Source organism: Tenrec ecaudatus, chromosome 15 (genome assembly GCF_050624435.1).
Source record: "Tenrec ecaudatus isolate mTenEca1 chromosome 15, mTenEca1.hap1, whole genome shotgun sequence".
NCBI classification, from domain to species: Eukaryota; Metazoa; Chordata; class Mammalia; order Afrosoricida; family Tenrecidae; genus Tenrec; species Tenrec ecaudatus.
Genome location: NC_134544.1, coordinates 2,211,260 through 2,352,193, shown reverse-complemented (window position 1 = coordinate 2,352,193; position 140,934 = coordinate 2,211,260). Strand labels below are relative to the sequence as shown.

At 54.1% G+C, this 140,934-nt stretch overlaps 2 protein-coding genes and 1 pseudogene across 5 annotated transcripts; 2 read left to right on the top strand and 1 right to left on the bottom strand.

The window, feature by feature from the left end:
• The first annotated feature begins 49,705 nt into the window (after window positions 1-49,705).
• LOC142428284 (5S ribosomal RNA) lies at window positions 49,706-49,821 on the top strand (annotated as a pseudogene).
• Window positions 49,822-59,422: 9,601 nt separating this feature from the next.
• On the top strand, window positions 59,423-106,503 carry ZNF236 (zinc finger protein 236). The gene is made up of 32 exons (XM_075532583.1): window positions 59,423-59,524; window positions 70,570-70,712; window positions 71,770-71,934; window positions 73,409-73,587; window positions 74,762-74,886; window positions 76,102-76,274; window positions 78,077-78,214; window positions 79,022-79,225; window positions 80,026-80,254; window positions 82,663-82,935; window positions 83,396-83,599; window positions 84,890-85,031; window positions 85,354-85,614; window positions 86,750-87,003; window positions 87,978-88,079; window positions 88,357-88,508; window positions 89,564-89,709; window positions 90,624-90,775; window positions 91,351-91,563; window positions 92,252-92,534; window positions 94,142-94,245; window positions 95,441-95,806; window positions 97,642-97,787; window positions 97,884-98,109; window positions 98,695-98,874; window positions 99,854-100,009; window positions 101,129-101,316; window positions 101,979-102,110; window positions 102,332-102,529; window positions 104,108-104,237; window positions 104,342-104,518; window positions 105,198-106,503. Exons 1-32 carry the CDS (start codon window positions 59,467-59,469, stop codon window positions 105,314-105,316), a joined length of 5,718 nt encoding a protein of 1,905 aa, XP_075388698.1. The 5' UTR covers window positions 59,423-59,466; the 3' UTR covers window positions 105,317-106,503.
• A 4,889-nt stretch (window positions 106,504-111,392) lies between these two features.
• MBP (myelin basic protein) lies at window positions 111,393-136,434 on the bottom strand. 4 transcript variants are annotated; one of them, XM_075532686.1, is made up of 7 exons: window positions 136,150-136,434; window positions 128,437-128,514; window positions 118,201-118,299; window positions 117,552-117,587; window positions 117,186-117,218; window positions 114,799-114,915; window positions 111,393-112,581 (listed from the first exon to the last, which is right to left on the bottom strand). In XM_075532686.1, exons 1-7 carry the CDS (start codon window positions 136,324-136,326, stop codon window positions 112,537-112,539), a joined length of 585 nt encoding a protein of 194 aa, XP_075388801.1. In that variant the 5' UTR covers window positions 136,327-136,434; the 3' UTR covers window positions 111,393-112,536. The 4 variants fall into 4 exon arrangements, with proteins under 4 accessions (XP_075388801.1, XP_075388802.1, XP_075388803.1 ...); XM_075532687.1 differs by lacking the exon at window positions 117,186-117,218; XM_075532688.1 differs by lacking the exon at window positions 128,437-128,514.
• Between the last annotated feature and the right edge of the window lie 4,500 nt (window positions 136,435-140,934).

Below are 140,934 nucleotides of genomic sequence, written 5' to 3'. Positions count from 1 at the left end.
AGCCCTGGTAACAGGACAGTGGCTCCTTGTTGGAGGGTGGGGAGGGCGGAGAGGGGGTTGGAGGAAGGGAAAGGAGGAAGGAACGGGGAGGGAAGAGGGGAGAGGTGGGAGGGAGGAAGGAGCAAAGGGAGGGAGGGGAGGAACACCCCGAATTCTAGGAAACCAGACCACAGTCACTGCCATCACCTGCATGCTGACCCTATAGTACTGGGCAGAGCTGCCCCTGTGGGTTTCTGACCCGTCACTCTCTATGGGAGCAGAAAGCCCCCTCTGGTGGTTCAGAACTGCTGGCCCTGCGGTTAGCAGCAAGGCACAACCACTCTGGCACCAGGACGCCCTCGTTCTAGGAGAAGATTCCTTAAAGCCAACAAGCAAGCGCCTTTTGATTCAAGCCACCTCCCCCAAGCACAGCATTGTCAAAGGCCTACAGATGGGCATGGCTGCAGAAGATCCCAGCCTCTCCTCCCTGTCTCCCTCTTGCTGCCAGACTCTGAGCCTGGCGGTGTGACTTCAGGAGGCCTGTCCCTCCCCTCTGGACAGACCCTGAAGCTGAATCACAGTCCTCGAAACTCCAAACACCTCTCCCAGACCGTGAGGCCTTCCTGTGTCATTCCCAATGGCAGAGAGGGGACCAAGGGGGGAGACACCAGGAACCTTCCCCATCTCCTCGAGCACAAGGGGCAACTCGGGGTCGCTGGCAGTGCTCCAGCGAGTGCTCAGCTCTAACTGAAGGTGGTGCCTCAGAGAAGGAGCCAGCAACAGCCTGAGAACCCTGGGTTCATGGCACGTGCGGCGCTGGCACCTGGTGTCTCTGCGAGTCAGGACCCTGGGCTCACGGTGCAGCACTGACTCCCAGGTCTCTGGGAATAGAACCCGCTTTATCTGGATGAATGACAGCTTTGAGGAGGAGGCCCGAGAGAGAGTGCACACCTCAGTGGCCCCCGCCCACTTGAGCTGGCCACCTTCAGGAGGGAAAGTGTGTCCTACTAGCCGTCCTCTCCACAGGACTCCCCAGCGGCCTCGGCAGCCCCAGAGGCTTTCCAGTCGGTTGCTGCAGGCCCCTGGTTCCACATGGGTCCCAGGGGCTGGGAGGTGGGGGCGGGGGGGGGGTTAGTGCTAGTGCGGTGGCTGTTCCAGTTGCTCACCTGCGTGTGCACAACTGGGACACAGTACGCAACCTGTCCAGTCCTCCGTGGGCAACCCCCAGCACAATGACTGCATGGTCCTCAGCCACTTGTGCAATACACCGTCACCATCCACAATCTCTGGCCAGCAACCATACACACACACACACACACACACACACCTGTGCACTGGCGTGCCACAGATGCCCGGGAAGAGGAGCGTGCTCAGGACTCCATGGCTAAGTTCGTGCAGTCCAACTGGCACCCAGGTCTCCCGGTCCTCGCCACAGGACTGTGAGTCCAGCCTTTCTCTGGGGAAGGCCAGTCATGACAGGAAGCAAAGGTGTGTGCCTGGGCTGTGAGCAACGCTGTGTAACAAACAGCCCCAAACTAGGTGGGTTAACACAACAGTTGACAAAGAGGCTCTTTGTGGGTCTCTGTGGCATTTGTTTATCTGGAGAGAGTGTTTGGGGCCGGCGATTCAGGCTGCACTTGGCTGAGTCAGAGCATGCGCGTGAGGCAGCTCTGTCCACGAAGCCCTCTCCCTGCAGCATGCTGCCTGAGCTGGAGCTCAGCCAGGGGCCGAGTGTCAGACACCCGAGGTCTTCCACATACTGCAGCATCTAAGGGAGCCCCAAGGTCAGCCCAGATGTGCAGAGGGACAACATAGCCTCCGTGCTATATCAGAGGGCTGAGAATCATGTTAGCATAAGGTGCGTGCCCCCCGCCTCCCTCCTCCACAAAGGCATCATGAGGCGCAGTCCCCACACCTGGGGGCTCGAACTTTTGTGGAAATCAGAGTTTGGAGATGCTCATCTCGGTTCGGCTCAAATGAGGTCCATTTGAGGGTCCCCATCCCGCCAGAGCAGAGCTTTGTGAGAGAGGAAAGAGCCCGAGACAAGGCCCCATGAAAATGCTTCTTTCTACCCACCCTAAGGCTGGGGCCACCAGAACAGAAGCTGGGGGACATGAAGGACACCCCCACCCCACCCCACACCCTCCAGGAATGCAGCCCTGCAGACAGTCCCTTCCTGCTCTGCCAGGGCTCTCGACAGAGTTGACGCTTTGCAAGATGCATCTGGCAGGACATGCACTGAGTCTGGGGAGAGGTGCAGCGGTGTCCCAGCAAGTGCCTTGGCGTCATGACGGCGAGCTCTCTGGACCGCGGCGGCCAGTGCAGAGCGGAGAGTAAGCAGTGCCGGCATTGGATTCTCCAGAAGTTCTCCCTGAACACATGATCTGACCAGGTCCACCAAGAGCGAGCTGGCAGCTTAGAGTCATTCATCATAGGGGCTGGGGCATCTTGTTGTTTCCATATCAGATTTAAGAATTATACACCCAGTCCTACCTTATCAGTATGGCTAGTGCCACAGACTAGGTGGACCTATGCTAGTCGCAGCAGCACCAGCCACAAAAGCAGAAAGATGGAGAGAGCCCAGTGCCTGCCTGTGGAGGCACGAGGCATGCACACCGTGGAAGACTATGGGTCCCTACTCTGGGGCTGCATGGTGGCTGCCAGAGGAGGGGAGGAATAAGCAGGATAGCAGAGAGAAAATAAACAAACAAAAATGAGGATCACAAATACAAAAATCAATGTGGCAAAAAGGAGGATGATATCAGATCACAAAATGGAAGATGACACATCATTCCCAAACTGCCAAATCCCACCATTGCCAGAACTGCCAAATCCCATCATTTCCAAAACTGCCAAATCCCATCATTCCAAAACTTTCCCATCCCATCGTTCCATGACTGCCAAATTCCCGTTATTCCAGGACTGCCAACTACCCATCATTCCATAACTTCCAAGTCCCTATCATTCCAGAACTGCCAAATCCCATCATTACAGGATTGCTGATTCTCATCAGCACACACTGACAAATGACACTGCCAATGTTTTAACAAAATTGAAAACTGCCCTGGTGGAAAAGCAGACCCAGAAGTTGCCCTGACAGAGTTTCCCCCATCCCACGGAGCTCCTATTGGTTCTTCTAGGGCTGGAAGGGCTCCCCGGTGAGAATGTCTGTCGTGGGAAAGCTTCCCGCCTCCACTCCATGCCCCAAGCTTGCCCCTTGGCTAAGGTGACCAGATGTCCGCTTTGGGCAGGACAGTCCCAATTTTTAACAATTTGTCCCGCGGCATTTTTAAAAAGTTCCAATTTTTGGAAAGAATGTACGACAAACTAGAGAACGGTGGGCGAACAGGAAGGGAATATACGGTTTTCGGCTGCCATGTGGCTATTTCACCAGGATATTAGTTTTTATTATTTTTAAAATTTTTATAATGTTAAACTTTAATAATAACAAATAGTTGTTGAGAACTGATTATCAAGAACTGCTTATCAAAGTTCGCATTGTTGATACGTTGTTAGAATTCAACCACCATTGTTTGGACTTAATGAACAATGGCATTTTTTGGCATTGGCAATGACGAAAACATTTTGTAACTGTTTCTCAGACAATACACATCATGCTGCATGCTAGTGCTAAACAAGTGATGTCAGCAAATCAGCTATTCAGATAATTTAGGCAAGTAATTTATTTATTTATTTCATAAATACATAAATTTTCTTGAATTTAGCAGACAGTACTCATATTATTTACATTTTATAGTGGTGGCAAAAGTCTAGCGCTGGCCTTGAAAGTGACACTTACGACTTACGTTACAGCAAATTCAGAGAAAAATAATACAAGTTAGTATTGTTATTATTTAGAAAGAAATATAGGATTAAAATTAAAATAATTTAAAAATATATACTTACTTTATAACAATCAAATTAATTTAATTTATAAACTAACAATAAAATGTATTCATGTAACTATGTACCTACTTGCTGTGTTTTTAAGCAATAAGTATATAATAATTTAGAATATAATTTTAAAATTTTTTAGATTTTTAACATAATGAGTAAGAAAAGAGGATGCAAATTCATTGATGATCTAAGAAGTGAATTTCCTTTTATTAAAATAACCAAAAGTGATTACATGGTTAAATGTGAGAAATGTAATGGTGAATTTTCTATTTCACATGGCAGAAAGAATGATATTTCAAAGCACTTGGAGACACAGAAACATAAAAGATATTTAAATATTGCTGCATCTTCCTCCAAAATACAGGAATTTTTTGGAAAACAACTTATGGAGATGAAGATAAGAAATTAGCATTAGCAGAAGGACTTATGTCTTTTCATGCTATTAATCACAATCATTTCTTCAGATCTATGGACTATACATCACAAGTTGTCAAAAAGTTAATAAAAAAATTTGCCTGTGCTAGAACAAAATCCAAGGCAATTGTGTGTAATGTGCTTTCCCCATATGCATTTTCAGAAATAAACAAAAATCTAGAAAAAATTAATTTTATATCCATATATTCTGATGCATCTAATCATATGGATATAAAGTTATTTCCAACCATTATTAAATTTTTTGATTCAGAAACTGGAATAAAAATTAGAATTTTAGATTTCATTTCTGTGGCCGGCAAAACTTCTGAAATAATTTTCAGTTCCATTATTAATATTTTGGGAAAAAATTTAAAATATAAAACGATTGCATGTTGTGCAGACAACACGAACGCAAATTTTGGAGGAAAAGCGAGAAGAGGTACAAATAATATTTTTTATAAATTAAACAAAAACCTTAATCAAAACATTATTGGTGTTGGTTGTGCAGCGCACATAATACATAATGCCATTCAAATAATGCCGATTTGTTGCTGATTTTAAAATGACCAAGTTAAAACCACCCAGGCTGTGAGCTTGTGTGCACGCGGGCTCTGCCTGTAGGGATCGTGGTGTGCGTGTTGGTGATTTTTCATTGTGATCCATACAGTTGTCTTTTTTCCCCACTGCACCCAAAGGCAAGCTCGGCCACGTACACATCCCACCCGGGAAGTCCGCTTCACAACATTGGTGCTGTCCACACGCCTGTGTGATGGCCTGCAGTGGGCCCTGAGCACTGGGCGTGAACTGGGCTGGGCTGTGGCCTGAGGAGTCCAGTCAACTTGGTCATGCCAGCACTCAGGTGAACCACTGCAAACACACCTTCCGTGCCATCAGCTCAGCCCCGGGTGACAGACATGCTGATCTGAGTGTGCTTCTGGTCTAGATCACCTCTAGGACTCATCTCTAGAAACACAGTGTGTGTGTGTGTGTGTGTGTGTGTGTGTGTGTGTGTGTGTGAATCCCATTTCACCACACCTTCTAAACCCTTAGTCAATGGATGATTTTACTGAACTGGGTTGTCTATGCTATAGGACTGGGTATACGAATGTGTACACGGGTGGGTGAGTGAGTGTGTGGGACTAAGTGAGTGTGTGCATGTGGAAGTGTGTGTGCAAAGGTACAATGAGTGTGAATGTGAACGAGTGTGTATGAATGTGTGTGGATAGGTGTGAGTGTGCGCACGAGTGCATGTATGTGTGTGAGTGAGGGTGTCTGTGTAGGAGTGCGGTGTGGGTGTGAATGCACACGAGTGTGTGCATGTGCATGGGTGTGTGTGTGAGTGTGTATAACCGTGGAGTGCTATGTGTATGAGTGCATGGGCATGTGAGTGAGGATGTCTGTGTGTGAGTGTGTGTGTGAGCATGTGCCCGTTGACAGCACAGAGGGAGATTGGGTGTGAAGCCATCTTTACTGTGAAGGGAAGTTGTGTTTAAGTGTGTGGCTGTGTGAGGCTGTGGGCAGGCGAATGTGGATAAGTGTGCATGTGGGTATGTGAGTGTGAGAGAACATAAGCCCATTGGCTTCACACAGAGGGAGGTTGTAAGGAAAGCTGTCACTCATGCACACACTTGGGGCAAGGAGGGTGTGTATGAGGGTGTGGGGGTGTACAGAGTGTGTTACTATGTCTGGATGTGTCTGTATGCCTGTGGGAGTGTGTGTGGATGTGTACAGTGTGTGGATTTGAGTGTGTGCGTGTACGGGTGTGTGGGTATATGTGTGGGGGTGTAAGTGTAGATATGTGTGTTTGTGTGTGTGTGTATGAGAGAGAGAGAGAGAGAGAGAGAGAGAGAGAGAGAGAGAGAGAGAGAGAGAGAGTATGTGCCCACTGACTTGGAGGGGGTTGTTCGGGAAGCCATCTTTACTGTGAGGCTCAGATGCACAGGTGTGGGCTAAGGGCAGTTGTGGCTAAAACTGGTTCATGACGAACACCCCCAGCGCGCTGAGGTGTCAAATCCTAGGCAGCAGTGCCCGCGGGACTCTGACTCACACCCCCTGACAGGTTTCCAAGGCTGTGAATCTTCATAGGGTAGACAGCCTCCTCGGAGGGTCTGTTAACCACAAAACCATTTACAAACAAGCAGCCTGAGCGTTCTGCAGTGGCCGCCCTGGGCTCGGAATCAGACGTGACCGGCACTGACCCTGCGTGTGGCAGACAGAGGAGGACCACTCCACAGGGTGACCTGCCCTGCGGGATGCCTCTGAGCACTGTGACCCTGTGGCAGCAAGGACTGGCTCCTTGGCCTTTCCCGGCTGCCCTCGCTGTGGCCCTGGACTGCCACGGGCTGGACTCAACCACTGGCCTTCAGGTAGCAGCTGAGTGCTTAACCACTGTGCCACCAGGGCTCCTTGAAGCAAACTGACCCTTAGCCATCTCTGTCCTGATGTCCCCAGCGGGCCCAGGTTCCTTCCCTTGTCACTGTCTGTGCAGTCTGATGGCCTTTGTTTACCCATGCCTTGCTGGGAGCCACGACTGGGAGCAGGAAGAGAGCTTTTGGTCTGGAACTGGGTGGGATCTCCCCAGGGGGCCTGCAGCCTCAGGCCCTGACTTCGCAGGCCACAGTGGACGCTTCTGGCTCCTCCTGCACCAACATTGGCCTGACAAAGACTTGCCCTGCCTGTCAGGAGGCCCTGACTACACACACACACACACACACACACACACACACACACACGAGACAGCCCCAGCCCGAGTCCAGAGGGCAGCACTCTCACTTTGGAAGGAGTAACCTTGACCTAATTCCAGGCGGTGGTGGAGCGAGGGAGGGCTGTACTTGGGCCCCTGCCGGGTCCTGCCCACCCACTTTAGTTCCAGCCCCAGCTTGGGTCTCCTGGGAATGGCGCCAAGCTTTGGGGTCACGCTGCGGGAAGAGGGAGGGAGCTAGGCTGTGAGAAAGACCCATCCAGGGGCCTTCTCAAAGGGCGGTCTGCACATGCAGCCTGTGGAACCCAGTACAGCAGAGTAAGGGTGTTGCTTTGGCTCACGGGGCTCCTGGGAGCCACCCCTAAGTGAAGTGCTCCCAGAAATGAGACAGAAACGACCAGTGACACCGAGCCCCAGACACTCGGTGACCAGTAAACCACAGCAGCTGGGTGGTTTCCCTGTCCTGTCTGAGTTCCTTCATCAGCCCACCCCCACATTCGGAAAGGGAAATGAGCCCTGTTATAGAAGAGAAACGCAGGGAGGGAGGGAGGAGAGAGAGAGAGAGAGAGAAATCTAATCTTGGGAACTCGCATGTGTAAGCCACCAAAGATGGACTATTTCTATTTACAAAGGGATGCTTGCTCACAAAGGCCGAGATGGCAGAATTCCTGGCCCAGGATGTGGAATGTCTCTTCGAGATGCATCATGAGTTTTGGACAACGTGCCCGCCAGCCCCTCCAACGTTATGGACACAGAGCACAACAGGGCTTGCAGCCGCCGCCCAGCATGGAAACAGACCCCTCACTTCCCTCTGTGTCTGCCAACCGCTCCCCTCAACAAAGGGCCCCTGCTGGCTAGAGGGGAGGCGGCCAAAGCCACACAGCAGCTGGGGGCAGGGTGGGGGATGACACTTCAGGAGACCTGCTCCCGCAGAGATGGCAGCCTGGGACACCCTGGCTCTGCCCTGTGCCATAGGCCAGTGTGCGTCCGAATCAGCTTGACCACACAGCCAGCACCAGCTCCAGCAAAGGCGGACCTGTCAGGAATGTAGGATTCTCCATCCCACATGCTGCTTTGTAATCTTAGAGGAAAGAGTAAATGACTTGTGCAAGATTAAAAATGTACACACACACATGATGCTTGTGGAAAAATAAAATAAAAGAGAGGGAAGTTTTTCTATGGATTTTCCAAAGCCCCTACGTATATAATTGCTCTCTGCACCATGTGATGAGAGGTAATCATTTATGCACCCATTCACCATCAGACCTCGCCTTGCCCTGAGCAGTTTTTCCCAGTTCCGGGGGATGTGCACGGTTCTCCCAGCACCCTCCCCCGCCCATCCCACACCGCAGGGTGCCACAGCTAAGCTCCAGTGTCAGACCAAACTGGCACTCTTCAAAATGAGTAACTTCTGGTTCTCGTTCTTTCCCTCTGCTGTCTTCTTAAAGGCTGCTGGTTGGAGGACAGAAAGTGACTGGAATAATTCATGCTGAAGGGTGTCGCTGTGAATGGGCCAGCGCTGACCCAGGTCATGTGGCCTCTTCTAGGGAACATTGTGTTTTAAAAGACTGGCCTGCTTATGCAGATAAAATCTCAAGGTTAGAGCTCCATGCATTTAAAGGAGCGTGCTGTTGAACTCCTGGAGGTCACCAGGGGGTCAACAAAGATGCCTGCATCCGCTCAACAGACAACGTCCATTGGATTTCGAGGCACCGGCAATTAGAAACCTGAAAGGGAGGTCAGGAAGAGCACCCCGTTTCCAACGACATCTGAGAGAAGTGTGTGAAGGGGTGTGAGGGACTTCCACAAGAAACACGATAAAGCACTGCCGGGAGAAACTGAAGAAGAAGAACCAAGAGGCAGGTCCTATTTTTATGGATCAGAAGACTGACTATTGATAAGATGGCAGTGCTACTCTGCACAATCTATAGATTCAATCAGTAGATAAAAATTCCAACAACCTTGCTTAGAAAATAGGGGGACCTTGATTTTCTTTTTTTATACATTAATTTGTATTAATACATATATCAAACCATCCATAGTTCAATCATATCCAGGAGAATTGTCCATTTGCTACCACAACCCGTTAAACCTTCTTTTCCTATATAGACCCTGAGTTAGTTTTTTGTGTCAACCTGGCCGATAAACATATGTGGGATTATTTGAAGGGCAGGGGGATAAATGGCTCAGTGAGCCTCACCTTTCTAGTTCTCAGGTCTCTTGCTTTCTGATGGTCAGACCAGGATGCAGCTGCCTTAGCCAGTTCCCTGATTCAACTGACAAGGCTCACTTCCTGCAAGACATTCCTGAGGAGAAGTCACAAGGACCTACCCCAATGCAGCCCTGGGTGCTGGAACAGCAGTGTGGAGACCCCTGCCAGCACTGAGATGTTTACACATTCACTGACTGAGCTTTCCTCCTGTAGTGGACATCATTGTGTCTGTTTTGTGAGATGGAGGAGGACTTTGTGGATTGGTGTTGGGCATATGGGTTAATGGGTTTATGTTGGACTTGTGGGCTTGGGCAGCACTGGGTTGGGATCTTTTCTTGATGCACACTTAACCTTTATATAAAACTCTCTCTTATACATGAGTTTCTGTGGATTTGTTTCTCTAAAGTACCCAGACTAACATAGACCCCTTGGCGTCATCACCCCTTCACCCTGACCCCACCTTTGTGCCCCCCTCCCCCCAAAACCGTTATTCCACTTGCTTACCCTACAGGTTCAACAGTCTTGATGATACACCAAAAAATGAAAATACTTATACCGCAACCTCAAGAGGGTGACCCTCCAACAACATTACACTCTGGGGATACCACCTAATATGTACAATCAAAAACCAAACTAAACAGTAAAACCCCCAAAGACAAGATTTTGGAAACCAGATAAGGTCCAGTACACATGATAGGGGGAAATCTGTTGACAAGTTTTAGCAGTTCCATTCAAGCTTCTGCCTTTGCCCTTCTGTATTGCACTTAGGTGAGTGTAGAAGTAACAAGTGGTCACTCCATGTAGTGACCAGTTTCCTCCTACCCTTCAGCTGTGGCTAGATGGAGTTCACTGTAAGCTTGTTACCTGTGTAGTTCCACCAGTGAGTCCTAGGCTCCCACTGTCAGCTTTCTGTACAATGACAGGTGGCCCACAATAGCCAAAGCAATATTTGACAAGATTTCATTTTAAAGTAGAAGGACTCACTTCCTGACCTTAAACAAGCAAACACCCTGATATGGGTATAACCATAACAACACAAGGATTTAGGATTGAGAGCCAGAAATAAACCCATACATTAATGATGAACTAATTTTTGACAGGCGTGCTAGGTTTATCCAATGGAGAAGCAAGTCTCTTCAATAACTGGTATTGGGAAATTAGGATTGCCATACACCAAAAAAAATGAAGTAGGATCTATGCCTCACACCATACACAGAAACAGATTCAAAATGGATTAAGGACCTAAGAGCAGAAATGAAACCCCAAAAATTCTTAGAAGAAAATACATGGACAGTGCTGTGGAGGACTAGCTTTTAGCAATGGCTTATTGAAAAGAATAATGAAAGGACAAAGGGCAAATAATAAAATTAATTAAAAGCTCATAAATATTGAAAACTTATGTTCATTAAAAACTTTACCAAAAAAGTGAAAAGCAAGCTACCTCGTGGGGGAATACCTTCAGAAACCACGTATCCAGTACAAAGTGAATAACCAAGATATAGATAAAACTTTGGAAGCATACAAGAAGACAAGTAAACTAATCATAAAATGGGTAAGGGATTGAGAGTAGACATTTAAAATGGCTATAAAACACAGACACCACTGGTCTGTCACTGTGTCTTACTCTTGTGTCTTCTGGTGCAGTTCTGGAAGCTATGTCACTGGTATTTCAAATACCATAAGGGTCCCCAAGATGAAGAAGTTTTGGCAGAACTTCCAGGCTATGAGGAGGTTAGCCACTGGGCCTGACAAATAGCAGTCGACCATTGTCAGATATGCCGAAACCTTTATGAAGGGCAGGTGAACATTGTCAGATACAGTGCCACAAGGTGAGCCCCCGGATGGGGAGGAATTCAAAGAACAACCAAGGGAGATCTGTATGCTCAAAGCAGACAGATACATTCAGCCACAACGACAGGGTCGAGCAAAGCATTGGGCCCTTTACTTGCTGATGGGGCACCACTCAAAATGAGAAGCAGCACTATGAACGTCTACCGGTAGAACATAAAGCATATGAAATGGAGTGCATAAGGTTGATATCCTAGGCATCGGTGAGCTGAAATGGGCTCAGACCATTCTGAATCAGGCCATTATTGGACTTACTACAATGCCCGAATGACAGGTTCAAGAGGAATACTGTTGCATTCATTGTTGGAAAGAACATCTTAAGATCTATCTTGAAGTACAATCCTATGTGTGATAAGATAATATCTATACCTATGCAAGGAAACCCAGAAAATACAGCTATTAATCAAATGCACCAACATTTAAAGGTGGTAGTGAAGAAATGGAAGAATCCTACAAAATTCTTCCATTTGAAATTGATCAAGCTTGCGATCAAGAAGCATTGATAATTTTTGACAATTGAGATGAGAAAGTTGGAAGTAAGAGGAAGGAATAGTAGTTGAAAGATATGGCTGGCTATCACATGATAGAATTCTGAAAGATCAACAACTTCTTCAAAAAGCCCTACTAGTACAAGCAGCAGACCACAATATAGTTCAACTCTATCCAGAAATCAGCGTGCTGAAAACAATTACCAAGATAGCATTGCCTCAACCACTAAAGGGGTGCGCCAGAACAGTAAGGGGATGGAGCGGCGAGATCCCCAGGAAACGATGAAGGTGGACTTTGGGGCCAGGGCGTGGTGCCCCAACAGACTGGACTGGAAAACACTCCTAAAGGCCAACAAATAATCCTCGAAATTACTACAAGCTTTTCTTTCTTGTTGTGTTTTTTTGTGTGTGTCACTGGTTTGATGTTGTTGTTTCATTGTATATTGTTGCTTGGTTTTTCTCTGTCTTGTTTTTGTGCATGTTATTATCTCCACAGGTCTGCCTAAATAAGATAGGCTGGATGAACAATCTGGAGGAGAAAACAACGGGACCAACAGTTCCTGGGGAACATGGGATGGGGGAGTTGAGGGGAAAGGAGGTGGTGTTAACAAACCCAGGGACAAGGGAAAAACAAGTGATCCAAATCGGTGGTGAGGAGGGTATAGGAGGCCTGGTAGGGCATGATCAAGGGTAATGTAACCAAGAGGAATTGTTGAAACCCTGATGGGGACTGAGCATGATAGTGGGACAGGAGGAAAGTCAAGGGAAATAGAGGAAAGAGCTGGGAAGCAAAGGGCATTTATAGAGGTCTAGATAATGCCATTTATATATGCAAATACATTTATATATGAGGATGGGGAAATAGACCTATGTGCATATATTTATAGGTTTAGTTTTAAGGTAGCAGAAGGACATTGGGCCTCTACTCAAGTACTCCCTCAATGCAAGAATACATTTTGCTATTAAATTGGCATTCTATGATGCTCACCTTCCTGACACACCCGCTGAAGACAAAGCAGATGAATAAGCAAATGTGGTGAAGAAAGCTGATGGTGCCCAGCTATCAAAAGATATTGCGTCTGGGGTCTTAAGGGCTTGAAGGTAAACAAGCTCAGAAGCAACAAAGCCTACATGGAAAAAGCACACCCGCCTGTGTGATAACGAGGTGCTGAAGGGACCAGGTATCAGGCATCATCAGAACAAAAAATCGTACCATAGTGAATGAGGGGGGCAGTGCGGAGTGCAAACACAAAGCCCATTTGTAAGCCAGTGGATATCCCCTTACAGAAGGGTTTCTGGGAGGAGACGAGCCAGTCAGGGTGTGATGTAGCAATGATGAAACATACAACTTTCCTCTAGTTCCTAAATGCTTCCTTCCCCACCACTATTATGATCCCAATTCTACCTTGCAAATCTGGCTAGACCAGAGGATGTACACTGGTACAGATAGGAACTGGAAACACAGGGAATCCAGGGCGGATTATCCCTTCAGGACCAGTGGTGAGAGTGGCCATACTAGGAGGGGAGAGGGAGGGTGGGTTGGAAAGGGGGACCTGATTAATAGGATCCACATGTGACCTCCTCCATGGAGGACGGACAACAAAAAAGTGGGTGAAGGGAGGCGTCAGACAGGGCAAGATATGATAAAATAATAATTTATAAATTATCAAGGGTTCATGAGGGAGGGGAGATGGGGAGGGAGGGGGAAATGAGGAGCTGATGCCAGGGGCTTAAGTGGAGAGCAACTGTTTTGAGACTGACAAAGGCAATGAATGTACAGATGTGCTTTACCCAATTGATGCATGTATGGATTGTGATGAGTTGTATGAGCCCCTAATAAAATGATTTTTAAAATTTTAAGTAAGAGAAAAAATAAACAGAAAGATAGCATTGCCTCGGGGGTTAAAGAAGGCAAGAATGAAACCCTCCACATAAACACTGCACAACCGATAGGAAGAGAGATGGGAAAACCCCTAAGATACAAAATGACAGCAATGAATCCACAGATGGTGTTAACAATGGTGAATGTCAATGACCTGAACTTGCCCATTAAAGACAAAGGTTAGGAGACTGGCTTAGAAAACATAACCCATCAATCTGTGCCTGTAAGAGACTCATTTTAAGCTTGCAGACAAAAATAGACTAAGAATAAAAGGCTGGCAGAAAATATACCAGCCAAATGGCAACTTTAAAAAGCTAGGGTTACCATTCTAATCTCCAACAAATGTGACCTCAAGGTGCAAACCGTAACAGGAGCAAGGATCAGTAGACCAGGAATCAGTAAATATAGTAAATATATACGCACCTAACAAGAGACTCGCAAAATTTGCCAAAGAAACTATTCAAATGATGAAAAAGAAGTCACAGACTCAACAATCATTGTAGGCGACTTTCTTACAGCACTATCAGAGAAAGACGGAGCAATGGGAAAGAAGCTCAGCACGGAGGTTACAGAGCTAAACAAGACAATTAGGTGACTAGAACTAATAGACATTTATAGCAAAAATTCACATTCTTTTCAAGTGTGCATGGCTCATTTTAAAAAATAGACCATGTGCTGGGACACAAGTAGAGCCCGAGTAAATTCAAGCGCATAGAGATCACTCAGATATTCCTCTCAGACCACCATGCAATACATCTGGAGTTCAACTGGACCACCAGAAAACGAAGGGGAAACAGCTGGAGAAAGAATAATGATCATATGGGACACGAATGGATACTGGTCCAGATTAGAGAGTAAATTAGAAAGTTTCTAGAAACTAATAAGAATGAGAACACAATGTACTAAAACCTATGGGATACAGCAAAAGCAGTTATCACAGGAAGCTTAATAGTGGTTAATGTATATATGAAAAAGGAAGAGAGACTTATGACTGATACACTGTCACAAAACCTCCAGCAACTAGAAGAGTCAGCAGAACAACCTCTCAAATAGCAAAATAAAAGAAATAATTAAAATCAGGGCAGAGTTAAATAAGTGGGAAGACAAGAGAATAATGCAAAAAAGAAATCAATGCAGCAAAAAACTGGTTCTTTGAAAGGACCAATAGAATCGACAGTCCACTGGAAAACCTAACCAAGAAAAGGAAGGAGCAAACATGAACACCTAGGAAGAGGGGTGAACTAGGGGGAATCATAACGGACACAAATAAGATTAAAAGGATAATCACAAAGTACCATGAAAGTCTGTATTCTAATGAATTCAACAATGGAAAATACCTGGAAAAACAATACCTCCTAGAATATCCCAGAAAGAAGCCAAGAACCTCTACAGATCCATAGCAAAAGGAGAAATAGATGTGATTACTCAAGAAACTACCAACAAAAAAAAGCTCCCTGACCAGACAGCTTCATAGGAGAATTCTATTAAGCATTCAAGGAAGAGCTGACACTGATCCTCTGCAAATTATTCTAGAGCATAAAAAAAGATGGCAAACTCCCAAACTCATTCTACGAAGCCACTATAACTTTGATACCAAAGCAGGGTAAGATACATGGGAACATAGAACATAGACCAGAGAACTACAGACCGATATCTCTAATGAACATAGATGCAAAAATACTTAAAATGTTGTCCAATGGAATACAAAAGTAATATAAAACATATCCATCATGATTTGGTGGGATTCATTGTAGGGATGTGGGGATAGTTTAACATTCAAAAATGCATCAATATTATCCATCACATTGATAAGAACAAAGATAAGAATCACATACTAATGTTAATAGATGCAGAAAAAGCAATTGACAACATCCAACACCAATTCCTAATTAAGACACTCAAGAAGATAGGAATGGAAGGGGAATTTCTCAATTTAAAGCAGGCTATTTGCTAAAAGCCAATAGTCAACATCATAGTCACCAGAGAAAAGATTCAAACAATTCCACTGAAAAAAGGGACCAGACAAGAATGCCCTTTGTCCCCACTTTTCAACACTGCACTGGAGGTCCTAGCTAACAACATAAGGCAGGGGAAGGACATTAAAGGTATCAGTCTGGGAGAGCAAGAGGTGCAACTATCGCTATTTTCAAGCGATATGATTCTGTACATTAAAAACCCCCAAATGCCAAAAGAGTAGTACTGGCAGCGATAGCGGAATCCAGAAGAATTGGGGCACACAAGATCAACAAACAGAAGTCTATTGGTTTTCTATATACACCAGATAAGACCACAGAAGAGGGGACCAAGAAGGCAATACCCTTCACAATAGCCAAGAACAAGCTAAAATATCTAGGGATATACCTAACAAACAAACAAACTAAAGATTTATACAAGGAAAACTATAGAACCTTACTACAGGAAACCAAAAGAGACCTCCACAAATGGAAGAGTATCCTGTGCTTGTGGATCAGAAGAGTCAATATAGTAAAGATATCAATCTTACCCAAGGCACTACAGCAGGTTGATACTATCCCTGTTCAAATACCAAACCTTCTTCAAAGAGTTGGAAAAACTGACCACCAATTTCATATGGAGAGAAGAATTAGCAGAGAACTCCTCAATGAGAAGGACAAAGCCAGAGGGTCGCCTTAGCTGACTCTAACACCTACATACAGCCACAGTGGTCAAAACAGCGTGGGATTGAAAGAGTGACAGATACTAAGACCAATGGAAAAGAATAGAAAACCCAGAAATAAAACCAGCAGCATATAGACACCTGATCTTCAACAATGTCCCCAAAAGCATCAAGTGAGTAGTGGATGACCTTTGTAACAAGTGGTGCTGGAAACAATGGATATCCACCTGTAGAAAATTAAAACAAGACCCTGACCCCACCCCATGCACAAGAACAAACTTAAGGTGGATCACAGACCTGGAAGTAAAACCCCAAATTAGCAGGAGCATCACCGGAAATATGGGGACAAACCTAAGAACCTTAGTGCTGGGAGTACCTAGGCCAGGGGGCTCAATATGTCGATCGTGATCTACTAGTCAATCGCAAATGTAGTGTGGGTAGATCACATGGCATTAAAAATAGACATAAGCCTATCATCAATCCTGGCACTTAAATGATATACAGCGCAGCCAATCAGATGCAATCTTAGGTGTCAAACACATCCTCAAACAATTGCACTAAGTGCAGCAAAACTGACAAGCTAAACGTAAGAAAGGGTATTAAATGAGTGGGGGAGCTGGACCAAGTAAGAAGACAAAAATGTATCACTTTCATACGGAATGGGGGATTTTGACACTACAAGCTGACATTCAGCTGAAGTCCAGAGCACATGAACAGTTCTGGAACTTACTCGCAGAGGGAAAGCACCCAAACATGAGAAAATGTGCTACCGCCTTGACTGCATTATTCAGCTCTACTTATTTATGTGAGCCAGCCTTTTCCCACGTACAGATCACTAAGTCCAAGCACCGTTCCACCACGACTGATGATCATTGGAAGTGTTCTGGAGGCTGGCTGGCTGGCTGCAGCTACTGTCCGGACTACGCGTCCCTGGCTCATTCCATTCCGTGCAAGTCATCAGAGTAAACTCAGGTAATGACAAAAATGCACATAGTTTTTTGTGTTGTGTTGTGCAATATGGACCCATGCAGTTATGTACATTGTACATAAAAAGAATTCTGAATGCACTTATGAATAAATGTAATAAATAAATAAAATATATGTTTTGCATCTTTGTAGTTGGTAGCTCATTTTGACTTGATCGTTTTATAAGTACCTTGCATGCTGAAAAGTGTGAGCCCCCCTGACCTAGGCTAACTGAAACAGGGAAGGGCACACACACAGATGAAGCTGAAATCGACAAGTGGGAGATACTAAGGATAAAACACCTGTGTGCATCGTTGAAAGATTTGAACAAGAGAGCAACAAGAGTATCCACAGACTGGAAGAGGATTTTTAGCAATTCAACAACAGACAAAAGGGCTTATTACTAAAATCTATAATACCCTCCTAGTATACAAAAAGAGGAAAACAGTTAACCCCTTGAGGAAGTGGGCAAAAGACCTGAACAGAAGTTTCACTAGGGAGGAGACCTGAATGGTCAGTAAACATTTGAGAAAATGCTCTCAATCATTAGCCATCAGAGAAACGCAAATTAAAACAACTATGAAATACCACCTAATACCCTGGAGGGTAGCCCAAATCAGAAAATCAGAGAGCAACAAATGTTGGAGGGGATGTGATGAGATAGGAACTCTCCCCCGCTGCTGGTGTTTGTGTAGATAAGTACAGCCACTGTGGAAAGCCACCTGGAGATACTTAAAGCAAGTGGAAATTGAGTTACCTTGACGTTGCAATCCTTCAACTGGGCATATACTCAAAAGAGGTAAGAAATAGACCAAGAGGTAAGAAATAGACCAGGTCTGTGTTCCAATGTTTATTGCAGCGAAATTCACAATCACGAATAATTGGAAACAACCTAAATTTCCATCGATAGACGAATGGATTAGAAAACTCTGACACACACAATGGAATACTACGCATCCCTAAGAAGCAATGAGGATCACATGAAACACATCGTCTCATGGGAAGAGTTGGAGGAAATGGTGCAAAGCGAAGTTAGCCGAGCACAAAAGGGCAGGTACAGTGTGAATCCACTGAGGTAAGCACAATCAGCACAGCAGGTATAGAAGAAAAGCCACTTATCTCACACTTTGCAGGCTGAGGTCTGGGCAACTGGGTGGGGGGCAGACCAAACCCAAGGCTGCACATGTCATTCCAACACAGAGAAGGGGGAAGGGGGACTGGCGAGAAAAGGGAGGGGAGCAAAGAGGGAGACGATGACACTGGGGAGGAGGACACTAATCCACGCAGGGGAGGGCATCGTTTATGTCCCCACAGAAATGGGAGTGTGAGTGCAGGCCCCACTGAGGAGCGCCAAACCGTGAGGACAACGGAACCACCTAGAGCCACTCATGAACGGAGAGGTCTACACGGCCGGCCCAAATCAAAGCCAACAACCGCTCTCCCCACTAGACATATATGCTACAGAGGGCAACCCTAAGCCTGCAGGTTGGGGAGAGGGGCTGGCCAGCCATGCCCACCCAGAAGCACCCCAAGAAGGAAAAGGAGGAGCAAGGGACTCGACCCCACACTGGCGCACCGAGCCCTGAGGACGACGTCGCTGCACGCAGCTGCTGAGGCACAGAGAGGACTGCAGGGCCGACAACAGCTCGAGACAGGATGTCCCCTCACTGGAGCACACCGCATCACAGGACAATGGGGAGTGTGTCCGGTCTGACCGCCCCCACAACAGGGAGAACCAAGAAGGGACCATAACAGACCAGCAAGGGGAGCAAATCCAAGCCATGAAAACCCCCAGAAGCCCACAAATTGACGTCAGGCTAGGAGGGACAGTCCCTGAAATCCTCAGGATGGGTGGGGAGACAGTCATAAAGGTCAGCGGATAGACCTGGGGTTATATATGCTTTGGGGGAGGGGGGTTGCTAGTTTTTTCCGTTTTCTCCCTTTTTATTCAATCTTTTGTTTTATTTTTGTTTTATCTCTGCTATTATTGTTTTGCCCACCAATATACGATAGGCATGGGCATCAAGCCTGAGGAGAAAGCACTGGGACAGAAGGGTCCTGAGGGACTTGGGGGAGGAGGATGCGGGGTGGGGGTGGGGGGAAAAGGAGCAGTGAGCAAACAATGGCGTAGACAGGGGAACAACTAGGGAATTAAGAGCAACAGCAAGGAGGATGTAGAGATCCCAGTGGTGTTGGAGCAACAGCAATCTAGCTGAGAGGAATTACTAAGAGGCAGAAGAAGGGCGAGCATGATGGTGGGGCAGGAGGATGGTGAAAGGAAACAGCAGAAAGATCTCAGAAGTAAAGCTATGGATAGAGTTATAAACATAGGTGTGCACTAATGTAAATAAATTAATCCATGAAAATAGAGGTATTGGCCTAGGTACATATATTTATATGAAAATACATTGAAGAAGTGAGTGGACTTTGAGCCTCTGCTCAAGCCCTCCCTCAATGTAAGAACACTTTGTTCTAACCACTTGGCATTCTGTGATGCTCACCCTCCCTACATGATCACTGAAGACAAAATGGGTGCATAAGCAGATGTGTTGAAGAAAGTGGATGGTGCTCGGCTATCAAAAGATAGTTTCTGAAGTCTTAAGGCCTTGAAGTTAAACAAGCAGCCATCTAACAGAGAATCAACAAAGCCCACACGGAAGAAGCACACCAGCCTGTGTGATCGTGAGGTGTCCACGGAATCAGGTAACAGACACCAGAAGACCCAAAACAAGCAAACAAACAAACAAAAAGCATATTGTTGAGAATGAGGGGGCTGGGAGAGGGGGCAGAGCCATCTGTAGACATTTGGACATCCCCTCACAGAAAGGTCAAAGGAAGGGACGAGTCAACCAAGGCGCAGTATAGCACCGATGAAACACACAATATTTCTCTGGTTCTTTGAGGCTTCCTCACCCTCAACGATCATGAACCCAGTCCTGCCTTTCAGTTCTGGCTTGACCAGAACATGTACACTGGTACAGATAAGAGCTCAGGACACACGGAATCCAGGACAGATGGACCCCTCAGAAACAGAAATGGGAGTAACAATCCCAGCAGGGTAAGGAGAAGGTGGGGGAGGGGAGGAAGGAGAACCAATAGCAACGATCAATGAATAATCCCTTACCCCTGGGGAGATGAACAACAAAAATGTGGGTGAATCAGGCGGTGTAAAACATGGAAACAATAGTAATTTGTAAGTTATCAAGGGGTCATGAGGGTGGGAGGGGGAGGGTGGAGAGAAAGGTGGAGCTGATACCAAGGGCTCAAACAGAAAGCAAATATTTAGAAAATGATGATGGTAACATATGCGCAAATATGCTTGAAACAACTGATGCATGGAATGTAAAAGAGCTGTAAAAACCTCCAGTAAAATTATTTTTTTAAAGAGCCCCAGTGGTTATCAATTGAGCTGGTAACCATAAGATCAGCAGTTCGCAACCACCAGCGTCTCCATGGGCGACAGCTGGGACTTTCTGCTCCTGTAAAGAGCTGCAGTTCCAGTGGCAATGGCGGCACTGCTCTTGTCCAGACAACTGAACCATTGCGCTGAACGGTGTGCGGAGTAAGTGCCAATGAAACGGTTTAATAACAACAACAAAAGAGTTACGGTTCTGTTCTGCGCGAAACAGAAAGGTCCCAAAGGTGCGGCGGCTGCCCCGCCATGTGTCCATGCCAAGACCCAGGGCAAGGAACAGGGCTGGTGGCCAAGGCAACAGCACGGGGCAGTAAGAGACCCGCATGGAAACTGCCGCGTGGATGCCCCTGGCGGAAGGGCATTGGGTGGGAGCAAGGGCAGGCTCTGGTCCTGTGCCCCACTGCAAGGTAACCGCGTAGCACGTGCTTACTGACATCGCCTGGCCCCTGTGCACCAGCGTCCACTGCGGCACCGTCCCCGATGCACAAATGGCGGGAAGCCCAAATGCCCACCCACGGTGAGAGGGGCTGTGCCTGCGGCCACCAGGGCCCAGCCACCAAGAGAAGCGATGTCTAGGCCTGGTGGCGACAGTGGTACCACAGAGCTGAGCAACCTCAGTAGGCGGAGAGGCATGGGGGGTGGGGGTGGGGGTGGGGGTGGGGGGTGGGGGTGGGGGTGGGGGTGGGGGTGGCTGGGTAGGGGAGGGGTGTCTTTCCATCTCAACAGTTTATTTCAGCCCCCTTTTCATTAATACTATGTCCCCCTTTATGGGTGGACGTGTAAAGAAAAGCTTGGGGACCGATCAACAGGACTTGCGCCCTCGGAGCCGATGGGTGGGCAGAGGCACGGAGGCACGGGGAGTTTGGAGGGGCCCAGGGCATGCGGGGAGGGTGGGGGAAGTTATTCCTTAAGGGCCCCAAGCACCCGTTTGGGGTGCTGACAGTGTTTTGGGAAGGCCCCGTGGTGATGGCTGGGCAAGGTGAATATTCGTGTTCATTATTGGCACTCCATTGACAATAACGAGTGTCAATAATGAGTGTCAATAATCATTGTCACTCCCTTGAACACATAAGGAAGGCTGGCATCCAAGTGTCTGTTCATATGATTTAGCATGATTAAAAAAGAACACACATACACACAACAACAGCATAGTGAGAGAAATAGAAGAAAAGTCACCACCCAGCCCAGGGTCCCTGTGGGGTGCAGGGGAAAGGGCAGCTTCCTCCCTTCTGTCGCCAACTGCCAGCGATTGGGGTGGCACTGCCACCTGGAGGCGCTGCCCCCAAACAACACCCTTGGGTGTGTTTGGGGGCTGTGTGTTGGCTGATGTATGCCCTGGGGGTAGGAAGCAGCTGGTGGGGGTGAGGGTGGGGGTGGGGGTGGGGGGTCAGTGCTCCTGACCCAGGCTTCTCTGCAGCTGGAGATGCTCTGAACTCCAGAGAGCAGGCCCACTCAAGGACAGGACAAGCAGGTGCCACAGAGGAGCTGCAGGTCCCTGTGTTGGGTGGCGTGGCTCATCTGCAGCACTCTTTGACAGTCACCTGCTGGTGCTCCCATCTAAGCTCACTCAGCTGGTGCCCTCTGATCCTGGTCTGGACTGAGCAGGTCCCATAGAAACCAGAAGGCCTCCTTTTGGCATGTCTGTTTGTCTGTCCATGCGGGCCATGCGAGGCATGCAGGGGCCATTTAGCTGATTGTAAGGTTTTGAGAAGGGCCTGAGTGACATGCACTTTCACAGAAAGAGGTGGGATTCAGGGGCAGCCCAGCAGAGCAGAGGTGGCTCTCCCAGCAGCGCTGGTCTAGAGCCTGAGCCTGCGGGCCTCTCCCCTGAATGAGGCCCCCCTAGCCTGCAGTCTCTGGAGGCAGGGGCACCTTGCCGGCAAGACCACAGCCACATCCACATGGAGCCAGGGAGACCTGTTGACAACCTCGACCCCTTGACCCAGTCAGGAGCATCTCCAACAACCCCAACCTCTATCACCCACCTCCAGATTCAGGGAGCGGACAAGCCATCAGCCAGCTTCTGAGCTGTGTAATGTGTCTGCAAAGTGAGGCCCCTCAGCTCCACACTCTGTGGCCCCGGCCCGGCTAGTGGAGGTGACTCTGCCCCACCACAGACCACCAAAGACCAGGGCTGTGGCAGCCCAGCGTCCAGCAAGCCTGCTGGTGTCCCCTTCCTGACCACTGGGGTTCACCGTACCTCTGTGTCTCACTGGGTCACTTCTCTCAATGTGTAAACTGTTTCACGGTGCTTTTGCACAGGTAAACTACGGTATTGGGGTCAGCATCACTTTGATATGTGCTCAAAAAACAAACCCCAAAACCAAACTCACTGCCATAGAGTCAGTCCCAATTCATAATGACCCCATAGGGTAAGGTAGAACTGCCCCTATGGGTTTCCAAGACTGTAATTGATTGTGGGAGTAGAGAGCCTCACCTTTTCCCCAAGGAGCGGCTGGTGGTTCTGAACTGCCAACCTTGTGGATTGCAGCACAATGCATAACCACTACACCACCAGGGCTCCTTTGATATGTGCCAGGAAACTGAAATCATGTGTGCTGCTCGGTTTACTGCCACACGCACTTTTGCCGTGGTCTGGAACCAAAGCAGCCAAGCCTCTGAGTTTGGTCTGTGCCCCTCCATATGGCCCCCCAATAGTGACATCTCAGATGCGATACCTGTTTGCCTGCTGAGTGCTCTCCAAACCTTCTCTTAGCATTCGTTCATCACAACCATATCCTGGCTGCATCCTCTCCCACATCTCTCTCCCCTCCCCAACACAACCCTCTCTACTTCTCTGCTGAACGGACCTTGGCCTACCATATGCTAACCATCCCATTCCACGGCTCTCATATAGTGAGGGCACCCCACACAGCCCTGGGGGTGGTGCTGAGTTTCCCCTTGGGCCCTTGGGACACACACGGCAAGCAGAAATGAGCCTGCTGGCAAGCTCACTCCTGGGTCCCTTCTGGCTCCGTGCGTGCAGAGTGCTGGGGTTGGAACAGCAGGACCCTCTCTGCTTCCTGTTCGTCCTTTTCTCCACTCACACCAGTTACATTCTCAATTAATATATCTCAATTGAAAAAAGATTTTTCAACAGAAAAAAAAAAGATTTTTCAGCATCTGCAATCAGGCTGGCCCAAAGGGGAGGCTCCATCAGTGCTGGGTGAGTGGACGTAAGGATGAGTAAAATTTAATGTGCAAACCCGCGACCACAGACTGTGGAAGGACTTCCCTTCTTGCTGTGCAGAAGCATCTTCCAGGCATGGTGGGCAAGACTCGCCCCCCCGCCTGAGGTGCCGCCCCCCCAGGGGGCTGACTCTAAAGTGCATCTCAGATCCAGAGGGCTGGCAACCAGGGCGACATGTGCAGACTGATACGTACGCATCATATCTCTCAGCTTGTCTAACAATGTCGTGCTGAGGGGTGAGCATGTATATGGATCAGCTTATATGCTGGGAGTGTACTTAAGTACATGGAGTCTCAAATTAGGGAAAATGAATACGTAATACACTATAGTAATAGGTGGGATGACATTTATACCAGGGAGCTTCAGAGAGCTTGTGGAAAAATTTCATTATTTTTTTATTTGATTTTTCCTTGAACTTTTTGAAACCCTCTCATCTATTGGGCTAAATAATCAGCTCAGCCCACATTCCAACACGAATACACCATGCCCTTGTTAATCATGCAGCCCTTACACCATGCCTTGTATGGTACAAGGGAGCGGTGAAAATCTCTCAGAGGCATAAAACACATAACCCCAGGCTCTAACCGAAATCCCTTTTCCTGTGAAAAACAAATCTGATTGAAGTATATATTTACAGGGTTTAGCTATTAGATACCAGTTAATCTACCTTTTATCTGACGTCTTTAGAAAGCCGTTTGTTCAGAGGACAAGAGCTGCATGTCTGCCCCAGCCCAGCGGTGCTCCATCAGGACACGCTCTAAACCATCAAAACAGCGCATCGTGTTTGCGAGCGACCATGAAAGCAGCTCACCCCCATCACTGACTAACAACACACCTGTTTTAGGGGGAGGGGTGTTATTTCCTCCTAAACAAAAGAGGAACAGACCCCACTTCTGCCCAGTCAGGGCGCCAGTGAACGCTGATCTGCCGCAGCCACCGACTGAGCTGTGTCCTTCCCGTCACTGTTGGTGGGTCTCAGGTAAAGAGAGCAGGTGTCTTTATATCGGACGTCTTTGTTCTGCCTGGGTGCGATTGGCTTATCGTTGTGCTTCAACTGCATACCGAATTCTGACCCGTGTTAGTGAACATTAGGAAATAATCGCATATTCACAGGAAGCCTCAAGGGTGGCGTGGAGAGGTCCCCTGTGCCCTGGCTCCGTTTCCCCGAAGGTGGCATCTTATGAAACCATGGTGCACTGCCCGAGCCAGGAAGCTGACAGTGCTGCCACTGTAGGCGCATGGAGTCTCCACTACCACTGCCTCGGGCTCTGCTGCCCTTCTAGAGCCCTCCTCCCAACCTGCCTGCATCCTACCACCCCTGCTCCCTAGGAGCTTGTAATGTGTTCTCCTGATCTTTAACCCTTTGTGACTGTTATGTGAATGGAACGATGCAGTATGTGAACTTTTGAGATTGCCCGTTGCAATCAGCAACAGGTCATGATTTTTCATCTAGTCCAGTGGTTCTCCACCTTCCTGATGCCACGACCCTTTAATACTGCTCCTCATGTGGTGGTGACCCCAACCATAACATTATTTTCGTTGCTACATCATAACTGTCAATTTGCTACTGTTATGAATCATAATGTAAATATCTGATATGTAGGATGTATTTTCTCTGTTATAAATTGAAGACAATTAAAGCATAGTAATTAATCACAAAAGAAGATATAATTAATACATATTTTGAAATATTTATTTCTCTTTTTGAAATATTTATTTATAATAACAAATAAATGAAATTTTGTCTTGAAACCTGGTGTAGTATGGGTAACAGTCTTCACGCCGGGTAGTCGTATGTGGGTGGATATATATGTGGGCGGATCTATATGTGGGCGGACTTGCCTGGAGACGGACAGAGGAGCGGTGTTTCGGTTCCTAAAACCATTGGAAATATGTGTTTTTCGATGGTCTTAGGCGACCCCTGTGAAAGGGTCGTTCGACCACCAAAGGGGTTGTGACCCACCGGTTGAGAACCGCTGATCTAGTCTGTCCATCTCTGCTTTTCAGCTGATGTATTTAGACCACTCACGTTTAATGTCTTTATGGATATGATAGGGGTTTTATTTTGTTTACTGTGTATTGTTTTTTGTTTAATTTTCCTATCTTTTTGTGGGTAATTTTTTTTGTAGAATTCCATTGTGATGTATTTAGTGCTGTTGATGGCATTTCCTTTGACTCGATGGTAGTGGGCTGGGTGAGTTTGGAGTAGTGCACTATAGATTTAACTTTTCACAGTCTACCAAACAAAACCCCCAAACAAACCCATTGCTGCCAGTCAAGTATGACTCAGAGCGAACCTACAGAGGGGTTCAAATGCTGTTGGCCTTTATAGGAGCAGGCAGCCTCCTCTTTCTCCCATGGAGCAGCTGGTGGGCTTGAACCGGCAGCCTTGTCTTTAGCAGTCCAACCTTCACCTGACAGCAGGAGTTGACGACTCTACTAATTTGAACAAAGTATAACATCCTTATCTCTCTCTAAGCCCCTCTGCCTCCCTCCCTTGTTTTAAATATAATTGTCTTAAATACAGTTAGGCCCAAATGATGGTATATTTGAGTCACGAGAAACCACGCTTGTCTGCTGCTGCTGCTGCTGCTGTTTTGGGCTTCTTTGCTTAGTTTTTTTCCCTAATCATTAGCAATAAGCACTACATACAATGTTAAAAGATATCAGTGTTTATACGAAATGCTTCCGATCCCCCAAGACAGAGGTGAGATTTAGAAAGATACCACTGATGAGTGACAATAATGATGAAAAGTTAAGAAAAAAGAAAAAGATGAGTTGGGCTGTTCACGACACACACTCAGGTGCACAATCTACACACTCTTACACCAGAAGAGTTGGGCTGTTGACTCTACACACACTCAGATGCACCAGAAGAGTTGGGCTGTTCACGACCCACACTCAGATGCACAATGGAGTGTTAGAATGTTTGTCCCAGCCACTAAACTCCCTTTAGAGACTTTGGGGAGAAGAGAACCCCTTCTTTGCCCCGGTCCTTGCTCTTTCCGCTGTTCTTCCTTCCTTTCTGGTTCTCCAAGGACCCTTCCTTGGATAGCCCTCCATTCCGCCCCACGTACTTCCACGAGTGATCCTTTGGGCAGATCTGCTGGCAACGACACCTCCTGGCTCAAATTCCCCCCTCGATTCTGACAGTTGTCGTCTTTGATCACGTGAAAATCACTCTCCCACTTCCCTTGGTCTCCGTGGTTCTGGTGAGAACCCACTGTCCTTCAGACCATCTTTGCTCTGCAGAGTATTGTCCATCCCTTCCTGCTCCTCTCAAGTCTGTTGTCATTCTCCTTTGACCCTGGTCTCACGAGGATGCGTCTCCATGTGGAGTTCTTTGAAATTGTACAGCACAATGCCCACTCAGTTTCTTGAATTTGTAGTTTTATTTTATTTATTTTTTAAATTAATAAATATTTTATTGGGGCTCATACAACTCTTATCACAATCCATACATACATCAATTGAGCAAAGCACCCTTATACATTTGTTGCCCTCGTCATTCTTTTTTTTACATTTTATTAGGGACTCACACAACTCTTATCACAATCCATACATATACATACATCAATTGTATAAAGCACATCCATACATTCCCCGCCCCAATCATTCTCAAAGCATTTGCTCTCCACTTAAGCCCTTTGCATCAGGTCCTCTTTTTTTTTTCCCCTCCCTCCCCGCTCCCCCCTCCCAATGTGCCCTTGGTAATTTATACATCGTTATTTTGTCATATCTTGCCCTATCTGGAGTCTCCCTCGCCCCCCTTCTCTGCCGTCCCTCTCCCAGTGAGGAGGTCACACGTGGACTCCTGTAATCAGTTCCCCCTTTCCAACCCACTCACCCTCCACTCTCCCAGCATTGCCCCTCACACCCCTGGTCCTGAAGGTATCATCCACCCTGGATTCCCTGTGCCTCTGTGCCTCCAGCCCCCATATGGACCAGTGTACAACCTCGAATTTGTAGTTTTATGTCTTTTCATAAATCAGACTTTCTATCCATGATTTCTTCCAACGCTCTTTCGGTCCCGCTCTGATTGCCCTCATCTGGGTCTCAGGGCTGTGAATGATAAGGTTTCTGTTTGGATCCAGGCCCCGGGTCCTCGACACTCCATCTCTCAAAGCCCGTCTTCTCTCTGTTGCTCACAGTGAGTGGCTTCCATTCTGTTTCCATTCTGATGTTGAGCCCTTCCATTGGGGTTTTCGTTTTGACTATGTATTCTTTAGCTCTAAAATTTCTCTGTGGTCTTTATTTGTATCTTCTGTTTTTGTTTTCTGAGACTTACGATCTTTCCTCACTTGTTGTAAATGTGTTGGTAACTGCCTATTGAAGCAATTCTTTTTTTAAATCGTTTTATTAGGGGCTCATACAACTCTCATCACAATCCATACATACATCAACTGTGTAAAGCACATCTGTACATTCATTGTCCTCATCATTCTCAAAACATTTGCTCTCCACTCAAGCCCCTGGCATCAGCTCCTCATTTTTTCCCCTCCCTTATTCAAGCAATTCTTATAGGAAATGCCTTAAATCCATGTTGAATGATACCAACCTCTCTGACATCTTGGTCTTAGCATCTGTGGGCATCGCTGGGTCTTCATGTGACACATGCTTTCCAGTTGTATTGGAAGCCTGGACTGGACGTCTAGCTTGCTTTACAGCAGGCTTCTCCTGACGCCAGGCTGGGGAGACATGATTCAAGCAGGAAGCGAACTGGCATCGACATTCTGAAGCCTCTTGCCTAAACTCAGAGCCAGGAACTATCAAAGCCTCATTCCTTTTCCTTTGCTTTCTTTCTTTTTTAAATGATTTGCACCATTTCCAAGTGTGTTTAGACCTTAATTATCTTCCACATTGTGCAATCATCACCCCAAACTATGGACCTGAAACGTTTCCATTTCTCCAAAATAAAGCTCATTGTCCCTTTAAAAATACGAGGGGGCTTAAAAAACTAAATGGGGAAAACTCCAGGATCTTCTCATCCCATTCTCCCAGCAACTTAAAAAAATCATTTTATTGGGGCTCATACAACTCGATCACAATCCATACACACATCCATCGCGTCAGGCACATTTGTACATTTGTTGCCATCATCATTCTCAAAACATTTGTTTTCTACTTGAGCCCTTGGTATCAGCTCCTCATTTTCCCCTCCCTCCCCACTCGCCCCCTTCCTCATGAACCCTTGATAATTTATAAACTATTATCTTGTCATGTCTAGCAACTGTCCGACATCTCCCTTCACCCACTTTCCTGTTGTCTGTCCTCCAGGGAGGAGGTTATATGTAGATCCTTGTAATCGGTTCCCCCTTTCTCCCTCACCTTCCCTCCATTTTCCTGATATCTCCACTCTCACCACTGGTCCTGATGGGATCATCTGTCCTGGGTTCCCTGCATTTCCAGTTCCTATCTGTACCAGTGTACATCCTCTGGTCTATCTGGATTTGTAAGGTAGAATTGGGATCATGATGGTGTGGGGGAAGAAGCATTTAAGAACTAGAGGAAAGTTGTATGTCTGGCTCGTCCCATAAACTTTTTGAAACTCCCTCCTCATTCCCCTTCTTTCTTCCCTCTTGCCGCTGGCAGGTGCTCATGAACTTTAGTCTGCATGCACCTGCTAGTCTGGGTATATGTCATGCCAGTGGGACACTGTATCATGTGTCCGTTGGATACATTTCACTCTGTGTGTGGTGTGCAGAGTTCTTCCGTGTCTCAGCCCCCACCTGAGTACCAACCTCTTGGGCTAAGCAGAACGGTGGCGTGCGGATTGACCGCAGTGTGTTGCACGGATGGATGGATGGATGGAAAGGTGCCTGGGTTGTGCTCACCTCTTGGTTACTGTGAGGAATGCTGTGTTGATAAGTGTTTGCATTCCTGCTCTCCTGGCTGTGTGTGTGTGTGTGTGTGTGTGTGTGTGGGTGGGTGGCAGGGGGAGGAGGGCGCTGTCCCTGGAAAGGGAACTGCTGGTGGTGTCATCTGAAATACAGGTGTTTGTGGTTGAAGGGGGCCAGCCCCCCACCATTAACCACAGTTTCAGTAAGCACAATTGTATGGTTGAGATATATAAACATTATATTAAAGTCACTGAGAGCATGAGAGATAGAAGAGAGATTGAAATCTATGTCTGACTCCATCAGACATATTTCATAGTAGCATGCTCACCTCCTGGATGGCCACGATCTTACCAGCCAGGTCTGCGCACAGCGTGGGCTGAAGAGAGGTGGGGCAGGAACCCGGCAGGATGCTTGAGGACCCCGTTTAAGGGTTATATCTACTTTGGGGTGTGCGATAGCAGGTAACCACACGTCACAGGGAGGGGCAGTACCATAGGCATACACATCATAGGCAGGGGCTGTACAATGGGCATAGGCATCACAGGAAGTGGATGGGCTAGGGCTGTACACATGATAGCAAGGGGAGGAACTAGAAGCATATATGTGATAAGAAGGGCGGACCCTAGATTCATGATGGCGGCCTAATCATGGCCACCCTTGGGTGGGCTTGCCCCCTCTGGGTCTACTGCAGGGAAACAGTCAACTACTATCCTTATCAGAAGGGAGTGGGCCCTACTTGTTGTGGGATAAACAGTGGTGACTGCTTGCTCTAGATGGCTGATAGCTCTCAGGGAGAATGACCCCTGATCTACTCCTCATGACCTCCAAGTGTATAGTCATTCCCAAGCAGCTGAGTTTGGCATATATTGGGGGAGACAACATGGGAGAAATCCTTCTGTTTCCCACAGGTGTTGTACCCTGGAGCTCCACACCCAAGTCACTCACTGCAAGTCTTCAGAGGAGGAAGGAGATGCCTTGCTGAGGCGGTGGGCCGCCCGAGACCACAGCGACCCAGTGCAGACTGTCTGCGCAGCACCGTTTGCAATCAGGACACACATCCCTTTGCCTTTGGGATTTGAACTCTGGTGAGGGGGTGTGGGTGCTTTATATTAACCTGGGTTTCAGGGTAAACTCGGGAAATAACTCTTGGCCGTGAGCAAGCGAGCAGAGCGATGCCGTTGGTCTTCAATCGGCCTCCGGATGGCTGGGTTGATGCCTCCACGGCTCGAGACAAAGCTGACTCACAGCGACCCCTGTGGCTTTCTAAGACTGTGCCTGTCTATGGGAGCAAGAAGCCCAGGCTTTCTCCCACGGAACTGCTGGTGGTTTCAAACTGCCGACCAAACAGATCACAGCCCACCGAGTAACCACCCCGCCAGCCGAGCTCCTGATAGTCAGGTGAAGAAAAGCAGAGTCCCAGCAAGGGGTGGTCCTGTCAGTTGGCGTCTGCATCCGGCCTGTCTGCTTCTGAGCGATGCAGCAAGCTGTAAGCAGTCCATACAGACTGCGTTCAGCACAGTAGCCCAGGCTCACTGCAAACTGCATGTCGTAAAGGGCATCTTTCTGATGACGTTAGAAACCCAATACAGCAATACTGTAACTGAGTGAGATGGCGTGGGCTACAGCGGTGCGGAGATCCTGGTTCTGAGAAAGCACCAAACCGCTTTCCAAAACCCTCTCAACATGAACCCCCAACGAGGTAAACGGACAGCGTGCTCAGGAAGGCACATACTGCTGTAGAGTTGGCGGCTCGGCAGCAGAGCCTTCTGTGATCCACTGCCCAGGTTGGCGCTCAGAGAGGCGAGGAATCGCGCACAGAATGTGAAATGCGCCGTCCAGAGACCATCACTTCTCACAAGGGTATTGTTTCCCACAATCCTGCAGAACCTCCTCTCAGAACCTCCTCTCCCGGCGGCTCGTCTGTGAGCACAAGGAGAGTCAGCCCTGCTCGGTGACGTAAGTGTTAATCACGCAGAGCCGCCTGACAAGGTGGTGGCAATATCGTCCCCACCATTCAGAGTAAGCACAGCTTCAGCTGGAAAGCTCCCAAATCAGGATTGCGTGTCATCCTGACTAATTTTATGTAGTTAAAATGCCACGGGGCTCTTTCAGAATTAAATAACTGATTTTAAAGTGCTTTTCTTCTGAGAAAGGAGAGAAGATAATAATGTTCCCAAAACAAAAGCATCACACACCCCTCCACCTCTTTCCTTCATCTATACCTCCCTCCTCTTCCTCCTTCCTCTCCCACTCTCTCGCCCTGCCCTCCCTCCCTCGCCCCCGCCTCTCTGTTTCTCTCTCTCTCACACCCACATGCACACACACACACTCGCAAGCTCACTGCTGTCCTCTTGTGCAAAAGTTCCCGGAGGATACGTTAAAAATCATGGCTATAAAATCATCTATCTCTCTCTGCCATCAAGCCGCTGCTGACTCAAAGTGACGCCCTGTGGATATCTGAAACCGTAGCTGTTTATGGGAGTAGAAAGCCCAGTCTTTCTCCCTCAGGGCTGCGGGTGGTTTCGAACAGCTGACCATGTCCATGTGGACCACTGCCCGACTCATAACCAGGACATCGCCTTTATTTAACAACTATCCAGGTGTGACGCCCCTGCGTCTTGACATGCCCTCTGGCTTTGTCTGGATACTTCTAAAGGGCAGTGTCTCGGATTCTGCCACAGAACCCTTTTCTCTGGGACACACACCGAGCCAACTCAGCACCTTGCCCATCCTTAAGGGACTCACATAGTGGTCCTTTTAAACGTCCTTTGCGTTCGGGGAATGAGGGAGCCTGAAGGGGGACCATCGGGGCTGTCAGGTGGATGGGGTAAGGCTCCCCAAATTAAGGTGTCCTAGGACAGCCCCTGCTACCCGTGAGAAGTGAGCCAGGAGGGAGTGCTCGAACTGAAGGTGGTTACAGAACTCATCTTAATGGCGATTTCATCACGGGGTGGGCGGGGGGTGTTCTGAGACTGATCATGGTCATGAGGGTACATTCTTCTCGACATGATGGAACTCCTGAATTGTGTGATACCATGATGCAGTCCCAATGAAACGGTCTAAGGACAGGTGGGTTCTCGAGGGAGGAAAACACTTCCCCAGTCCCACTCTGCCGGCCTTTTCCTCATCGATAGCCTTTTCAATTTTCTGGAAAAATCTCCCGTGTAAGTCCCCATGGTGATCCTGCGTCCTTGGAGAACAGATCTCCGGAGGGTCTCTTGGGATCTCAGAAAGCAGTTGCCTGTCACCTCCTGAGCCTTAAAGGGGACTGACCCGGCAGACACTCTTGGAAGCCGCTGCTTGGATGGGACTGGTTTTTGTTTCGAAGGTTCCCTTCCCAAGGTAAGTGCGTTTCGTTGCTGAGAAGCTTGCCTGCATCTAATAAACCCTTGTGGGTATGAACCGGAAACCCAGCGGCAGTCTTTTTCGACTGACCCTGGCGTTGCTAGAGTTATACTCCAGGTGACTTCAGGGTGGGGTGGGGGTGTGTAGAGTTAGATGCACAGAGATCCTGTGCAGCACTAGACACAGCTCCTGAGGGTGTGAGGTGACCCGGGGTGACGGGGAACAGCGGGGCCAGCCAGCCCTGTGCCCCGGTGCTTGCCCTGCCGAGGCTGCCTGTGACTCTGGGTCCTGCCTGAAGGTGAGGAGTCCAGGTTGATGCTGGAGCCACGGGCTGTGGCTGCAGGACAGGCTCCTGTTATCCTCCGAGGTGAGGCAGGAGGTGAGTGCAGGTGCGGAGACAGCGTCCGTTTCACCTCGCAGTTTCGGTTGCATCCGGTGTTTGAAGCAGCATTTTTACTGGCAAACATGCTGCGGAACTGCTCAGGTTTTGACAACTGTTTGGAGGGGGGAGGGGTTGGTTCCCAGCAGGATGTCAGGAGATGACACAGGAAAAGGTGAAAGGTCATGCTTTCTGTTTCAAGGGGGGCTGTTCTCCAAGGAGGGGGAGACGCTGTCACTTAGGCTGAGCTCTGTCCTGTGCCCCCCTCGCCCCAGGGTGAGCGGCCTGGGGCTGCAGTGAACTGCCGGGTGGCCTGGTGAGTCAAGGTGCTCTTTAAGGGACTGGGACTGGTTTTCCCGTGGCTGGGTATGGCGACAAGGTAACCGGTCTGCAGGCTCCGGAAGGAAAGGGCCGGCCTGGACAGAGAGGCGGACAAGAGGCCGGCTCTGAAAGGGCTGGGGGAGAATTACAGGCTACACACACAAGGCTCTTTCACAAGGGTTGGGGGCACTTAAATGTCAATGAAGTCTTACGTAGAATGCACGGTCTATTGGTCCCTGCAATGGGCTTTGTGCTGCCCAGTGGCGAGGGTCCTCGTTGTCATCGTAGGTGGGGGACCCGCGTCGCAGACGCCTCTGCTCTGTCCTCCCCTCCGAGCCTGCGTCACCGCAGACCAGAGGAGCACCCACGCAAGCGGGTTTCAAGAGGACCGGGGCATAGAGGTCCGTGGGCTTCAAAGACGCCCTGCCAAGTTTCTGCTCAGTGACCCAGAACAATATGGCTTGCCTCCCTTCCAAATGCAGCAATGTTCCCAACAGCCAAAGGCCCTTCCAGATCAGTAAGAAAAAGGCTCCCCCTCACTCCCTAGAAAAATGGCGAAGCACTCTGAGCAAGTACTCCCAAAAGAGATCATTAAAAATCTCATGAATGGGCGGACAGAGGCCCTCCAACCTCACGAGTGGGTAAAGAAATGCAAATAGAACGATGTCACAGTGCACGGCTCACAAAAATGCAGCCCAGCGCAACAGAAAGATGCTCCATGCAAGCGCACACACGGGACATGCAAATGCAGAGCGAGCACAGAGTAAAGAAACATACTGCACGATGAACACGAAAAGATGGTGGGTGAAAATAAAACCACAGTACAATATAAATACAAGTCTAGCACCATGCAAAACTGACGCAGCACAGATCAACGGTGGCACAATGCGCGTGCAGTATGCTCCGGGCAAAGAAGTGCAGGACACGATGCGGTCAGCACAGTAGGCAGGGCAAATGAAGTCACAGTCGACTGCATTCCCCTGGCTATACGAGATGGCAAGAATTTTCTTTCTCTGCCCAAAAAAGGTTATGCTTAGTGTTGGCAAAGGTTTGGAACAGGCCGTTGATATTCTGTCGGTGGAGAATAAGTGGATACACCAGGCTGATGTGTTGGTGTTCAAGGTTTCACTGCTGTTGATGAAATCCTGACTGGGAGGGCTGGGTTTCCTGTACGCTTGCCGGGGGCCAGGATTCCCCCATGATGTGGTCCTAACGTAGTGTGGTCCGCCCCATGGTCGGATCTCCTGCGAGCAGCAGCCGGTCACAGCCTTGATAGGATGGAGGGAGGTTTCATTCGGGCTGCGGCCTACTCGCAGGAACACTGATGGCGTGCAGAACATCAGGTGCTGCATCTGATTTTGTCAACCTTCTGCTATATTGACTGTCGATCCCAGGAGCCCTCAGCAGACTGCTGACCTGGGATTCATTCACTCTGCACCCACCAGCCTGTGCTCTTCCTGCTTTGCTTCTGGATTCCCGTCCGTAGCCCTGCAGTTGCAGGGGTCAGGAGAAGCTCCAGCTTACATCTGACCCACAGACCCATACCAAACAGGACTTACCCACTTCTACACCTCATGAGCCATCTCTTGACCTATGTCTCTTGCTGTAGACATGCCCAGACAAGCATCATTGGTTCTGCTTCCCTAGTGAACCCAGCTTGATATAATAAGCCATCCAGTCAATTCTGACTCATAGCAAGACTGTCAATCTTTATAGCAGGGCACCAAAGTTCCTAGCCGTGGCGGTTACATACTCTCCTGTCAACTTGAGCAAAGGGGTGGAGTCTAGGCTGTCAATCAGGTCATAGCCAATGAGGTCTTTGTGTGGACATCGCCTTCTCCTGAGGATTCTGGGAACTCCTATCTTCCCCCTGGATGCGGGACACACTCTGTTTTACCTGCCAGTGAACATGCCACATGGAGACATGCTGATGGCAGCCAGAGCTCTGGAGATGCTTCCACCACCACTGGATCCATCAGACTTTCCACCCACTGGCCTGTGATCATCCTGCATTCGGCATCATTGCATGTGTTGTGTGAGTCTGAAGAGGAATTTAGAGACTGGTGTTAGACATATGGGCTATTATCAGACTTATGGACTTGACCTGGACTGGGCCGGGATGTTTTCTTAATATACAATTACTCTTTGCCATAAAACTCTCTCTTAAATACACACGAGTGTCTCTGGATTTGTCTCTCTAGTCCACTCAGGGTCACACATACCCAGGCTAACGCACTTACTGAAACCACTCCAAAACTCAAAATCCAACTGCCATTTGAGTCAATTGGGTTTCCTAGACTGTAAATCCTCATGGGAACAGAAAGCCTCATCTTTCTCCTGGGGAGTGGCTAGTGGATTTGAACCACGGACCTTGTGGTTAGCAGCCCAATGCCTAACCCACAGCACAATGAAGGCTTCTTTCGGAAACCACAGCAGGGCGTGGTAACCCTCCAGAAAGACAAAGAGGGGACATCAGAGTTGGCAGCACAACATGAGGTGCATCTTTCCCTGCGCATGTGGTCAGCAGGACAAAGACCCCTAAGTCATGCCTGTTCTGACCCCCAGCCCCTATGGCAACGGGACCCCCGTGGCCCAGGGGACCTCCCTACTTGGTGAAGGGTGGATCCCTGTGATAGGCCAGTTTCTGGGGTCAGCCTTGTGAGTGGAGACAGTCCTTCCATTTTCAGTCAGAGGGAGCCACCTATCAAGGAGCTGGAGCTGTACCCGAAGTGCAGTTGGGGGTATTGGGGGGGAACCAGGGCTCCAGCAGGTGTCCTCCAGCAGGACCAGCCCTGCCCACCTCTTGCACAGTGAGACCTGGTACACTGACCTCCGGGACCTTCGGGCACTAGTTCTGTGGTCATTTATTTCATCATCTGATGAAGAAAAAGCTTTACCTGTGTTTAACTAAGATCTCACAGATGGAGCATCCTGGAATATGTGTCAAGGTGAGAGATTCCTAAGGTCCCATGGAGAAGCTGTTTAAGTTGCCTGTGAATGATGTTGCCTAAAAGACTGTGCCAGTGTGGATTTCCATGGCCAACTCCCTGTCCATCCTTCCATAGACACAGAAGCTTGGACAGAAAACCAGTACTCCTCACCTAGGGCCTAGCTCAACAGCTCACATTTACAGCAGTACAGATTCAGGCAGTAATGAACAGGGAAGGGAGGTGAGGGTAACGGTGTCTGCTAGATGTCAACTAGGCCGGGCCATGAATCTGTAGTCCCTTAGGCAACTGTGACTTGGCAGTTGTATGAGGATTCGATTTGGCAGTTGTGAGATAGGATTGTCAGTCATGTAATGATGTAATTTGGTAGTTAAGCAAAGATGTGATCTGGTAGTTGTATTGTGTGATGGTGTGACTTGGCAGTTGTGTGATGGTATGACTTGGCAGTTATAAAACTCTGGGATTTGGTAGTTGGGTGATGATGGGATATGGCAATTGAATAACGATGGGATTTTGCAGTTATGTAATGATGCAATTTGGCAGTTATGTGATGATGTGATTTAGCAGTTATCGAATGATGGGATTTGACAGTGTTGTGGTGAGAAGATCTGGCAGTTGTGTAATGGTGCCAGTGGGTAGTTACATAATGATATGATTGGCAGTGATGTGGTGATGTCACTTGGTAGTTATGTAAGGGAGCCATTTGGCAGTTAAATAATGATGGGATTTGACAGTAATGTGGTGATGTGATTCAGCAGTTAGTTATGCTGTTTGGCAGTTATAGAAGAGTGGGGTTTGGCAGTTGTGTAATGATATGATTTGGCAGTTACGTGATGGTGCATTTGGCAGTCACATAATGATGTGAACTAGGAGTTGTGTGAAGATGTGATTTGGCGGTTATATAAGAATGGATTTGGCAGTTGTCTGATGGTGCCATTTGGCAGTTATTTAATGGTGGCATTTGTCAGTTACGTAATGATGTGATCTGGCAGTTATGTAACAATGTGATTTGGAGGTTGTAAAGATTATTCCTGGTTTTTTGATGGTGCATAGTCTGATCATTTTTCTGGTGTTCGCTCTAGTGGGAAATGTCTCCGTTTTCTAACTCGGAAAGGCGTCGTCTCATAGTAGTTCCGGCTCTCATAAGTTTGTGTAATGAAAGTCCATCTGCTTCTGTCTGTATGTTGGCGGGTCCCCGGCTCAGCCTGGGGATGTTGGTGTCACAGGGCCTTCTAAATACCTGTGGGATGATCCCAGGGTCTCTTCCTTCTGCGTTCCCCAGCCAGCATCCACCAGCTTTGGAAGTCTGTGAGTGTCCTGAAGGTGGGTGCACCCATGGGCACTCCAACGACTGTTTTACTGCGCTTACAGGTCCTTGAGTGTCCCGAGGTGAAGAAGCTGAGTGGCTGCTGTACCTGCACGGCGAGGGGTGGAGGGTCTCAGCACAATGTTCCCCTGTGCTGTGTGCGTGTCACGGGTCACGGGGGGAATTACTGTAGGTGACACACCAACAAATCTGCTGTATTTCAGCTCCCTGGGTGGGTGTTCCCCCACCAAGTGTGGACTGGCTGCTCCCTGGGTGGGTGCGAGCCTGAGCCTCAAGAGCACCCACCTGGGGAAGGCCTGGGCAGGGAGGTGGTTCCACAGGCCTGTGGACGCTTTCCTTTCCACCTCGGAGCAGGGAGGGCCAGAAACCGGCAAAAGGATGGGACTCCCAGTCACGGCTTCCTGCCAGGAAGCCAACGGACAGGGGAAAGCGGGCACAGAAATCCGTGGTCATGCTAGCAGAAGTGGTCACGTGGCAGTCAAGGGGAGCAAGCCAGACTAAAGCTGGCTGCAGAACTGGGACAATCGGGAAGTGAGGCGACACATGTACTCGGTTACAACACATCTATTTGACAAAGCGACAGCATCTCAAGCAACAGCTTCCTAGACGGTCAAAGCAGCTGCCCAAGCCCATTATCTTCTCATCCATTCCCACTTCCTCTTTGAAGACCCCCCCTCTCCCGGCCCCGACCCAGTATGAAGAATGCCTGTGCCAATACTGTGGACCTGGACTCCCCGCGACCTTGTGCCCCACAGGGTAGAACTACCCCACAGGGGTTTCATGGCAGTAGTCTTCACAGAGGCACTGCCAGGTCTTTCTACCAAGGGGCAGCTGGTACCAGTGCTCTCACTGGCCAGAAGTCAGTGAGATCGTCTTTTGTGATCATTGTGGTGGGACAGCAGGTACGTCACTGCCCAGCACCCTCTCCGGATGCAGTGCTGGCTGGGGTCAGGTCACGGTGCAGTCTCGGGCTGCTTGGGCCTCAGGCCAGGCTGCTCCTCGTCCTTCCCAAGGCCATGAGGCCTGGCTCTCACACTCCCTGTGGAGGGAGGAGCCCGCTGTTGGCAGAGACCTGCAATTTGGGGAGAAGGTATCGGGAGCATCCAGGCTTCAGAGGACAGCAGTCGCCCTAAGACTTTCTGACTGACTGTAGAAAGTTCTGTTCCTGTAACTTCTTGTATGCCCGAGGAGCTGGGGTACAAGTTGGGTCCTAGGGCCAGGTAATTGGGCAAGAATAAACAGGTGAAGATGTGTGGGTGAGGGTGTGGATGGAAGCACTTGGGTGAAGGTATACTGGCTCGGATGTGCAGGTACAGGTGTGCAGGCGAGAGAACACAGGTGGAAGGTGCAGGTATGGGTACACGGGTGCAAGAATGCAAGTGGTGGTGCACAGGTATGGGTGCACAGATGCAGGTGTGCAAGTGAGGGTGTACAGGTGCAAATGCACAAGTACAGGAGCACAGGTGTGGGCATGTGACACCCCTGTCAGCCCTTGCTCTGCTGCAAGCCCACACCTCACTGTGGGGACGTGAACTTAGGGTCTACTCTGCCCTGGCTTTCCCCAATGAGGACAAGATGTCCCTTTTGAGCCCAGGGAAGCCCTCTCACCTAAAGGAAGCATGGCTCTCCCATCAGCTCCAGAGAGGAGCAAACTTTGGGAATAAAAGCCCTGAAAACTTAGAAAATACTGTCAGATTAGCATGGGAGCCCTGTTTCCCAGAAGCCCCCAGACCTGTTCCCTCCAGCCTCTGTGTTAGACAGTGTTCTCTAGAGAAACAAAACCAGGACACTTAGGAATTTATTTTAGATGTAGATATATACAACATAAATAGACAGCTAATTAGTCCACAGAGCAGTACAAATGGCTCAGTTCAACTCACTTCCGTGAGACAGTTAATATACTGGCAGTCCTTCAACTCACGAGGGCTACTGGGTGTAAGTCAAGGATGCAGACAGCTGAGTCTTCTGTAGAGCAATACAGGCAGCCTGCCACAGGCAGCAAACAGCAGGGCAGGTCACCAACAGTCAGCCAGATGACAGGGTCGACAGTCCCCAGCTCAAGTGATGTATACACCAGCAGTCTGGAGAAGCAGGTCTTGAAGGAACTCAAACTATAGCAACATAGTCCACAGGTTGGGTGTCCCACAGGTAGTGTAGCTTGCAGGTTGAGCCAGAGAACTAGCTAAGGCACATTGGTCTGATCATCAGAGCAGGAGACAGAAAGGCGAGGCTCGCCAAGTCATTTATCTCTTTGCCCTTAAATTAAACTGCAACCTTATTAACCCCACGTGTTCACTGGCCAGGTTGGCACAATAATCCTTCCTATCATACCATCAGCCTGAGCTCATCCTCCAGAAAGTTCAAGAAGGTCCGTGCTCCAGGGTGGTGTAAGCGCCTGAGTGTCTCTTCTCTCCGGAGCCCGTTACACAGCGGTGTTCTCACTGACATGGGGCATGGGAGCCTTCTTACCTGCCCAGGTGGATAGCCATGGGCAGACCACCTTCAAGGGTGACGGCCATGCTGAGCTAAGGTCCCCCTGCCCCAACCCTCCCCCCTTTTCAGAAACACACTCAGGGCCAGAGAGTGCAATGAAACCATGCTGGAGACCCACTGTCACCAAGTCATTCCGACCCATGGAGATCCTGCCTGCACACGGGCACAGCAGTGGGGGCTGCTATGTCCCTGAAATGTGCATCTCACTTCTGGGTGGGGTGCTGTGCTTGCGTCCCTCAAAACCAACAAGCCAAGCTCACTGCCAGCAAGTCCATTCTGACTCACAGTGACCCTAGAGGACAGAATAGAATTGCCTCCGTGGGTTTCCAATGCTGTAGATCTTTATAGGAACAGAAAGTCTCAGCTTTCTCCCACGGAGCAGCTGGGAGATTTGGATGGCTGACCTTGCAATTAGCAGCCTGATGTGTAACCCACGTGCCACCAAGCTTCTGGGATGTGCAGAACTGTCCCTTCCAGAGAGGGTTCACACCTGCTCCCAGGAATCAGCTGTTGATAATGGCACGTGTATACCCAGGTATATTTGGGACCCAACTGAGGCCCAGGCCCCGAGTCACCTTTGCCAACACAATGCTGAGGGGCATTGCTGAGAGGCAGTGAGGAATAAGCATGGCACAGCCTCTGCACCAGCTTACAAGGCTCCTGGTTGGAGAGCATTTTGCTTCTGCCTCAGTCCTAGTGGCAGGTGAGTCAGGAAAAGCGACAAGAAGGGATGCCCAGGGCTTCAGGATGCTGGAGCAGTAGCCGGACTGTGCACTGGAAGGCAAGTAGAGCTGGGGAGGTGGGTCCCACCGGGGAGCTCTGGGCTGTGCACCTTGATGCTTGGTGGGCTTTGCACAGCACGTCCTGTAAGCTGAGCCCAGGTGCCTGAAACGCAGGACCACTAGGCCTGCACCGTCCCCTTCCTGCATGTGGCCAATGCTGACACAGGTGGCTTTACAGGTGAACGAGATGTCGTCTTAGCGTGGTGGGAATGACAAAGCCCATGGGGAGAGGAGCCACACCGAGGAATTCAGCTGTGCTGCGCGGACAAAGTTTGCAACCTGAAAGAAGAGAGTGAGAAAACGCCCAGTGGCTGAAGCCTCCCAGGGCTCCGGAAGAGGCTGCATCAGAGCCAGAGAACATGGGGGCGGGACCTGTGCCAAGGCCTGAGAGGGGAGAGCTGTGTTGGGGAAGGGTGGGTGGAAGGACACCACATCAGGAAGCAAACAGACCTCCCAGGAAAGATGTGGGCTGTGGAGAAGTTATGGAGTGGTTCACTGGTGCCTGGGTGGGGTGGGCAGGTGGGCAGGGAGGGGTGGGCTGCAGGAAGCTACTGAGGGGCGGGCAGAGTAAGGGGGAGTGGCCGCAGATGGGCGTAGGGAAATGTGTGTTTCAGACTGCTCTTCCGGGCTGGGGCAGTTTCCTTTCAGAGTTGGAAAGGTGGGGCCCAGGAGAGGGGTACACAAATTGGTAAGTCTCCTAAGTACACCTCCCAGGAATAGTTGCCAGGAGTAGCTGGTCAGGTGCAGTGACCAGTACGGTCCCCAGGTGGCGCCCGTGGCTGGTGAGCGCCACAGCCAGAAAAACTTGGCCCAAGTGGCCAGTCTGTCCAGCGGCTACTCCCTAAAACCTGCCACCAACAGCACGCGGAGCAGCCGAGCTCTGACCCCGAGTGGCCATGAGTCAGGGTCGGTGGGTGGAAGCGGGGTCTCCCTGCACGCTTAGGAGTTGACCACGGCCTGGGGACATGCAGGCTCTTGTCCTGGTCCCCAAGCATCACAAGACTGGAGAAAGCAATTTGGGCAGGAAGCAGGTTAGTCCCCAGTCGGGCGGGTCCCTCTGAGTCCTGTGGGATGCTGGGCTACATACTGGTCTGTACCCAGTGGAGGCGTGCCCACCTGCACCCATAGCTGTGTCCAGACACTGCTGGGTGCCCTCTGGGGACAGCATGGTGTTACTAGCTGCCATCAGGCTGGCTCTGACTCATGTAACCCCAGTAGGACAGCATGGGACAGTGTCTGGTCTCTCCCCTTCACAGGGCTGCTCTGCTGGGGCCCCTGTGTGGCCCTTGTGTACTTGAGCACCTGTAAACCTGGGCTTCTCGCTCACCCACTGTCAGACAACACTGTTCGGTGCATGCCCCAAAGTGTTCCGGGCAGTTTCTAAAGTAGATCTGCAGGCCTTTCTTCCAAGTCTTAGTCTGGAGGCTCTGGTGGCAGGGGGCCCTGCTGGTGTTTCAAATACTGGTGACGGTCAGGCAGTCCTCGAGCTGGCTTCTGATGGCTTCTCAGTTCTACCGTCGCCATTTCTTTCTGCTGCTTCTCTCCATCCAGGTCTACGAGGCTCCCTCACAGGGACACCCTGTCCAAACAACACGCTCTGCGGCCACGTCTTCTTCTTGTGGGGAGTCAGTCTCCCCTGTCACTGCTTCACCTCTCTCCTTCTAGCTCCTGTAGGATAAAAGGCGTGTTTCCTGTAAGGTGGCAATCCTGGTGACTTGTGTCACACCCTGTACCTAGTAAGGAAGGAGGTGACTCCGGATATATCCCATCCCCTAAGCCTGTCTCATGGAAGTACTGTGCAACTCGCTCTCCAGTCCAGCGGGGGCCGCAGCCTGCGGCCTGGAGAGTAGGGTTCCCAGCACACTCCCAATGCTGCTGGTAGGTGGGAGGGCCAGAAGGCATGGTTCACTGCACCACTGGTCCTGAAAGTATTAAAAGAAATTCTTCTCGCCTTGCAGAGAGGTCGCTGGCCCTGTGGAGAAAGCAGTGAGGGCGGAGCCTTGGAGCTGAAACAGGGAAAGTGCTGAGGTTCAGAGATCCTCACCCCACCTCCCCCCATGAGCCAGCCACAGCAGAGCAATCCCACAGACCAGGCTCTGGATAGCAAAGGGGGTGGGCAGGAACCATAGGTGGGCTGGGCTGTGGAGTTGGGCTCGGTCCTCCTTGGCAATAGTCCCCCAGGAGAGGACGTCCTTGTTGGCTGGTGACCTTGGACAGAGGTGGAGGATGCTATAGCTGGGTGCCTTGGACTCCACCCCTTGTGCTACATTTGCAAAGGAACCCCCCTGCCCCACCCCACCCCCGAAGTGGCGATGGTGCAGTGTTTACAGTGGGAATGCTGAGTCAGGGGTGAGGATACACTCACAGTAAAATGCTGGCAGCCAGTCTTCCCAGAGCAGCACCCATGTCTGCAAGCAACAATGAGGTGCCCCCCACCCCCGACACTGACAGGAGGATTGGATACAAACTGCCATGTCTGCCTTCTGAACCACCCTCACCTCGCTCTGCCAATGCAATGCCTGTTTCCATCCACTCTGTAAGGAGTCCGCTTCCCACGCTGCTCCTGCTCTTTGAGATGGAGTTCTCTATCCTACCACTGTCCACCTCACTGATGTACCCATCCCGGCTTCTCCGATGCATGGGGCCTAAAGTTAGGCGTCTGATCTTGAGAATCTTGTCCAGGGTGTTAGTAGGGTGAGTGCCTGGAGGGGAAATGGCTTATCACTGCCACAGAGTGGACACTGGCCCATAGCAGTCCCACAGGACAGAGCAGAGCTGCCTTTGTGTGTCTCTGAGACCGTAACTCTCTACAGGAGTAGAAAGCCTCATCTTTCTCCCAAGGAGAAGCGGGTGGTTTCAAACTGCTGACCTTGTTGATCCCAGCCCAACCTGTCACCACGATGCCACCAAGCCTCCTCAGAAAGGAACAGACATCCAAAACACAACTCATGTACCAGATATCATTTAACTTCTCTGCATTCTGTCCATTCTAGGGAGGCCGGGTGGCATGAGATTTAGGTGTTGGGCTACAAGGTCCACAGTTTGAAACCACCAGTTGCTCCTCAGTAGAAAGAGGCGTTTTCAACATGTAAAGAGTGACAATCTCCAAAACCCACAGGCACAGTTCTACCCTGTCCCAAGGGTCGCTGTGAGTTAGCATTGACCTGATGGCAGTGAGCTTGGTTTGGTCAATTCTGGGAGCCTCGCCTTTGGCCAGTGCTTCAAGGAAGCTTGGGCTTCTTCCTTCAATACCATCAAGTCACATGCTAACTCCTGAAACGGTGAAATGTCAGCCAGCTGTAGGTACGGTGGCTGTCATTCCTTCCATCTTCTTAGTACTCCAGGTGTCCTTGCGTAATTGGTTGTTAGACAGGGTTCTCCAGAGAGACAAAACCAGATTGCTAGTAATTTTATATATATTTATAGATAGCTATATAACACAAGAAATGAACTGTTAAATTATATACAGATAGATATATAACACAAGAAATGAACAGTTACATTATAAAGCAGTACAAATGGCTCAGTGCAACTCACTCCCCTGAGAGAGTTGTGAGACACTAGCAGTCTTGAGGGCCACCAGTTCCTTACAGTTGTGGTGAAGGGTGTGTCCTCAGGACACCCCCTTTTTGGGTCTATGGGAATATCCTGATAGATCCATTCTAACATACCAATTTCTCTAAGCTTTTGGATGTCTTCCTCTACAGTGTTTCAAGGTAGGTCAGGTACTTCAAGTTGGTCTAATGTAGGCCATCTGGCAGTCCATGCTTCATTGAACCAACCAAATAAAGAATTAGATCCTCTTTTAGCCTGTCTCGCAGATATTGAAAGAAGTCTGTGCTTAGGGGTCCCATATCCAGAAACTCAGACGGGTCTAATATTACATTTCGTGCACCAGTATCCCACACCCTCAGTAACCATTCCCAGGGGTATTCCCCAGGCTTTTGCTTGTACGTATTTGAGAACTCGAGCGGTCTTTATAGTGCGTTTCTTCTTGGGTAATCATCTCAACCTCACCTTTAGGAGCTTTCTGAGACTTAATTTTAGTGACAGGTCTAGTGGAAATAATGGGTGATGAGGGTGTTTCCTGGGTGCTGTCAGCAATATCTTATAAGGCATCTCCCTCAGGCAATGCTACTGATGCAGCCCCACCTGGCATATCAACTTGAATAGTTTGGCTAATGTGCTCAGGTGTTTCTAAGGACTCAATATCCTCTTCTTCTGGATCATCAGCCCATATGTTCCCGTCCCATGTTTCAGGGTCCCAACTTTCCCCAATCAATGCCCTTACTTTGATTTCAGACACTGCTCTAGATCTGCAATTCAGCTGCTGTTGTAATTCAGCCACTCGTATAATGAGACTCTGGACCTGGTTCTCAGCAATGTCAGCTCTTTTACTAGAGGAGAGAAGGCTCTCCTTTGTAGCACAGATGGAAGTTTTCAAATCCATTAGTCTGCACCTGAGGCGCGCTTTTGAGGCTGAGATTGGCCCATTAGCCCTTCAGTATTATACTCGAAGGTACAGCTTTTTTTTTTTTGGGGGGGGGTGTTCACGTCTTTCTTCTTGAGAAAGCAGAACGTGTGCCTTTGATGAAAACTGAATAGGCCTGGGGCTTCCAGAAGGAAATTGGCCTTGGAGGAGGTGCTGCCAGAGAGCTCCTCAGACTTGGTCTCACACACTCTGGCCGTGCCTTCAGGAGAGAGCCGTGTGTGAAGTAGAACTCGCTACCATCCTGTCAGTGCTGACCCACAGCGACTCCTGGTGGGTTTCTGAGACTGTCATTGTTGGTGGTAGTAGAAAGCCCAGTCTTTCTCTCAGGCTTCGAATGCCGACCATGTGAATCGCAGCCCAACTCATAACCACTACCACCAGGGCTCTTTTAGTAGAGTAGGAATGAGCAAAAAAGAGGAAGATTCTCTGCAAACAGGCTGACCTGGTGGCTCCATGTGTGACCTTGTCTGTACAACCGTGGGGCTAGCACAGGCCCAGGGGGGTTTTGTTCTGTCAATGCAGGGTCTGAGTCGGAACTCACTGTTGTGCGTCTGTCTGAGCCCATGGGTGCAGCAGCTGTTCCACTCCATCTTGTTGAATATCTTCCACGTTCTCATGGCTCCACCCCTTTACCAAAAATGCTGTTTCTGTGGGGCACCAGCCCCCATAATTGAATGGGACCAAGGGGCGGTTGTGTGATTGAGGGGTAAAATTAAAGAGACACCAGACAAGATAAGGCATGCAATTGCTCACCTCGCTGATGGCCATGATCACAGAGCCAGGTCTGTCCCTCTGATGACATCATCACAGGAAGGGGTTGTACCATAGTCATATGTGCAACAGGAGGGGGATGAGCTAGGGGTGTGCACACAATAGGATGGGGAGCCACTACAGGTATATTAAGTCAAGACAGCAGCCTAACTTTGACCCTCCTGGATTCTGCTCAACCTTGTCTTTCGGCTCTCCTTCAAGGGAACAATCCACTCTCATTAGCAGGGAATGGGCCCCACCTATGGTGGGACAGACAATAGGGTCTGATTGCTCTAGATGGCTGATACCCTCAGGGAGATAACCTTTAAGAAGCTGACCTCTGAGTGGAAGACATTGACCATGTGTTAGCAAGTAACATTGTAGGATTGGCATATAATATAGTGGGGGCAAACTGGGGATGAACCTTTCTGTATCCCACGCTTTCATAAACGGCTCTCCTGCTCATATGTCCAAAGTATGTGAGACCAAGTCTTACCATCTTGCGTCTATGGGTTATTCTGGCAGCAGTACTTCTTCCAAGGCATAGCTGCTTGCTCTCTGGTAGCCATGGTCTATTAAATATGCTTTGCAACACCACAGTTCAAACGCGTGCATTCTTCAGTCTTCTAATTCAATGTCTAATGTTCACATGCGTATGAGACCTTTGAAAAAACGTGGCTTGGAATAATGGTGAGTACAAGGCACTAGAAAGTGTTCTAAAATTGGTGAGGAATAGGTAGCTTTTCTTGATGTATTTAAACAACTGAATTGTACCTGAGAGGAATTAGAGATGTGACTGATGGGTAAACATAACTGTGGGTGTGATAGTTAGGTTTATTGTGCCAACCTGGACAAATAGGCCATACATGTGGGATTAATCAAGTTGCAGTTTGATTGGAAGGCAAAGAAATAACCCCCTTCTCTCTGGTGATTAGCTTGCTGTAGTGTGCTACTGCTCTGGCTAGTTGTTTCAACCTGTGAGCTTCACTACCTGTGGGCCAGACCAACCTGTGGATCATGTAGCTAGAGCGTGAGGCTCTTTTAAGACTTGCTTTGCCATGCTATTGGTGGATCCTGTTGCCCTGCATTGCTTGCATTCCATATTCCATTTGGGCCTGCTTCGCTAAGCTCCCGAGCAAATGGTGACCATTCTGCTGCTTGCTGCCTGTGGACAGACTGCTGTCAACTTCCTTGACCTTGGGCCTGGCAGCCCATGTGAGTTGAAAGACTTCCAGTATATTAACTGTTCCACGGAATTGAACTGAACTGAGCCCTCTGTTCTGCTGTGTGGACCAATTAGCTGTTACATTCCTTCTCGCTGTGTAAACCTATCCTCTTATGTATATAAAATCACTTAAGTGTCCTGGTTTTAGTTCTCTAAAGAACCCTAACACAGTGGGGTAGGAAGGAGGAATATATATATATAATTGTAACGAGGAAGCAAACAGGCTTCTACTTAAATCCTGCCTCAGTACAAGAATGATTTGTTCTAACAATGTGACATTGTATGACACCTTCCTGACATGGTCACTTAAGACAAAGCTGGTGCACAACCAAATGTGGCAAAGAAAGCTGATGGTGCCCAGCTATCAAAAGATATAGCATCTGGAGTCATAAACGCTTGTAATTAAACAAGTAGCCATCTAGCAGGGAAGCAACAAAATCCACATGGAAGACCAGCCTATGTGATCATGAGGTGTTGACAGGAAGAGGTAGAAGTTCAGAAACATGCAACCAACTTGATGTGAAGGGGCATGGATGCGAGAGACCCCAAACTCACCTGTAATGTAATTGGAGAGTCCCTCTCAGAAGGGCCACATGGAAAGGATGATAAATCCAGGGTGCAGTATGGCACTGATGAACTATATAATTGTCTGCTAATTCTTTAATATTTCCTCCCATTACTACTCATTAATCATTGTGTAGTCTGGGTAGACAAGAGAAACAACTTCATAGACACTCACTTGTGTATAAGAAAGAGCTTTAAACGAGGTATAAATTACCAAGGGCACATGAGGGAGGGGGGAAAGGGGAGGGAAAGGAAAAAAAAAAGAGGACCTGATGCAAGGGGCTTAAGTGGAGAGCAAATGCCTTGAGAATGATTGGGGCAGGGAATGTATGGATTTGCTTTATACAATTGATGTATGTATATGTATGGATTGTGGTAAGAGTTGTATGAGTCCCTAATAAAATGTAAAAGAAGAAAAGAGAAAAAAATGATTAGGGCAAAGACTGTACAGATGTGCTTTATACAATTGATGTATGTATATGTATGAACTGTGAAAAGAATTGTATGAGCCCCAATAAATTGTTAAAATAAAATTTAAAAAAAACAAAACCAAAAAAAAAAAAGAGCTTTATATACAAGAGCAACTGAATACTGAGAAAGCATCCCAGTGCAGTCCAGATCAAGTCCATAAGATTATTAGCCCGTATGTCTGATACCAATCTATAAAGTCCTCTTCAGACTCACGAAACACATGCAATGATGCCAAATGCAGGAAGATCCCAGGCCATTGTGAGCAGTCTTGTAGATTCAGTGGCAGTAGAAGTATCTCAGTGCTGGCAGGGATCTCCACATGACCGCTCCAGTTCCCAGGGCATGTGGTCCTATCAGTGTAGTGCCCTGGGTCTTGCCAGTACAGCGTCTCTCAGGGAGTGATCCTCTAGAGAATGTCTCCCCCGCCTCCAAGGAGTAAAATACAGGAGTTCCCAGAATCCTCAGGAGAAGGCCATGCCTATTCAGAGGCCTCATTGGCTATGACCTGATTGACAGACTAGATTCCACCCCTTCACTCAATCCTCTCAAGTTCCAAACTGACACCAGATTATGTAATTACCACAATCATGTTAGACATGCATCCATTCATATGTACATTTAAGATGGTTCAGTACATGAAAGCTAACCCTGCAGGAACAGTTACAGGAGTAATGGTTGCCTGAGGGTAGGGGAAAAGAGAGTGGAGGGGGAAGAGAGGTGGTGTGGGGAGCTGATAGCACTGATGACTGTTTAACTCCACTTGATGGGATTTAACAACAGAATTGTATGTGACCGGATATATTGGATTGGGTAAGATATGCCAATAAAACTGTTAAAAAGATACCCTATTGGGTCAGGTGCACCACGGTCCTCAAAGTGACATTCTTAGTCTTCAGCTCTAAAGAGATTTTGTGCAGCAGACTCACCCAATGCAATCCATCATTTGATCTTATTTGCGATGAATTTGTTTCTAAAGCCTCCAAGTCAATTTCAACTTATTTTTCCAGTGCAACACCTCATTTAATATTTCCACTGATGCTTCCATGAGTGTTGCTTGTGGTTCTAAGCAATATAAACCCCTTGACAACTTAAATCTGTAGCGAATACATCATTAGAAACCTTATTGGGGGGGGGGGTGTGTGTCTACGACCATACCACCCTGAATGCCTGTCTCGTCTGATCTCGGAAGCTAAGCAGGGTCGGGCCTGGTTAGTACTTGGAAGGGAGACCACCTGGGAATACCAGGTGCTGTAGGCTTAAAAAAAAAAAAAAAGAAAAAGAAACCTTATGGGGGAATTCTACAGTGTCCTATAGGGAAGCTGTGAGTTATAACCAATTGGACGTCAGTGGAAACCACCACAGGGCAGCCCAGTTCTGTATTGACTCATGTGCTCGTCTCTACCTGCGTATCTACTTATAAACATACCCTGGCTGCTCTTCGCAGTTTTTTTGTTTTTTCTGAGCAGCTTGAACGTCTTACTTGTTCCCTTGGTAATTAATACAATTAAATCTGACATGTTTCCATTTTATACTTAGAGCCATATTTTTAACTCTTCAAAAAATTAGTTTATCAAGCCTCTTTCTTAGAAGTATGATGGTGCAATGGATACAACAAAACATGGCAACTTCAGTGAGCTGTTCAACATGTACTACCATTCCCACTGTGCTTCCGAATGATTTCCCTGAACACAAACTCAGAACTATCCACGCCAGTGCTGTCAGCCTGTGCATCGTGACCCCCCTGGGGGGGGGGGTGAACACCCTGATGGTCTTAGGACTGGAGACGCTGCTCCTTTATCTGCCCACATGCACATACGCCTACATGAGTACCTGGCCTGAAGACTGTTACCCATGCTACACTGGGGGAGTCCCCACCAAATCATCACAGATCTGGTAGGCACAACTGTACAGCAATAATAAGTAAACATTAAAGTCAGAGAGAGGATGAGAGGTAGAGAATTGGAATAATGGAGTCAGACACATTTTATGGTAGAATGCTCACCTCAGCTCCTCTTGGTGGTCCTCGTGGGGGAAGCCCAGCTGCCGGGAGCAGGAGAGAGCCCCTGGGTTGGACAGCAGGAGGGAGCCTCTACTTTATTGCTAACCAAGTCTTATATTTCCTTAGGGGGGCATGATTACAGGTAACCACAGGTCACAGGAAGGGGCAGTACCATCGACATGCACATCATAGGAAGGGGATGTACGATAGGCACAAGCGTTGACAGGAAGGGGATGAGCTAGGGGTATACATGTGACAAGATGGGCATAGATTCATGATGGCAGCCTAACCTTGGTCATCCTTGGGCAGGTCTGACCTCTCTGGGGGTCTCCTACAAGGAAACAGACAACTACTATCATTATCAGAAGGGGGTGGGCCCTACTTGTTGTGAGAGAAACAGTGGTGTCTGCTTGGTCTAGATGGCTGATAACCCTTAGGGAGAATGACCCCTGACCTACTTCTGATGATCTCCAAGTGTATAGTCATTCACAAGCAGCTAAGTTTGGCATAAATTTGGGGGGACAACTTTGGAGAAATCCTTCAGTTTCCCACACTACACCATGCTTCAAGACAAAATTTCATTTATTTTTAATTAGAATAAATATTTCACAACATATAATTGTTTTGGGGATGAATCACTATGCTTTAATTATGTTCAATTTGTAACAATGAAAATACATCCTGCACATCAGATATTTATATTATCATTCATAACTACCAAAATTAGTTATGATGCAGCAACAAAAATCATTTTATGGTTGGGGGTCACCACAGCATGAGGAACTGTATTAAAGGGTCGAGGCCTTAGTAAGGTTGAGAACCACTGCTCTAGGAAATCCTGCCCACCATCCACTCTGCCTGCTGTCGGCACTGTCTGCTAAGTGTTTAAATGCCAACCATTAGGTTGGTGGTTCAAGCCAACCAGCCGCTGTGTGGGAAAAGCGGCGCTGGCTGCTCCAGTAAAGACTCACAGCCTTGGAAACTCCGAGGGTTGCAGAGTCTGAACCAACTCGAGTGCAGTGTAAATTTTACCGACTGCAGACAACTACTGAGGACACTTTTTAACATTTACAAATGCCAGTCTCGTTCTTTCGTGTTAGTGGGATTGTCCAGTGCCGTCCTCATGTGAAGTTGATCCACTCATCACGTTTTCAAGGTTCATCTTTGCGGAGCCATGTACCAGAACTTCACTTGTGTCTCTTTGCCTATTGTGCAGGATCCCTGGGGTAGAGTGGGTGTACATGCTGGGCTGCTAACCACTAGGTCAGTACTTCAAAACCACCAGCGGCTCCTTGGGCGAACGAGGCTTACTCCTGCAAAGAGTGATGGTCTCAGAAACGCAGTTAGTTTTATTCTGTCCTACAGGGTCACGGAGTTGGAAATGACTCGGCGTGTGTTTGGTTTGGGGTTTTTATTCATCTGTTGGGAGTCCTGGTGGCCCTGCTAGGTTGGACTAATAACTGCTGCAAGGTAGACAGTTCAAACCTAAGAGCCGCCCCATGCTGGCAGTCTGTGGGCTAACCTATCCTCAAGGTAAGTCAAAAGTATTACCCCTGGCTAGGTTTGCTTGTATATCCACGAGCTGATTCCAAGCAAAAGCCATGTGGGCATGCCTGTGGTCAGCGGAGCCCTGGGGTGCTGTGGCTTACGTCCCTATCAGGCTGCTCACTGACACAGGCCGGCAGTGTGACAGTGCTGGCTGCAGGAGCACTTGCTCAGTCGCACACTTGTCTTAATTGCGGTTCCTTACAAAATGAAGTAACATGCTGCCCCACACCGAGGCTGCAGAGGGAAACTGCCCAAACTCCTGCTTTGGCATGCGAGTCCAGAAGCAGCGTTCTCTGGGGAGGGCTTGCTCTCTCTGCCAGGGGGTGGAGGCTGACTCGTAGGACCCTGCAGGACAGGGGGAGGAGGTAGCAAGATGGAAACACCCCTTCAGAAGGGCCTTGGTGGGGAACTCACCTTTTGAGGTTTTTGTTTAATAAAGTGCCTGTGACTTTGCAGCAGTATTGTTTTTCCTTATCCCCATATTTGTCTTTTTCCCCTGGGTGCTTTATAATTAAAAAGTTTAAAGGAAGAATAAAGGAAATCAAAGCTGGCCATTCTACCCAACGCATCCCACCTGAATGCCCTATTCCCAAGACGCTGATCTCCCTTACCTTGGCTGACCGACACTTGTTCCTCCGCTCTGCTGGAAGACAGCAGACAGCGGAGTCTCCAGGGCGGGTTCTGGCACCAGCTCCATTCATCTTTCCTGTTGTGACCTTGATACATTCTCCCTGAACCACTGCGTGGTTTCTCCTGATCCCGTCATGGGTTCCTGGAGGTCTTCCCAACAGAGCACTTTCCCAACGACTGCATTTTAGATGCATTCCACAGCTTTGGGTGTCCTCTGAGTATAGATGGAATGGCTGGGGACATTTCCCTTACCAATTAGTTGCTGCTAACATGGACATAAACAGCTTAAACTCTGAGTTCCTCCTTTGAGCCCTTGCTGAGCTGCTAATCCTGAGGTCAGCAGTTTGCTCCTAGGGCGCTTTACCTGGAGGCCTGCAGGAGGCCGTCTCCCTTAGGGGCTTGCCTGGGCATGTCCTTGATAGACATAACCACACTCTGGGTCCCAAGGTCGAGTCACACCCTAATAGTAGTGCCCAGACTGCCTAGTCTTGTAAGCTCTTCTGTGTGACATCACACTCCTGTCCCTGTCATGGTTCTGTTCCTGTTAGGGGCAGTGAGGTACTGACCCATCACCAATCACAATCCCTGACAGGGTCCTTTCCTCTCTGTCCTGTTCAACAGGCCATGAGCCTGGGAATCCTTGGGCATCGTTATGACCTGCTAATGGCCTCCCTCCTCCGTGTGATGGGGTTTCCTCTTGTCCTCTTTGAGGCTTACTCAGTGCTCTCCTGATCACTGTTGAGATTTGGGGTCTCTTTTGAAACTCTAAAACACACCCAAAGGCATCCGGTTTCTGTAGTTGAGCAGTGTGACCGGTGACCCTGCTCAATTCACCTATTACTTCTCACAGTCGTTTGCTGGATTCCTCGGGGTTCTGTACATGGACCTTGGTCTATAGACACAGGAAGAGGTTGACTTCTTCCTCTGCTCTGTACTCCTTGATTTCTTGGACCTTCCAGTGCAGTGTGGGCTGGAAGCGCTGAGCAGGGTTCTCCAGAGAAACAAAACCAGGACACGTGACTGATTTTCCAGACCTATGTTACAGGGGGAAGGAATGTAATGGTAAAGTAGTCCACACAGCAGTGCAGAAGGCTCAGTTCAACTCACCTGGGGGGGGGGGGGGAGCGGTTATACTGAAGGTCCTTTAACTCAGGCTGCCCGTGCTGCGTAGCTGAATCTTCCCACAGGCAAGACCAGAACTGTCCTGCCGCCCGAGAGCAGGGCGGGGCACCAACAGTCATGGCTGCTGTGCACAGGAGCTTAGTAGAGCAGAGGGTCTTTGATACAGACAGCATGGAGGGAGCTTAGCCACAGGGTCCATAGGTTGGCTCACCCTACAGGTGGCGGAGCACACGGATGAGGCAAAGAACTAGCTCAAGCAGCACCAGGCTGGTCTGATCACCAGGAGGAAGAAAGAAGGAATGCCTTCAAGGAAGTCTTTCTCTTGGTCGCCCTCCAATCAAGCTGCATCCTGATTAAGCTCTGCCCACATGTTCCTATGGAGGCCTAATTGGCACAATAAACCTAGCTATCACATAAGCTGAGAGAGAAGACACGCAAGATCAAGTGTTACCTCAGAGCAGGCCCTGGTCGGCTGAACCATCCCTATTCCACTCAGTCTGCACCGGCTGAGGAGCAAGCTCAGTGGACAGTGGTTTGCAAAGCCGCGCCGCTGAAAGAGCCACCATATCCTGATGTGGAAGTACAGTTTGATTGATGCGTGCACTACATACAGTTACACAGTTGTCATTTGATGCCCTTGAGTTGATTAGGACCCCATGCACAACAGAGCCAGGCACGGCCCAGTCCTGTGCCACCTCACAAATGTTATCTTTGAGCTCATCATGTTCACTCATCTCACCAAAGGTCTTCCTCTTTAGACTCCCCCTACTTTACCAACTGTGAGGTCCTTCTCGGGGCTGGTCTCTCCTGACAACATGTGCAAAGTATGGGAGACAGAGTCTCTAGGGAGCAACTTTGGCCATGCTTCTTCTAAGACAGGGATGCAAAAGTTTGGGGCAAGAAAGATGGAGAACATCGCAGGGCATGCTCTTGGCCTTTCTCCCAGCCTGAGCCAACCTGGGTGATATGAGCCTGGGCTGTTTGGAGCGCCCTGGTGCACCTCCCACTTGGCTTGGGGGTTTGAGTAACAGCATACTCAGTTTGGGGTCTTTATAGGTGTCTAATGGTTGCCTGATTTCTTTACAACCTTCTCCTCTGTGGGGGCCTTTGCCGGCACAGGAGGGACAATCCGTCCCTAAATCCAGCTACCACTCTGGGGGACAAAGATGAAGCCTTCAACTCTTGTCATTCCGGGGCAATTCTAATGTCCCACAGGGTCGCTCTGAGTGAGAACCAACTCAGTAGCAGTGAGCTTGGGGAGTTCTGGAAGGACCGTGAGGCCCAGGAAAGACGAGAGCCGGATAAGTCCAGGTAGCTTCCGTTATCGAGGAGAGAGCAGTTCCCCAGGCAAGTGTAGAAGTGGACATCGAGTGGGCCCTAGGCCCTTCTCCCTAGGATCACATGTGCCAACCATGGCCGTCTTTGCCTCTGCAGTCCATCTCTGTGATGTGCTGCCAATCACGCTGGCTCGTTTCCTTTGCCTGACCATGCCCTGCTGGATGCTTGGTGACTCAGTGAGTCCTCAGACGCCATCTCAACCCCATGTCACTGGCCTCCTCACCCAGATGATGTGTCTGTGTCCTCACTTGAGATGTAGTAAACACTTTTTAAGTTTTAGTTGAAACAGGGTCTTTTTGAACTCAGAGTAACCGGAGCTGGACTGACTTACTGGAGATGGACAAACACTGTGGGAATGGATAAAGCCTGTGTGCAAAATGGACATTATTGCCAAAGAAAGAATAACAGATGATTACACCCATACACGGGTGGACTTAAAAACCCTTGTCAACGAAATAAGACAGGTACATGGCTCCCCTAGGGTTATGTCTTGTTTTCATTTCTAGAAAACCCAATCTCTGCTGGCAGAAATTCAGGGGTTGCCTGTGGGGGCTGGATGGAAGAGGGGGAGGAGCCAGCCATAGGGGGACCATTACAGGGTCACTTAGTCCTAAGGATAGCCTCCCGGGCATGGGCATGTCGGGACTTGTCAAGCTGGAAATGTTAGCTATGCGGTTTTTTAGTTCAGTGGTTCTCAACCTTCCTAATGCCGTGACCCTTTGGTACAGTTCCTCATGTTGTGGTGACCCCCCCAACCATAAAATTGTTTCTGTTGCTATTATATAACTGTAATTTTGCTACTGTTATATGAATTGGATGACTCCTGCGAAGGGTCATTTGACCTCCAAAGGGGTCAAGACCCACTCACTGTATTAGCTGATCCCAGTGAAACCCTGTTACTCTGGCCCAGCAAAACTATTTTTAGGGGGGAAAAAAAATCTCTCCTAGAATGGGTGGGGCCCAACCTGTAGTAAGGAAGAGGAACAGGACTGGAAATAAGGAAGAGGAAGTAGGGAGCGGCCTGAGACCTAGGGCGGGTCTGGGCTTAGGAACACAGAAAAGCCCTTCCCCTTCTGTGTCTAATACCTAAGGGGCGTTAGCTAATGGCTGACTCCTCTTTCTCCTGAGCACCCACTGCCTCTCCTGGGTGAGAGGTATGGAGGGGCTGCCGAGTTGGCAGAGCCCCCTCTGCTGTCTCACAAGTGCTGGGTCCCAGGATGACCTTTTTCCAGGGCCACCCTCCAAACAGCAGGAAGATGGCTCTGCCTGAGCAGCCCCATGCCTAGCTCCTGAGGGGTTGTGGGCAGGCCACTGTCCTCATGGGGGCTGTGAGGGTTGGGACAACGGAAACCCAGAAGCTGCTGGCAGAGGGTATCAGGATGAACAGGAATGGTGGCCATTCACTGGAAAGTGTTTGTCTGAAACATTGCTGGACCACACACATCTGGGATCTGAGCCTTGGGACACCTGCTTTGGAAGGACTGTCTTTGCTGTCAGCAGGTGGTCTTACAACTGGCCTGCTCTTACTATTTTATCTTGTTCTGGCACCTGACCTCGTCTTCCTTACCCAAACCTTCAAATTCATTCCAACTCAGTGACTCTAGTTCAGGGTTTCTGAGACTAAATTTTCATCCTCAGAGAGGGTGGTGGGCTTGAACTGCCAACCTTTGGGTTAGCAGTCCATCTGCTTTGCCCACTCTGCCACCAGGGCTATCTTGCTTAGGGGACATTACTGAGCAGCAGGCCCATAAAGCACCATGAGGATACAGCTGGAGGAAGCACCCACGTTCTGATGGCAACAAGAGTAGCACTGTGAAATAGTAGCTAACTTTGGAACACGTGGCTATGCCTCTTGGCTGTATATCCTGCAGGCCATGGATGGCAGGCAGACGTCAATATCCCCAGGTAGTTTACACCTCCACTGAATCAACTAGCAACTACCAGTTCTGTCTTATTAACTTCAATAGAGTGAATCACCTCCACTCCCTCCAGCCAGCCCAGGAGGGGCAGTCTCCCTTAGGGGTTTGCCGGGTGTGTCCTGGAAGATGATCAAACTAGGGTCCCATAGTCCAGGCTTGCCCTGCCATTGTTAGCCCTTCTGGTCAACATCATACGTCCCAATCATGGTACCTTCTCCCTTCTGGAGTTCCACCTTTAAGACATGTTGATTGGCCACCAATCACGAATGAGTGCCCTTTGCATAGCTCTGGATCCCAGCCGTGTGGCTTTGTGACTAATGCACTGGGCTGCAATCCGCAATGGTCAACAGTGCAATGCCACCAGCAGCTCAGCTCTTTACTCCTGTAAAGAAATCTCAGACCCACAGTGGGGATTGGGGTGCAGTTGCTGTGAGTCAGCATTGACTCAATGACAGTGAGCTTGGAAGATCTCATGCCACCCAAGGATCTATCTCCCTCATTTGGATGATGCATCATTGTGCTTTGTAAGAGTTAACATTGTCATATTTTGAGATTTGGGGTCGCTTGTATTGCTAAAACATGGTACCTGTTAGGAAAAGCGTGCATCACACAGAGAGATGATCTCATTTTATGATGAAGGGGGGCCCTTCCAACTGTGTCTTCCTCCTTGGCTAAGTAGCACGAGAGCCCATTTTTTGAACTACACTTTATGGAAGTAACAGGGATTGCCTGCAGGCCTTTCTTTCCCCTCTCAGGTCTGGCCCCCTCCTCCGTAAATGGTGGATGCGGTTTCTGCACTGCGAGATTGCTCACGGGTTACAAGGAGTTTATGTGAAGTGCTGACCCTTAAAGCCAAACCAAGTCTGGATGGCATACAACTGCTCCTTGGGGTTTCTGAGACTGTCTCTCCCCCCACGCTGCGGGGGTGGGGGTGAGCCTCAGCCTAGTAGTTAGCAGTCTAAGGCTTACCCACAACCCCCCCTGGAGAGCACTAAGAGGCAGTCAGCGTTGCCATTCACCGAACAGCTGATCTTTGGCGTTCTAGCTCCCTGTAAATAATGCAGCCTAACAGTCCCCTCAAAGTGAAAGCACACACACCTGAACGGATATAGAGCCCCGGACACACATTTCCTCTCCTGGCCTTCCATCTGAGAAGCCCTCATTCAGCATTTCTTCTGCCTAGACACCATTTCCTAAGCTCCAGTCAGAAGAGACTCTTCATTTTTCTACCTGTCATAATCTTTACAACCATATTTTGACTACTTCTCTCGCCTCACCACCAGATCCCAAGTATTTGGGGTCCAGATTGCCCTGTTTACAGTCTCTCCAAAGGCCTTTGCTCCTGGTAGGTGAGCACTATCCATCAAGTTTACTGCGGAGACTCGCTAAGCCTCCTTGAGAAAATGCCCACCCCCGCTCGGATCATCTAGCTTAGGCAATCCCACCTAACCCTTTCCTGCTCCGCCGCCAGGAGGGATCGATCCCAAAGGGCAACGACAAACATCACACAAGATCAACAGTCCGGATTTTGATTCAGTTCCGGGGAAGAAAAGCTTTTACGTCACTTTTGAGCAAGTGCTGGGTAAATGAGGGGACGTCTATGCAGGATGTTCCCCGAGGCCTCCCCAATACTGCACGAGGAAGTCTTTGCCCGGAATCAGAGGATGGCAGACAAGTAAACATGGTGGGGAGGGTAGGCTTAAAGGGGGTCATGGAAACATGGATTGAGCCATCATGGAACCTCCCCCTTGATGTTTTGGAAGCTCCCCTTCCCCCGCCACTGCCGCTGGGGTGCTGTCCAGTGGATCCCTGGGTGACAGGGCAGAATTGGCCCCTTTGCTTCCGACCCTGCACTTCCAAGGGTCAGCGATCGCCAGGTCTCTCTCCCTCGGCGTCGCTGGTGGGTTCCAAAGAAGGCCCGGCCCAGTCGCAGCTCCCACCCGGCCAGGGACGCTCCTCGAGGTTGGCGTGCCCGCCCACCCCGCCTCCCTCTCGGGCAGCCGGGCTCGCCATCGGCCCGCCGGCCGAAGCCCTTGTCCTGACTCGGCCCGAGCCGAGGGCTGCAGCACCGCGGCCGCCGCACAGCTAGGCCCGGCCTGTGCGCCGCGCATGCGCCCTGCGCCGCCCCGCCCCCACCGGCCCGCCCTACCGCCGCCGAGGCCCGCGGGCCATGGCTCCCGCGCGGGTGCGCGCCGCCGCCGACCCGCCGTCCCCCCGCGCCGGGCTGCCGCCCCCGTGAGCCGAGCGCCGAGCCCCGGCCCGGCCGCCGCGCGCCCCCGCGCCGGTCCCCGCGCGTGCGCGCCCCCGCGGCGAGCGGTGGTGGCGGCCGCGCACGCCGCCGGAGCCATGCCGCGGGGCCGGCCCCCGAAGCCCAAGGAGAGCAAGGCGCGCGGCGGCGACTCCGGTAAGCGCCCGCCTGCCCGCCCGCGGCGGGCTCCGGGCGGCGGGCGGGGCGGGGGCGGGCGCGGCGGCGGACGCGGCTCCTCTGCCGGCGCCGGCGCGGCGACTGGGCGGCGGAGGGAGCCGGGCGGAATGATACGGGCCGCGCCGCGGCCTGCCGGCCCCTCCGCGGGCCTACTTTCGCGCCGCGCCGCCGCGCCCCTCCCCCCTTCCTCCTTCCGCCGCCGCCGCAGCCGCCGCCGCCTCACCCTCCGGCCCCGCCCGCGCCCCCGGCCCACGCCCCGCCCGCGGCCCTTTAAAGTTGAGCGCAGGGACCCGAGCTGGAGCCACTCAGCTGGGACCCCCGGCCCCGCCGCCCCGAGACCCCACCCGGACTCCGAAGGGTCCCCAGACCTGGGACCCAGACTGACAGCCTCCGACCCCACACCACGGTGGGGTGCCCCACAGACGCCGGCCCCTGACAGCCTCCACCCGACGCCCAATTGCCCCGCCTCAAGACCCCAGACGCTGACCCCAGATCCTGACCGACCCCTCATGGGGTCCCCCTCACAGCCCTCTGACCCCACACCCTCCAGTGCCCCGCCTCAAGACCCCAGACCCTGACCCCAGATTCTGACTGACCCCCAGATTGTGTCCCCCTCACACCCCTCTGACCCCTCACCCTTCTGTGTCCTGCCTCAAGACCCCAGACCCTGACAGAACCCCAGAATGCGTCCCCCTCACACCCCTCTGACCCCACACCCTCCTGTGCCCCGCCTCAAGACCCTAGACCCTGACAGAACCCCAAAATGTGTCCCCCTCATGCCCTCTGACCCCACACCCTCCTGTGCCCTGCCTCAAGACCCCAGACGCTGACCCCAGATCCTGACAGAACCCCGATGGCGTTCCACTCACACCCCTCTGACCCCACACCCTCCTGTGCCCCGCCTCAAGACCCCAGACCCTGACAGAACCCCACAATGTGTCCCCCTCACACCCCTATGACCCCATACCCTCCTGTGCCTCCCCTCAAGACCCCAGATTCTGACAGAACCCCAGAAGGCGTCCCCCTCATACCCCTCACACCAGACCCTGGCAGCCTCAGACCCCACATCCGGTGGTTTCCCCCTCAGACCCCAGACCCTGACTGAGACCCACCCCCCTGGTTCCCCACTGCAGACTTAGATCCCATTCCATGACCCTGATGGTCGCCAGCCAGCACCTGAGGTCCACGGACAGTCTCCCTCTTTAGACCCCAGACCACGACGACCCTTATGGTTTCTAAGCCCAGATCTCAGCCCCTGACCCAGACCACCCCTCTGCCTTCCACCTCAGACCCCAACCCACCTTGAATAACCTCTGACCCTGACCCAGACCTGACTGCCTGATTCCCACCCCTGATGCCTGATGATGACCCATGCTGATGACCTCCGACCCAGGGCCCAGCTACCATGTGCTTCCCTCAAGATGTGGCTGACCACCCCCTTCCTTTATTTTGTAGCCCCATCTTACTGCAGCCACTGGCTCTGCCCTCCCGGCCCCACCATGGTGGACAGTATTCCGTACTTCGCTCTCGGGTGAAGGCCCCTGAAGGAGGTGTTCCCTGCAGCCTGAACCCCTGTGCCACCCCGGGGGCTGTGTGCGCTGCTCTGTGGGAGCTTTGACTCACTGGAGGCTGAGGGGCCTCTGTGCTCATAGAGGTTTGGCAGAGGGAGCAGCAGCAGGCCTTCACGAATAGTTGATTGGTGCTGATGCTGGCCTAAGATCCGTAACTCGTGTTTGTTTTTGATGAGGAGAGGCATGGCGCTGGAGACATTTGCAAAATTTTAAAACTGTAAAATGACTCCACATCAGCACCTTTCTTTCAGTCTTATTGTACATTTGCTTTCTGCTTCCTACCCCGCTGGCCTGGTTAAAAGAGTCTTCTGTTATAAAACAGCCTAGCCGTTTCACTTGTGTTGGTACAATTGTGTTGGCTTCCAGAAGGTCATGGAAAAGGACATGAAAAGATATGGGATGCTTCCTCGATCATTTTCCAGCTGTGTCGTGCTGCCGGATCCCCTGGCCTGGCCTCTGTGCCGTACTGTGGTTTCTAGTTAGCCTGTCGAAAAGTAGATTCCTAGGACTTGGACCCACATGTTATGGAAGTTCCACCTGAAGCTCAGTCTCAGGGTAGCACTAAGCATGTTAGGGCGCCCTGGCGATGTAGTGGGCAACATGCAGGCCGGCTGACTGCATGGTCCCAGCTCTTTGAATCCACTAGCCCAGTGGTTCTCAACCTTCCTAATGCCGTGACCCTTTAATGCAGTTCCTCATGTTGTGGTGACCCCCCCCAACCATAAAATTTTTTGTTGCTAGTTCAGAACTGTCATTTTGCTACTGTTATGAATCAGGTGACCCCTGTGAAAGGGTCATTCAACCCCCAAAGGGGTCACTACCCACAGGTTGAGAACCGCTGCACTAGCCACTCTGAGGGAGGACGATGTGGCTGTCTGGTACTGTGAGGATGGGCAGTATCAGAAGCCCTGTGGGCCAGTTCTGCTGTGTCCTGGAGGGTAACTGAGTCAGAGACAACTGGTGGCAGCAGGCTTGTTTTGGGTTGAAGTGCTTAGGAAGGAGGATGGTGGCTACTCTCAGGAGGGTGGCATGTGTGGGATTCAGAAGTTTGTGTGTCCATTTAATTGGATCTTGTGGCTACTTTGACTGGTGACTCCTTGCCAGGCATTTCTTGAGGATGGATAGAGACTCTCTTAAGAGCTTATGACCAAAGAATAAGCTGTGGACTGGCCGGGGCAAATGTGCACTGTTTTCCCGAAAATACCATTTTGGCTGGTGGCCCCAGCTGCAGGCCAGTGTGCTGTCTTCTCCAGAATATGTAGGAAGGGAGAGTGAATGACAGGTATTTGTGTAAACCAGAGGACACAGCGAGTCAGAAATGATGATAGCTGCGGTTATTGGACTCCCAAGAGTGAATGGCCGCGTCAGTGCAGGGCGTCCTGCGACCCAACATCACTCAGAAGGTGGTGGTCCTGTGGAGGAACAGTGGTAGGCCAGGACAGGTGGGCAGAGCTGCTTGGCATGTTGATTCTTAGTGAGGGATGTCTGTAGGGATGTCTGCATAGCCTCACTCTGTCCATCTTAGTGTGTGCGGTATCTAGTTTGTTCATAGGTCTCTTGCCAAACATAGTGTGCCATGTGGTGCCTGGGGGTTGCTGGAAGTAAGGCTAGAGGAAGACTCACAAACCGGTCTCCATCTTTGCCTGTTCGAGGCCCAGGCCCACGACGAACTCTCTCCCTCATTCCCCACGACGCTTCATGAAGCCTTGGAACTTGCACCTTAAAACTGTGTTTCCAGTGGGCCTTGCCCTTTCTGTCCAGCGGTGTCCCCTGGACCCTTCGCTACCTCCCTTTGGTGGGAGCCTGCCATGTCTCTGTTAGTCTCATCCTCCTGTCAACCTGTCAGCCAGATTAACACTGTGCTGCTTCCGCATGGCTGACTCCTAAAAACTCAACCCAGAGGATTGTTTCAGTCAGAACTGCTGCCAGGCCTTTCTTCCCAGGGCCTGCAGGTGCCTTTCGGTTAGTGGTTGAAGCTCTCTGCCCTCTGCAGCACCACCGACTCTCACAGGGTCCTAGCTGAGCTGGCAGTCCTCCTGCTGGCTCTTGGATCTCCTGGCTGCAGCCACTCAGACCTGCTTGCTTGACACCTCGCACAGGTGTCTGTCTCCGCCTCTGCAGTCCCTTCTGCTGGACCTCGCCATCCTGTAGACCTCAGCACTTAAGCTTTTGCCCTGGCCCTCCATGGTCTTCCCTCAGGCCACACTGGCCATTGATTCTTTACCACAGTACAGCGGGTATCCCCTGGGGGTCCCTGGTCCCCTTTCTGGGGTCTGTAAATCTTTGCCTCCTCTTTTAGGGATTCCTTGTATAGTGCTTGGCTTGATCACCCCCCACTGAAGCTGCCTTTTTACAAGTGGAAGGTTTGTGGCAGGCCTGTGTTAGGAAGTCTGTGGGCGCCATCTTCCAGGCAGCAGATGCTTCAGTGTGTGTCCATGCCCCGTTTTGGTCATTCTCAGCGCATTTCAGACTTCCTTGCCTTGTTGTTGCCCACCACTTCAGAGGCTGCTGTGTCAACACAGATCAGCGTGCCTTGCTTTAACGCAGTGCCTGCTTTATTGCGGTCATCTGGAATCGCACCCACAGCATCTCTGGAGTTGTATCCATGTGTCCTACAAGAGTGGTGGCAAGCAAAAGATGCTGAGACGGCAGATGTGGGGCTGGCCTTTCTTCCAAGGAAGAGTTCAGCCAAGACCGCAATGAGCCCCAGGGTGAGTGCCCCACAGCTCTAGACAGCAGGAAGATTGGTAAATGTTTCATACAGCTGTGGATCATGGCTTTTTGTTAACATGCAATGGTTTCTCTTTAAATGCATAAATATTTAAAAATTGTTCAGTGTTCACTTCTAAGGCCAACAGCCAAAGATATCAACAACAAATCTATTGGTCTTTATATCGTCAGTCATATTTAACGGGATAGGAGCCACGGTAGCACAGTGGTTCATGGGCTGTTGACCGCAAGTCAGCACTTTGAAGCCACCAGCTGCTTGGCAGGAGAAAGATGAGGCTTTCCACTTCCATGAAGAGTGACAGTCCAGGAAACTCACTGGGGCAGTTCTACCCTGTCTGATGTAGGATCTCTGAGAGATGGAATTGACCGGATTATCAGGGAGGCTTTTGGTTTGGGGGTAAAGGCTAGGTAGTGTTCTGCCAGTTCCTCTCTTAGTGAGGCTTCCCCTCACCTGGGGTCCTTGTGTCTGTTTTCTTTGTCATCCCACGGTGAATATTATCCCTAAGAAAATGGCAAGGCATAGGCGAGTTTGCCAGGGGGATTGAAGCTCTGCAAGGGCAATTAGTTTGCCTAGAGGGCCAACCTCGCTCAAGGATGACAGAGCTTGTATTTCAATCTATATTTCTGCGAGTCCCAAATCTGCATTTCACTTTCTGACTGAGAACCAACGAGTGCTTTGGCGGCATTTTCTCAACAAATCACGTTGGAGTCCCTGTTGTGATGGCGCTGGGACACACAGCTCAAGGAGAGAGCCAGGCACCTTGCCTTCGCCTGGCATCTGCTGCTAGAGGAGGCCCTGTCCCCTTGAGCGGATGTGGAGGGGCGGAGGCCTGCCTTTTGACAGCAGATAACAGGCCTTGGTGGAGGCACAGTTACCGGGAGAAACTGGGTCCCAAATGGAACCCTGAGAGAAGAGGAGTCGTCAACCCACTCAGACCCTTCTCTGGAGACAGCAGTTAGTAGAGACATCAAGCCAGAAAGGAAGCCTGATCTCTGAACGCGTTTACGGAGTGTGTGCCTGACATTGTCCCAAGGATGAGAAGACAGGGAGAGACTACTTCTTCCTCACAAGTCTCTTAGTTTCTCATTAATAAGCAGTCATGTGACCTTGAGGAAGCCACGTTTGGGAATCCTGTCAACCTCTGCCTCTTATTTTTTTCTCCATCTAATCAAACCAACAAAACCCACTGCTACTCAGTTAATTCTGATTTCCAGCAACCTTTAGGACAGAGTAGAATGGCTCCTAGGTTTCTGAGATGCTAATTCTTTATGGGAACAGATAGCCTCATCTTTTTCCAGTGGAGCAGTTGGTGGATTTCAACCTCTGACCTTGTGGTTAGCAAGCCAATGGCTGGTGCAACCTTTCCCCCCATAGCTTCTCAGTTTCTTGTTTCTGTGGAAGGGCTATTTGGAACACTTCCTTCCCCTGTCATCTCACTCCCTCCCTGCCCCCACCCTGGGGGCTTCCTGGCTCCATATGTCCTCTTTCCTGCCCAGCCAGCCAGCCCTCTGAGCTTGGGTTTGGGGCATATGCTGCCCTGCCGCTCTCACCCTGTGGGCATGTTCTTCCCAGCATCCTGTCACTCCGTGGGCCTATCTTGCGGGGCTGAAAGCCTTATCTCCGGAGCTGGGCTCAGCCCAGCATTGAAGAGTGTACAGGTTTTGGGGTCCTCCGCAGAAATCTTCTGGATGCTGAAACTGCTTCTATTTCTTTTCTTTTTCCCTTTTCTTTATCCTGACCCTGACCCTGACCAGCTGAAACTTCTCTAGGGAGCATTTATAAATGCCAATTCAGTGTTTTTGTTTTTCAATAGCTATAGAACTCCAAATTTCTATTTGTCTTGTGCTTGTCTCATTGCTCAGTGATATTAGTTTTGACAAGTTTTGTTTTTCTAAGAATTCCTTTAAGTTTCATGTTTCTTTAGCATAACATTGTTAATGAAACTTTAAAGAACAACCCGGTGGCCGCAGTCCATTTCAACTCACAACAACCCTGTCCCTCAAGGAGAACTGCCCCCTAAGGCTTCCAGGGGTGTGCTCTTCCCACGCAGAGGCTGACGCCCCACCTTCCTCCTGTCAGGGTGGAACCACTGCACCACAGGGCCAGGCGGTGCGGCCGTGCCTCTCCTTGTCTGTGTCTTTGCGAGGAGGGCCCGGCTTTCCCTGACACTGTAAACTGAGTTTTCTTCAGTTTTTTTTTTTTAATCCCTTTAGGTATATCAGTGTTATTACTTCTAAGAGTTAAGGTTTTGTTTATAAGTCAACTCATTTATTTTGCATTTTTCTGATTCCTTCTTTACATTATATCTTTCTACTACTTAGGTTTATTTTTTGAAATCATGTTTTAAAATTAGAGGAGCTTATTTATTTGAGGCTCTTAGAAATCGATTTTAGTTTCGACTGAACTCAGACTCAGGTGGAAGCGAGGACAGCCCCCATCCCTGGGCAGTCTGTTCCTGATGCTTTTCTTGGCCTCCTCCATTCTCTTGGCCCAAAGCTTGGCAGATCCGGCAGCCTCCTCTCCTCCTTGTCATTCTCGGTAAACTCTTTCGTAAGGGTGATATGCCAGTGCTTGCGCTTCAGGACCCTTGGAGTCACGAGGTGTTGAATCTTGGGTGCTTTGGTTCCTAGCCTTCTTTGTTCAGGGGCTTCCTCACTCCACACTGGCGGACATCATCTTCTTTAGAGAGGTTGAAGAGTTCATGGATTCTGCTCTCTCTTGTGCCCCCAGCAATGAGGCACAGTTGTAGCAGTCAGCCCTGGGATATCTCCTCTCTCTCTCTCTCTCTCTCTCTCTCTCTCTCTCTCTCTCTCTCTCTCTCTCTCTCTCTCTCTCTCTCTCTCTCTCTCTTTACAATCATCAAGTTGAGAGCACTCGGATTGGCATCCACAGTGCAGCCCCAGATGGATTTGCACTTCCTCCCCCCAGTTCTCCATGGTCTATAACAGGAGTGCACCTTCCCCAGCAGCAGATGGGTCAAGACACCTTGCTTCATGGGAAAACCTTGCTTGACGTTTCCCCACTGATGCGGATGGTATCACTCTTCTATCCATCGCTCAGTGCCTGTGACCACTTCCAAGGCTTCTCATCAAAGTTTGGGTGCAGTTTGCGTTCATCTTCCACTTCAGTGAATTTCTGGCAGCCCGTGGCTGGGAAGGAGATGCTCAGCTTCTCACTGAAGTAGCTGATGGCCTCCCTGAATCTCTTCTTGATGTGCACCTGAAACTCCCTTTAAGCCTTTTGTGTGTGTTAGCTGAAGTAACAAGACAGTGTCTCGGTTGAGTTTCTGCACAGATTGTACAGTGACGTTAGATAGGTTTCCCACAATGGCCCATATTCCAATGTGTTCCTGCCGTTTGTTTCTCTCTCTAAATCCCTGTCTCCATATCTTCTCATCTTTGCTTAGTTTACTTATTTATACTTCCATCAGCTTTTATTTGAAACTTAATTCATGGTCTTTGCTTCATCAGTATCTTCTGGGATAGCTTATTCTTTGATGCAGTCTCCAGTGGCGTAGGCACAGCGGGTTCCTTTTCAGGGAGGATCATGTCTCTGCCGTGGGGGGTGGGGGTGGGGGGCTCATGGATGGGTGGATCCGACCATGAGTCCTGTAAGTGCAGTGGTGCATCTTGGGGACTTTGTCCACCCACATCTAACCCTGCAGTTCAGCGTTGCTTTGTGTTTCCAAGCACACGCAGCAAACTTCAGCACTCTTCGGGACACCAACCCTGTGCCCAACTCCACGGCTTGACCTGGGCACACCTACCCACTTCCTACACAGCTCCTACAAAGGGACATCTTCAGATATTTGGTGGCCTTTTGGATGTGCATAGCCTCCATGGCCTGGGTACTTCCACCCATGTTCTTAAAATGCACCCAGAGATTTGAACCTTTTGATTTGTCAGGTATTGTGAGGTATGAACATTTTGACCAGTCACCTCAGGCTGCCCGGCCAGAGGAAGTCATCCTGGCTTTACAGAAGTGTTGCTTCCTTGGTGATTGTGGGTGCCTTTTTCAGCGAGAGTGCCATCCTCGTGGGTAATATACTTTGTGTGCCCCTTCTGCTATTTTGCTAAAAGGTGGTCTCGGGATGATCGTTTTGGTGTAAGGTTCAAAGAGTGTCTCAGGGCACCCTCTGATGACACCTGGTCCCGTTTGCCTGGCCTGTCCTAAGAATTTGATTTTCCCCACGCTTTTCTCTCATTCTGTATGTGATCCTGGTTGTGGTGGGAGTTCAGCACCATCTAGTCCTTCTGGTCGATGGGGTCATGGCTAAACGGGCTGTTAGATCTTGGTGCCCTTATTCTTGGGGCGACTGATAGCTAGAGACCAGCAGGTGGATCTGAGAGGGCCACTCGCAAGTGCTTGAGGCCCCAGGGGCTACTCACATGAGCTTTGTGAACTAGTTTATGCCAATTGACCAAGTTATCTCATGAGGTTAAGGTCCTTAGAATATTAAACCTAGGCAGAGTGATCTCGCAGGGGTGAGGTAGTATGTGTGAGAGTTCACTGTAGTTGTGTCTCCACTGACTGTATGAGGCTAAGTCAGAGTCTTGCTGCTGCATCACAGGGAATTTCAGGAGGCACAAAAATAAAAATGCAAGGCCACTCTTTCTTGACACCCCTCCATCTTGATCTGACTCTTCAGAAGGCCGGGTTTTCATCCCTCTGAGCCTTCCCCAGAGAATCTGTGCCCTTAGCTTGGCGCCAGCGTAAATTTAATGACAATTTTAGCCCCATTTGAGGGACTCACATTAGATTCCTTTTACTTGTTCTTTGAATTTGGGGAACAAAACAAAGTCTGAAGGGGCAAGACAGGGATGGATGTAGGTTAGATGGGGTAAGATTTCTCAAAGGACAGCCCTGCAATCTTCAGAGAATGAGGCGTGTGTTGCCATGATGGGAAAACATTCCTCTGTGCACCTTTCCAGGTCACAGCAGCTGAGAACCATGTCCCCTGCCCCTCTGGCCTGTCCCTCTCCCTGTCCAGTGCTGCAGGGGTGTGGGGTCTTTAGAGACCCTCAACAGATGATAGGAGAGCTGCTGTCCCTTACGACAACAACAAACTTGTTGGTCCTCAGATGTCCAAAGGGCCATTGAGGGGATACCTGTGTGCTAATTGATGTGGTCACAGTCACTTTATGTGGGTGCTGGGAGCCAGAAACTCTTTCTGCCGCTCGTTTGGCGCAGAGGTTTTGGAAAGTAGAGGTTCTTCAGAGTTCACGGGAAGAGTCCCTGATCTCTTCATTCTGTTTTCGAAGCAACCGCATGTAGTCTGAATACACATGGCTACAGCTGAAAAGAAAGCGCACCCACTGCTCTCCTTAAGGAACGCGTGGGCAGTTAGTTAGCGCTCCCGGCGGGTTTCCAGGGCTGGATGTCTTTACCCCTTGGACCACTTCAGCTTTTCACCAAAGAGCTGCAGCTGTCTGGCTCACACCACCAACCTTTGGGTTCACAGTTCAATGCTTGACACACTGTACCCCTCGGGCTCCCCTAGGGGAAGATCACTAACAAGGGATGCTTTTTTCAAAGGAGACTCATTTTGCATATAAGCAGAGTTGCAGTTTCTCTGAAGAACATATATTAGCATTTCTTTGGGACTGGATTTGTCTCTCTCCAGGCTCCCCAGAATGTTTTTGAAGCTGATGGTGGGGGTGGGGGTATGTGGTGGTGGCTTTTCTCTTCTCCCAGCCCCCTTTCTAGCCTAGGGGACTCCACTGTAGGAGGAGGGGAAGGTTGCCATCAAGTCAGTGTCACTTCTCAGCCACCTTAGCACAGGTAGAACCGCAGAGCGCTCGCCCACACCTGAACTGAGCATGTTTCTGGCAACAGACCCCCAGGCCTTGCTCCTGAGTGGTGGGTGGGCTCCAACCCCGCCCTCCGGTTAACTGCCTAGTCCATGCCCCTAGTTCAGGTCTCCTAGCAGCGCCAAGCCTGCAGATCCCGGCGACTGTGGCCTGAGCCCTGGGAAGCCCTACGAGCTAGTGCCCCACCGGCGCCCACTTTCCTGCCACTCTGCAGTGGGTGCAGAGAGCCGCACGTGCTGCGAGTCCGGAAGTGACAGCCACCTTGCGGGATGCGGGGCGTGCTCGCTTCGGGCCATTCTCCACCATCAGGGATTGGGCTGTCTCCCAGAGTGATCCATTCCTGCATGCACCCAGTTTAGCGCCTCTCAGCTCGAGGGGCGGGGCTTACAGCAGCCCTTCCCAACCCCTCCGTGGCCCACTTCTCCGCCTCCTTCCGAGGTTCAGAGCAGGCCCCGGACGATGGACGCATGTGGAGGTTTGTGTCCTTCTTGATTTCAGAAACTGAGGCGGAGCGATGGCTCCCCCCTCCCCGCTGACTTAGAGACCCTGTGCCCCAGGCGACAGTGGTGGCTTCAAAGTGCCCTCCGTGGCTTCGGCGCTTGTCCGAGCGTGGATCGGTGCGGGTTGTGTGCGAGCCTGTGCGCATCCGTGTGTGTTTGGGGCTCGGAGATTCGGGTCCAGGTTTGCAGCTCTCCCCCTAACAAAGCGAATGTACGCTCTAAGTCCTTTTGCCTGGAGTCGCGGGCTTCTCTCTCCCTCGCCCTCACTCCTCATGGGCAAACGTGCTCACTTTCAGCAAGTGACCACACCCTGGATTTCACCGGAAGCTCCCAGGCGGTAATTTGGGTTGGTTGTTTCATCTGATGAGAAGAACACTGGTTGCTGACTGGCTCTTCTTATGCGATGTCGTAGATGGCGTTTTAACCCTGAGTGCGGAGAACACAAATTATGCAGACCCCGTTCCCACCTTCCACAAATGTGAGATCTGCCTGCTGTCTTTCCCCAGAGAGTCCCAGTTCCAGCGCCACATGAAGGAGCACGAGCGAAATGACAAGGTGGGCATGGCGTGGGCGGGCGGGGTTCCTGAGTCTGCACATGTGGTTGTGTCCCCAGTCCACGCTGACCATGCACAATCTGGCCGGCTTGCCCCTGCGTCCGCGGGGGGGGGGGGGTGCTTATGAGGGGGAGGGCCCTGCCCTCTTGACAAGAGCTTTGAACTTTCTTCCCTGGAGTCATCCACTGTAGTCTGGGGGTGCAGTCACTTAGCCAGAAACTCCCTGCCATCTAGAAGATTCTGAATCATAGTGACCTATACGACAAGGTAGACTTGTCCTTGCAGGTGTCCAAGACTGTAACTCTAATGGAGCAGATAGCTTCATCTTTCGCCCTTGTAGAGGCTTGTAGTTTTCAACTGCTGACCTTGTGGTTAGAAGCTCAGTGCAAGCCCACCACTCCACCCAGGCTCCTCACTTAAAGCCAAACTCACCGCCATCAAGTCAATTTTGACTCGGAGTGATCCTGCAGGGCAGAGTAGAACTGCCCTGTGGGTTTCCAGCTGTTAACTCTTTGTGTGAGTAGGACACCTTGTCTTTCAACCAAGGAGCGCTGGCTGGTGGGTTCACACTGCTGTTTAGCAGCCTACCGTAACCACTGCACCAACAGGGCTCCCTAGTGACTTAGCAGACAGAGGGAAATTGGCTGGCACACGGACACTTGCAGGTGCAGCTTCCGGCCCTTCCCAAGGTGAGAGAAGGCCAGGTTGGGCCAGGCTGAGGGCCTGGCATCAGCCGGGGTGTCAGAACCGTGCCAGACTGGCTCTGGTTTCCTAACTCTTGCCCTGGACCCCTGCCAGTCCCTACACTCCTCCTCAGGGTGCTGCTCCAGATTGCTCCAGAGGTCTTCCAGGGGCTGCTGGACTCGCCCTTGTTTGGACACTTAGCCTGAGGTCAGACACGCGTGTTTCTTCAAGCTCACACCCGGTGCCAAGGGTGACTTGCACGTGGCTGGGCCCTCAGAACGACTGCCGGTGCGTGTTGGTGTAGTATGGCCAGCAGCACTGTCAGGCACTGAGAGGCTCAGGGCATTGGCTCCTGTATTCTTCTCTCCACACAGCCGCACCGATGCGACCAGTGCCCCCAGACTTTCAATGTTGAATTTAACCTGAGGCTGCACAAATGCACCCACAATGGGGAGGACCCCACGTGCCCCGTGTGTAACAAGAAGTTCTCCAGGGTGGCCAGCCTCAAGGCGCACATCATGCTGCACGAGAAGGAGGAGGTAACCCTGTGCCAGGAGCTGCAGCCCTAGCTCTGCCTCCTGGGACAAGCCCTGCCCCTGGAGCCTCAGCCAACTCTAGTCCCCTGAGGACACATTCTGCTTTCTGGGGGTCCCATCATTCCTCAGTCTGGCAGAACCCACCCCACCTGCTCTGATTGTTCCTTTGAACAGACGTCTGCGGGGCCATGCTGTGTCCAGCTGTGCCTGTGGCTGTGACGTCACTAGCATCTCCTCCCGTGGGTGGGCTCAGGCAGGAGGGACGGCCATTGTGAAGCCCTAGTCTAAAGCCTTCCCTTCATGAAAGGTATGGGAACCTAGGTGGCTACTGAGGGAAGGGCGGAAGGACCTTGTGACCTGCCTGGCATAGATGACTGCCTGGGGACCCTCTGGCAGATCCTAGATGTGGGCCCCCAAGCCCTACAACCAGCATGCTCAGCTCCCACTCAGCCTGGGAGCACACACAAAGGCAATGAGCTGCCGCCCTCCTGGGGTAAGTCTGAGGATGAGCAGGGCTATGAGCAAGCCGCGTGCCAGCACTGTGCTTGGTACAGGAAGTAGGGGGCTCACCCGCAGTGTCCCCCAAACCTTGGACTGAGAGAATCTATGGGGGCTCACCCGCAGTGTTCCCCAAACCTTAAGAAAATCTGTGGGGACTCCCCTGCAGTGACCTCCAAACCTTAGAGAACCGATGGCTCCCCTGTAGTGACCCCCAAACCTTCGAGAATTTATGAGGGCTCCCCTGCAGTGTCCCTTAAACCTTAGAGAATCTGTGGGGCTCCACGATAATGCCCCCAATTGTAGACGTACAAGAAGATTGCCTCGGGGTTGGACACTGACAGCTTCAGCATGGACCCAGGTGTCGAGTTATGCTTCAAATGAGGGCATTTTGTTGTTTGTAGAATATCCCTCGCAAAATGGATTTAAACACAGCCGTAACTGTTAAGGAAAACGCCAAACCAGAGGTATAAATCTGAAAAATCAGCGGCCTTTTAAAATCACTGAGGAATATTTCGTTAAAATTTAGCTGTTGCCGTTCTCGCGGCTTGTTGCGTACATCTCATCCTTCAAGGAGTGGTGCAGGAAGCCTGATGGAGCAATAGGCATGCATGCACGCGCGTGCTCTCGTACACATGCACGCTCATGCACACTTAGGCACACCCCCAGGCCTACTTGTGCACATTTGCCCACACACTCACCCTTCTCTGTAGAGCAGCCCCTCTAGGGTGGTCTCGGCCTTGTGTATGGACACTGAGCCGAGGCCCACAGAGGAAAGAGGGGATGGCCTTTGCCGAGGTCTGGGGACCAAAGAGCGAGCGGTGGTGGGGCGTGACACCCTCACTCGGCAGGGCGTGCATGCTCGGGGCAGGTGTCCTGGGCCGTGAGAGGAACACTGGGTCCTCCTGGGCCACCCCCTGACTCTGGTGGCCCTCCTGAACTCTGGGGCTGCTGGTTCACACGGACCTTCCTCCCCCAGAACCTCATCTGCTCCGAGTGCGGGGACGAGTTCACACTGCAGAGCCAGCTGGCCATCCACATGGAGGAGCACCGGCAGGAGCTGGCTGGCCGCCGCACGCACCTCTGCAAGGCCTGCAAGAAGGAGTTCGAGACGGCCGCCCAGCTCAAGGAGCACATGAAGACGCACTACAAGATCAGGTGCGCCCAGTGTCGGGCTGCTCTGCTCGGGAACTGGGTCCTCTCACCAGAAGTGGAGAGAACAGGTTTCCTGATAATGAATCCACGTGTGTCTGTCAACACAGGCAGAGCCCCGGTGGCACAGTGGTTAAACGGTCAGCTGCAAACCGAACCGTGTGGGGCAGTCTGCTTCTGGCAGGACTCACAGCCTTGGGCCTGATGGGGTAGTTCTCTTGGGTCCTACAGGCTGCTGTGAGTCAGAATCTGCTGTGTGGTGGTCTACTTGCATATGTGTATAAATAGAACCACTTGTACATGTATGTAAAACTACGTATATGAGTTGAGGAGCTGGGGTACCCCCCAAAATCCCAATAATGGCCCCAACTGTAAATGTACAAGAAGATTGCCTTGTTTTCAAAGCTATATATTTAAATTTTTTTTTTTTTTTACAAAACAACCATATCAAAGCACTCTCCCATTACACTTGATACATTTGTCAAATCTGCCATCTCATTCTTGGAAACATTTCAAATTCATCTGTTTGGATGGCTGACAGCATCTCCCTTGTTTTTGTCTTCACCTCTTCTCCCTCTGCTTTCTCAGAAACAAAAAGAAATTTCATGGAGTGTGGTCAGGTGATTCAGGTGTGTGGGGCAAGAGAGGCATGCTGTGTTTTGCCCAAAACTGGTTCACTGAGATGGCTTCGTGAGCAGGTGTATTGTCTTGGTGGCAAAACCAGTCTCCCGTCTGGTGCCGCAAATCAGGCCTTTTTTCTTACACATTGTTACACAGTCTTTTCAGAACCTCTAAATAGAAAGCTTAATGAACAGTCTGACCTGGTAGGATGAACTCCACATTCACTATCCCCCTCACATAAAAACAAAACAAATGAGCATTGGGTTACTTTGGATACTCCTTTGTATATGTGCGTGTGTGCATGCATGCTTCAAAAATCCGATTTTCTCTTTTTATGAGTATGTTTATGTTATGTGAATATTTATGTTACGTGAACCTCTCTTGTCTATGTGTATGGATGGTGTGTGTCTCTGTGTGTCCCTGGCTTGAGCTCTCTGTGGGACAGCGATCTCACTAAAGCATGTTCTGATGGCCGTTCGTTTGGACTTGCAGGTCCATTGGATTGGACGCTGTCATCTGAGAATGATCACCTAATGAGCACTTCCTTGTTTGACCCTAGGGTCTCAGGTACAAGGTCATACAACCGGAATATTGACCGAAGCGGGTTCACGTACTCCTGTCCTCACTGTGGGAAGACCTTTCAAAAGCCCAGCCAGCTGACACGCCACGTCAGGATCCACACTGGTACGGAGTGCAGGCTCTCCTGGGAGATGAGTGTCTGAGACCTACATAGGTGTGCCGGAGCCAGCTAGCTGTACTTGGGTTCTCTTCTGTTTCAGCTTCATGGACTTGTTTAATCTCGCCGTGGTTTCATCTCTGAAGCTGGTAAAAAGCTGTCCTAAAGCTGGCAGGGGTGACCTGAGATAGCATTGGGGTGTTTGCAGGAGGCAACCCCACTGCATGATTGGAGTTGCTCCTGAGTTGGCCCCCCCACCAGTTTTATTGGCACATAATCCACACCATACAATTCAATTGTTCAATCATGTCAAGAAGAATTGGTGGAGATTTCTCTCTCAGCAGTCAGACCCCCAAGGAGACCAAAGAACGCTGGCTTAAGTTACGCCGCCTAGCAAGGTAGAAACTTGCAGTACATCTTTCTGAATCCCACGACAGCGTGGGACTGTGAGCGTGGCAGAAGCGCTCACCATGTCCTTGTAGACAGAGAAGACAGGCACAGGGTCTCCAGAGCGGCTGAGCTGCGCATGTATCAGTAGCAATACCATGGCCTGGAAAGACCCACAGAGATAGTGTTGGGACTAGAGCGGCCTGGCTTCGCCTGTGGCTCCCACAGCTGCTCCTTCTGGTTCTGGCCCCGTGTCTTGGCCTTTGTTCTTGGCTGGTTCTCAGGCCACGCGGCACCTTTCCTGCTGCAGTGCTGGTGGGAAGAGACCATGTGGACTGGGTCCAGGTCACCTCTAGAGATTGACCACAGCTCCGAAGCTTTCCCAGGGCACATGGAGGGATGCTGGCACTCACTGCCACAGGCCGAGACGTGTGCAGCGGCACAGAGCAAGCAAGTGTTGGAAATATTATTGCAAGAAAGGCCAAACTGGGGCACAGAGACCAAAGTGTGTACCTGCTGCCGGGAACGTGGGCCCCCAGACTTTCTAGTTGGGCTGCGATACGCATGGTCTGCAGTTGAGACCACCAGCAGCTTCAAGGGAGAAAGACTGGACTTTCTACTCCCATCAACAGTTCATCTCGAATCTCAAACCCCCAGCACTGACTCCATGGCAGTGAACTTGTTTTTATTTTTCCTTTCTCTATTTTGAGCCCCTTCACCATCATTGGAGCAGGCTCTTCCCATCCACCAGCCTTCAATGGGGACTGCTTCCACTCTCCTCTCCTGCAGCCCAGCAGCACCGCAGCGCCCCTACTCACCCCTCTCTCTGCCTGCAGGTGAAAGGCCCTTTAAATGCAGCGAGTGTGGAAAGGCCTTTAACCAGAAGGGGGCGCTTCAGACACACATGATTAAGCACACAGGTGAAAAGCCCCACGCCTGCGCCTTCTGCCCTGCTGCCTTTTCTCAGAAAGGGAACCTGCAGTCCCACGTCCAGAGAGTTCATTCGGAGGTAAGCTGTCACGTGGTCTGCTCTGCCTCCCTGGGCCGGCCTGGTGGGCACGCTGCATGGAGAGGGAGTCAGGAGACCGCAGCTCCTTGTCTTGCATCTTCACGGTCCCTGCACCAAACCCCTGCCCCTCTAGTGAAGAGCAGACAGACCTTCCAGGCCTAAGACACGGGATTGGGAAAACGTCTTCTCCATGTTACCTTTGTTGCCAATCTCTCCCACGAGGCCCTTGCCAAAGCCAGTGCCAACACTGACAGGAGGGAGCAGGCATTTCCCTGCCCCCGGGAGCCCCTGTGAGCCCTTGTGTGCGTGCAGCCCCCAGGCTTATCCCTGGTTGGACTGGTCTGCTCAGAACCCTCAAGAAATGATTCCACACGTGCTGCCTTCCTGTGACCTGGGGCATGGACCTTCACTGGAGACAAGCCCTCCAGCAGCACCAGTGCCTTGATTGTGCTTCAGTGTACTTGGTGACTGGCATGTGCCTCACACTCAGACTCCCAGAGAGAGTCGATTCTGACTCACAGCGGCCCTCAAGGCCAGACTGGGCTTCTGTGACTCACCCTCATGGGAGTAGAAAGCCTCCTCTTCCTCCTGCAGACTGCTCGCCTGTGGTTTGCAGTTCGCACCTCTGTCGAGCACTGCATCGTGGACAGTGTAGCCCTTCTACTTCCCCAGTCCGGAGCGGCTGTCTGGGTGAGGCTCAGAGTGGGCCATCTCTAGGCCAGTCCGCACAGTTCAGACGCTCCCCATGCTGTCCCCTGTGTCCCTCACTCACGGTAGGTCACATAGGTCTGGTGTTTTCCTAGTTGTGGTGTTTTGGTTTATTTTACATCAGCCTCTGATTTCTAAGCTGTGTGTCTCAACCCGGAGCTGCTTGGCGTGGTCACGTTCCAGCCCGGCATACCTCATTAGCCCCACACTGAACTGTTGGTGTGAGGAATTTGGAAACCTCAGCAGACCACAGTTTGTTAACTAAATGACAACGATGAGAATGTAAGCCTCATCACTTTTAGAAGTGAATAAAAGGCGGGGGCCTCGGCTGATCTTACCCCAGACTGTTAGTCCACACCAGGCTCACGGGCCCCGCCACTGGGCCGCACTGCAGTTCCCTCAACAAACATGCCAGCGACTATGTACATTGCCTCCCACCATGGGGTGATTCGTAGGTCTTTAACGAGACAGAAGATGTAGCCAAATTCACTTTCTCCTAAGCCTTCCAATCGCTGTGTGCTACACCCAGCTCTGCTCTGGGTATGTGTCAATTTGACAGGAGTGTAAATTGAGTATTCATCCCAGTAAATTGGTTTGATTCATGAAAAGCATTACTTGAGTCATAAATAAAATAAAATGTAGTAAAACACTCAGAAAGTAAAGTCAGACGTGAAGACAATGCAGTGTAAACGCAAGATGTAAGTGTAAAGGCAGACAGTGCAGCAGAGACTGTCCTACTGCCTGACGCAAGCGGCCCTTGCTGATAGGCCGCACCTGCTCTCTCAAATGGGGTATGCTAAGTATTATAAACAAAGCCCATAGACCGTGTAGCCGCTTCATTTTTAGGTGAACAGTGTGTGATTATGTTGTTTTCAATAACATTAGGTTGATTTAGAAAGACAACAGGCAGACTGGTTTACGTGTCAATTTGACCACTGTCTGCAGAGAGCAGTGTGTGGACCTCGTGTGAGAGCCAGGCCTGTGGCCATGGAGAGCTGTGGTGCCCCAGAAGAGCTGACGCTGGGAGACGAGATGGTGGGGCATTGGCGCTGGCTCTCCTCTTCTGAAATCATGTCTCTCTTCTTATCCTGAAGGTCAAGAATGGGCCCACCCACAACTGCACCGAATGCAGCTGTGTCTTTAAGAGCTTAGGCAGCTTGAACACACACATCAGCAAGATGCACATGGGCGGGCCGCCGGCCAGCAGTGCAGAGGTGGCCCACGGCCTCACGGTGAGTTCTAACTGAATCAGCCCTATAGCTGCCCCGCAGCCCCGGCAGCCCCGGAGGCGCTGAGCCTCCTGCCCAGGAAGGGGAGGGCACCTGTCGTCTGCTTCTGCTCTTACCACCATCGCCGTTGCCTTCAATTTATGAAAGAAAAAAATGGCTTTTCAAAATGTATAGCGTTGAGCTGATACCAAGGGCTTAAATGGAGAGCAAATGTTTTGAGAATGATGAGGGCAACGAATGTACAAATGTGCTTTATGCAATTGATACATGTATGGGTTGTGGTAAGAGTTGTATGAGCCCCCAGTAAAATGATTTTTAAAAAAACAGAGCAAAATGTATAGCATTGCAGGAGAGCCTGAGTGATGTCATCCCTCCAATCGCAGTCAGACAGAAGGTGCCGCTCACCGACGAGAGTGGCATTTGGGTCCTCTGAGCACTCCTCACTTCTGGCTGGCGCTGCTTTTGAGCTTCCGCGGGAACCAGACCCTTGAGTCTGCTGTCCAGTGCCTTCGGTGCCCCCAGCCACAGAGAAGGCTTCATCTTTAGAGGAGACTGGTCGCTCTCCCGCAGAGGGGCTGTGGGGTTCAAACTGCCCACCTTTGGGTTAGTGGCTGAGCACGGTATCCCCTGAACCATCAGAGGCTGCAGCTCCCCCAGAGCGTTTATTACGCTTCCCCTGCCCCCTAGTGCTACCTGACTGCTGAGTAACTGTGGCAGAATTGTGTGTGCCTACCCCGCATGCTCCCCTCCTTTTAAAAAGTCACGCGTGTGTGCTTTTCCATTGTGTAACTGGACGTCGCTGTGTTCCAGGCCACCCTCTTTCAGACCTTACCTCTCCCGCCAACCGAAGCCCAGGTCACGACCACCTCCAGCCAGCAGAGTGCACAGGCCGTCACAGATGTCATCCAGCAGCTTCTGGAGCTGTCGGAACCGGGCCCCGGGGATGCCAGCCCATCGCCCCAGCCTGGCCAACAGCTGAGCATCACTGTGGGCATCAACCAGGACATCCTGCAGGTGAGGCGTGCCTACCACCAGCTGGTTCCTCTGCCAGGCCCAGGGTCTCATGGGCTTAGCCAGGGTAGGGGCAGGCCTGGGGTGGGGGGTGGGGGCCTGTGGACAGGGCAGGGTCCTGAGTCACTTGGGAGTCAGTATATTTACAGCTGGGACCCTAATTCTCTGAGCGAGTTGAATCCTCTGGGAGCACCCTAGTCTCCATTGCTGCAGACACTTGTCATTCTTTGATGTTCGCAGTGAGGATCTTGAGACAGTCGGATGCTTCTGTCATGAGAGAGAGCCATTTCTGGCCCTCTTTCCCAGGAGGCCAACACTCTGGGCAGTTGTGGCCTTTGGACAGGGAGAGGATGAGAGGAAGGGGGCCACTGTCGCCCATGGGGAGGACTGAGGGAGGGGCGGGGCTGCTTTGTATCCAGGGACCCTGCTCTCGTTGGTCCCTAAAACCCCAGCCTCTCTCCTCAGCCGTGGTGGTGAGCACCGGGCTGGGCCTGGGCCTGTGTGCTGTCACTGGTCCCCCCAGACAGCAGCCTGACGCAGGGGAGTGAGGCCTGCGTGCCCCACCCAGATCTGGCTGCTAACAAGCCAAACTGGCACCTTGACGTTCTAGACGGAAGTGCTTGCCACACAGTGCCCTTGTGGGGTGAGATGTCGCCTTGAGCGAGCTGTGAGCCCCCGCCCCACCCCCGAGTGCCCCCTGGAGGTCAGAGGAGCAGACGAGGCTCGTTGCGTCTTTGTGTTGATTGTGTTAGGCAGACGTGGGCCCTCGGACCTTCTAACCTTTTAGTTTTGTTCTGTCTCAGCAAGCCTTAGAAAACAGTGGGCTGTCTTCAATTCCAGTTGCAGCTCATCCTAGTGACCCCAGCCATGCCAAGACGCCTGCAACCCAGAGCCCAAGTCCAGTCCTCAGCGCCGTGTCCAGCGAGCAGGCTGAGCCAGCCGAAGATGAGCCGGAGAAAGAGCCTGAGGGCTCAGGAAAGCTGGACAAGAGAGACAAGAAACACCTGAAGAAGAAGTCTCCTTTCCTTCCAGGTGAGTGTGAGGGCCGAGGCCTCTGTGCTGCCCCCCCTGCCCCCGCCCCCTCCCCCCTCCCCCGACTGCTTACTGGATTGTGCCCCTGGCCAGGGTGTCTTCTGGAACCTGGTCTCTCCTTGTGGGTTTCCCTGGGTTCTTCGCCCTGGAGGTCATTACCACAGCCTCCCTTAGCCTGCCCTAAATGCTTTATGCCACCAGGTCCCAAGCACAGCCTCTCCTCCCCGTCCCCCAAGTCCTCCCTGCTCACCAGCCCTACTCCTCATCTTGTATTGTGGACCCACCGCTGTTGCCTCTATTACCCCTGCCCACTCCAGCTAGGGCCACTGCCCCAGAGACCTTGCTTGGCTGTTATCTGTGTAAAAGCACATATTCAGGCTTTCTGCCGTGTACCAGAGGTTGGGATTGAACTCAGCCCTGTAGAGCTACCAACCTCTTAGCAGCCGAGCATGGAACCCTGCGTTCTCAGGCTATGCAGCAGGAGTCCTTTTCTCTCTCTCTCTCTCTCTCTCTCTCTCTCTCTCTCTCTCTCTCTCTCTCTCTCTCTCTCTTCCTCTCTCTCTCTCTCTCTCTCTCTCTCACACACACACACACACACACACACGCCCACCCCCTAGCTCCGTTGGACCCTGGGCAGCTGGTTGTCCTGTTGCAGCCTGTGTGTACATTGAGTGTCGTTGGTTCTTGTGTCTCCCTATCCTCACTGACTTTTGTGGACTTTAGCTCCTGTATGTTGTTGAAAATTGCATAGGAAGGACCAGTTGTCAGTACCACGTAGGAAAGAGCTCATGTCTTAGAAACGTGTAGTCGTTGCTGTCTTGCAGATTGATTTTGTCCTAGGCTCGGGAGAGCCTGGTGCTGACTGGTAGTGGGCTGTATGTGAGCAGCTACTTCAGGGAGAACTGATGTCTTTGTACACATTCCTGTGGATGCAACGTTCCCTTCATTTGTGGGCATCTAGACTTTCCTTGTGGGGGGTGTTCGTGGATAGGAAGGCGTTGAGCTTCGGAGATTGAACCCCCGGGCATCTTTCTGTTCTAAGGTTCTTGAGATCCAGAGTTATGTCCTTCTTGAGTCATGATGCTGTTACCTTCCCTTCCTGGTTTCACTGCCCCCCCCCTTTCCTGCGTCGCCCTTTGTCTCTCGCTGTGAAACTGAGTGCTGTGTTGAGAGGTGTCCCCTCCTCTCTCTGCTTTTAGACTTTCAGAGTTGAAGTAGGTGTTAAGTTTTAGTAAGCCCCTTCCCATCCTGTGCATGATGAGCTGTGGTTTTCTGGTCTCACTTGTTACTGTGTCTGAAGAGGAAGGTTGCCGCTTGCCTCCAGGGCAGGCTTCTGTGGGGTGTGAAGTCTGGGGGCCAGGTCTGTGCATGTGCTCATGAGGAAGTCCCTACTTCCCCTGTGGACCCAGAAGGAAAACAGACATCTCCTGCTACCAGAACAAAACCAAAGCCAGGCTCAGGGCAGCCACTCTGACCCTGCTCACAGTGGCCCTGCAGGATAAAGCGAGCTGTCCCCAGGGGTTTCCAAGCCAGTGATCTGAGCACGTGTCGATGGCCACTGCGATCCCCACTGAGAGTCTGGTCTGCACCTTCACCTTGGGTTAGCGGCAGGCCCACTCTGCCTCTGTACAGTTTAAACTTTGCCGTAACTCATAAATAAATGTGGCAGGTGTCTGTAATTGCAGCTGGATCCTTGACTTGTGTGGTCTGAATCCCTGTAATGTTACACAGGTGAGTCTCACAAAGTCTTTGAAGCCAAGAAGTGGTTCTGGTGGTGGCCAGCTATTTTGAATTTTATTTATTAGAAACCATTTTACTGAATGTTTTCCCATAAACATAGTTGTGATTTTCTACTGCTAAGGAATAGCTCTACATCTGATTCAGAGCTTGACTTTCATAAAGGTTCCGTCATCTTGTTCACGAGGTCCATTGAATGTATATGATGTGTGTCTTCTCTATAATGCCCAGAAGGGCCCACTGTTCCTGGTTGTGGGACTCACTCATTGTGTTCTCTGCACCCTAATAAGAGAGGCTCGGTCACTAGTCCTGCTCCTGTCGCCTTGTGTTCATCGGGTGGCGTTTGGCGTGTCTGCCTTTGCACAGGGTAGAACGAGCTGCTTCTCCATGCACCACTCCCGGCCTCTGCTGCCCCCCTTGCGCCCCTTCAAGATGGCTAGGAGTCTCCATCGTGATCATTCCCGTGTCCTCCCATGGCCTACGGCCTTGCCTGCGGTGTGGCTGAGTGCTATGCCGGGCAGGTGTGGCTGTGGGCAGGCCAGGCCCTGTGTAGAGAGCACTGGAGAGCCTCTGCCTGCTGCATCACCCAGCTTCCCAGCCAGGCTGGGCCTGTGTGATGGGCCTTCTTGTGCAGACTTTCACACCCTGTCCTGGTACCCGCCCTCTCCCAGGCTCCATCCGCGAGGAGAACGGTGTCAGGTGGCACGTGTGTCCCTATTGCACCAAGGAGTTCAAGAAGCCCAGCGACCTGGTGCGCCACATCCGCATCCACACGCATGAGAAGCCCTTCAAGTGTCCGCAGTGCTTCCGGGCCTTTGCCGTCAAGAGCACGCTGACGGCGCACATCAAGACGCACACGGGCATCAAGGCCTTCCAGTGCCAGCACTGCATGAAGGGCTTCTCCACCTCGGGCAGCCTCAAGGTGCACATTCGCCTGCACACAGGTGGGCACACAGGCCACCACCCTGCCAACCCTCCTGTTGCAAGGCTGGGGCCCCCCCAGGCAAGGCCCTGGTCTGACTCAGTACCACTTACTGATGCTCCTGTCACAGGGCTCTGGGGCAGACAGGTGGAGACTCACACACACACACAGTTGTGAAGTAGTAGGGTGAGGCCAGTGAGAACACTGTGGTCAGAATGGGCTGAGCTGGACAGGGCAAGAGCCTTCAGAAAAGGCTGGAGGGCTGGGGCCAACCTGTGCTCCCCTTGGACAGTGGGCTGGGCTTTTTCTGATCCCCCTGTAGTGAGTAGTTGGAAGAGCTGGAATCTTACTATGTGGTTTTCTTCGTAATTTGCCTCGAGGACCTATTCAGCTCCGTTTTAAGACATGAAGATTGTATGTTGGCGCTGGTGTCTGGGACAGAACCACTGGGTCATCCTGAAATGCACCTTTGCTCTCTGTAGGTGTTAGGCCTTTTGCTTGTCCGCACTGTGACAAAAAGTTCCGAACCTCAGGCCACAGGAAGACACATGTTGCCTCCCACTTCAAGCACACGGAGCTCAGGAAGATGCGGCACCAACGCAAGCCTGCCAAGGTCCGGGCAGGCAAGGCCAGCGCCCTGATGCCCGACATCCCTCTGCAGGAGCCCATCCTGATCACCGACCTGGGTAAGGGCTATGTGGAACGTGGAAAAGGCCACTCTGCCCCGTGGGCAGTCGTGTTGTAGGGGAGACCCTACCCCCATTACCAGGCATCATGTCCTCTGTCCTAGCCCTGCTGTTAATGACCCCATCCTCATGTGTGAGTTTGATTTCGGGGCCAGGGTGCCCCACACAATAAAAACCAAAACCAGAACTGTGGTCACCCAGGGGCTCATAGTGTGTGCCTGCCTGGGAGGGAGATGTGCTGTGTGTGTGTGCATGTGAAGATATGCCCGTGTATGCCCCCAGGTGGGACGTGTAGGCACCAGGCAGGCGTGCTGATGTTTGGGAAGCAGGGTGCCCGTATGGTCCTGCCTTGGGGGAAGTGATGGCCTGGGCTGCTGTGATGGTTGGGGGCTCGTCCTGGAGAGTAGGTTCCAGAACTGCCGTGGACAGGCCTACAGTGGGTGACCAGAGGCTGCGCTGCTCCTGGAGCAGTGAGCGTTGGGAAGGGTGGGGTGGCTGACTGTCCCTGCTGTGGGTGGCAGCTGGGACTTCACAGTCAGGCTCTTGGTGAACCTGGAGTCTCCGGTGGCAGCCCAGTGAGCCTGTCCACCTGCACACCAGTGTCTGCTATGAGGGGCCTGGGGGCGGAGCTGGTGGTGCAACTCTTAAGGGGAGAAAGCGTCTTGTCCGTGGGCATGGACAGCCAAGGTGGGCACCTGCTCAGCTCTGGCACTGAAAAGGGGACTTAAAGCCCTGGGGCACACTGGTCAAACACCGGTTGGGGAGCTCAGATGGTGGTGGGAGAGAGATGAGGCAGTCTGCTCTCATAAGGCCTTGGAGCTCTTGGGGACAGTCTCCTCTGCCTGCCCCTAGTGCCCTTCTACATGGCGGCTACATGGGTCTGGATTGAGTCACCCGACTGTACATCAAGTGGGCCCCAGTGCCCTTGCTGGCAGGCCCAACGGTCATGTCGCCCTTAGACGTTCCACCCAGAGCAGCCTTCATTCAGAGAGCTGGGGACTTCTCCAGGTTGTGAGCAAACGGACTGGAAGGACAGTGGGATTTTTCCAGGAACTTTCTGGTAGCTTGAGGCGTGGGGTCTGTGCTCTGTGAGTTCAGCTGTCTCTGGAGTGTCCACGTGCCCCTGGAGGCCAAAGCTCCTGAGCTGAGCCCCTGCTAGATCCTGGTAGCACCCGGTGGTGTCCGCTCCCTGCTAGCTTCCAGGGCGGGACAGCCTCTGGCCAGCCTCTGTGGCAGTCAGTCCCTGCACTTGGTCCATGGCATTGTCGGTGTCTTTCTGTTACCTCGTAGGTCTTATCCAGCCCATTCCGAGAAACCAGTTTTTCCAAAATTATTTTAATAATAATTTTGTAAATGAAGCGGATCGACCCTACAAGTGCTTTTACTGTCACCGCGCGTATAAGAAGTCATGCCACCTCAAACAGCACATCAGGTAAGGTGGCCAGGGCTCTCGTGTACTGGACCGAGAGCCGGGAGCCTTCGGTGTTGACGTGTGGTGACTCAGTGCTTTACCTGGTGACCCACTGGTTTCTCTGTTCCCTCTTGCAACGCCTCCTGGCACACCCGAGGCCTGGGGTGGAGCTGGTGGCTGGCGGGGGTTCCTCAGCCTGGAGGTGTGCTCCTCCCAGCGGAGATGGCCTCTGGGGCACGGGTGTTGGCCAACCTGGGCCAAGGACCCTCTGTGGCGAGTTAAACGCGAGGGAAGCTGGATGCTGTCCCGGCAGGGCAGGCTCAGGGTGCCGCTCTCCCTGCAGGTCACACACGGGGGAGAAGCCCTTTAAGTGCTCGCAGTGTGGCCGTGGCTTCGTGTCGGCCGGCGTGCTGAAGGCGCACATCCGCACGCACACGGGCCTCAAGTCCTTCAAGTGCCTCCTTTGCAACGGCGCCTTCACCACGGGCGGGAGCCTGCGGCGCCACATGGGCATCCACAACAGCCTGCGCCCCTACATGTGCCCCTACTGCCAGAGGACCTTCAAGACCTCGCTCAACTGCAAGAAGCACATGAAGACACACAGGTGGGTCCTGCCCTGGAGGCCCACGGAGCCCCCGCCAGCCTCACGCCAAACCTGGCATTTCCCTTCCTGACACGGGGGCTGCTTCTGAAAGTGTGTGGAGCTTCATGATATTGGGATGGGGTGGGTGTGCAGGACCTGCATCTTGCTGTTGGAAGGTGAGGGGGAAAGCTTCTGTTTGGGGTGGAGCGAGGCCTTCCGAGTGGCTACAGCCAGTATGGGTTGGTATGGACGTGGGCAGGAGTCCCATGTTCTAGACGGATTAGAGGGCCCGACTCGGGGTCTCCCGGGGTGGGTGACACGGCCCCGTCGTAAGGGGGAGCTGCAGAAACAGAGACCCACACTCTGTCCTGGATGGGGGGGGCATGCTGAGTGAGTGTTCTGAGCAGATAGCAGTAGGCCAGCCCCATTTGGAGTCCATGCCTCAGCCTCGGGCAGACATTTGCTGGGGGAATTTGAAATCCCTTAGCCTCCACTCCCGGCCCGGCGTGTGTGGTTCCCTTTCCTGAAGAGGCACGACAGCCCTGATGGATACACCCTCCCTGCCCCTCCCCCCCCGCCCCGCCCCGTGGCTGGTCAGCTCCCACTCTGCCACGCTGCTCAGGCTGTCCCGAGGCTGTTGGTCTTCCTTGGAGCAGATGGCCCCATCCTACTCCCGGAGTGGCTGCTGGGTGTGAACACCTGATCTTGGGGCTAGCAGTCCAATGTGTACCTTACGGCGCCATGCGCCTGAGATAGATTTTTGCAGCAGGTCTTGATTTTGCAGGAAGTCAGAACGGCCCGGGCCTGCTGCTCGGTTTGTAACACAGCTGACCAGGTCACGGGCGCCAGTTGGGGGCCAATGTGAGCCAGTCAGGTGTACATGAGCTGTGGGTATGCTTGCACCCAGCACCTGCCCAGCAGCTGAGTTTCACTTTCACATGCATGGCATATGTATTTCTTCTCACACTTGGGCGGGTCCCGGGGCACGTCACTGAGAGGGCCCCAGAAGGCGGGCGAGCGTGCGTAGCCTCTCCTTGTCAGCCGTCTTGCTGCCCGCCAGACTTGGAAAGCCCATGTCACGTGTTTCAGACCCAGGCAGGTTGTCTCGAGTGTTGGCGCGGACGCCGTCTCACCTGGTGGCTCCCGTTGGTTTAAGGTATGAACTTGCTCAGCAGCTGCAGCAGCATCAGCAGGCCACCTCCATCGACGACAGCACTGGCGACCAGCAGGGTATCCCCATGCCCACCCAGATGCAGGTGGAGATCGAGGGTGGCGTGCTGCCGGCAGCAACCGCGGCAGTGGCCACCCACCCCGAGGCCCTGCTGGAGCTGGGGCCACAGCATGTTGTGGGCACTGAGGAGGCTGGACTTAGCCGGGCCCTGACCGACCAGCCCCTGGGAGCTGACGAAGGTAAGCAGGGTTGCTGCACCCATGTCGGCCGAGTCCCGGGCTGCTCCCACCCCACTGAGGGTCCAGCTGTGTGGATGGGCGGTGGGTGTGCACACCAGGTTCCAAAGGCCAGGCCCCTGTGAGAACAGAAGGGATGGCTCCGTCAGCACCGCCTGCAAAGTCATGGCCTTATTATGGCCTTGCCAGCTCGCCCATGGAGAGTCATGACCCCACAGGTTGGTGCAGACCCTTGGCCTCACAGCCCATTGCTGCTGGCACACCAGAGGCCGGTGGGGTGCAGACCAAGAGCTGAGAGGGCTCAGTGCCGGGTCCCCTGTTCCGGCGGGGCCTCCGCTGGTGCTCAGTGACTCTGGATCTGGCCTGCATGGTGATCCGCTGGCCTCCCATGGGCACGCTCCAGCATTTTCCAGCAGCTCTGTGGGAGGGGCCGAGTTCCTCATACATCCTCTGCCCTGGAGCCAGCCACCGGGCTGTGGTTCACATGCTGAGCTGTGAGCGCCGTAATATGGTCCCCTGCAACTTGACGAAGCTTGAGTCACGTGACATGCAGACCCAGGTGCAGGGCCTTTAGCGGCTTCCTGGGGAGCTCACAGCCTTGTGCTTCCATGCTTCCCAGACTTCCTGAAGCCCCTTCCTTGAGGCCAGCGGTTCTCAACCTGTGGATTGTGACCCCTTTGGGGGCCGAACAACCCTTTCACAGGGGTCACCCAATTTATAACAGTAGCAAACTTAGAGTTGTGAAGTAGCAATAAAAGTAATTTTATGGTTGGGGGTCACCACAACAGGAGGAACTGTGTGAAAGGGTCGCAGCATTAGGAAGGTGGAGAACCACTGCTCCAGGCCTTTCTCTGCGTCCATGGGGCCATCTGCTTGCCAAGGGTTAGGGGTCTGCCTGACCCTCTACTGGCAGAGCTGTCGCTGGGCTTGCACCCTGTCAGACCCAGCTGACCGGCCCTGCCTCCCTCCTCTCCTAGATGGCTTTGTGGCTCCCGAGCACCCTCTGCAGGGGCACATGGACCAGTTTGAGCAGCAACCCCCTGCCCCGCAGGCCTTTGAGCCCGCGGCCCTGCCACAAGGTCAGTGGGCTCTGGATGCGCTTGCTCGATGCAAGGCCACTGGGAGGACTCTGCTGTGGACATGGTTTATTTTGTCTCTGGGTCAGCTTGTCTGGGGAGGGAGGTGAACAGCCATTTGTCGCCCCGCAGCGGTGACTGCCCTTGGGGACGCTGTGGTCTCTGGGCACTCTGGCCGGCCATGGGAGAGGGTGGTGTCTGCTACGGGAGCAGAGGACGGGCACCTCGAGACAGGTTCTCGTGACGTTGGGTTGAACTCATCACTTTCTTCCTGCTCCAGGCTTCACAGTGACCGACACGTACAGCCAACAGACTCAGTTCCCCCCGGTCCAGCAGCTGCAGGACTCCAGCACCCTGGAGTCCCAAGCCCTTTCTGCTAGCTTCCACCCACAGAGCCTGCTCCCAGTTCCTGGCCCCGACACAGTCAGCATGGTGAGCCTCCCCAAAGGGGCCACTTGCTTGCTTATACCTTCCTGGTGATGTGTGGGGTGGGCATTGTCTACTAACTGCAAGCTTGGCAGTTCAAACCCACCAGCAGCTCCACAGGAGAAAGATGAGACTGTCTGCGCCAGTAAAGGCCTGGGTGAGATCACGATGGGTCGGAATGGGCTCGTTGGCAGCAGGCAGCCTTTGGGTTTGGAGTCAGTCATAATGTGCTCACTGCAGGGCTGGGGAGTGTCCGTGGGTGTAAGGCCACTGTGCCATCGAGGTAGGAGCTTCGATGCTCCGTGCCGGTAGCTCTCTGCTTAGGTGAGAGTCGCGAGAGCTCCGTGTGGCTGTCCTTTCTGGGCTAGGAGCCCAAGCCGCCAGGCCGCGCCGAGTCACACTGTCTGAGGACCCGTGAGATGGAGTAGAAGCAGGAGGATGCTGTCCTGCTGGAATAAATGCTTAGGCATTGTTAGGAAGCCTGTTCCATAGTCCTGTTGGAGACATGAAAAGTTTTGTCTTGGTTTTTGTTGTCAGTTTGCCACTTGTTGAGCAGTGAGGAGAGTGGCCGGCCAGCCGTTTGTAGTCTCTCACCCTGCTAGTGTCCTGTCTGAGCGGTTGCCTGGGGCGGTACTGGGGCAGAGAGTGGGTGAGGGGTGGGGCAGGCAAGGAGAAGGCAGCGTGCCTTGTTGGTAAACCCAGAGCAAACCCTGCTCGGCAGAGCTGACCTTGCTTGTGTCTCATTCCCAGGCCTGGTCCTGGGTGAGCAGGCACTGGAAGCATCTGCTCTGGGCCTCGCACTGCACTGTACACATGGGGGTGCTTCTGTGTGAAGTGGCCATGCTGGTTACCTGTTGCTCCTGGGCTTGCAGGGTGGGTCCTCCTGGATTCTCCTCACAGTCAGTGGACTATGGCTGCCTGCAGGAAAGCAAGTCTTCCTAGGGCCTGGGAGATGGGGCTGTCTCCCTTGGGCCCCAGGGGGGGCGCTGGGCACCATGCTGTTCCACGGGAGGGCTGTTGCGTTCCCTCTTGGAAGCTTGGTGTGACTCTCCCCGTTTCAGACCACCCGACTGATCCAGGAGCAGCCTCAGGAGGCACTGGACCTGCCGCCGCAGCCACCACCGCCACCGCCACCGCCGCCACCACCACCGCCACCACGAAGCCAGTTCCTAGAGGACAGCGAGGACCACAGCCGGCGCTCTTACAGGTGGGCTGGGGGCCGGACCACAGCCACTTATTTCTCAGTACGCTTCCGATGATCCAGTCCTGCACACAGAGCAGGGTCTGCCCCTGCTGTGTGGTGTGGCTGGAACCTACCCCACATCCCCTGGAGGATGTGACACTCAGAGAGCAGCAGGGGACCCTCCTGCGATGGCCGCCCTGTTGACTCTGCTCACGCTTGGGTGGTGGCTGTTGCATTCTGGGAGGAGCCTGGCCCAGCCTCCTCCGCCATCCACCAGTGAGCACAGTGGATCTGACCAGACGAGGGCTCTGCGCCCAGAGTGACCCACGTACGGCAGGGAGAGGCCTGCCCTAGCCCATGGCCCGCTCCTAGTTGTGCTGTGTGTGAGCCCCGTGTCGCTGCCTCCCTCGTGGAGGGCGGGTCTGCCTCTGTTCACTGGCCCTCCGCTTCATCCTACCCCACTGCCCGCCTCAGGCTGAGGAGCACTGGAGCGTCCCCTTGCTGTCCGGTCGCCTGCACCGTGAAGGCACTCTAATCTGATTAGTCATGCAACAGGCTGCTCGAAATCTCTGTGACATCTGTTTTGTGAAGCGCTTTGTAAACACCAAGAGTTTATTCTCCGACGTTCCTAGATTCTGAGTGACAGACAGTGCTCCTGAAGCCATGGCCTGTGGCCGGTGAGAGGGTCACTCTGGCCGAGTTTCCTTCCTGCTCTGTTAGCACTGTGGGCTTGTTGGGACCTGGGCCGCATCCTGGTGCTGAACCTGTGGACGCCGAGGGCCCTGTGTCTTGCTGCCCTCGTAGTCTCTCAGGAAAGCACCCTGCACCTGTCACCACGTGCCAGTCACGCGGCACTTACAGCGCAGAGCGTTTGCTGTTGTCTCCCTGTGCCGTCGCAGCGCCGCTGACCGAGTCCCCCTCCCGGCCCGTGTCCGCAGGTGCGACTACTGCCACAAGGGGTTCAAGAAGTCCAGCCACTTGAAGCAGCATGTGCGCTCCCACACTGGAGAGAAGCCCTACAAATGCCGCCTCTGCGGGCGTGGTTTTGTCTCCTCGGGGGTCCTCAAATCACATGAGAAGACGCACACAGGTACTGCCCGCCTCCCCGGGACAGTCAGCCCCGGGGAGCCCTGGGCATGCTGCAGCCCCCCTCACTGTTTCACTGTCCCGTGGTCGAGTGCCGTGTCCACTGAGCACTGACCGACATGTGGGTTGGGCTCAGCTTGGAGCCAAGTGTTTGCGTGAACCTGTGTCCAGTTGTCTTGGTGAGTGTCTTCCATCCCGTCTGCTGTGTGGGCATTGCGTCTCTTCTCTGCAGAAGCGTCTGAGTCCTCTGCAGTTTGTTCAGCTGCGCTGGGGGTTGTGCTTATCAGAGATTGGAACTGCAGCTGCTTCTCCCGTTTTCTGGGACCTGGCCTGCCCACACTTGGCCTTGGCGAGGCCTTGGTCCTTCATTTGGGATGTGTCTTCCCGGGGGCAGTTAGTCTCTGCAGATAGGCTCCTGTGCTTAACACCTCGCCCCTCCTAAGAGCAGGAGACCTGAGCCACCAGGCGGTCTTATGCTTTGCGTCTCCGTGCACGCGTCTCTGCCTGCTTGTGTGTGTCTGTGAGTCGAAGGCCGGGGACTTGGTCTCCGGACTCCTGTGACCATGCTCTGTGCCCTAGGAGTGAAGGCTTTCAGCTGCAGCATCTGCAGCGCCTCCTTCACCACCAATGGCAGCCTCACCAGGCACATGACCACGCACATGAGCATGAAGCCCTACAAGTGCCCCTTCTGCGAGGAGAGCTTCCGCACGACCGTCCACTGCAAGAAGCACATGAGGAAGCACCAGGCAGCACCGCCTGCCGTGCCCGCCAGCAGCGAGCCAGGAGGAGAAGGTATGGGCGAGGATGCAGGGTGTGGCAGCAGGTGCTGAAGGACCTGAGCCCGATGTCTGAAGGTGGTGTGGAAGACTTGGGGGCTTTATGGTGCAAACATGCGCTCTTCACCAGGAGACCCTTCAGATGAACTGACGCTCAGGAAGAACTTGGTCATGGCCCAGCTTTGCAGCCTGCTGGCCTTCAGGGCAGACAGGGAGGGTTGGTGTCTGTGGAGTCAGAAAGTAGGGTTTCATCTAGACCAGCAGTTCTCAACCTATGGGTCATGACTCTTTGGGGGTCGAATGACCCTTTCACTGGGGTTGCCCGATTCATAACAGTAGCACAATGTCAGTTATCAAGTAGCAACGAAAGTAGTTTTATGGTTACAGAGGTCAGCACAGCATGAGGAACTGTATTGAAGGGTCGTGGCATTAGGAAGGCGGAGAACCACTGCTCTAGATGCTATGTGCGCCGTTTACAAGTTTTCCCTCAGACATCCTGTTTTATTAGAAACGTTGATTTTTTTTTATTGGAGTCTCACCTGTCCTCTTGTGGGGCTTGTTTCACTGGCACCGGGGTGCTCAGTTGGGCGCTGTGGGCTGTGTCGGCTGCTGACTGAGCTGTGGAGGCGCAGGTTCTGGTCCATCTGCTTGGGGAGCTTGCTTTGCCGTGAGCTGGGCCCTCACGGGGCCTGGTGTCCCTGCAGACGTCTACCTGGAGGAGGAGGAAGACTGTCCCGAGAGGAACCTCTCTCGGAAGTCTCGGCCCGAGGTCATCACCTTCACGGAGGAGGAGACGGCACAGCTGGCCCGGATCCGGCCCCAAGAGAGCGCCACTGTGTCTGAAAAGGTGCTGGTCCAGTCGGCGGCAGAGAAGGACCGCATCAGCGAGCTGAAAGACAAGCAGGCCGAGCTGCAGGCAGAGCCCAAGTATGCCAACTGCTGCACCTACTGCCCCAAGAGCTTCAAGAAGCCCAGCGACCTGGTCAGGTGAGGGTCTCAAAGACTCCTGGGAAGCTGTGCACTGGGATTGAGCCAGCAGCCCCAGGGCACGTCGCGTTCTGGGAACTTTGATTACAGCAGGGGCCCTGGGAGGACAAACGGTGACCCTGGAGCACTGCCTGGGAGGTTGGTGAGGTCAACCCCCAGCCCGAGTGAGGGTGTGAGCTGAGGAGGCCTGTTCCCAGACAGTGTCTCTCGGGGACTCAGTGTGTGGAGGCTGTAGCTCTGCTCCCTGTGTCCACGCCCTCTTGGCTCTGTTGAGAGGTACACGTGAAGGCGGCACGGCCCTCGGCTGGCTCTTGTGTGACAAGCTGAGCTCACTGCTGGAGCGCAGGACCTGGCTCACTGCTGGGGGCTGGGCCACACGCATCCGTGCCATTGTGGCCCTTCGGCGAATGTGCTCCCTAGCTCTTGGGGTGGCTGACGCCACCCCAGTCTTTGGCTCTTTACGCTTCTCTGGCTGCCCACCCACTGCCTGTTTTCCTTCCGTGATGCAAAATGTTTCAAATTGATTGTTGAAGAACTTTTTATTGTGAAGTAGGTGGAGGGAATTATGTTTCAGGTCAACTCTGTATCTGACCTTTCAAACCACTCCTCATCCTGCCTCACCCTGACTTTTCATCTCCTCCTTCTGCCTGCCCCTTCCCCCAAATCCATTCCTGCCAACTGTCCAGTCTGCTGCTCACCCCCTCCTCCCCATTCAGCCTTCGTCTCATCTCCTTCATTGTCTGTCTAACACCAGTGTCCTCCAGTCCGTCCACATCCTTCGGTGCCTCGTAGCTCCCACTGTGTCTCGGAGGCGTGGAGTCCCCACCGGGAGCGTGGACCAGAGATTCTTTGTGTGGGTTTCTGTTGCTGTGCCTGTGGGGTTTCCGACGTTGCCCTCCTGCGTACCGTGCACCCGGGCAGGAGAGTTGCTGTGTGCTCTGCCCCCGTGTGGCCTTGCTTCTCCGAGGTCACACCCAGCACAGGATGGCTGGGGCCTGTGGGATCCCTAGCCCCAGTATTGGAGGTGGTGCTATCCTGCGGTCGATATTCACAGGACTCCCCCGCTCCCTTTCAGCAGTGTGTGGGGTCCCCATACCCACGCCCTGTCCAACACCGGTTGCTTCCTGTCTCTTTGAAACAGGCTGCTGACCTGGGCTCTGTTTGTTTGTGGTTCTTGATGTTTTCTCCTGACGGTGGAAGAGGGATTTCTTCTCCTCGTGATCAGTTGGCCGTGAGGAATTGAAGCTCTCCCTCTTCCTTTCGTTTGTCATGGAGTCTGTGGTTGTCTTGTTAGGTTGGTTTGTTTTATTAAGTTTGGTTTTATATATTGACTTAATCAATATGTAAGTTGCAGCTCTGTCGCCAAGGTGGTTCTGACTTTGAACCAAGGGGCCACAGTGGAGCTGCCCATGTGGTCAGGGGCGGTCACCCTACGGGAATCAGACAGCCTCACTGGGCTGGACCCCCTGCTGTTCTGATGAGCAGCCCCCAGGGCTCCGGGACTGACATTCTCGTAGACGTGAGTGGTGAGGACTTTCCTCGCAGGAGGTCTTGCACGAGCGTGCCCATGTCTAGGAAGGCCAGTCTGACTTGCCACGCTCTGACAGGCATGTGCGCATCCACACCGGGGAGAAGCCCTACAGGTGTGACGAGTGCGGGAAGAGCTTCACCGTCAAGTCGACGCTCGACTGCCACGTGAAGACACACACAGGTGAGCTGCTGCACAGTCCACCCTCGTCATCACCTCCACCCCCCACCCCCCGCCTGTTTCTCAGCATTTTACAGACACACATCCCCAGGGGAAGTGGAGGCAGGTGGTCAAGGCTTGCTTCTGCAACATCCTCTCTGTATCCCAGAGCTTCAGGGCTGCCCTTAAAACAGCCACCTTGGGGCCTGCAGTGGTCAGAAGAGAGGCAGGCAGGTCCCTGCTGAGCCCTGTGGGCCGGCAAACCCGCTGAGGGGGTCCCCACCCACAGTGCTGCTGAAGGGAGACCCAGCAGCTATCTCTCCATCCACCCTGAGTGGAGGAACCCATTGTGAGCCATGTGCAGGCAACAACCCCTTGCCTTGCCAATCCTCAGCAGCCTGACCCAGCGGCCAGGAGGGCAGCCTGGCCCCCTGCCAGGTCTGGGTTCCAGCAGCCACGTGTCTGATGGTGTGTCCTTTACCTCATATGTGCCTGTGGATGAGTAATCTCCCCCCTTACTGGGTCATAAACATGCCCCAACATCTAAGCCCCCCACAACCACCTGTGTCCAGCAGATGTGACAGCCATGAGGAGTCAACTCAGGTCCATCACTCCCGTCATGAGGGGCCCCGGACCTTTTCTAAGTTCAGAATTGTGAACGAGAGGCACAGACGTGTCGGGCGCCGACCGTGGCTCACACACTGGCCCGGCTATCTCAGCGGGTTCACAAGTGTGTCTTTCTGGGGAACATAAACCCGAGAGGACTGTCTGCAGGCCTCACCCACCTTTGCGCCCCCCAGGCCTGCTGCCCTGGAGAGGTCAGGCAGGGCTGGGGTTGCGTGGGATGGGGGTGGGGTTGTGTCTCCTGGGAGTGTTCGCAAGTGGGCAGCGTCCAGTGAGGTCAGGGACAGCCGCCGTTCCTGGGGAGCCTGGGACAAGGGAAACGGAGACTGGTCCTGGCGGAGTCTGGGTTGGGACACGGGCCCAGCTCCTGGCCCCATGTGACTGTCCATGGTGCTCATCTTTGCTGCTGGCTGCTGCTCGGGGCCCGCCTGGTAGAGTAGCGTAGACCTGAGCTTCAGAGACAGAGCAGTGTTTAGGTGAGAGCAGAGCTGCTATGAGCCAGTGCATCAGGCCTCAGGGCCAAGAGCATTCTCCCAGCAGGGTCCTGGTGGCCGGGTGGCCCGCAGATCCCTGAGCCCCCTGCCCCTCCCCGCAGGTCAGAAGCTCTTCAGCTGCCACGTCTGCAGCAACGCCTTCTCCACGAAGGGCAGCCTGAAGGTGCACATGCGCCTGCACACGGGCGCCAAGCCCTTCAAGTGTCCGCACTGTGAGCTGCGCTTCCGCACGTCCGGCCGCAGGAAGACGCACATGCAGTTCCACTACAAGCCGGACCCCCGGAAAGCGCGGCGGCCGGTCCCCCGGGGCAGCCCCGAGGGGCTGCAGCCCGCCAGCCTGCTCAGCCCTACCCCCTCAGACCCCAATGTGCTCATCATGAACCACTCTGTCCTCACGGGCCAGTTCGACCAGCATCTGCTGCAGCAGGGACTGGTGAGCCAGGCCATTCTTCCTGCCTCCATGTCTGGTGAGTGCTGGGGAATGGGGGTGGGCAGCCGTGCTCCCAGGGGCTGCTCTTGTCTGAGTCCACCAGTGACTGCCCTTGGCTCAGCCTGTGGGCCTGGTGGGCTTCAGCGACCCCTTCCTCAGCGGGCCCGTCACAGTTTTAGATGTGGGTTGGTCACGCTGGGTGCCTTCCCCTCCGTGGGCGTGTGCTAGGGAGGGGAGAGACCTTGGCTTTGCCGTGCCTTGCAAACACCGAGTGTTGAACTGGGGCAAGGAGGGGGCAGCCCTGCCTGGACGAGCCTCAGCACCATCTTGGATAGCAGGGGCTAGTTCTGGGTCTCTGCATGAAGCTCCCAACCCTCCTTGAGGCTGCTGTGCACACAGTTGTCTACAGTTGGACCTGGCCAGCTGGTGCTGCACTTTGGGGGTCAGGGACACCAGACAGGAGACCCCTGTCATTGGTCATACAGGCAGTCATAGCAAATGGCTCTCAGGTGCCCTGGTGGCCTTTCCTGTCATGATGACCCTGCCACTTGGTTTACCCCTGGGCCGGTCAGCTTTATCTCTTCCCGCTTGGGTGGCTGGTGGGTTGGAAAAGGACCTTGTTGTTAGGGGCCAGTGAGTGAGTTCTGATCCTGGGGGCCCCATGGATAGCATGGTGACAGGGTCATTCCCGATCCTGTGGCCTGCTCACTGAGTCTGTGGTGTGGGGGCTGCCCCTACCTCCTCGTGCTACACAAAGGGAGAAAGGGTATCCAGCTCCACTGGCTGCTGTCCAAGGCTGATGGCCACAGACCTCCCGCCTCTGTTACCCTGCTCTGACACCGACTGCCCCCACAGCATTCTCCTTACTGTGGCCGATCGTTTCTTACGGTGCCACACAGAACTCACAGACAAGACTGTTGCTAGGGGAGCTAACGTGTCACCGCCACTCAGGGTTACTAAATGTCATGGGCCCTCAGCCAGTAGCCAAATCTCTCTTTGGTCTTCAGCCTCTCAGGCACGTGGTGCTGTGGCCTCTGCCTCCTTCCGTGACCCAGGAGCCAGCCCACTGCCCATTCTGATTGTGTCCTTGCCCTGGCCTCTGGTCTCAGTGTGTCTGGCTGCTGCTGCCCCTACCACTCCAGGCAGAACTCTCCAGGCCACCTCCTTGGTGGCTTTTCCTGTGGGGTGGTCTCTCCCGGCTTCTGGATTGCCTCATTCTTGTAGCCAGAGGAGTGGCACAACAGCCAGTCCCCAAATTAGTCACACACCACCACCACCACCACCACCACCACCACCACCACCACCACTACTCCCACCCCACCCCCCCTTGCATGGCCCAAGCACTAATCAATGGCATGTGAAGAAATCTCCTTTGGCCACCCCAGCCCATGCCCCAGGCCATCTCCTAGACCCAGAGGGTCTTCCTCTCCGCCGATTTTCTGCTTTGCCGAGCGTGACGGACTGCACTCTCCATGGTCTGTGCAAAGTACATGAGCCGAGTCTCGCCGTCCTCGCCACAGGAGCCCCCTGGCCATGTTTCTCCAAGGCAGATGTGTTTGCTGCGCTGGCCGCGTGCTCCCAGAGTGCCTCGCCAGCACCACAGCCCAAGGGCAGCCAGGCTTAGTCCGTGTCCAGTTGTCATCCCGGCTGGGTCAGGCGTGCCTCAGTGCTCGGCGTGCAGGGCGTGGGAGGTGGGGTGGTGGTGCTGCCTCTCTGCCGCCTCCTTCACCGTCCCACTCAGTGATGCCCGGGCAGTGGGACATGAGGGCCTGGATGGTGCAGCACAGGAATCCGACGAGGTCAGACCATACCCTGAAAAACGAGCTCTTCAGGTTTAGGAACTTGTTCTTCCTTGTCCCTTGCTTTGGCCAGCTGGTGGGGACTTGACGGTGTCGCTGACAGACGGCGGCCTGGCCACCCTGGAGGGCATCCAGTTACAGCTAGCGGCCAGCTTGGTTGGACCCAATGTCCAGATCTCTGGAATCGACACCTCCAGCATTAACAACATCACCTTACAGGTGTGAACCCCCTCCCCCGCCACACGGCACGAGTTTCCAGAGACTGGTGACTCATGCAGACCCCATGCTATTGTACCTGTCTACTGCATTTTGCAGATTGACCCGAGTCTCCTGCAGCAGACCCTGCAGCAAGGCAGTGTGCTGGCTCAGCAGCTCACTGGAGAACCCAGCCCGGCCCCCCAGAGTGGCTCGCTCCAGGCCCCAGACAGCGTGGTCCTTCAGCCCATCTCAGGCCTATCACTGCAGCCCTCGGCGACATCGGCCAACTTGACCATCAGCCCACTCTCTGAGCAGGACTCGGTGCTGGCGGCCAGCGGCAGTGGTGAGGCCCGTGCCCCTGTGTACCCTGTCACACTCCTCAGGCTGGGTCAAGGCTGTGTGAGGTCCCGCCTTTGTCTCAGCCGGCCAGCCCAGTGTCCTCAAGTTGGCAGCTCTCCTCTCCTCTGAGGCTTTGTCAGTGCTCGCTGGAGGGCCCTGCTTCGCACTCAGACCCACTGCCAGCCATGCAGGCAGAGCAGAACCGCCCCTTAGGGCTTCCAAGGCTGGAGTCTTTTGCCCACAGAGCAGCTGGTGGGCTGGCACCTCCGGCCTTCAGATAGTAGCCACCTATCACTGCTCCCTGAACGACCAGTGCCCCTTAGGGGCCCTTTATGGCCGGAAAACCAGAAAACCAGGCCTGTTCTCGCTCGGACCGGCTGCACTCACAGAGACGCTCTCCTTGGGCAGAGCAGACTTCCTGCAGCATTTCCGAGCTGTCCAGTTCTTCAGCCAACGCACCACCAGGCTCCTGCCTTCTCGCTGGGTCCTGGGCTCTCCTGGGGGCTGATGTGGCCTGACCCTTGGCTCAGAGGAGGGCCTCCTCTGCTCTCCCTGATGCCACCCTCACTTCCTCATCTGCTGGCCACAGGGAGCCAGGACCTCTCTCAGGTGATGACGTCTCAGGGGCTCGTGTCTACGTCCAATGGTCCTCACGAGATCACCCTGACCATCAACAACTCCAGCCTGAGCCAGGTGCTGGCCCAGGCGGCTGGCTCCTCAGCGGCATCGGCATCGGGCTCCCCGCAGGAGATCACCCTCACCATCTCAGGTCAGTCAGGGTCCTGCGATCACAGTGTCTGCAGAAGGAGCGGTTGACACAGGGCACTGGCTGGAACCCAGCACTGTCTGCTCCCACAGAGACTGACTCTCAGGACGCACAGGGGCAGTTCTTCCCTGGCCTCTCGGGTCACTGTGAGTCAGAGCCCACTCAGGACAGTGAGTGAGTTTAGGGAGAGCTGTCCCGCCCAATGTTCCTGTCCTTTCAGCGTTGGCGTGAGGCCTGGCCACCCCAGCATGGCCCCCAGCTCCAAGTGTGACTCTGCTCGGGTGACCAGGGCCCGCTCATTTCCTCCTTGTTTGTTAGGAACCACAGGGACAGGCAGTGGCTGCTTATAAGCAGGGGTGGGGGCCCAGGGTTCTAGCTGAGGGTGCTCGGCGCCCTGTGAGCAGTCTGGCTAACACAGATTTGGCAACGGTTTTTGTTTTGCTTTGTGACAAAGAAAGCATCGTGTCTTTGGGGATTCTGAAGCTTTCCGTCTGGCTTTTGTGGATCTGTGTGGAGTGCAGGGCCCTGCTGGCGTCCTGGCTGCAGGTTGGGCTGATACCTGCAAAGCCGCTCTGAGGGAGGAAGGGGCTCTCTGCTCCTGCAAAGGGTTAGTCTGGGCAGCTCACAGGGCCCTTGTACCCTGCCTCACAGGGCTGTGCTCAGCCGGCATGCACTCACTGGCAGTGAGCTTGGTGTTCCCGTGTGAAAAAGGACGAAGAAACATGTGCAGATGCTTAAAGCACCTGTGGTCTAATTCTCCAGCCATAGTCAGGCTGACGCCCACTGGTTAACGGGACCCTTGTCCACACCTCGAGTCTGCCATGGAATGGACTGTGGGGTCAGTTTGTTTCGGGATCGGGCTGTGTGTTCCCACACAGGAGAGAGAGTTGAGGATGGGCGCTCTTCTATACTGAACACACGCTAGCACGGAAAGTGCATCTGTATGCTGTTCCTGGCCCATCACATTTCGGGTGTCTTGCAGGTCAGGACCTCATCCCACACAGCTCGAATGGAGGCAGTGACCTCAACGGTGGCATGCGACTGTCAGCCCCACCCATTAGCAGCCCGTCCACAGCCGCCACCTTGACCATAAGCAACGACCAGCTGCTCTCCCAGAGCTCGGCCCTGGGTTCCCCAGGTACACAGCCCCCACGGCCAGGTGGGGGGGGGGATGGGACAAAGCTCCTGGGGACAAACGCACCCCGTCACCCCTATGAGAGTGAGGGTCCGAGCCTCTGGAGTTTCCAGCCCGTGGGTGGGGTGCGGACAAGCCATTTGGCTGAGGTGTGCACTCAGTGTGGTCAGCAGATGGCGACAGCATCCTCTGTCCCTCTGCGGCTCAGCGTGGTCCTTGCTGCGTGGCTTGCAGGGCAGGCTCTCTGCCACCAGCTGGCAGTAGAAGTACATGGTTGAAGGTGGGCACACTCGGGCTTTGGAGCAGACGGAGCCGCTTCTCAGCACACAGGCTCAAGAGAATCAAGCAGCAGAGCCAGGCATCTGAAGATCTGCCTGGTTATCGTGAGCACATAGACATTTGAGTCATAGTTTTTACATTTTTGTTGGCGCTTAATCCGCACATCATGAGAGTCGGTGGTTCAGGCCTATCAAAGAGGATTGTACAGTCATCACCACAGTCACTTATAGAACACCCCCTCCCGTGGTGGGCTCGCCATTAAAATGAGCTGTGCAGTCAGTCACAGTCAGTCCTAGTGCTCCCGACCCGCTCCCGTCTTCATAGCTATTTTTTTTCAGTTGCCATATTTCCCAGTGCTTTAGACAAAATTCTTAACGTTCGGATAGGTGAGGGTGCTGAGTCGGGACAGTTCCGTGTGTTGTCCCTGTGCCTACGTGGAGGTGCACACGGCTCTCCGGGCTCTCTGAAACTGGGCCCTTGGTCCCTCTGGGGCCTGGGCCCTCCCTGAGGACCCCCTTCAGCCACACGGTGAATTGACAGGCCTGGCAGGGGTACAAAGGGTGGGTCCACGGTGACTTTGCCGGAAGACAGGCAGGGAAACGGTGGGAGTGGAACCTGGCTGTTCCGCCGTGGGGACGGTGGGTGTTGTCATGACACAAGTTGTTGAGTCAAAAACCGGTTGATTTTCCCAGGTCACAGTGAAGGGTCATGTGCTCGAGGGACAATGTCCTGCGAGAAGAGACGGGCGTGAGGGCCAGCAACGTGGGGCATGCTTAATGGTGCCAGCCTCAACCTGCCCCTGACCAGCCCCTCTGACCCACTCTTCCTTCTTGCCTCCCCTAGAACTGAGCACTGCCCCTGGGAGCCTGCCAGCCACCAGGCCCATGTCTCCGTCTGCCATCTCCACGCAGAACCTGGTCATGGCATCCTCAGGCATGGGAGGCGATGCCAGTGTCACGCTGACTCTGGCCGACACGCAGGGCATGCTCTCTGGGGCCCTCGATACAGTGACGCTGAACATCACCTCACAGGTGGGCACGCCCACATACACCTCACGGCCTGCCCCTCGGGTCTCGACGACTCCCCAGGTGGTCGGGGTCACTGCTCACGTGTGCTTGAAGAGGCATCACCATGGCCCAGTTAGTCTCGGTAGGAGGGCCATTAGCCTGAACTGTGGGCAGGCGTGGCTGTGGCTGCAGTGGAACCTCTATCTGAGCCTTGTTCTTGCTGGGTGGAGAGGGGGCTGCGAGGGCCTGGCGGAGACCACTGAGCAGCTGAGGCCTCTCCAGGCTGCGGCACGAGCACTGTCCTACTGGCTGGTGCGTCCTGTGTGGGGCATCCTGGGTGGCCCACCTTCCTGAATAAGCTGCCACACACACTTGGGTATGGCCCTGGTGTCCCAGGAACAGAGTTGGTCTAAGGAGCCCTGGTGGTCAACACCTCTCAGCTGCTCACCAGAAGCTTGCTGTTCTCCACCCCCCACTGCTCCGCAGGAGAGGAGAAAGATGGAGGCACGTGCCCCCCCTGCCCTGCAGCATCCACCTGGCGGTGCCTGTCCTTTCTTGCTGGTGGTGCTGGGTGGGACCCTGCGAGGATCTGCTGCACTCTTCTTACCCTGTGCTCCTGGGCCCATGCTGGGGACGCTCCCTGACGCGACAGCAGGTCTAATGAAGGGGGTGTGTGCTCTTTCCAGGGCCAGCAGTTCCCCGCACTGCTCACAGACCCGTCCCTTTCGGGCCCGGGCGGGGCAGGCTCCCCACAGGTGATCCTGGTGAGTCACACACCGCACACGCCCTCCGCTGGCTGTGATGAGCTGGCCTACCAGGTGGGTGTTGTGTGCACACAGCCCTGGTGCCTGGGGCCTGCCTTTGTCACAGGGTGGAGGGCAGGGGGATGGACGATTGGTACAACTACTGTGAGCACCCGGGTGTGTTTGCACCTGTGAACTCCCAGGTGGGAGGGAGCATGTGAATTCCTGGCTGTGATGGTGTATGTGGACACGTGGGTGTGACTGTACGTGGACCCACGACTTTCTTCTTGGCCCAGGTGACGGACGTCCCCTCAAGCCTGGCCAAGGGCAGTCCCCCTGAGAAGGACAGTCGGGCGCACGGGTGCCTGGAGTGCAGCCGCACCTTCCCATCGGCCGCTCTGCTGCTGCAGCACAGCAAGGAGATGCACGGGCGGGAGCGCATCCATGCCTGCCGGCTCTGCAGCAAGGCCTTCAAGCGCGCCACGCACCTCAAGGTTGGGTATCCACACACACACACCCCGGGCAGGCACGTCACTGCCACCAGGCATGGCCAGGTCAGGCGGCCATCCACAGCACTGATGAGAGTGAAGACTGGCAGCGCTGCCTGCAGTGGGCATCTCCACGGGGTGGACAGCCAGGCCACCTCTCACAGGCTGGTGGCCACATCGGTGTGTGGGGCTGTGGCTGAGTAAACAGGCACAGCTGCATCGCAGTGTTGATGCTGGCATGGAGTGTAGGGAGAGGGCTAGCTTAGTCCTGACATTAAAAACTCCTGAGAAGAGAGCTGTGCGCTGCCTGAGGTGGTTCTGAGCGTGGATGGGGCAGCTAGTCGGCCGCAGGCTGCCTTCCCCCTCAGATGGAAAGGCACCACTGGGAGGGGTTCTCCCAGATTTTGTTGTGAGCTTCATGGTGGTCCACAGAGTGGGTCACCAGTTGTACCCTTGACAGTCTGTGCCCATTTTGCTTTATCACCCTGGTTGCTGTACCTCAGTGTGACTCCCTGACTCACTTCCTGTACCCCTGCCTCCGCATCTCCTTCCCTATCCCTGCTGAACTGCTAGCCATGCCAGGGCTGCCCTCTGGAGCTCATGTGCTAGACTGTGCCTAGGTGTGTGCACCTTCCGGGGGTTCCCATTCCCCTTACACACCTGCCCGCCCGCTGTTTGAGCTCAGCCCGACCTGGAGGTAACTGAGGGTCATGGTCTCGGGGGCCCACCCATCTCCATCTGACCAGTGAACCTGGCCTTTTCCATGATTTTGAGTTCAGTTCCACATTTTCCTCCGGCTTTGTCCAGAACCTTTCAGTGTGAGCCCTTTCAGAGCAATTGGCCGTGGCTGCCAGGTACCATCTAGACCTGGTCTCGGAATGGAGAAATGAGCTTTGTGGCCTGTTAGGCACTGGCCTCATGCCCTGGTGTGTGGTGGTTGGTGCCCGTCTTTGCTCAGGAAGAGACCAGTGGTGCCCCACAGTGGGGTGTGCAGCACTGTCTGTGAGCTGCCTCAGCTTATTTGTCTTCGCTCGGTTGGGGTCCCCGAGCCCCTGCTCAGATCTGAGCTCACAGAGCTCCATGCAGGGAAAGGGATGGCGCTGAGACCCCTGGGCCCTTGGCTCGACTTCTTGGTTTGCCTTCGCTGGACAGTACCCTGCAATTCCCGTGCTGAACACCATGCCAGGGCACTGACTGCACCTTTTTGTAGCCACCCCTCCACCTCTCCTCCTACTTCTGCCCCCCCCACCTGCCCCTGTGTCTCCTTCGGCATGGGTTTCCCCAGCCAGGCACCCTGAAGTGGCCCTGGTAATTGGTGGGCCACATGTTCTGGGTGCATCACACAGCGCCAACTTGAATCTGCCTCTTCTTTCTTGGGTGGTGGGCTGAACTCCAGCTCCCAGCGGGACAGTGGTGCTGGCGTATCTGGGTCACAAGCAGGTTGCTCTGGATGCAGGTCCTTGCCCAGCAGGCCTGGTATAGCCCACCTGGTTCTCTGGGTCCCTTTGGCCTGGTGCAAAGGCCTGTGCCCATCGCCCACCCTCTGCTGCTTCTCCACATCATGCTTGCCCTTGTTGCTCCCAGGAGCACATGCAGACCCACCAGGCTGGTCCCTCGCTCAGCTCCCAGAAGCCCAGAGTCTTCAAGTGCAGCACCTGCGAGAAGGCCTTTGCCAAGCCCAGCCAGCTGGAGAGGCACGGCCGAGTCCATACAGGTGAGCGGGCCGGTGGGGCGGAGCCTGAGGGGGCGGAGCCTGTGAGCAGGGCTAGCGAGGCGGCTCCCCTGGGCCAGGCTTACCCACACAGGAGCTCTTTCCAGGGGAGAGGCCCTTCGGCTGCGGCCTCTGTGAGAAGGCCTTCAACCAGAAGAGCGCCCTGCAGGTGCACATGAAGAAGCACACGGGGGAGCGGCCCTACAAGTGCGAGTGCTGCGCCATGGGCTTCACGCAGAAGAGCAACATGAAGCTGCACATGCGGCGCGCACACGGCCACACGGGTAGGGGTGGAGCCTGTGCACATGGCCACGCGGGTAGGGGCGGAGACTGCACACGGCCACGCGGGTAGGGGCGGAGACTGCGTGTGTGAGCACGGCCACGCGGGTAGTGTGCGACTAGGGGCCGAGTCCCGCTATGAGTACACACGTGTGTGAACGTTTCAGGGGTGTGTGTGTGTGTGTGTGTGTGTGTGTGTGTGTGAGAGAGAGAGAGAGAGAGAGAGAGAGAGAGAGAGAGATTGACCACCACCCGGGAAGGATCAGGTGAGCAGCTTGCGGGTGTATTCTCATAGGCAGCACGCAGACGCGGGCGTGTGCGCACGTGGGTTAGAACGCAGGTTTCTGAGCTGTTCTCTGAGACCACACTTTCCTCCTCCTGCCCGAACCCGAGAGCCTCTTCCCTGCCCCCAGGTGCCGCCCGGCCTTCTGCCCGCTCTGGTGCACCCTTTTAGCATGTCTCCCCACGCTGCCCCCTGCACACAGCGATTGCCTGCCCCTGCCACGGGATAGACACACCCTCAAGCTGTTCCCCTCCACTAGAAAAGCTTGGTAGACACTACTGCTGCCAGAAGCCCCTCCTGTCGCCCAAGCCAGCCTGTTGTCATCGGCCCAGGCCAGACAGGCACCTCCTGTGGCTGTCACCAAAGCCCCCAGTGAGTGATCTCCTGCCCTTTGCCCACAGGCACCCTGCAGGAGACTGCGGGTCCCCCGGAGCAGGACGGGGCCGAGCTGGGCCGGACGCTGCACCTGGAGGTGCAGGAGGCGACGGGCGAGTGGCAGGCCCTGGCCAACGTGTTCTGACAGCAGCCGCGCGGACTGCGGAGCGTTCCCGAGGCCGTTCTGTGACGGGGGAAGCATCTGGCCTTGTGTCCAGAAGCTTCAGTGTGAGAAACGTCAATGTGATAGTTTTGAGCGTGAAATTATCTTCGAATCAGTGTCTTTCAGAGAGTTGGGGAGATGGCGTGGCGCGTGCCGCCCGGGTCTCCAACCACTGAACTCAGGGCTCTTCCGCCACAGCCGGGCAGCTGGGCGCAGAGACAGGAGCTGCCCACCAGCGGAGCGGGACGACGGTGTTGGCAGCACGGAGTGCGTGCCGCCCTACCTCGGGCTCTGTCGGCGCCCAGAGGCAGAGCCTCAAGCCCAGCGCTAGGGCGCGGACCTCAGCAAGTGCCGTGGCTCGCGGTCAGCTCTTCTTGCCAGGCGCGTTGGAAGCTGGTAGAAAGGGTCCCTTTTAGCTGCAGGGAGTCCAGCCAACACCCCGAGAGACGGCTGGCCCAGTTCTCTCGACACGGGGGCCCAGAGGGCCTGCTGTCCACGCGGCCAAGGACAGCCATACGCAGGGAAGGTCAGACAGGGTCGCCCTCCTCGGCCAGCAGAGGGACGCGCAGCGCAAGCTTACGGATCCACGGGCACCGCTGGGTGCTTTGTCCTCGCGCCAGCACGCGCATTCTACTTCAGGGACCCCCTTAGCGTCACCCTCGGTGCCACATGAGATACATCCGTCACTCTGAACCCCGCCCCACCCTGGGTGAGTGCAAGCCCCCCCCACATTCCAAAGATGGAAGACCCCTCCCCCAACTTCAGTGTTTCCTTTCGGGTTATTTATGCGTTCTCTATAAATACAAATGTACATAGACAACCGGTGGGCGGGCAAGGCGGTCTGGAGCCACAGCTGTCCGACCTTCTGGTCTCCTGAAGCCGGGTCTCTCGCGTTTCCTCCTGGAAATTGAATGCCTTTACTCCGTGCCCTGGGCTCCTGGTGCCCCAGGAGGGTAGTTTCACTGTAAATACTGTAGGACTTTGTATGTATATGAAGAGAGGAGGCCATTGCAGATCCCGCGAGACATCTCACCGTCACCGATCGCGTCCTCCCTGTCTCTTCACTCGGGGCATCTGTATATAAGTCATGTTGACGGTGACACAGAGACTTTTGTTATGTGAAAATATTTAAGCCAGAAACTGTTAAATAATATTACTTCTTTTCCAAACTGCTTTGTGTCGTGTGTCTTTTTCTAGGTGGCTGGGCGTTTAGGGGGAGGGCGAGGGGTTGGATTATTTCACTTAGCCTCGTAGTGCTGGACTGATTATCAGCCCTGGAGTGCCCCTTGTCCATCAGTGTGTGCACCTGGCCACGGCCACCTGTAATCATGCTGATGTTCTGACATTTTTACTTTGCATGCACTTTAAAAATTTCATTTTGTATAAGTACCTAGGTAATATTGATGTATCTTGGTGACCAAATAAGCCGAAGGTTGAAATGATGGGATTTCAACGTTTTCTCCTTGTTGGTTCATGTATTTGCTTTTGGCATTCTTGCCAACCCCAGGACAGCGTCTAGAGGGCGCTGTGTAACCTCTCACTGCACACAAAGCCTCACCTCGTCTCCTTAAGGCCCCAGCTGATCCATCTAAAGGCACTTTCAATTTTGGTTCAAGAAAAAGGAGGGGGAAAGGCATTTTGTGACTTTCCTCCATCTGATTTACAGCAGGCCCGAGAGTGTTGTGAGGCGCCCTAATTATAGAGACTATGCTGTGTTAACACCCCAGCCATCCATGGTCTGGCAGACAGGATTTCACTTGCGTGTTTGCTGGTGGGTCTTTATCGGTCAGTGAAAGAGTTCTCCTCTGAAGGAGATTTCCAGCCTCACACTTGACCAGGGATGGGACCACTGGGGACTGCATTTTTAGAAATCGCTCTTTACAGCGTATCTACTTCGGAATAGCACAGATAAATTTTAAACATGAATTAGGAACATGGCTGAATTTTTTTTCTTTTTAAAATATTTAGTATGCAGTAATTTGGCACATGAATTCTTCTCAGCTTTAGCTCCGTATAAAACTTGGACCATGAACATTTAACCTTGATCTTGTAAAGTCTACTGGAGATCAGCAGGTTTCGAGAATGAGGACTTGGACTCTGGACCCACGGGGGTGAGAGTTAAGTACTGATGTCAGGCCTTTGTGCCGGGACCTGGTCCCACAAGCCCAGAGAGCTCCTGGCTGTCTAATCCTAAGCCACTTGTGCTGCCTCTAAGGGACCCCCGAGGCCGCAGCCCTTCCCAAAGGGGCCACACTCAGAAGTAGGTTGTTATTTGTGCGTTCCTTCCTACGGCGTGGAGACACTCCTGGGAAGCTCTCGGGCATCTCTGACATGGAGCAAGAACACCTACAGAGGAAAACAAGCCGTCTTTCCAAGCGCTGGTAGCCCCTACCCCTAACAAGGCCTGCTCTTGGCTTTTTGTCGCATTTGGGCTGTTCCGGACGAGCGAGCCATCAGAGGAACCCCATCACACAGGGAGCTCCTCGGGGGCCTGCCTCGCCCCTCACGCTGTGTCTTCTGGATGAAACTCTAGAATGACTGGCATCTCTTCCCTCCCATCGTGAATCTCCTTTTCTGAACAATGGCTCACGCCCCATGGCTCATCTTGATTGGCGTCCCCAGGCTGTGGGCGCTCAGTGCGGTCCACACTCGGTCCCTCCGAGGGAGATGCGGGCTTCTGTTCCGCCTGGACTGCTGCTGGGGGTGGGGGGTGGCTTGTATTTGTGACTTGTCGAGACAAACATTTGTAAACTGAAGTTGGAGGCTTGCTGGCCCGCGGGGCTGGCACCTTTTTAAGGAGCACGTTTCAGATTCGTAGAAACTGCCTTTTCCCAATGATTTTAAACAAGACCTCCTCCAGCCTTTTGTGGAATTTCCCCTAGAAGTTTCTTTCCAAGTTGGGCCCCCATCACAGTTCCTCTTAACTGTTTCCTCATGTCTAGTGGGTGCTGAGTGGAGTGGAGGTGGAATCAGCTGTAGTGGGTGCTGAGTGGGGTGGAGGTGGAATCAGCTGTAGTGGGTGCTGAGTAGGGTGGAGGTGGAATCAGCTGTAGTGGGTGCTGAGGGGTGGAGGTGGAATCAGCTGTAGTGGGTGCTGAGTAGGGTGGAGGTGGAGGTGGAATCAGCTGCAGTGGGTGCTGAGTGAGGAGGTGGAATCTCATGGCAGGGCCTTCTGCAGGACTCACTTCCGTTAGCCAAGTAACAAAATTCCGGACATGGTCGGCTCTTGGGATAGTTGCGTGGATGTCAGGTGTCAGCCTGATTCCTCAATCCAGTTATATCTTGGCCATTATTTAAAAAGAATTTCATTTTACAGAACAATTTGCAAGATGTGGATCATACACACCCCTAGTAAGGAAAGATCAGTAAGTCACATGGCCTCATCCAGTGGGAAGCAGCCCGCCCAGACCCCTCCTGGCATGTGCACAGCAACCTCCTCTTTCCCCCTGGGGGCGGCCCCGCATACAGCACGGTGGTGGTGGTTACACAGGCATGGCTAGTAAAATGCTTGCACATGGTCAGAATAGCGATCAGTCCCTCTCAGCCACAGAGCTCAGCACTGGTTCAGAAGCACGTTTGCCACAAAACCTTCCTTGTTGAATGTGCTTGCCCTCAGGCTTCTGCGTGAAATCCGCTCATCTCTGCTCCTCAGGGTCCTCAGATGACCATGAACATTCACGACTGGTTTGCCACTAAAGAACACATTTCATCATTAAGAAAAAATCATTGTATTGGGGCTCGCACAACTCATCACCATCCACCCATTTGTATATATGTTGCCATCATCATTTCCAAAACATGTTCTTTCTACTTGAGCCCTTGGTATCAGCTCACTTCCCCCCACCCCCCTTCTCTCTTCAACCCTTGATAGTTTATAAAAAAAATGTTCACATCTTACACCTACTACTGCCTCCCTTCACCCACTTTTCTGTTGTCGGTCCCCCTTGGGGATGGGTGGTTTATATGTCAATCCTTGTGATTTTTTTAAAACTTTTTATGATCAGGAGAGTTTGTTTTTTCATCTTTAAGATTATTTCATGATCTGTTTATACACTTGCTGAATATTGACTTGGTCTCATTTCATACGAGAAACGACACAGCTCTGCCAGCTGCTGGTTTGGAAGCCATGCGAATTGTTGTGGGGCTGTTTTGAAGACCCCCAGATTGGGTTTATTTGGGGTCTGGGTTCACAGGTTCACGATGAGCTGGTCCCGAGGGAACGCTGCCGTGTGGTTTCTTGGGACTCAGAAGTGCGGGCATAAATTCTCGGTTCACACCCACGGGCTGCAGTCCTGTGACTGCCTTCCCCGAAGGGTCCTGCCCACGCCCCCCTTCAGATCCATTTATATGGGATTGGCTGGGCTTTGGCACTTTCCAGAAATACCAGTAAGGCTAGTGTGTTGCAGCTGATCTTCATGAGAGACAGTACTTGGTGTGGACCTTTTTTGAAGGTCAGTCTGTGGAGCCATTATCCTGTCACAAAACAGATGCAAATGAAGTTTTCGTGTTTTCTCTCAGACAACCGTACTGTACTAGAGCACAGAACAGGAGCTCCGACTTCTCCGAAGGTGAGAAGAATGAAGGTGGGTCTGGTTTTTCTTTTTATAACAATGAAATACTTTTTATTTTGAGGGATATATAATACTTTGATACAAAATACTTAAAAATCATTTTATTGGGGGCTCATACAGCTCTTATCACAATCCATCCATCCAGCCATTGTGTCAAGCACATTTGTTGCCATCATCATGCTCAAAACATTTTCTTTCTACTCGAGTCCTTGGTATCAGCTCATTTTCCCCTCCCTCCCCATTTCCCCCCTCTCCCAGGGTCTAATTTTTTTGGCCAGCCCCTGGGCCTAGTGCAGAGAGCGAGTGAACATGGCGCGTCTTGGTCAGCCTTCTCCCAAGCCCAATGTCCAAGGCCTCTAAATGCAACCACCTGCCTTTGGGGCAGTTACCACCCTACAGGAAGGCTCCGACCCAACCCAGTGGGTTGCTGTCTGGATCAATGTCAAGCCCACGCGCGTGTATGCGCATGCCTGTGTTTAGATGGAGAAGGGCAAACCCTCGCTCCTTGTGGCTCAGGAAAACTTCGGGCACAAGATGGTGAACATCACACTCCAAAAGGGAGGTCCAAGTCCACCGGGCAGCTTGGGAGAAAGGTCTGGCCATCTGCTTATAAAAGCCAGCTGTGGCCACCCCATGGGGTGAGTCCAGTCTGGTCAGGGGGCCACTGCAGTGGGACTTTGGGGGAAAGGGTTCCATCTGATAATTGACAGCAGGAGACCAGGAGGGACATTCTCCTCTGGGACTCTGTACCCCTTCTCACGCTTCCCACCACCATCTGTTCCGGAGAGCCGCCAATGGGGACCCGGCCTATCCTTCTCTGCTGTCAACGGCTTCCCACTCTCCCTGGTCCTGGGCCCTCCGGTGCACTCACAAGGTCACATTCCTTAAGGACACTTGCCGGCCAGAGCTCAGCATGTCTGAGGGAATGGTCAGGAGAGAATGGAGGTGGCTGGGCCTGGACAGGAGCAAGTGGGTACAAAGGGCCCCATTTCTCCTGCTGCCGCCCCTTGATTTGTGTTTGCGCGCGCGCACGCACACGCCCCAGTATGACGTCATTGGGGTGCCTGCGATGGGAGGTGTCTCATTGCAGATGCAAAGGAACCACAAAACCGACAGGCTTCAGTTCATGTTGTTGGCGATAGAATTCATGTAACACCAGGGAGCGCCCAGGAGGACCGCTGACCAGCTGCCCAGTGTCTCGGGCAGTTCACCCTTGAGGATGAGCTTGCCGGGCAAGTGGGAGAAGCAGCATCCTGACCGTCTTAGGGAGCCAGCTGAGTGCCCGCCCTCCACCGCCCCTCTGACCCAGGCCTGTAGGAGAATCCTCAGCCCTCCGGTGGGCAGCATGCTTCACAAACAGACAACAGAAGAAAAGAGACCCCGACGCCAGTCGCATTAAACATTTATTACTGTATTTCAACATCCCAGCACGGTGAAGGCTCCCATGACAACCAGGAGCCAGGCATTTCAGGCGGGAGTCGCTCACGTGATGCCGCGGGCCCAGCGCAAGGGCGTGGGGCGGTGTGTGTGACAGTTTGGAGGTTGGTTTCTGACATTTGGCTTTATTGTATCCTCTCAGCACTGAGGTGGTGCTAATGGACATGCGTGAAGCCCACACCAGGCGTTCAGGATTAGAAGGGATTAAGACATGCTTGGCGGCCCCTCGTCCTCCTTCTGAGGGGCCTGGACGCCTGTGTGGGAGACGAGCTCAACTGAAAAGGTGCGGATCAGTCTGTGAGCAGGGCCACCGGGTAAGGTCAGTGTGTTAGAGGGCGCGGGGCGGGCCCAGCGTCTAAGGCACAGGGCTGAGCGTGGAGTGTTAGCTTGTGCGTTAGTACGGCCACATGCACTGTCCCTGCGGGCCCCTCGAAGCTTCAGCCGGCGAATGAGAATGCCAGCACCCCTACCCTGACATGCCACCTGGGACCCTCCCTCTGGGCGCTCCTCCGGACACAGGGCTGGCTCAATGGGGGAGGCTGCTGGGCCCCGGACACCCAGGCCACGGCGCGGTGCCGGCGCCGTCCCACGGCCGAGCCGCTTCCAGTCGGAGGTCCTCGCCAGCCCGAGCTGGACATCCCCTCTTCTCTCTGCGCCTCGCATGCTTGCTCGCCTCCAGCGGATGGGGTGTGGTGAGCGGATCCACCTGAGGGCACCTCCTCTCTCGCTGCACCACACACACCGGCTCTACCAGCCGCCCGGGCCACCTCCACATACCAAAACTCCTTCAGCGGGCCCTCCCTGGCTGCCGATCCTGTTACGGGGCGAGGGTAGTGGAGTGAGAGGAACCAGCGAGCAGGGAAAGAAAACCAAATGAAGCCAGATCGGCAGCTGCTCCACCAGCATGGGCTCACTCCCTGGGCAGTTCCATGGCAGTGGCCGGTCCCAACAGGAGGCTGGGGCACGGACCGGCCCGGGCGCCTGCACAGCGCGACAGGTGAGTCCCCAGGACGTAAAAGAGTTGTGTTAGCCACGCCCGTGTCTCCAGCGGGGTGGGGTAGGGGCCCACTGGGAGCACAACACCACAGGCGTCCGGGAGGACGGGCTGGAAGTGGATGAGGGCAAACAGGTTAGGACGTTAGGCAGCAAGGTTAGGAAGCAAAACATGGGGTTCTGTCTCGGCCTTGGGGAGCTTCAGCGCCTTGCCATAGGGGACCCCGAGCGACTGTCTCCTCCTCCCTGGGGAGAGAAGAGAGCAGAGTTAGGGTGGGGCTTTGAGACCCCTTTGGCAGGTAATCCCACCTCCCCTCAAATACAGCGCTACAGAGGGGAGCAAGGCAGCCCACGTCTCAGTGTGGCTCTGGGAAGTCCGTCACCAGGCCTCTCCGTTTGAGATTCCACCAGGCGGAGGGGTGTGTGTGTGTGTGTGTACACTCAGTCCATTAGCTATTGGTCAGCAGCTGAGCACACACACCAGCCAGGGTCTGGGGCCCAGGCTCAGCCCTGCGCCCTGAGAGCACAGGGCTCTAACCATAGCCTCGCGCTAGGGTGGGCACTATGGGTCCGTCCAGAGGAACCGTAAGCAGCCGGACTGACCAGCTCACTGGTGGTGACTACTTACCCTGAGAAGTGCCAGACCCGCACCCCTGTCACCACAGGGGGCTGTCCTCTTGTGTCCCAGGCCCTCACGTCCGCCACACCAAGGCAAACATGCTGCCCGGAGGGGTCGCTTACCAACTCTGACTGGAAAAGATCCTAAAACCACAAACCCCACATGTTTTCTGGGACAGCTAAAAGATGCTCCAGAAACTGGCTCTTTCTGTCCCCCTGGGCCTCCCCCCTTTTTATTCCTGGCTGTGAACTCAGACTTGAGCTAGCAGATAGGTCTCTCGGATGCTGGACCCCCAGGAAACAGTGAGCATGAGGGCAGCTGCGAGGGACTCTGAGCCAGCCCGGGCCCTTCTGGCTCTTTCTCTACACATCCCCTGAGAACACGGGGCTGCAGCCCCGACACCCCTCAAACAGCACCTGCTTCTCCCCACGTTCTCTCCTTTGTGTCCTTGCTACATAATCGGTTTATGGGATTCCACCTGAGCTCGGCACAGAATCCCGCTCTCGGGAGGTAGCGAGGGGACCACTTCCTCCTGGGGGGCCCTTTCCCCATGCCCTGGAATGGGGTTCCTGGTGCTGCCTTGGGGGTGTGGGAGGCTGGAGCTTGCTGCCTCGGGAGAGCCACCCCCCAGAGAAGACCCCAATCTTGTGAACTTTGTGGGGTTCTGAGAGTATGCGTAAGCCCCAAGGGGCTGACCAGCCACCGCAGGTGGAGTGGGTGTGGGAAGAGGGACTCCCTCTGGGCCTCTTGGTGTCGACAGGGTGGGGGTCAGGGTAGGCACCACCCCACCCCCACCTTAAGCTGCACGGTTAAACAGGAAGTACCTCCCCATGGTGTCTGCGGGCCAGGACAATCCTGGGCCTGTCTCTTTGCCCTGTCTGACAGCCCAATGGCACCCACTGTCCTGCCCCGGCCTACAGCCCCTCCAGGGACAAACAGGCTCAGGCAATCCTGCCTCTAGTTCTCTAACTCTGTCTGGGCTCCAGGCCGCTGCTCTGTCTCAGTCAAACAGCTGAGGGTGTGGAGGGGGGGGGGTTGCTTTTTCCTCCCAGCTCAGCTTTTTCACCAGGCCCCCACTTTGGACACAGCCCTTTCCTCTCAGGCTGCTTCCCCACAGGGGACATAAGGCAACAAATGTCTAAACCATGCCTAAGACACACCCCTCCAGTCAACCCCGACCCATGGCACCTCTACGGCTTTCAGGAGCAGACTGCTGCACCTTCCTCCTGGGAGCTGCTGGTGGGTTCCAGCCACCAAGGGTGGCCCCCAAGATCGGGCACTAGGCAACTGAAAGAGGTGGGGACCAGCCGGCCTCCTCAGGGACACTGGCGCTCACTCGGGCCAGACACAGACAAGCCTGTCTCCACCAAGCACACGGGCAGCAGTGGGCTAGCAGCTCTGGCCCCATGAACAGCCATCTCCCTGGCTTCGTCCCTCCCACCTGCAGGGAATGTAGCAGGCATCTCTGTGGGGGTGACACCAGAGCCCTGCAACTCCAAGCCCCCACTGTTCCCACGGCCACCAGACTCTGTGTCCCCGAGCTCCCTGTCCCAGGCCACGGCGGGAGGGAGCCAGCTGGACTCCTGCCTTCTGGTCAATGTTGACAGTGTCCCCTCCTGTCCACATGCTGTCCTGGTCATCCTGCACACCCTCTCTCCTCCTCCCGCTCCCTGAGCCCCTGTGCCTGCCTGCTCGGTCAGTGCCCACGGGTGAGCCTGGTGTTTGTCTTGTCCCTAGGCCAGCAGGGGCTTGTGCCTCCTGTCCCCATTTTCCCATCCTGCCTTACCCCCTCCACCCCAGAATAGGGGTCCTCAAGAACAGATGGGGAGTGGGGACCACATTACCAGCTTAAAGATTTTGGACAGTGTGGTCTGGGCATCACGGGCACCCCGGAACCCCTTGTGCGCAGAGCTGGACACCCGACTTCCATAGCCAAATCCTGGTTTCTGCCCCTCTGCTCCCTGAAAGAGAAGATACGTGGCTTAGTGCCCTTGGCAGGGTGGCCGAGGTCTGGGGCACTGGGGACACTGGGAGGGCCCAAGAGGCCTCTGTGGGCGTTGGTGGTGAGGCTCAGGTATGCTCCTGTGCGTGGCATCAATGAGGCTGAGGCAGCTCAAATGCATTTGTTCTCTGCCTTATACCAGTTACGGGCCTTCCCAAGAAGTGCTGGCTTCCAGAGATGCTTAGTCAATGCCCGTAAGAGAGGTGAGCAAGGTCCGGGACAGCTCTCTAAGCGTGGGTGGGCGTCGGGACCCCAATCAGGGCAGCCCCAGCATGCTCCTGCCATTTAAGTGCAGCCGCACCCCCACCAGCCCACCCACTGCCAGCCATCTCATCCAGGAGCCATCTTCGGGGGGGGGGGTGTGTGCTGGTGGAGGGACATTATGGAAGCAGGAAGTGGGGAAGAGGGGTCGTGACAAAAGAGGGCTCTAGCACCGGCGGCCACTGTCCATCTTGCAGGCCCCTCTGGACACGTTCATGCTCTGCGGCTGTGAGGTGGATACCCTAGTTGCTCCCCAGCAATCCCAGCGCCTTCAGGAACTAGAGTCAGGATGGAATCTGAGATTAGTGGCCCACTGGGTGTTCCCCCTGCCCTTTGACCTTTGCCAGGCTTGGAAGGCTGACCATAGGATGCATCTACCTGCACACCTGAGTGGCAGGAACTGCAAAACAGAGGGCCGTGCAGAAGAAGGGGCATGCTTAGGAGAAAGGAGAGAAATGGGGTGGACATTGGAGGGGAACTTGGAGAGGAGGCAGCAGTCTTGTTAGAGGGGCTGGCGTGCACTAGCTGGCTGGCTGGGGGACTGTCCGTCCGCCTTGCCCCAGTGCCGCGAGGGTAGTGGGCTGGCTCAGGGATGCTGTGCCTAGAAAACGCAGGGGCAGACAGAGCAGCTGTTAACATTCAGGAAGGTCAGGGGACTAGGTGGAGTCTGTGCCTCAGCATCTCCTTTGTCTCCTGCTGCCACAGAAAGTGGTCCCCGTGGCGTCATCCCCCTCAGGTGGGTGGACAGGGAAGGCAGGCTCTGAGGGAGTTACATGCTAGACTCTAGCAGGTTTCTTAGTTCATAACTCCAGGTGGTCACACGTACTTCTCACTGAGCCACCTGCTCAGGTCCCTCTGTGGAAACGGAGGGCGGCAGCATCCTTAGGTAACCGCCAGCGTCGGAGATGCCCAGCCCAACCAAGGCAATGCACAGCACCCACGCAGCCAGCATTGTCCCAGCCTCGCTCCGCTGAGCTTAAGCTGATGGCAGGAGACGTCCTCTGTGGATGTCGGTTGGTGCCCATGCCGCGAGACTCGATGGAGATAAGGTGAGGACCAAGGGTCCTGCCACATCTCTCAGGACTTAGGGGACTCTTCCTTTGGCCTCTGCCTCCCTCCCTCCCTCCCACCTGCTCCTTGGTCTTCCGCCTGCCCCGTTTTCCCGCCTGCTGACTGACTGCGCACAGGTGTGTACTCCACAGTGCAGCGGGAGAAACGCTGCTGCCACGCACCCACAGGCCCTGACCTCCAGGGATTGCCACCCTGGGGCTTCCGGAAGCCTGCTGCCTGGAGTCCACAGTGGGCAGGGTCTTCTGGAAACCTGCTTCTTGAGGTTCACAGTGGGCATGTCTTCTGGAAACCTGCTTCTTGGGGTCCACAGTGGGCATGTTTTCTGGAAGCCTGCTTTCTGGGTTTCACAGTGGGCAGGGTCTTCTGGAAGCCTGCTTCAGTGGTCCACAGTGGGCATGTCTTGTGGAAGCAGAGCTTCACCAGGGCAGTTGGGTGGCTGCAAACCTCTAACATTTTGATCAGCAGCTAGGAGTGTACCGCCTGGCATCTGACAAGCCGTGTGTTCACGAGCCGTTACTAGTCCGATGACTGATGTTTGCATCTCGTTCTCCTGGTGATCAGAATAAGCCCCTCCAACCACGCTCCCCCCTCAGATGGACCACGTGGTGGCTCCTGGGGGCTGCAGCTGCGGTCACTCTTCCAGGAGCGGTTTCTCTCACACTGTCAGTGCTGGGGCAATGAGACTCTCCCTGCCTGTGGGAAGGGAAGTGGGCTAGGGGTACCCAAATCCTGGGCTCGAAGAGCCGGCTCCTGGAACCTGAATGCGGACAGGGAGGCAGCTCTCCAAGGGGGCACAGCCATCCCCTCATGCAAGGTCCTGTCAGAGAGAAGGAGAGGGCCAAGCAAAGGGACTGCAGGGCCAGGAAGGACAAAGAATGGAAGGGAGTTGTCACCTACCCAGCTAAATCTGCTGAGGGACAGTCCTCTCCCCTGTGTGAGGAAGAGAGAGGGAGACAGGCCGTCAGTGCAGGAAGAGCCCTTCTTAACAAGCCACCCAAGGAGACGGGCCGGGACATCAGGGCTCAGCAGGGCCACGCGCAGTCACCGGGGTCTGAAGCTCAGGTCTTGAGGGGCGAGAGCAGGGCTTGCTTGGCCCTGTGACCTGGTGCAGGAGGGCAGGTGTGGCTGTGGTCGGCCCTGTGGTTCACCTTTGGGGATGAAGTCAGATAGGTGGGAGTCCAACTCCCTCTTTGGTAGGTCAAAGGGACTTTAGGGAAATGGGTTAAGAAAGCTGGCAGTTAAGCACAGCATTCCAGAGCTTACCTTTCCCTGTGAAGGAGGAGGTGTGCGTGGAGTCACCTGGAAAGACAGGCAAGGTGGTTGAGTGGTCAGCCCCACTCTGCCCTGCTGGTAGGGACCCCACCCTCTGAAGGACCTCCCTCTCCCAAGGAGTCTGTCAAGTACAAGGACCACCCTCCAGGAGGCGTGTCTCTCAGGAACAGGGACACCCACTCTCTGTCCTCCGTCCTCCCCTCTGTCTCTGCTTGAGCTTGAAGCCCAGGGTCTTTCTTAGAATTTGAAAACATTCAGGACTCCCACCCATCTCCCGGGACCCCAGGAGATGTTCGTGAGAGGGGGCCTGCCAAAGGGACCCCCGACAGGGGACCTGGTGCACCCCGCCCCGCCCTCCCGACACCCACTGAACCGTGCTGGAGGAAGGTGACTTCACTCCATATTGGAGCTTCAGAATGCCCCTTAACTAGCCAGCCCTGGAGAGGCCCTGGCTCGGGGCTGCCCTGTCTACTAGCAGAAGCAGCAGAGTGTCATCAGATACTATGTCTGGGGGCCTGGCTGGGGCTTGGTGGTGGGTCAGGGGTCACCTGTGGGTATACTCCCATCCGATTCCACACTGCTACCGCGGCCACCCCCGCTCCACCCCTTGCCAAGCCCCCCCTCCTGCTGCCACACTTACAATGTTCTTGAAAAAGTGGACTACGGGGTTTTCATCTTGGGTCCGGGACTTCTGGGGCAGGGAGCCGTAGTGGCCAGTCCTGGCCGCGTGGTGGGCATCCTGCAAGGTAGTAGGAAACGGGCGGGTTAGATGGTTCCTCCTCAGCTGCTGGATGGGGGAGAGATGGTTCTTGGACCCTACAGGTGAACCGTGACTGGAGGGGACAAGCCCGTCCCGCCTCCGCTGGAGTGGCTGCAAGGTGTGGACTCGTGTCTGTCCGTCAGAGTCAGTGTCTGTGGTGTAGTGTTGAGGGCCTGCACACTGTGGGGTGGGCACTGCCCGACCGTGGGTGAGTCGGGGGCAGAGGGAAGGGGGCTATTGGGTGTGGTGGTGACCTAACCAGCCCTGAAGAATGGGGCTGAGCTTTGTAGGTCAGTAAATACTGAGCTTGTTCGCTGGGCCCCGGCCATGACCCCCACTGCCCCCAGCCCAGTGCCTGTGGTGATCCATGCTGCTCTGAGAGTGCCTTACCAGGGCTCTCTCCGCGTGTGGTCCATCATTCTGGGAGCTCAGCCCAGCAACAGGCAGGCCTCCGCCAGCAGATGGCGGGACCCTGTGTGGGCTGGCCTCGCATGCCCGGCATGGGCATGAGGTGCCTTGGATGGGGAATCAAACCTGGCTCACCCACCACTGAGCCTCTGGTCTTCTGCAAAGCGGCCGGACCCCTGTGTCCCCCCGGAGCTGGGAAATCATGCTGAGGGTGTACCCCCTTGGGCAGCCTGGCCCTGGGGCATGTGGGAGCCCTTGGAGGAGAGCATTCTCCGGGGACCCGAGTGTTGCCCCTGGACAGAGTGGCCCTGCCTTCACAGGGCCTGACCTCAGGGTCACACTGTGAGACACTAGCCCACACGGGGGTCCTGAGAGCAGCCACCTGGCTGTCATGCCCCATGCAGCCCTGCCTCGCACCTCCACTGTCCCCACCGGGGTCTCCCTGCATTAACCCCTGCCCCTCCAACAGGAGAGCCAATGCAGAATGAGGAACAAAACCACAGTGAGGTCAAGCCAGCAGCGAAATCAGAAGCTAGGGAGCTGGATGCAACTTCCTGGGAGAGCAGTGCTTGTGGGTGTCTGGTAAGTCTCCACTTCCTGAGGGTCTGCCTGCAGTCTGAGGAGCTAATGCTACTGAGCGTCTCATCATGTTTACGTGGTGCTTGTCTGCTAAGCCTGTGCTTCCTGTGAAACTCCAGTCCTGGCAGGTGCTGCGGGAGAAAGGGCTGGTGAAACCGGCTTCTGAAAAGCCCTCCATTGTCAACCCTGGGGAGCACGGTGCTGTGCTCGTGGGGGACTGCGCCCCTCCCATAGAGCTGGCGGGGGGTGGGCCAGGGGTGTAGGAGAAGACATTTGTCAGGTCTCATCCTAGTGCCCGGAAGTCACGACGATTGTTTGCGGTCCTGTCCCCTCGTGCTTCCCCAGGTGGTTACACAGAGCTTTTCGACTGAATCAGAGAAACGGCATCCCATTGTAGTGAGGGTCAGTCTGCTCATAGCCTCCCACGCACAACAGAAAGAACGCACCCAGTCCTGCCCATCCTCACCCTCACTGCTACGTTGGAGCCTGTGCTGCAGGACAGAGCTGGCTGACTACTCCGCGAAGATGGACAGTCTGTGTCACCCGACCGAGGGTCCTGTGAGTCGGGGAACCCGGAGAGGAGCCACATGCGGACTGTAAGGCTCTGTCGGCTGCAAAGCTAGCCAGGGGCGAGGCAGGCAGTCTTTGGAGCAGAAAGGAGGTGGGGACCGGCCACTCAGGGTGACCCTGTGCTGTCTGACATGGCTGCGAAGTAGGCTGGGCTTTGCCACGTGTTACTGGGACAAATGGACCAACAGACAGAAAAGAACCTCACCCCAGATTCAGCCCCACCGACTCAAGCAGGGCTTACAGTGCTACGTGCAGCTTTTCAGAAGAGACCCTTCCGGACAGGGGAGGACAGGCCTGACATCAAAACACCACCCATGAAAAGTCATGCGTGAACACGCTGGAGTCACCAACACTTAACGACTGAATTAAAGTGCCCCCTAAGTTGATTTAATTGAAATCAAGTTAATTAAGTTCAGTGCCATCTAATTTGCCTGAGAAGGGCACAGAGTCAAGAGACAGGCAGCGGGTAGCGGTCTCCTCGAGGCCCAGAGGATCTGCAGGCAGAGGCACCAAACTACCTGTGGGTCTGGCTCTGACCCCCTGCCACCCTCCAGGACAGAGTCCACGGGCTCCCTATGGCATCCAGGACTGTCACTGTGGGAGCAGATGGCCTCAGCTTGCTCAGGTGGAACTGCCCGTGACCTTTTGGTGAGCAGTTGCCACTTTAGCCACCGCCCTCGAAGACACCAAGCCACCAGGTCGCCATTCATGCCCTCAACACAGGTGCAGCCCTGGGGCAGACACACGCCATCAGAGGATGAGCCGAGGGCGCCTACGACGTGAGATGCGCCCACTGCCACTGGGCAAAGGCATGTTGGGTCCATGGGGGGGCCGGCCAGAATAGAACACCCTGACACCGCCAAGGGCGGCGTGGCAAATGCTCCCCACCTTGCGGTGGCCATGCAAACTCACACAGTAACTGAGCACACCCATCTCCCACCGGCGGTGAGGAGCTGTCACCTGCTATCAGGGAGGTGTTTGCTATGGACGTTAGACGTTCCTCTGCGGGGAAAGTCATGGAGCTCAGAAACGGAAACTCATGTTCACACAAGCACCTGCACATGAGGGTCCATCCCAGCCCTCTGCTCCCCCAGGATGCACACTGACAGCCAGCCAACAGCCCAGGTGTCCTACAGGCGAGTGGCCATGCAGGGCCGGCACCTGCTGCCCTGACATCCGGAGGAGCTCACTCAGCGGAAGCCACCTCCACTCGCAGCCTTCCTGGTGAGGCAGCACCCACCTGGTGAGGCTGTCCCACTGCGCGCCCATGAGCATCACTCCCTTGGGAAGCCAGACTCCAGAGGCGCCCCCTCAGAGGCTGCAGTGCTCGGGGCCGGGTGTGCAAAGACAGAGCATGGTAGGAGGTTGTCTTTCTGGGTGGTGTGTCCATCCTTTTGAAGAAGCGTGATGGTGGTGCCGGTGAAGCCTGGAGCTACCAGTCCCAAGATCAGAGGCCCAAGCCCACCAACTCCACGGGAGATGCAGCTGCCTGCTCCGGTGGGCACCCTACAGAGCAGGCCTGCTCTGCCTTGTGGGATTGTCCTGAGTTGGAATTGACTGCACAGCAGTGGGATTTTGGCTTGGGGGGGGGGTCAATGGATCTCTACAAAATGCATCCCCTATAGCACAGGGAGGACTGCCCCTGTGCACCGGTTAGGGTCCACCCCTGCTCATCCTGAGACTGTCAGACACGGCTCTCACTACGTGTGTTCGAGCGGAGGCCATGGGGAAGAGGCCCCTCAGGGAGATGGACGACACTGGCACAGGGCTCTCACATACCAGCAGCGAGGCTGATAGCGCAGGCCGGGCAGTTTCGTTGGTTGGGCTTAGGGAGAATATGGGTCTGAACCGACTCCCTGGGACTTGCAGCCACAGCATTATCATGGCCCAAACCTCAGGATGGGGACTCCGCCTCACTGAATCTCCCCTCTGCGACCCCTTACTCCCACTGCTGACCTAGTCTGAACCTCCTGCCGCCGGACTGTCCGTTTTAGCTCCACCAATTCCAAGTCTTTCCAACAAGACTTAACTCTTGGAGGACTGCCTCCCCCCCCCCCACTGGATTGTACCGTGACCCCAAATGCCAGGCAGGTGGCCTATGCAGTGGAGATACATAAATTCAAAGTGAGCAGGGAGCAAAGAGGCCCTGCTCCTCCCACTGGAAGCTTCCAGTGGCTTCACTGTCCAGCTGGGGCCATACCAGGCCATAGGGGCTGGCAGGGTCATGGGGCTGGGGTGCTGGGGCCTGTGGCCAGCTCTGGACTTGTCATCAGTTCCCTTGACTTGACTTCAGTTCCCTCACCTAGAAGGTCTTAGCCCACACCTGTGCCGACATCTGCAAGGGGCCAGGTGACCCTGGGGTGCCTGAACAGAGATCCTGCTCACGTGTGGGGGATAGTGGGGAGCATGCTGGCTGCATCTGAGACTTGGTCTCTGCCCATGCCTGCCCTGTGGGATGGCTAGGTGGTACCTGATGAAGTAGGAGCAATTCAGGCCACCTGGGCATGCTCACTGCTCTGTGGGGACCAGGGGATGAAGACCATGTGGGACCTTGGCTGGCTCTCTGCAGAGCACCTTGTCTTAGCCATGGCTTTCAGGGGTGGGGGGTAGCCCAGGAGTGAATCGAAACTCATTCAAGGGGAGCCGACTAGAATCCTACCTGACTTGTCTCCCTGGATAAAATCACGCACTTTCTAAATTCTCCCTTCAATTTAAAGCAAATTCTGGGCCAAGCGTGGTCGATCATTTCCAGTCTGTTTAAAACAAATCAATAAATCTCTCTTCCCAGGAAGAGGGCCCAACACAGTTGGCTGTTACTAAGTAACCATTTTCCTCAGGGGCGATACTGCTACTCACCAGCAGGTGGCACCCCACACAGGGCTCGCGCACACAGGCCAGCAGGGTGGGTTTGCACGTTCCACCAGGGAGGGGCTGGAGTCCACTGCATGGCATAGACGTTGGGGGTTGGCTGTGGGAAGTCCTACAGGTAGGGGTTGCGCAGGGGCTGGGTCTGATGCACACAGCAGGAAACCCAGGCGTCTCTGGGAGGTGTGGGTGGGGGACCACTAGCTCTTTAGGCACACAAAGAGCTGCTGCCTGGGCCCCTGCGACTTCCCAGTTTTCTGACACCAACCACCCAGACTGCCTGGCCCAGCAGGAATGAGCCGCCCGTCCCCCTTCCCTCCCTACATCTCCACACCTCCACACCCCACTCTTCTCTGGTGGGTGCAGACTGCACAGCCCCCGGATCAGAATCAACATGGGCCCAGGCCGCAGGGTGCACTTGGACAGAGCATGGAGTCCCAGAGACAGCCCAGGGCAGGCGTTTCCGAGTGGTGCTGACGCCCCACGGCAGCTTATGGAGGAAATGCACAAGCGTGTGACACGGAGACTTTTGACTGCAGGAACGATCTACGTGTGGCCCAGTGACAGGACCTGAGCCCAGGCGGCGGGAACTTGGCACCGCAGCAGGCCGGCACAAACCCTCACCTGCTGCAACTGGTGTCTGCCTGGAAACCTTGCTGCGAGGCGCAGGGAACCAGGGTGTCCACAGCTTAAGGACAGAGAGCATCTCCCTGCTTTTAGAGTGTGGCGCTCCTGCATGGTTACGTCTGTGCGGCTGCCTGCAGACCTGGCATGCTGCTCAGCCCTGCTCAGGGGCAAAGCTCACTTTACAGACGTGGGAGTGGAGGGCTGGACATACGCCACTCTTCAGTCCCAGACTGGGGGCCGAGGTGGGAGAAGGGAGGGTGGGTTCCAAGACGTGCGAGGCCGTCCCTGATGCTGAGCCTTGCGTCGGGGAGGCCTGCTCATGGCTGAGAGACAGGAGTGTCTGTGGAGTTATCACACTGACAGGCCAGTCGGTCGGGGCCTCGAGTGTGCGGTGGGGGTTGCCGAGGGGGAAGGGCTCCCTGGCTAATGGGGGAGGGTGGTGCTGATAGCCCAACCCACTGCAGCTGCGTCCATTCAGCTCCCGGAGGCCCGGCAAGTGCACGGCTGGTGGACCGGCTGGCGTCTTCCCATGCTGCATGGTCACCTTCCAGGATGTGGGCCTGGCATGAAGACTGAGGCCTGGCGGGTCCCCGCTTCCAGGGAGGGCGTCATGCCTGAGGCAGTGGGCCCGCTCTGTCCAGCTCTCTGTTCTCATCGATGGACGCAGGACGGACAGCGGCCTCGTCTGCTTCGTACTCAGCTCCCTCCAGCTGGCTGGCTGTCGGCCTGTGGTGTCCAGCCTTCAGCGGTTGCAGGTGCATCCGCACATGTGAGCAGCTGTGCTTTGCCCTGTGCAACACCATGGAGGGGCTGTTTTTCTGAATGGCTGAGGATGACAGAGCTGAGCTGAGGCAGATTTGGAACGAACCATCTGCTTCCCCTTGTGGGGGTGAGAGGTCGAAGAATCCTCCCAACGTGCAATGAAAGTCCTGCGGTGGGGACTTCAGGGACCCGCTTGCTTCCTGCTTTGGACAGGTGCTACCGCACCGGGGGTCAGAGGACCCTGCGGGTGTGGTCCATCTGCACTGGGGCGGGGGCGGGAGTCCTCCTCTGCCAGGCTCCCCGGCACACAGGCGCCGGCTTCTGCAGGTGCTGCGCAAGCAGCCTTCCGCTGCCTTCCCCCAGCAACAGAGCTGTGCCCTATGACTCAATGCCTGGCATTCTGACACGGAGCTCCAGGCCTTCCTTCTGCAGTGCCCATGGCTGGGCTTGACCCTCAAACCTCATGGAGCTGGCCGCTTGCCCCACAGGGACTCCCGGTCTGACTCGAGGTGGCTGGGAGCTGCGTGGTAATGGACCCACCACTGTAACCACGGGCAGGACCAGGTCATCTGCCCACAGTGACAGTCACTGATTGTGGGCTGTAGGCTTCCTTTCTTTCCCACAGACCCAGAGTCCAGGGGCCCCTGGCCCGGGACCTCACTGCCCACTGGCTGCCTGGCTGCAGTGGCTCCTGGCTTTGCAGTGAGTTTTCCAGATGATGTCCTGCCTGAAGGACAGGCCCCCTGCACCGCTCCTCCTGCTGTGGGGCAGAGTGCGTTCTTCCTGGGTGCCTGGCTCCGCCAGCGCCCCCTGGCTACTGCTGGCAGCCACTGCTGGACTGGCTCCTGTTCACAGACAGCGGCCCCAGACCTCACCGCCCTTCTCAGTGGGTTTTGAGTGAAATGGACACGTGGTTTATCCGGGCTGCTGTGTCCTGGGTGCTGGGGACGCAGACACTGATGGGCGAGTGTTGGTGGTCTGAGGCTGGTTGTCCTGCTCAGGTGCGGTGGCTTCCCCCATACAGGCTCGGTAATGTGCTGTGGGGCCCCATTTGGGGAGCACGCCCGATTTCTGCACGTCCACAGCCGTTATCTCAGACGCAGGGCAGACGCTTCCCACGGGGCCGATTCTCTTCTGGGGCTCAGCCTCTGAGGAGCAGCCTCTGGGCCTGGTTCCGGCCATCATGAAGGAGACTGTGGTGGGTGGATATAGGCGGTCCTGGATGGTGCTGTCACCACCGCCCCGGGTCACCGTGGGCAGGAGGGCAGCAGGTAAAGATCTGGGCTGCCCAGCAGCTGCCGATGCTTAGAAAAAGGCCCTCACTTAGCTTCTCCCCGAGGATACAGGTGCCTGTCCCCAAGCTTGTGGCCACATGGGTCCCAAAAGAGCTCAGGGCGAGTTCGGCTTCCTCCAAGGCGGGGGGGGGGGCAGCACTGGAGGTAGAACGGGCCAGGAAGCCAATACCACGGCAGAACCTGTGCCAGAGCAGCTGGGGCCCCCAACACCCTGCCTTGGGCGTGGGGGGGGGGCGTCGGTCTAACCAGGTATCTGCCTCTGCGGTCAGGGCGTGGCATCTGGTGACGTCTGCTTGGAAGAACAAGCCAAGCAAGCACCTGCATTGTCCCTAGGGAAGCGTAGAGGTGGCTGGGGTGAGGTGCGGGGCAGTCAGTGCCTGCCCCCCCCACCCCACTTCCCAGGAGCTGACTGTGGCCTCCAGAGCCTGGGGACTGTCAGATGGGGTAGGCATGCCCCGTGGTGCCTGGTTCCCGGAAGAGCAGCAGGAGGAACAGCTTTCCCACCAAGCCCTCTAGGCCAACCCCGGACAACTCACGGAGATTCCACCATGCAGACTAAGACGCTGCCCGGTCCTGCCTGGTCCAGGTTGGATTGTGTCTTGGGGTTTTCATGGCTCATTTTCACAAGTAGATCTTCAGTCCATTCTTCCCGGCCCCTCGTCCTCTGTAAGCTCTGCCAAAACCCGCTTGGCATAGCGCCACACGCAGCCCCGAGGTGTGTAGCCGGGTGCCGAGCTGGTGTCCACGGAGGACCCGAGGCTGTGGCTCGATTCTGACTTGAGGTGGCCCCCGTGCGTGGACGGAGTGGAATCCAGCTCCCTGCACAGCTGCGCCTGGCGGCAGTCTTCATAGGTGGCGGGTCACCAGGCCTTTCTTCCTGGCCCCATGCCCACCCCAGGTGGGTGTGGGTGGAGTGGACGCTGGGCCACGTGATCGTGTGAGCTGTCCTAGTGCAGTCTCATGGGTCTGTTAGTAGGGGCTGCAGACCAAGGACAAACGGCCGGCCGGCCCCTGGGGCCCTGACTCACAGGTAGACATCGGCGTGTGGAAGGGCGCGTTAAGCCATGCCCAGCGGTGGTTCTTCCTCAGGATCCGAGTGTGGGGGTGGCTGTGCAGTGGGGCTGCCCCTGATGCCCTCACTGCCTACCAGAGTGCAGGCTGAGCACCATGCCTGGGCCGCCTGAGGCCCGGCCCCCGGCCCCCGACCCACGACTGGAGGAGGACGCACCAGCAACACTGGAGAGACTGGTTCATTCCTGCCATGCTCTGCCCTGGAGCATCCCTAAACCTCTTTCTCTCTCTCTGTCTCTCTGTCGGGGAGTTCCGACTCCAAACTCTGCATCTTCTAGGCTCAGCTCCACCCTTCTCCCTCCAAGGGGCACCTCTCACAAGAAAGGGCCACATGTCCTCACACACAGGGCCCCTGGCACTGGTCTCCAGCTGGATACCTGTCTGGCAGCCCCTCAACTGTGGGTGGGGAGTGGCCCGTGCTTCTGGAAGACGCGGCTGCCATCTCCCCATGCAGAGCAGGAAGGTGCTGGAGGTCACGCTCACTCACACCCTTGCACACTCCCACACCCGCCGGGACCTCTGTCTTACCTGAGCACCTCTCGCTGCCCCTCCCCCACCTTGATCTCAAAGGAGGACCAGAGAGGGTGATGTCATGCAGCTCAGGGTGGAGGTGGGTGGCTACTTGCCCCTCTCACCCTCCTCGACACAAAGGTGTCCTTACTGCTGGACCTCAGGTGGTATCCTCCTGTCCAGTGGGGACCTCTGGGCCTGGCAGCGCCCAGGCGGGCCAGGCTGCGTCGACCTCACAAACCACGGGGTGGGGCTCAGGGAAGTTGTTTTAGAAACCAAATCACAGGAGAGAGCGCACTCAGCCACCAGCCCAGTGACAGCTGATGACTGGTGTCCAGTCTGCTATGGACGTTGTGGGGGGAACTGATGCCCCTGCCGTGCTGTACTGGACACGCATGGGGTGTGGGTGTCCAGTGTCCCACTGTCCTCAGCCCCGTCCTGCCTTTCTCCCACTCTGCTCTGGCCTCTCCCTCTGAGCCGGGGCCCATACCTGTGGGACTCTGCCCACACACCAGAGCTTCCAGAGCGTCCTCCCTCAGACTGGCGGCTTCCCACACCCCAGGGGTGCCCCTCATGGCCACAGCCCCTTGGGTGGTGTGCCCCAGGCACCGAGCCCCCTCCCTCTCGCTCCTTCCTCCTGTGTGCAGAGAAGAGGCTGCCAGGGACCACCCCGTGGTGGCCAGCCTCCACCACCTGCCTTCAGCCGCTTGTGACTGGCTGTGCAATGCCTATCTCTTTGCGGGTCCCTGCTCGGCTGGCCCCCCACATACTCACCTGCTCTGAGAGGAGGGTGGCGCGCCAAGAGTGCCTCCCTCACCTCACGGTGGGCCTGAGGACTTGACTCCACATCCACCCTCAGCTGACAGGTAATACAAGAGCCCCACCTGGGTCAGGGCAGTGGCCCACACAGGGTTTCCACGGTTGCTTTCTGGGACTCAGACAGCCAGGCCTTTCTTATGAGGCTCACCAACCTCCGGTGGACAGCCACCTGCTTACTTTGCCCCTGGGAGTGGCCTTTACTGGAGGTGCCTTGGGATAAGTGCTGGGCTATTCACAAGGCCAGCGGTTTAAACCCACCAGCAGCTCTGTGGGAGAAAGATGAGGCTGTCTGCTCCCATGAGGAGCTGTCCTCTGGGGAACCCACTGGGCAGTTCTAGCCTGTCCTGTGGGGTCGTACAAGTCAGAATCCAGTGGACAGGCTAGTCTGAGTGGAGAGCTTGTCTCGGGCCTAACTGTCCTGCAAAGTGTGTCTGCAGCCCAGGGGGACCGCTCCTTGCACCTCTGTCCTCGCTGGACAGGGCGGTAGAAGGCTGCTCTGCCCGTCCTGGCCCTCTGCAGGAGGGGCTCTCTGTGCTCCTCTCCTGCTGCCCATGGTGGGCACACGCTCCCAAGGACCCGCGGCCAAGGCTAGCGGAGCCTCGGTGCTTACCTTGTACAAGCTGCACAGCCCCGGTGGGCTCTGGGGAGAGGCGGGCGCAGAGCTCCAGCCCTGCTTTCGCCAGGGTACCTGCCGGGGACACAGAGTGACCCATGAGGGCGGCCCAGGCACAGCACCACAGCTCCGCTCCCGGCTGGCCGTCCGGGGCCCCGCCAGGGGGAGAGGGCACTTACACGTGTCAGGGGGCATGACCAGGCCACATGCCCAAGCTCCACCGGTGCCATCACGAGAGAGAGATGGCGTCTCCCAGCAGGAAGTGAGAGATGTACAAGAGCCCTGAGGCTCTGTGGTTACACCAAGCTAGCGGTTCGAAGCCACCAGCCGCTCCAAGGGCTTAAGACGAGGCTGCTGCCCGTTGAGAGTCAGTCTTGGCACCCCTGGGGCAGTTCTCCCCTGTCCTCATTGTGGGCTTCAAGGAGTCGGCTAGTGAGTTTGGGTCTTCTGAGAGGCGAACAGGGCTTTTGAGTCTTTAACAAAATGAACAGTGGCACAGTTTTCCTGTAAAATGCATGTTTGTGGCCAAGGCCATTGCTTCTGAATGGGGTTTACACACTGATATCCTCACTGGTTCACTGGGCTTTGCTCACCATCCTGGGAAAACTGACAGTAGCAGCCATCCGACCACCCAGGGCTGGCCTTTGCTGTGGATGTGCTCCTAGGCGTCTCAGACACTGTCCAGGACTGGGTGTCCCTGAGGTGCATACGGCCTTGCCTGCCTCTGCAGTGGTCAGTCCTTCTAAAATCTGCTTGAGCTCATGCACACACCTGCCACGTGGACTCCCAGAGGAGGCAGCTAGGATGACGGTGAGAGAGATAGAGAGAGAGAGGGCGCTATCTCACAAATAAGCAGTACTGGCAGGAGGTTCCGGGCAGGCAGACACCGCCGTCCACTAACTGCAGACGTGGCACAGGCTGACACCGGCTCACTGTGCGGTTCTGTACCCCGTTATAGGCACTGTGTGGTATTTCAAACATAGGCACCACACCCTTGCACCCTGTGCAGGGGCATTTTTGTCAGCACCGGAAACCAAACGGGGAGAGGGACTGGCTTCACTTCCCTGTCTGGATGTAAGCCTGAGGTCTCTTGGCCAGGTCTCATGGGTGCCGTGGGCCCCATGAGAGGTGCAGGAGGAAGTGGGGTATCAGGAGCCACCAGGTCCTGGGTGTGTGTGTGTGTGGGGGACCTCTGCAGAAGAGAGCTGCCGGGCAGCTCAGTGGACACACAGTGTGTGCCGTGTTCTAGAAGCACAGCTATGGGGCAGCTTGCGCTGGGGGCCAGCGGCAGTCTGTCCTGAGTGTGTGCTGGCTGGACCGTGCTGTGATTCAAGGCACCAGGCACTGCGAGAGGCAGGGAATGTTGAGGGCTGTCCCTGCCAGGAGTGACCCCAGGGTGGTCAGCCTGCTCACGCGGCAGGGAGTGTCGCCGTTTCCCTTTCTGGACAAGGCCCTGCCTCCTTTTCAAAGGGATTTTCTTGCTGCTGTTGCTGCTGCTGCTGCTGCTTGGACAGTTTAGCGACATGGTGACCATACTCACCACTCTGCAGAGTGGTCCCTGCCCCATAAACACCACTGCACTGTCCCCTAACGTCCCCTGGACACACAGCCCCCTGCCTGACCGGGAGTTGCTGCCGACTCACAGCAGCCCTGATGGACGGGGGGATCTGCCCCTGGGGGTGGTCACAGGAACCGACAGCCACATTGTTCTCCCTCAAGGTGGATGGTGGCTTTGAGCTGTTGACCTTGAGGTTAGCAGTCCAGTGCTTAACTCCCTGCACCACTGATTCCTTCTGCCCCCACACTCACCCGCTGGTGAGATCATGCATGGGCTCAGCAGCCAGGGCCGCCACCTAGCAGCGGGGGCTCAGCAGTTGGTTGCCTATCAGTGGGGAGAGCTGTGGCTGCGGACCCCAGGCTGAGCCTTCGTGGATCCAGAAAGTCTGGCTTTCTGAGAAGGCCTGTCAGGTCAAAGAGGGCCAAGTGGCTGCGTGTGCCGTTCCAGCCTGATACTATTGGGGCTCTTTGACTCTGGCCCCGTGCACGGAGAGACAGGGGCGGGGTGGGGTTCACTGGGGAGCTGAATGGTGTGGGAAAGGCGGCAGGTGAACCCCCAGACAGAAGCAGGAAGAGGAGAGGGTCTCTGGCCAGCTATGCCCAGCTACAGGGGTGGGGGGGCTGAAAGACTCAGACCCCCTGGCCCAGCGGAGTCCGGTGAAGAAGCAATTCCACAGCTGGGGGTGGGGGTGGAGTGGACTCTGTCTCGGGAAGTTTATGAATAAGAGGATAGCCGAGCAGTTCAGGAAGAGGGTGCTGGCGGACCCAATGGGCCTCACTCCCGGAGGATGTCCAGTCCCAGGGTGGGGAAGGTGTCAGCCTGAGTAAGCACTGTAGACTGTCCCTGGGGTCTGTGGGCAGGTTTCATTCTGGAAGGTACCCCTTGCTCCAGCTGTCAAACTCACCTCTTCACGGGCCAACCAGAAGTCCCACTAGCAAAGGACTCCACCCCCGAGCGGTGCCGGAAAGGGGTGCAGTCAAAGGAAGGGCGCGGGGAGCACGGGTCTACCATCAGGATCCTCCACACGCGGGAAGGGGGCCATGCAGGCTTCGTTCAATGGGTGTTGCTCTCCTCTCTGGCTCAGAACACCCGTAGATGCTCTGTTAGACTCACCGCCTTCTCCAGGCAGCCCAGACCACCTCGCGCTCAAGTCCTAAGAGACTCTCACACTGTAGTGCATGGGCCCTTAGGGAGTCTAGCGGGCCTCCCACCTCTCCTCTGCGCGGGAAATGCCCACGAAGAGTCCCGTGCCCAGCCCACAAGCATGGCCAGGACACGGGGAGCTGCTTGCAGGCAGAAAATGTTACCTCTCTTGGTGGACAGAAGGGGAATGTCGGTGCCGAGCGTGGAGCCGTCTGGTGGAGCCGTCGGCCCACAGACTTACCTGTAGGCAGCTGCATCCTGAACATACCCACCTGTGTCCTGAAAATACCCACCTGTGTGGTGACAGCGATCAAGGAACTTAGACAAGCCCCGCCCCCTCAATTAGCACACCAGGCTGGGTCTGTGAAGTGGTTTAATCAATGTATATACTGCAGAAATATGTTCACATCTGTATATTACACAAGGCAAAAGTTCAAGGCAAAATCCAACCCGAGTACAGTCGTTGGCACGCAGAGTCACACACAGACCCCACAAAGGCATTTTCGCAGCAGATGCAGCACAGGCACCCCTGTCCCACCCAGGGGCAGGACTGCCCATCTGACCCCAGCCTAGGCCAGGCAGACCACCAAGGGGCATGGTGGAGGGCTGGCCACAGAGCTCAGCAGTTCTGACCCATAATCCCTCAGGGTCAGGGCACTAGTGGTGGTGGGGCTCCCATTAAACATTCTGACAGTATTTGTTTGGGTGCAACCACCACCACCACCACCCTGTTTACCTTCACTTTCTGGTGAACTGGTACAGCAAGTGAGGGGTTTGGGGGTGGTGTTGGCCATGGAGCCTCACACTGAGGGTCCGGGAAGACCCCTGTGTGCCTGGAACTTTTCAAAGCCACATTTTTACTGCTTTGCTCAGAATGCTTGCAGCAGACCCATGAGTGGCACTCTTGGTGCTGTAGGGCCAATTCTTCATGGGCGGGGTTCTCGGATCTCATTTGCCTTTCCTAGGCTGTCCCGCCCCCCAGAACTCAATGTTGCTGCCCCCTGGGAAGCTGATCTGATTTCGGGAGCTGCTCGGCCCATGCGGCCCAGACAGACAGTTGTTTAGAGGGCACCACGTTCAGGAGGGCAGGCTTGACCTGTAAAGCTGGGCGCTCTGTTTGGCTTTAAGAAGACCTCAGGGGAGATGCTTGAGTTTAAGGTTTGGAGGTCTCCAGGCATTGCTTTCAGGGGTCACCATCTCTTGGGGCTCAGCTGGTCTGGTGTCCATGAGGACTTGAAGTTCTATTCCCCATTTCCCCCCACCCCGCAGTGATCAGGACTCTCCTAAAGAATCTTGGATCACAGCGTTCAGCAATCGGGCACCATCCAGGTTTTCTGGTCTCTTGGCAACTGATGTTGCTGCGCACAGAGACTGGCCCTCCTCCATTATCATACCCTGCTCCCTACCTCTTTGTCAATTTGACTCCACACAGATGAATTTTAGAGGCTCGGTGCCCCACTCAGATTTCCCTCGGGAACCAAGGGGCATCAGCAAACAGAAGCTGCGTGAGGCTGGTAGCTGACCCTCTCTCACCAGAGGCTCCAAAGACTGACCAGGGAACCCCACCCTCGTGGATTTGGGGACACACACATGCTATGTGTGTGTGTGGGGGGCTGCCCTGTAACCTTCATGACCTACGTAAGATCACAGCATACATTCCCAAAGTTAGGGTACGGGAAGGCAGCAGGAAGCATCAGACTACTGTGGAGCCCCATGTGCTCAGGGACGCCAATTGGAATGGGAGATGAAACAGACCGAAAAGGCAGGGTGTAGGTCATTCTGGTTAACTTATAAGACTGACTGCGCCCTGCAGCAAGAAAGGACAGTCACAGCGCTGGCCTCACTGACCCACGGAGGTGGGCAGAGAAGTTGAGATGTGGAAGCACTGGGGCACAAGCAGGGGCTCAAAAGGAGAGCCAGCCTGGCCCACCAGTTGGGAAGATGGCTGGGTTGGGGGGCCCTGAGTGAAGTGAGGGTGTTTGGGGGCCCCCTGCCTCATGCTGCCTTCTGAGGTGTGAGGTTCCCAGAGCTGCATCTGCCGCTAGGGACGGGCCTGGGAGTCCATCGAGGATGGAGCAGAGCAGCTGGCACAGCCATGTGCAGCCCCGGGTCTGTGCGACTCGGGGACGGTGCCGGTCCCGCGTGATACCCGAAGGGAGGCGCTGTCTCCACCCCACTGCTGCCCAACATTCCAGGGGCCAGGGGGCTGCTCTCTAGGCCACACACAGCCCTTTCTTCTCCCTCTGAATGCACTGTTCACGCTCGGCCCTCAAAGAAATGCTTCCTCGTGGAATTCAGAATGTCAGCTTAGAGCCACACAATGGCCGAGTGTCGCTACGCATTCCGGCGGGGTGTGTGTGTGTGGGGGGGACGTAGGAGCCCTGACACAGGTCCTGGGGCGGCTTGTGATTCTCACGGGGTGGCGGTGGGTGAGGCCGTGCCCCGGGGGGCTCTGCTCTAAGGCTGAGCCTCTTAGTGAACAGGCCAGTGTGGGCACAGCCAGGAGCAGTCACCTCCCCTGCTGCCTCCTGGGGGAGCTGACCGGGGTACAGTGGGCAAGCTCCCTGTGGAGTGCCGTTAACCAGACTCTAGGAAAGCTCCTTAGGAAACATAGCAGGCCTGCCCTGGCACACCGCCCCAGGAGCCCTGGTATCGCACTGGTTAAAGAGCCCTGCTGCCAACCACAAGTTCAGCTGCTCAAGCCCACGGGCCTCTGTGTGGGAGAGAGACGAGGCTGTGTGTGCCAGGAGAGACAGCAGCATGGAAACCCTGCGGGGCCATCCTGCAGAGCCTGCAGGCAGGGCGGTGACTCATGTCACCTCAACAGCAGTGGGCTGGCTGGCCCACGGACCCAAGGCTCCCCTCTCCCGCACACAGGTAGCACACCAGAGCCAGAGAGATGTCCCCATCACCCAACAGCAGTCCTTGGGGACCATGGTTCAGTACCTAGGGCTGCTGTGGGTGGGGCTATGCAGGGAGCTCACGTCTCACCCCAAGGGTTTACAAGCAGGAGAGCCAGGCAAAGGACAATGCCCGCCGGCAGAGCCCGGCTGCTGATGGCACACTGCCAGTCTCTCTCTTTCTCTCTCACACACACTGGCCCTCATCCCTTGGCACTTCACACTGCACTGGTGAACCTGGCTCGGGGCACTGACACTGGCTCCTTGCCATGGCAGGGCGAGCCTGCCCACTCTGTGTTCAGAATCCACGCTCCAAGGCTGGAAGCCGATTGTTTAAGGATTGCTTTTATTTCTCCAAGAGCCTGTGGAACTGTTCTCATTGCCTGGGCTCCTGGGACCTCATCCAGCTCTTTCGCAAAGAGGGTGAAAGTCGGCTCTTTTCTTTGAAGCCAGAGTGAGAGTCACAGTAACACAGGTGTAATGACACAAGTCCACACGAGGGGGTGCCCACATCTCTGAATCCCATCAGCTTTCTGAAGCTGCTCAGTGCCCCCGCCCTCTCTCTCTCACACACATGCACACGTAAATACATCCATGTTTAAGGGAGGTCACAGTTGGATGGATATAACTGGCCCACACCATTGAAGCTGTGTTTCATGTGTCAGCCCCTCTCGCTGCCAGGTCGGTGGTTCAAACCTCCAGCCGTCTCTCGGGAGAGAGATGTGGCTGTCTGCTCCCATAAAGACTGACAACCTTGGGGACCCCACCGAGGGCCTGGGGGTTAGGACAGACTTAATGGATGTGGGTTAGGGGACCGGCTCTCCATGCCTGCACAGCCCATATTTCTACACAACGTAAACCCTGGAAACGGCTCTGCCCCCACCCACCCCAAGTCACACAGACCAGAGGAAGAAGGGGCCTTTTCTTGGGGTAGGGATCACCAGCATGAACCCTGAGACCCGTGGGGACAGAGAACAGAACACGCACCTCCTTCAGCATTCCAGTGAGTTAAGATCAGGCCAGGGGAGGGGAAGGAAGCCAACGGCCTATAGGCCGACATGCCCACCAGCTGCCACCAGCAGAGAGCCACAGCCCAGAGCGAGACCACTGACAGCCACGCCTTCATCCCCACTTTTGGACGGCTGCTGCTCACCTCAGACATGTGCAGACCCCCCCATCAGTTGAGGAGGCACCCCAGCACATCTGAGGACTGCCACACGTCCAGGCTGCTGGCCTTTGGTGATGGCTTGTCACCATGAGGAGGGACGCCCTGGATTCCAAGGACTCGGTCCCCAAGGCCTCTCATACGAACATGGCACACGGTTGGGCACCGTGGCACCCAGCATGGTAGTCAGATCACCCTCGGACTAGACGGATATGGGCAAGACTCAATCTTCCCATCTCTCCCCTCCAGAATCACCAGCAACCTGAGCACACGGTGTGGAGGAGGCGCTGGGTGCTGGGCTGAGCTTTAAGGGACCCACGGACTAAGAGGTCACCGGAAAGCATGCTATCTTGGGGGCACGTTTATGGACACTCTGCTTTCAAAGAAGGAAGCCACACGGCGTACATCGAGGCAAACAGCAGAACAAGAACGCTCTGACCCGGAGACCTACACGCGTGTCTCCACGATGCCTCCCCCCGAACCCCAAGCAACCAGAGAAAAAGAAGAGGTTAGTTCTGGGCAAAGGCGGGCCTGGCGATGGGGAGGGGGCTCTAAAGCCCACCTTGGTCTCCAGGGGACTCTTGTCACAAGGCAGCATGCGGCCCAGAAGCCATGAGAAGTGACAGGAGCAGGCTTGTGGCCAGCACAGAGGGTGGCCTCGGAGAGCCAGGGATGGGCATTGGGAGGTTGTGTCCACCACCCTGCCGAGTCCACTGTGCCTTGGCATCCCTGAGTTCCTTCTGGGTGCAGTCCCTGGGGCCAGGAACAAGCGGAACCCCAGGCAGACAGGAGCCAGGGCCACCCTGCTGGCCAGAGACATCACACCTGCCAGGTGCGACCTGCACAGGGTGCTCACAGCCCGCGGACGACGGGGGGGGGGCGGGGGGGGGCTGGTGCGGCACATGCCACCGCAGGCCGCTGCCCCCCTACTCCCGAGCGCTCACCTTGCCGGAGCCCCTCTTGGGCACAGCCCTGTCTCCGGCAAAGAACCGCCCAATGGAGTCCAGGATGCCCGCGTCTCGGCGCCTGGGGAGGAAGCCGTGCCTGGCATGGTCGGCGGTACTTGCTGTGGCCAGGTACTTGGAGCCGTGCCGCTGGGAGGGTCGCTTCTGTGACGCCATCACATCCACGCTGTCCGCCGCGCTGCTGTCCTCTCGAATGGGCTGGAGTTCTTCTGACTCCGAGGGTCTGTCTTTGAAGGTGTTGTCCTCACGGCCAGGAGCATCTCGGGAAAAGAGGCGGGCCAACTGGGGGCGGCCCGCGGGGTCAGCTGGACTGGCCTTGGGCCAGGCATTCTTCGGGCTCACTGTGTGACCGGGGTCTGTCACCGCTGTGTCCTCAGAGGGCGTCCCATTGTACGGCCTCACATCTGCCGGGCCTGCAAACAACAAGGGATGAATGCTGCCTGTGTGGCCGGGCAGACAATGCCGCTTTCTCCACGCGCGTTCACCGCCGGGGAGGGGACCAGGGCCCTGCGCGCAGGCACCAACTCGGCCAGGGCAGCCTCTTGGCCTTCACAGACACCGGCCGGAGTCCTGGTTGTCCACGGACAGACCCCAAGCCGCCAGCCATTTCCCCAGGAGGCCCCGGGTTCTCAGTGACTCTGGACCAGACCCCCTGCACCCTGCCCCCCACATCTGAGAGTGGGACTGACTCTCTCTCCAGGGACTCAGAGGATAGGCCCTTTCGACATAGATGGGCTGCTGACCACAGGTCAGCCATTCAAAGCCACCAGCTGCTCTGTGGGAGAAAGATGAAACTTTCTACTCCCATCGAGTGTGACAGTCTCACACCCACAGGGGCAGTTCCACCCGGACCACGGGGTCTCTGTGTGCTGGCATGGGCTCAATGATAGTGAGTCTGTTTGTCTGTCTGAGAGTAAAACGCCCTCATCTCCCCGTGGCCAGTCCTGACAGAAATGGGCTGAGGAGCCTGCAGACGCCTTCTCACTGGACAGTGGTTTAGGCAGGGCGACAGAGTTGGCTTCTTGGTCATGTGAGCAGCAGCGATGACCAGCTTCAAGGGTGGGTGGGGGCAGGGCCAGGGGTGCATTTCACTGCCCCATACAGAGGCAATCTTGGGAATGCAACAGGCCCATATTAGGGTGACGTGAACCCCATTGTTTCTCTTCAGATGTGTGTGGAAAAGGTGGCTTCTCGACCCGATCCTACATGTATGAAGCCACTCACCCACCCTCCCACTGCACCAGCTGTGTGGATACCAGCCTCCCATCTGCGTGACACTTTTCCACCCATCCATCCATTCACCCCTGTCCATCCCTTGTCCACTAACCCATCCATCCATCATCCACTCCTTGTCCACTCACCCATCCACTGGTTCATCCATCCATGCCCCTCACCCACCCACTGGTCCACACACCCATTGATATCTCCACCCACAAATTCAACCACTCACTCACCCACTTATCCATCTACCCTCATCCATCCACCCTTCTACCCACCCATCCATCTGTCCACCCACCCATCCAACTGTCTATCTATCCACCCATCCATACCCATATCATCAGCCATGAATCCTCTCTCTCACCCACTTATCCATCCATCTATCCATCCATCCACCCATCCATCCACCTATCTATCCATCCACCATCCATCTATCCTTCCACACATGTACCCATCCAATCATACATACATCACCTGTCCACCCATTCATCTGTCCATATGCCCATTCATCCACCCATATCTCCAGCCATGAACCCAGTAAGTCACTCACTAATCCATCCACCCACCCACCCACTCAATAACCATCCATATACCACCTACCCATCTACTCACCAGCCATCTATCCACCCATCTATCTATCCACTATGGGCCCACCAGCCCAGCACTATCAGCTCCACCCGCCCTAAGCCCCAAGCACTGGGTTACTGGGCGCTCACTGGGCATGGATCCTGTTCTAGGCATGAAGGTTGCAGCTGTGCCAGCAGTCCTCCCCGCACTCATGTTCTGTGTGTCACTGTGAGAACATCAGGTCTTGTCAGGTGGTGACGGGAAGCCAGGCAGGGAAATAAGACGAGCTGAGTACCCGTGGTGGCCTCTGCTCAAATCCCCTCAGGGCCTTGGCTGGACAGCCGGCAGCTGCAAGCCTCTGGGCTGGGGGCTCTCCCCAGGGGATCCACAACCAGCTAGAGGCCTACAGGTGTCTCTTTAATGAGGTTGAAAAGTCATTTGTTGGGGGCTGCTTGGCCTTTAGACCAAATGTGTGGGAGTGGCTTAGACACCCGCCCCCTACTCTACTTCACACAGTCAGAGGTAGCGAGCCATCCCCATCGTCAGCTTCTGGACTGTCCAGGGACCCACCTGCCCCCAGCCCAGACCCAGTGACAGGCACTGATCAGGGATAACTCCGTGGCCTAAACCCATCCTGGACCCTCCTCTGAAGCCAGACACCGGGCTATTTGAAGGACTGAAGGAGGGGCAGGTGAGGGCCAGGTGGAGGGGGCCTGGTAAGGGAGCCAGGTGAAGGCCAGGTAGGGGTACAGTGGGTGGCCAGTCTGGCCTACCCTCCATGGACTGACTCAGCCAGATGAAGGGATGCTGCTTTCAGATGGGGTTGGGCACAAAGGTGCCGGGTGCCTGGGAGAGGACCTGGGGTGCTCAGGGCTCTAGAGCACATAGGGAGGAGGTAGATGGTGGGCCGGGGGAGCAGCAGTCCTGGAGGTAACAGAGTTTGGGGTGCCATGGACATGCTAGAGAGAGAGGGGAGGGGCAGGTGTGCCAAGAAGTGGGGACAAGGCCAGGGAGGTGAGGGGACCTGGGGAGGGGGCCTGGCCTCCCTGTCTGTCTAGGCTCCTTGGCTGCCCCTCTCCCTGAGGCCCCCAGTCCACTCTCGCTTTTCCCCCATTGGAGAGCTCCCCTCTTCCCCTCCTTACAAACTCCGTATCCAGCCCGCTCCTGTCTGTTGCCTTCCTGCAAGCCTCTGTCTCCTCCCCAGAACTGGCTGCAGAGCCCCAAGCCCAAGGAGGCCCCCGAGGACTTGTTTCCACCCAGCTGGAGGCTCTGCCTGACTCTGAGACCCTCCCAGTGGTCAGCTGCTCATCCCTTCCCATTTCCACCTTCACCAGGCCCTGGTGTGTGGCCTCCCCATCTCAGAGACCAAGGCCCCTCCAGGACCCTGACCCCTGGCTTTTCCTTCTCCTCACACCAGGCCAGTGGAATTCATTTTCAGGAGCCCCCCTGACCCCCTCCACCCCAGGGTGATGTCATCTTAGCATGGAGGACCCTTCTGGGGGGCAGGTGCTCTTCCACACCCCCACAGCCCACCAGGCTAGCCCCTTCTCCTCTGCTCAGAGGACCACACCTCCAGGGGTTTGAGGGCCCCATGCTGGGGGGACTTGACCCCAGGCAGGGAGGCGGTGGCTCCCATGATGCTTCCAGAAAATGCCGTGCTCTTTCCACTCCCGAAGGGCCAGAGGCTTCACCTCAGGCTTCAATGGGAGCGAAAGCAGTGGGAACACCACCAATGCCGTGCCCACAGCAGGGTGCATGTGGACGTGTGTGTGTATGAGCCAGGGAGTTTCAAACATACATGTGCATAAGTGTGTGTATAGTCACATATATGTAGTCCAGCTCACAGTGACCCTATAGGGCAGAGCAAAACTTCCCAAAGGGCTTCCGAGGCTGTAAATCTTTATGGAAGTGGATAGCCTCAAATGTCTTCTGCAGAGTGGCCGGTGGGTTCGAGCCACTGACCTTTCAGTTAGCAGTAGAGTGTCTAATCACGGGGTCACCAAGGTTCATCTCTCCCCCTCCTCTCTCCCTCTCCATCTCACTGTGTGTGTGCATATACCAAATGAGAATACATTTATTTCTACAAATACAAGTAACACATAGGTCGAGACTGCAGTGCTCACTACCGTAGCCTACATGAGGACATGTGCGGGTGGCAGTGGTCACACAATGTGGTCACACAGGGTCCTGACATGAACTTGGAGCAGAGAGCCCTGTTCACCACAAGGTCACACAGTGTGAGTGGGGAGGTGGGCACTACAAAGAGGCAGAGGGACAGTTTTCAGATGCACCGGTTGCCAGCCTGCAGAAGGCACAGCACACAGGCCACCCTGTGAGGAGAGATGGCACCCCATCTGATGGCAGGTGGCTCTCGCTCATCCAGCTCGTGGGCCGAGGGCAGGAGGCCCGCTCGCAGGATCACCTAGAAGCATGGGGCATGGGCACCTCGCTGATCTCCAGGCGCGAGAACAAGGACGCATGCAATGGCTGGGCTTTCTGGGCGAGCTTTATAATCTGGGCCGGGCAGAGCCCAGGCCAATGCTGGAGGCCGACAATGGCCCCACTGTGGCCCCCAACACATGAACAAGACACAAGAGCCTCTGAATAGAGATGTGGTCACAACAGCTGGGCTTTGTGTCCCTGAATGGGACTGTTTGTGAAGCACAAAGAGGGACATCTGTGTCCCGGAGTAGCCTCTCCCAACACCTACAGGACGGGGGTGGGGGTGGGGGTGGGGGCACCAGCCTCAGGTGGGTACAGGTGCACTCCCCCTGTGGGCAGAGCTGGTTTTGCACACTTGGGCACTATTTCCCTGGCCAGCCTCACCTGCAGCTGGCTCGCACCTCCACAGGTACAACTTACCTGCAGATAAGCAGAGGCTGACCTGGTGCTGTGTGGCTGACAGAGGCTGGCCAGGACCCATGAAAGAACCTTCCAGAGCCCCAGGCTCCGAAACTGGATCTGTGCTGGATCCACCAT

What these genes read in the sequence shown, in the direction of transcription:
- ZNF236 (XM_075532583.1), top strand. Translation starts at nt 59,467, where the DNA reads ATGCCGCGGGGCCGGCCCCCGAAGCCCAAGGAGAGCAAGGCGCGCGGC. An exon ending in AGCACGAGCGAAATGACAAG is followed by an intron (nt 70,713 to 71,769) that starts GTGGGCATGGCG and finishes CTCTCCACACAG; the next exon opens with CCGCACCGATGCGACCAGTG. An exon ending in GCACATTCGCCTGCACACAG is followed by an intron (nt 82,936 to 83,395) that starts GTGGGCACACAG and finishes TGCTCTCTGTAG; the next exon opens with GTGTTAGGCCTTTTGCTTGT.
- MBP (XM_075532686.1), bottom strand. Translation starts at nt 136,326, where the DNA reads ATGGCGTCACAGAAGCGACCCTCCCAGCGGCACGGCTCCAAGTACCTG. An exon ending in CCAAGAGGGGCTCCGGCAAG is followed by an intron (nt 128,515 to 136,149) that starts GTGAGCGCTCGG and finishes TGTCCCCGGCAG; the next exon opens with GTACCCTGGCGAAAGCAGGG. An exon ending in CCCTCAGCAGATTTAGCTGG is followed by an intron (nt 114,916 to 117,185) that starts GTAGGTGACAAC and finishes CTTCTCTTTCAG; the next exon opens with GGAGCAGAGGGGCAGAAACC.